Source organism: Gossypium hirsutum, chromosome A06 (genome assembly GCF_007990345.1).
Source record: "Gossypium hirsutum isolate 1008001.06 chromosome A06, Gossypium_hirsutum_v2.1, whole genome shotgun sequence".
Lineage (NCBI taxonomy): Eukaryota > Viridiplantae > Streptophyta > Magnoliopsida > Malvales > Malvaceae > Gossypium > Gossypium hirsutum.
The window spans coordinates 123,161,732-123,305,910 of NC_053429.1; the positions used below are offsets into that span (position 1 = coordinate 123,161,732).

The 144,179-nt window shown below is 33.7% G+C and overlaps 13 protein-coding genes and 4 long non-coding RNA genes across 23 annotated transcripts in view; 10 read left to right on the top strand and 7 right to left on the bottom strand.

The window, feature by feature from the left end:
- Nucleotides 1-206: 206 nt before the first annotated feature.
- On the top strand, nt 207-1,079 carry LOC107942973 (uncharacterized). Its single transcript, XR_001695947.2, has 2 exons — nt 207-339; nt 738-1,079. It is a non-coding gene; the product is annotated as an uncharacterized lncRNA (long non-coding RNA).
- Nucleotides 1,080-9,585: 8,506 nt separating this feature from the next.
- LOC121230775 (uncharacterized) lies at nt 9,586-11,042 on the top strand. The gene is made up of 2 exons (XM_041116162.1): nt 9,586-10,640; nt 10,756-11,042. Exon 1 carries the CDS (start codon nt 9,591-9,593, stop codon nt 10,620-10,622), a length of 1,032 nt encoding a protein of 343 aa, XP_040972096.1. The 5' UTR covers nt 9,586-9,590; the 3' UTR covers nt 10,623-10,640; nt 10,756-11,042.
- Nucleotides 11,043-11,858: 816 nt separating this feature from the next.
- LOC121230776 (uncharacterized) lies at nt 11,859-13,538 on the bottom strand. The gene is made up of 3 exons (XR_005928895.1): nt 12,942-13,538; nt 12,528-12,680; nt 11,859-12,088 (listed from the first exon to the last, which is right to left on the bottom strand). It is a non-coding gene; the product is annotated as an uncharacterized lncRNA (long non-coding RNA).
- A 3,959-nt stretch (nt 13,539-17,497) lies between these two features.
- LOC121230559 (uncharacterized) lies at nt 17,498-18,594 on the top strand. The gene is made up of 3 exons (XM_041115468.1): nt 17,498-17,964; nt 18,079-18,163; nt 18,316-18,594. The coding sequence occupies exons 1-3, from the start codon at nt 17,498-17,500 to the stop codon at nt 18,592-18,594; spliced, it is 831 nt and encodes a 276-aa protein (XP_040971402.1).
- Nucleotides 18,595-23,198: 4,604 nt separating this feature from the next.
- On the top strand, nt 23,199-23,981 carry LOC121230560 (uncharacterized). Its single transcript, XM_041115469.1, has 3 exons — nt 23,199-23,297; nt 23,388-23,492; nt 23,712-23,981. The coding sequence occupies exons 1-3, from the start codon at nt 23,199-23,201 to the stop codon at nt 23,979-23,981; spliced, it is 474 nt and encodes a 157-aa protein (XP_040971403.1).
- Nucleotides 23,982-25,993: 2,012 nt separating this feature from the next.
- Nucleotides 25,994-27,076, bottom strand: LOC121230561 (F-box protein CPR1). Its single transcript, XM_041115470.1, has one exon. It carries the CDS (start codon nt 27,074-27,076, stop codon nt 25,994-25,996), a length of 1,083 nt encoding a protein of 360 aa, XP_040971404.1.
- A 2,812-nt stretch (nt 27,077-29,888) lies between these two features.
- LOC107903372 (protein NCA1) lies at nt 29,889-36,156 on the bottom strand. The gene is made up of 7 exons (XM_041116163.1): nt 35,767-36,156; nt 34,927-35,164; nt 34,695-34,840; nt 32,790-32,877; nt 32,560-32,706; nt 30,330-30,479; nt 29,889-30,245 (listed from the first exon to the last, which is right to left on the bottom strand). The coding sequence occupies exons 1-7, from the start codon at nt 36,012-36,014 to the stop codon at nt 30,165-30,167; spliced, it is 1,098 nt and encodes a 365-aa protein (XP_040972097.1). The 5' UTR covers nt 36,015-36,156; the 3' UTR covers nt 29,889-30,164.
- Nucleotides 36,157-37,761: 1,605 nt separating this feature from the next.
- LOC121230777 (pentatricopeptide repeat-containing protein At2g19280) lies at nt 37,762-42,182 on the bottom strand. Its single transcript, XM_041116164.1, has 5 exons — nt 42,078-42,182; nt 39,832-41,935; nt 39,584-39,715; nt 38,409-38,565; nt 37,762-38,228 (listed from the first exon to the last, which is right to left on the bottom strand). Exon 2 carries the CDS (start codon nt 41,893-41,895, stop codon nt 39,886-39,888), a length of 2,010 nt encoding a protein of 669 aa, XP_040972098.1. The 5' UTR covers nt 41,896-41,935; nt 42,078-42,182; the 3' UTR covers nt 37,762-38,228; nt 38,409-38,565; nt 39,584-39,715; nt 39,832-39,885.
- A 5,008-nt stretch (nt 42,183-47,190) lies between these two features.
- LOC121230779 (glutamyl-tRNA(Gln) amidotransferase subunit A, chloroplastic/mitochondrial) lies at nt 47,191-49,636 on the top strand. Of its 3 annotated transcripts, XM_041116166.1 has the most exons (4): nt 47,191-47,594; nt 47,681-48,831; nt 48,956-49,015; nt 49,368-49,636. In XM_041116166.1, exons 2-4 carry the CDS (start codon nt 48,757-48,759, stop codon nt 49,515-49,517), a joined length of 285 nt encoding a protein of 94 aa, XP_040972100.1. In that variant the 5' UTR covers nt 47,191-47,594; nt 47,681-48,756; the 3' UTR covers nt 49,518-49,636. The 3 variants fall into 3 exon arrangements, 2 of the variants coding, with proteins under 2 accessions (XP_040972100.1, XP_040972101.1); XR_005928896.1 differs by having other exon boundaries at nt 47,191-48,825; nt 49,379-49,636; XM_041116167.1 differs by having other exon boundaries at nt 47,191-48,825.
- Nucleotides 49,637-50,502: 866 nt separating this feature from the next.
- LOC121230778 (uncharacterized) lies at nt 50,503-53,432 on the bottom strand. Its single transcript, XM_041116165.1, has 2 exons — nt 50,861-53,432; nt 50,503-50,745 (listed from the first exon to the last, which is right to left on the bottom strand). Exon 1 carries the CDS (start codon nt 53,255-53,257, stop codon nt 50,876-50,878), a length of 2,382 nt encoding a protein of 793 aa, XP_040972099.1. The 5' UTR covers nt 53,258-53,432; the 3' UTR covers nt 50,503-50,745; nt 50,861-50,875.
- Nucleotides 53,433-88,269: 34,837 nt separating this feature from the next.
- On the top strand, nt 88,270-88,710 carry LOC107956862 (pre-mRNA-splicing factor CWC21-like). The gene has a single exon (XM_041115471.1). The coding sequence runs from the start codon at nt 88,270-88,272 to the stop codon at nt 88,708-88,710; it is 441 nt and encodes a 146-aa protein (XP_040971405.1).
- A 12,315-nt stretch (nt 88,711-101,025) lies between these two features.
- Nucleotides 101,026-102,106, top strand: LOC121230780 (uncharacterized). The gene is made up of 2 exons (XR_005928897.1): nt 101,026-101,570; nt 101,659-102,106. It is a non-coding gene; the product is annotated as an uncharacterized lncRNA (long non-coding RNA).
- Nucleotides 102,107-110,589: 8,483 nt separating this feature from the next.
- Nucleotides 110,590-116,389, bottom strand: LOC107955361 (homeobox protein 4). 2 transcript variants are annotated; one of them, XM_016891128.2, is made up of 8 exons: nt 116,203-116,389; nt 115,459-116,112; nt 114,857-114,930; nt 114,671-114,762; nt 113,565-113,634; nt 112,186-112,276; nt 112,042-112,092; nt 110,590-111,465 (listed from the first exon to the last, which is right to left on the bottom strand). In XM_016891128.2, the coding sequence occupies exons 1-8, from the start codon at nt 116,242-116,244 to the stop codon at nt 110,890-110,892; spliced, it is 1,650 nt and encodes a 549-aa protein (XP_016746617.1). In that variant the 5' UTR covers nt 116,245-116,389; the 3' UTR covers nt 110,590-110,889. The 2 variants fall into 2 exon arrangements, with proteins under 2 accessions (XP_016746617.1, XP_040972102.1); XM_041116168.1 differs by having other exon boundaries at nt 113,565-113,664; nt 116,203-116,378.
- Nucleotides 116,390-117,405: 1,016 nt separating this feature from the next.
- On the bottom strand, nt 117,406-120,765 carry LOC107955362 (uncharacterized). 4 transcript variants are annotated; one of them, XM_041116169.1, is made up of 8 exons: nt 120,646-120,765; nt 120,472-120,553; nt 120,197-120,316; nt 120,043-120,121; nt 119,288-119,374; nt 118,072-118,134; nt 117,583-117,672; nt 117,406-117,498 (listed from the first exon to the last, which is right to left on the bottom strand). In XM_041116169.1, the coding sequence occupies exons 2-7, from the start codon at nt 120,522-120,524 to the stop codon at nt 117,595-117,597; spliced, it is 480 nt and encodes a 159-aa protein (XP_040972103.1). In that variant the 5' UTR covers nt 120,525-120,553; nt 120,646-120,765; the 3' UTR covers nt 117,406-117,498; nt 117,583-117,594. The 4 variants fall into 4 exon arrangements, with proteins under 4 accessions (XP_040972103.1, XP_016746619.2, XP_016746618.2 ...); XM_016891130.2 differs by having other exon boundaries at nt 117,406-117,672; XM_016891129.2 differs by having other exon boundaries at nt 117,406-117,672; nt 120,472-120,545; nt 120,646-120,739.
- A 2,214-nt stretch (nt 120,766-122,979) lies between these two features.
- LOC107955360 (protein starmaker) lies at nt 122,980-127,781 on the top strand. The gene is made up of 5 exons (XM_041116171.1): nt 122,980-123,025; nt 123,143-123,543; nt 123,761-124,277; nt 125,075-126,989; nt 127,507-127,781. The coding sequence occupies exons 2-4, from the start codon at nt 123,179-123,181 to the stop codon at nt 126,968-126,970; spliced, it is 2,778 nt and encodes a 925-aa protein (XP_040972105.1). The 5' UTR covers nt 122,980-123,025; nt 123,143-123,178; the 3' UTR covers nt 126,971-126,989; nt 127,507-127,781.
- A 13,223-nt stretch (nt 127,782-141,004) lies between these two features.
- Nucleotides 141,005-142,087, top strand: LOC107956861 (uncharacterized). Its single transcript, XR_001700291.2, has 2 exons — nt 141,005-141,557; nt 141,834-142,087. It is a non-coding gene; the product is annotated as an uncharacterized lncRNA (long non-coding RNA).
- Nucleotides 142,088-143,912: 1,825 nt separating this feature from the next.
- The window catches only part of LOC107956337 (uncharacterized), a 1,890-nt gene continuing 1,623 nt past the window's right edge, over nt 143,913-144,179 (top strand). Inside the window, exon 1 of the mRNA XM_016892035.2 lies at nt 143,913-144,179. This exon is cut by the window's right edge and continues 66 nt beyond it. Within this exon, the coding sequence (XP_016747524.2) occupies nt 143,913-144,179 (267 nt within the window).

Genomic DNA, 144,179 nt, shown 5'->3' on the forward strand with positions numbered 1-144,179 from the left:
CAGGAACTTAATTGCAAAATAACGAAAAAGAGAAAGGGCCAAAAGCGAAAATAGCCCTTCCGCACAAAAACAAGTGGATCCTAGCGGGAACGGGTTGGGTCGATCCGACCCAGGGAAAAACGACGTCGTTTTGTGCCCTGGGTTTTAATGCCAAAACGGCGCCGTTTTTGAGCGCTATAAATAATCCAAAATCAGAAAAAAAAGTCATTTGCACCAAAATCAGAAAAAAAGGAAGAGAGGGAGACTTGGGCGATTTTCGATGGGAAATCCGACCTCTCCCTGACCGCCGTCCACCGTCGCCGGCACCTGCGCCCGCCACCGTACACGGTGGCCGGAAAGGTAAAAATTTTATTTTATTTTTTGCTTTTTTTATTTTTTTTGAATATATGTGTATATATATGTAAATTTGTAAAAAAAGGAGAAATAAAGAATTTTTGAGAGCTAATAAATTAAAAAAAGGAAATAAAGGAGATAGAAGATTGCTCACTTTTAATCTGTTTTTTTTTAATCTGCCGTATGTTTTTTGTTTTGATCTCACTGTTTTATTTGTTTGAATCAAATATGTAGAGATTTGTTGTTTGTTTTAGGTAAAAATCTCTTGTGTTTTATTCATCCTCTCCCCCCACATACATTAGATGATTAGGGCTTTCATAGCCAAATACAAAGTGGTCATGTTTCTGCTATTTAGTTGCGTATTGCCTTCCCTTCTCTGTCTTTTCTTGTTTTTGTGTTTGCAGGCGTGGTGGGTGGCGGACATGACTGGGCAGTGGCCAGTGGTGAGGTTCAGCGCCGCAGTCAGTGCAAGTGTCTAGGGTTAGGTATTTTTGTTTTTTCTATTTTGGGTTTGGATTGTATTAGGCTTGCTGTTGGGTTTTGGGTTTTTAATGTGTTGGGTTTTGGGGTTTAATGTAAATGGGTTTTGGGATTTAATGTAAATGGGTTTTGGGGTTGGGCTTGGTTGTTGGGCTCGGATAAATTGTAAACGGGCCAAAATTGGCCTACAACAAGCATAAAATTGTTAATAAAATATTTAAAATAATTAAGTTATTATTATAAATAATGATATTTTTTTGGTACTATTTTTCAAGTTAGTCTTATCATTCAAGTTCTGGGTTTGTGACTGTCTCTATCAATAATGTCGTCTTCAGAGTTCAAATTTACGTTATTTGCTTAAGAGTGCAATGTATCTTATCACTGCACCCAACACTTGTTGGTATGATATACTTAGATCACTAATTGTAATTCTATACTAAAAAATTATTTATTTTAGGAAGCATACTTGAATTTGAATTATTCGATTTACATTTAAATTTTTTTTAACTTACTAGATTCATATATTAATCATATTTGGATAACCAATGGATAATTATTTATTTTGGATTCATATAGTAATATTTAGATTTAATTCAGTAATAAACAAAATTGAATTTTGAAAATTTCATATTTGAAAATTTTTACAAAAATATCATATATGTGATATATTATCATCTTTATCCAATATATTTAAATTATATAATCTTCTTTATTACAATAAAAAAAATCATCACTCATAACTATTTAGGTTTTGACGAATAAGGCATGCTTCCTTTTAGTTACCAAAAGTAACATTCTTTGTGCTTACAAGTAAGCAAAGGACAATACTCTAATTTTTATAAGAGGATGTTGATATGTTAAAGGGAAAAATCAGCTAACATGTTGTGCTTTAAAATGATGAAATGGAGATTATACTTAAGTAAAATCATAGATATGTGATGATTGATTGGTGATATACATGTTTAAATAACAAGCATGCAAGTTAGGTGTGAAAGAGTGATTTGGTAATAAATCTGCTTGGGACAGCAGCAGTAACGTGACTTTGGAAAATCACCATAAATTGTAGGAGATGAGTTAGAAGCTGCATAAATTATGTAATTAAATCTTAATGAGTCTAGTTTCAAATGGAATAAACGAGAATATATTTTGAATTCTGTACAATGAGAAATTTGATTCGTAATGAAGAGTGGTCAGATTAGTCAAACAGTGAAACATGGGAAACTTTGAGAAAAATCTGGTATTGATTGGCTAAACCAAAAATTCTGAAAATTTTATGGATAGAAGATATGTGAGTCTATTTTCAAGGAAAATTAACGGAACTTGATTTGGAGTTTCGTAGCTCCAGTTACAAATGATTTAGTGACTGTTACTCAGGAAGACAGCTTGCAGTGAAATTATGATTATGTGGTAAACATTAACAAAAATTTGTTAATGAGTTGCTTATTGTTTTCTTATAAGCTTACTATGATCTGTAGGTGTAGTTGGCCGAATATTGTAAGGGGTTAATACGTAGTTTGTATTTGAATAGTTAGATTAACGTGTTAGTAATCCAATTGTAGGCGGTTCGTGTGTGGATTTCGTCAGCATATCGTCGCAAACAGGTGTGTAACTAACACCCTCTTTCTTAGTCTAGATCGGCAAAAGTTGAAAAGCCGAAATGCGGAAAATCAGTATTTTGTAGATTTACGAGTGTGCGAATGCTCGTGAGGTAAATCGATTAATGTTTTTGGTAAGCTGCAATGTTTGGACTGCAAAGTGCATGATTTCTGTGCCCTCGATATTTTTGGGCTTAATAGGCCAAAATTGGAATGATGGGCCAATGGGCCCAATTCGGTAAGAACCCTCGGTACGTGATTCTGTAGTACGTGAAAGGTAGGAATATGCATGAAAAAACCCTAAAATAGATAAATTACTGAAATACCTTTAAAAATGGAAAATTTACAGTTTTACCCCTAGGAGATAAATTACCAAAATACCCCTAGGGTTAAATTGACTTAAATGCATGTTTGACTGTTGTTATTTACTGCATGCCATGTTGTTATTATCTGATGCATGGGATTGGGATATTGACGGAGGAAGTACTGAAAGTGGCTTGTCCACGTACTGGAGGCTTTGCCTCAATTTACTGTTAACTAAGCAGCAATGCTGCAACTGTGGAGTGTTGGGCTGGGTGGGTTGAGCTATCCCTACATGGAGTGTATGGCTGGTATGGGTGGAGTGTAGTGGTTGGTGGGTTGAGTAGTCTCCCAAAATGGGCTTGCATATGTTATTGATGTTGCATGTATTTTGAAATGAGCCTATGGGCCATACTGTTATCTGAATAAGGGGCTAAGGCCCAGTTTATTGTAATCTGAAAAGGGCTCTGGTCCAGTACCACTGTTACCTGAATGGGCTTAGGCCCAATAGGCTTGAGCTGACTTGGGCTTTGAATGGGTTTTCCTTACACACTGAGTTTCCCGCAAACTCACCCCTTTTATTTTCATCCACACAGGAAATCCCCAACCATAGTGGGCTTGGAGCTGTGAGGGAATTTGGAGTGACCACCAATTTTGAAAGTTTGATTTTCTTCTGGTGAACTGGACATCCTTTTAATTACGTTTGAGGTTTTGGGCTTTTAAATGTAATAAGGCCGCTTATTTATTTTTGATGGTTTTTATATGTTTTATTAAGATAGGTAATATTTATATTTTAAATGTTGAAATTAGATAGCTTTAGGGCGCGTTTTCAAAAACAGTAATTGATTTCAAAATAACACGAAAACAAGCAAAGCTTCCGCAATGAAGATATTTTCCAAAAGTAATCACTTTTCCTAAAAATGACTTAATCAAATCGGTTTCATAGAAATATACATGACGTTAAGGTATGGCAATGGCGGTTTGCATGTCTAGGATTGAATCTGAAGGGAGTTTGGTACTTAAGCAGTCCAATGGACTCACCTCCTCTTTTCCGGTTTCCTACCTGGTGCACAGCTTCCATTCACTTTAACCTATAATGAAATTATCTTTTAAAACACTCAGTAAGTTTTCTTTCTGGATCGAAAATGTTTTGAATGCTTCGATGTGGCATGTCGGATCCGGCCATAACGTCTGGGTCGGGTTTGGGGTGTTACAATTATACTATGAATGAAATGTAAATTCAAATGTTGTTATTTAATTTAATAAATGAATGGTTAAATGATGTAAATTATTTTTTTATGCTATAATACTCCGTAACCCTAACCCGACAACGGAGATGAGTTAGGGGTGTTACATACATAACTATTGAAAATTATAAATAAGGTTAATTTCAATATTTGGTACCTTTACCATAGCCAAGTACTTAATTGAGCACCTGATTTCAAAATATCCAATAAGGTGTTCAAAATTTTTTCTTCCATTGCAATCAACTACATTTCATTACTTATGTCTATTTAAATTTATTTTATTTCATTATATGAATAACAATCGATGAATAACATTTTTTTAATAATTTAAAAAAATTAATTAGTTGTTTATGTGACATACACATGAATTTCTACGAAGATTCTACATCAGTAAAGTTAATAGACATTAACTTTTTCATCTATTTTAGAGTGATCTAAAAAATAATGAAAGTTATAACTATTTCTTTAACGGTTTTGTTGGTTTGTTTGGATTAGTTTAAATCCATTCTTCAATTTCAATCTTTTCTTATTTATGACTATTTCTTGGGGTTCGCCAATCAATAGTAGTTTAAAATTGTTAAAAAATAGGGGAAATATCAATGAATAGTAAATCCATGCATCTAGTAGTTCTTGAAATCTCGTTAGAGTGTCTGGTGAACCATGAGAATTGTAATGCCCTAAAATTTAAATTTCTGTTTTGTTAAAATCTACTGTAATTAAGTATTTGTTTTAGTGATTAAGAGTTTTGATTGTGTGTTTGAGGTCATAGGTTAAAATCTCACCCTTGAAAAAATTTGTTTTTTTGTCCCTATTATTATTTTGGTCCTTATTACTTAAATACTATTTTCGTTCAATTTGTGATAGAATAAGCCTGCTGATTTAGTGGTAAGGTGTTAGCTTACTTTTTGTTTTTGTGTTTGAATCTTTACGTGAGCAAAGTGACAATATTTTTGCTAGTTTTCTTAGGTTCAACTACGTCCACTACTCCCATTATCCATTTTTTTCTTTCCTTTGTTTTTCCCAAAATTTTCTGGCATTTTCCCTTTTTTTCTTCTTTGTGTTTTACTATTCTAGTCTCTGGTGATTTTTACCAAAAATTTCCCTTCATTACTATTTTTCTAACTTCCGTCGTGCCGTCAATCTTTCGGTCAATATGCGTAACTGTTCTGTATTGAGTTATAAGTTTTAGGGATGGAATAAGTATTTGTTCTGTTGTTGTTTTATTCATTGGGGTTGTTTTAATTGAGAAATACTTTGGATTTAAGTGAGGATTTTGGAACTAACGATCTTCCAGCGAGTTAGTTTTCTGTGGAAGCTGCTGATTCATTTTGGGTAAGTATTTGATGCTAAGTTTGAAGTTAATTTGTGAGCTTGGGTTTATTAATTGAAGTTTGTAATTGAGAATAAGGTTTAATTTCGGGATAATCATTATTAATTGAATGTATTAAATGTCGTTTTTAGGTTCTGAGAGTCTCGTGTTTGCTTCGATATCAAAATCAAATTAGGTGTGTAACAAAAATATGATAAAATAGGGAACAACAAAAGCCAAAATTTGGGGCTGTTGATGCCACACGGTCGTGTGTGACACATGTCTATGTGACAGGCCATGTGAGAGACATATATAAATTTTTTTTTTTCAAATACCAAATAATTACAAGTTACCCTTATATATTAACCTAAGAGAATCTATTTCTACCATATTAATCTAAAACTTGTTATTATTAGTACTGAGACTGTGAGTAGACTATGCAAAGTGTCTACTTTGACATACATTTTGTGACCGATCTTGTTTAACATATGAAGTACAATTGGGCCGTATGGGCCATACAGGCGTGTGTGAGACCGTGTGGCAGGCCTTATGGGCCACATGGGCATGTGGGCCCAAATTCTGAAATTTCCTAGGGTTATATTTGTCGTACGAGTCTAACGTAAGCCATCCGTAGGGTCCGTGTAATGCCAATTAGATTATAAAACATGTGAAATGAAATGTTATAAGTTAAATATGATTAAAGTATGCATGATTAATATATTGTAAGCTTAGTATGATCTGTAATATGATAAGTCTAATCTGTTTTTTGTCAAGTACAATCTGTATCTGTTATGAGAGCATGTATGACATGTATATTCTAACATTTGTTAATTATGTATGTGCATTGGGATGGGATTTGTGTATATGGAGGAAATGTGGGCAGTTTATACATCTGTCGTATGTGGTAGCTCAGCCACATGTATATTTGTATTTTGCGATGAATCGCCTATTGATCTGGCAGCTAAGTTGCAAATATTCTGAAAAGTGTCATACTAACATTAAGCGGTGTGTAGAGCTGGATGGGTATTTAATACCCTATGTGGTGTGTTGAGATGGTCGGAGATAGTGTGTAGCGGATAGGGGTAGGATTGTAAATCTGCATCTGATATGTTTTGATACTATTTCGAGTTTTAAGATATGTTTGATTAAAATCTGAAAGCGTGTCTGAAATGATATTTGATGACTTTATTATATGTTACACACTAAGTTTTGAAACTCATTCTTTGTTTTTTTTATCCTCAGATTTAGGTGGGCCGATGCGACTGGAGCTCTATTAAACGTCTTTTTGAGATTCATGATATTCTAAATTGGTTCATATTGTTTTGGTTTTGTTAGACTGTTTTTGACATTTTTGGGGATTGTTTTAATTTTGGGTATTACTTTCTTTTAACTGTTGGAACGTTTCCAAAGCTTCATTTACTTTGACTACAAAATATCAAATTTCAAAAATAAAATCTCGTTTTCCAAAACTCCTACTAGATAAGAAATTTTGTTGCAAAATCAAGAGATTTTATAAGGTTTTATCCGTGAAAACTTAATAATTTAATTACGAGGAAGTGTTTACTTAAATAAATGAGAATCTGGTTTAATGAAAGTGTTTCTGGAATTATGAACGAACTAAGGTAACATCTCTAGATCTGGTCATAATGTCTAGGTCGAGTTTGGGGTGTTAAAAGAATTGCTCATTTAAGAAGCCAATGAAGCATGAATGTGTACATCTCTAGGACATAACAGAACTTGTCGGAACCGAAGAAGCAGCAGCAAATGCTGAGTATGATAATGTTCTCAAGGAAGCCATTAGACGAGTGCAAGAAGCTGTAACCACCATTAACAAACATTTAGAAGAAGTGAGATATGAAATTGCAGCCCTTGAAATAGAGTAGGTTCACTATTATAACCCAAAGTGTTTAGTCACTTAAATTATATAGTCTTTGCAAGGATTAAAAGAAAAGGGTTCGAGTTTGGGTCAAGGTTGGTGTAAAATGCATGTTCTATGTGGTGGGTTGGGTCAAATTTCACTTTAATATTTTATGCTTGATACATAGGGTTTGGTTGATGAAATGTAAGGTTTTCATTTTTTTTTAATTTAAGTATAGAAATAGTTTATATTATGGCCTTGCATAGAATTTGGATATTCTTTTATGTTTCAAGTTACTTGGTTGAAAAGACATAAATTAATTAATTATTTCCAACTGGTAATTGCCTCCCATGCAGTTTCTTGCTTTTCAAGTCATACCATTCCTTGTATGACAAGGATTTTGTGATGAATAAAACTGTTGAAATCATCCTTATCTTTAATAAATAATATATTATTGTATTAATTAAATAAACAAACAAATAATCCTTATCTTTATCCTTAATAAATAATATATTGGTTATGTCGGTGCTAAAATTATATTAATTAAATAAACAAACAAATAAAGAAAGCAAAGTATTATTCTTGTAGAAATATTTCACTTTGTTTGGATTTTTTTTATAACATATAACCTTTACTTCGAATTTAATTCTCTTTCTTTTTAAAAAATTCTTTATTTTTGGATTAAATTCTTTGAGTATATTATATGTTTGGATGTATTAAAATTTTTTAGTTATGATATAAAAATAAAGGCGAGGGGTCTTTAAAGCCCTTGAACTTTTTAAAATATAATTAATTAAGCCTTTATATATATATTGGGCTATTAACGTTAAAGTTTTAATTTATTAAATTATTTAACCATTAAAGTTAATAATAGCTATTTTTGGAGATTATTTTCGTCACGAGGTACATCAGGATTGTGCCATGCAGGAAAATATAGTATTTTATATTAAAAATAAAAAAATATAAAAATTAAAAATATTAGAAATGGAATAAAATATAAAAATTGTAATAAAACATTGATAATTAATAAAATAACAAAAAATATTTATAAATTACGAAAAATAAAAATTATAAAATTATAAAAAAATTTAAAAACATAGATAATTATTAAAATTGTTAATAAAATTTACAAAATAGTAAAAAAGCATAAAAATTATAAAAAAAAATAAAAATATATAAATTTATTAAGTAAATAACATGATGTATTGGTATTTAGATTTAACATGATGATTTGAATTTTAAATGAAATGAATCTACTTAATTTACACTAACGCATGTCCAACATATTTTTTCAAATAAAAAAATTGAAAAGAGAAGATAGTTGGCACTACACAGCAGAAAATGAGAAATAATTCTCTCAAACCACAACTCCTCAAACTACCATTTCTCAATCATTCCTCAAATTAATAATTCTCTCTTCTTTTATTCATCTCCTTCATTCATTCCTATTATCTCCTTCATTTCTCGCAAACACACTAATCAATGGAGATTAAGAATGAGAGTCACAACAAATTGGTGCAACAGATTACCCATTGCTTTTGTCGGAAGCATCCCTTGGTGTTAGTGGCAGAGCAAAGCAATGAAGCTAAGCTCTCAAAACTTATTGCGATGGATGTGGGGAACTGCTTTCAGCTCTATACTTCATTTGTATTCATTGCAATTATCACCTTCACAAGCAATGTGCAGAGGCACCCCTTTCACTTCCTAATCACCCTCTCCATCCCCAACACTCAGACGTAGGTTTTTTTCTTCGACAAAGGCCACGTTCTTTTGACTGGGTATATGGTTGTGCATTATGCAAGGAAAGACATAACATGTTCTTTTATGAATGTAACACATGTTATTTTTCCCTTGACATCAAATGTGCTAAATTATCTTCTTCGTGTAAGTTCCACAAACATGACATCCACAAACATCCATTGACCTTCATAGAAAGTTCCACGGTCATAGATGTACTCATAAGATTCAATTGCTCCTGGTGTCATGAACCATTGACAGATGCTATATATTTTTGTTCTGACTGTCTATCATTCATCATTCACAAGAAATGCCTTGATGAGTTACCTACTAAAATTGATCACCTTACACATCGCTTACACCCTCTTATTCTTAATCGCGGTGATAGTGATGGCCTGTGCAACCTATGCCAAAAGCAACATTCCGGACCTTTTTATGGTTGTTCTCTTTGCCAATTTAAAATCAATGTTGAATGTGCTTGGCCGAGGTCTATTGTTGAAGATAAAAGCCGCCATCAACACCCATTCTCCATGCTTTGGAGACAAGGTTCATTCATTTGTGATGCATGTGACAGTGAGGGAAATTATATTTCTTATATATGTTTGAAATGTTGCATCATAGTCCATAAGAAATGCACTTCACTCCCACGCATTATCAAATTTTCTCGACATGATCATTGCATTTTTCACAAATATTTTCTTCAAACACAATATCTTACAAGGCAAGATTGCATGATTTGTTTCAATGAAGTGAAATTAGATCGCGGGAATTACTCTTGTGGGAAGCCAGGTTGTAATTACGTCGTCCATGTGAATTGTGTCTTAGAGGATGATGAGTTGTACAAGGTAATTGAGGAAGAAAAGCAATGTGAGGAGCTTTATGAAAAATCTATGCAGTCTTCCATCATTCGTTTTATTGAAATGAATGAAGCTAGGAAAGCAACAACGATTCAACATTTCAGTCATCAACATTGCTTGGTGTTAGCAGACAAGATGGAGGAAGAAATTGATAGAAAATGTGATGAGTGCATGCTATCTATCTCAACTCTCTTCTATTATTGTCTAGAATGCCCCTTTTTTCTTCATAAAACGTGTGCTGAATTACCAAGGATCAAGCAACATTGGTTTCGTCAAGGTAATGCCATTCTTTTGTTCAAAGGCTTCCTGGAATGTAACTTTTGTGATCAACGTTGTAGTGGTTTCTTCTACTATATTGGAGGTTGGGAAATGTGCTTAAGGTGTGCTAAAGTTGCTGATATCATGAAATGTGAAGGACACCAACACTTTCTCTTTATTGATTTCAAATATCGGGAGAAATGTAATGGTTGTGGAAAGAGGTGTTCCAATGGTGCATTCAGATGTGGAAAGTGCAGATTTGCTTTGGATTTTGGATGCTTAACATTACCACATTCAACTCTTCACAAAATTGATGAACACAAGCTAAAGCTTACTTATGATGATGATAAAGAGCAAATTTATTGTGATATTTGTGAACGACAAAGAGATCCTAGCCTTTGGTATTATTCTTGTTCAATATGTGATACTTCTGCTCATCCCGAACGTGTTCTTAGACAATTTCCATTTGTCAATGATGGAGTCACATTTCCTTCTTATTATCACAATCATCATCATGATCTTAAATTTTTTAGGAAGGTTGAGGGCTACCTTGAATGCTTTCATTGTGGTAAGCTTTGCCAAGAAGAAATTCTCAAATGTGAAGAGTCTACATGCGACAATATTATCCATTGCGAATGTTCGGATTAACAAGTCTAAAGCTTTGTGGTAAGTAGCCTGAATGATTAAAGAGCTATTATTTTTTAAAATCAACAATGTTGTTATTATTTCATGATTTTGTTTTCATTATTAACACCAATTTTAATTATCTACATGATTGAAGATGTAATTTGCTCAAGTGGAAAGCATCAGAGGTTTTATCCGATCCAAGGAGTTCACAAAGGATTTGACATATCATTCTTACTTGTTCGATGAAAAGAAGCTCAAATTCTAAGTGTGATTTGGTTTAAGTGCTACTTTGTTTAAGATTTGTTTAGGTTTGTATGATTTGAATTCAATATTTACTTTGGAGTTCATCTATGATTGAGTGTGTAAGATTTGATTTCAATATTATTGTGTGATTTATTGGATTTGAATTATTTCTTATCTAAATTATTTTTCATTTAAATCATTTCCGCAATGTTAATTAACTATTTAAATTATTTTTTTATTATATATATTAATGAAACTTTTAAAAGCCACCAATTTTCCTTCATGATAAATGCTTTTCTACTGCACTTGTTCTGTGTTGCATATATTTATTTTACCAAGTATAAATATATATGAAGTTTTGAATACAACATGATTATATGAAATAAAGTTAATTCCAATATTTGGTCTCTTCTAGAGTGAAATGTTCATTTGGAGATCTTAATTCCAAAATTATAAATAAAATGCATGGTCTAATTAACATACACAACCATTAAAAATTGAAAATAAGGCTAATTTCAATATTTGTACCTTTACCACAGCCGTGTACTTAATTGGCACCCTAATTTCAAAATATCCAATAAGGTACTCAAATTTTTTTCTTCCATTGCAATCAACTATATTTCATCACTTATCACTTATGATTAAGAAGCATGAGCTATTGAAACCATGCATAAACTAATGCATTTTGCAGCAGTTGGCTACTGGCATCACTCCGAGCCACACACCAGCTTTCGGCTTGAACAAACGAGAAGCTGTTTATTAGTAATGGGAGGAAGAACAATACCAACATTAAGACTGGTACTGCCAGGGATATGAGTTTAAGTTGGTAAAGCAAAAGAGAAAAATTTTTAAAAAGGAGAAGAGTACGGATAGAGGAAGGAGAAATAGAGGGAATGGGGGGAGGGCCACTTTCTGTTTCTTTTCAGCTTTTTCTTTTTGTATTTATTATGTTTATATAGGTAAAAATACTTTTCCGGTTCTTCTCAATTTTAATATTGAGCAAATTGGTCCCTATAAAAAAATCGGAACAATTTAATTATTTTCAATTATAAAAGTGAACAATTTCATGTGGCCCCTATGTCCATATAAAAACTGAAGGAACAACTAGAAAGCTATCCAAGGAACCTTACTTGAAGATGATTTAAACAAAGATTTGGTCCAAACTAAGCTTGGAAGCATCATTATCATGAGCCACAGTAGGACGTATCATCCAATATCTTGTCAATATCATTGAGAGGGCCAACCTGCGAGAGCAAAAAGGTAATTCTCAACTTCTGTGAGCTATCAAAATTATTCAATATATGTAGTGACTGTCATGACAGAGTACTATTGAAACATCAAGATTGACAAGGTATATCTTCTCACCAGCCTAAGCCATCCCCACATTTCTTGAGAGTTGTAAACTTTGACCATTTTCATTTTTGAACTTCAAATACGAATCAAAACCCAACTTAAGTACAGCAAACAAATTACAAACATTATAGAACAAGCCATTTTTGATAGAAGTATTAGTCTTGAAACCGGACACTGATAGAAAATAGACCGTAGGGAATGGAAACTTGAGAAGGCAAAAAGAAGTGATTAAGGTGCACTAATTCAGGGCAAGCACCTTTTCCTTTTGGGGGTTCCATGAGCGATTAATGAGTGATTAAAGATTAGGTAAAGGTGATGTTTGATTGTTACCTTTTCACCCAACATTTCTAGAGGCTTATAATTTGTTATCCCAAATCATGATGCCTGCCGCTCCCAATAAAATTCTCGCTAACCAACAGATTAGGAGAGTGAATAACAGTAAAGACGAGTGTTCAAAGTCTTCTTGAAACGACCCACCTTATCCTGAAACAAAACAAATGAGAATGCAGTCACATCACACGAACATAAAATCAAACAGTTGGTCGGCAATCGGGAATACTGAAAAAATAACCCAATAGAAGAACTTGAGAGGTTCAGCTATAGACGTTTGTCCATTTAAATAAATCCCTGAATGCTTTTTTTAAGCCAATCTAATAAATTTCTATAAGCAAACAAATGTAACAGAGTTAGAGTTCGATATTAACCTAAAATTATAACAAACCAATAAAAACAAATGAAACTAACCTTGCCTACGCATGAAAGCAGGTGATCCTATCCGCACACAACGACATGAGCAACGCTGGGCAAGGTTACACCCTTTCGCGAGCAAGACGCGGATACCAAAGAAGCTAGAGGGCTGGGCAAATCGAAAATTATCATTACAACCTACAAACTTGGAATGATATTCAGCTCATAGAAATCAACAAGAATTTGTTGATAAATTGATGCGATTGTTCACATTTGCAAATAAAAGAAAAAGAATAGCATATCACGCTGGTAAGCTTTGTCAACATGAAATTGTCAAGTCTACTTCCGTTGCAAATGTCTGGGTTACTAAGCCTAAAGCTCTCTAGTAAGTACTCTAGATTTTAATCATCAATGTTGTTGATTGCTATTATTTCATGATTTTGTTTTCACTATTAACATCGATTCTAATTGCTTCATGATTGTGGATGTATTTTGCTTTATTGAAAAGTACTAAAAAAATTATCTGATAAAAGGAGTTTACAAAGGATTTGGGATTTCATTTCTACTTATCCGAAAGGATACTCAAATTTTAAGTGTATTTGATTTCAGTATTACTTTATTTAAGATTTACTTATGTTTGTATGATTTGATTTCGATTTATTTATGATTTGTTTCAGTTTATAATATTTGAATTCAATATTCGAGTTTGGAGGTCGAGTCGAGTTGAATTTCATAATTCAAATAATTCAAATAACAGATTAGTGTAAATGCTCTTTTGTGAGTTAAAATTTTAAAATTAATAATTACAATTTATCATACTCAAGTATCTTATTTATTTTTATTATTTTGTTTTGAATTTTTTTCAAATATATATGGTTTTAAATTTATGTGCTCTAACATAAAATTAGTTATACTATAGCAATATTTTTATTTAACATGTTTAATTTTTTTAATTTAACTCGAATAATTTCACTCGATTCAAAAAAAATTTGAATTGAGTTAGGATTATAAAATAGTTACTCGTGAACTCGAAATTCGAAATTTTTTTACTCGATTCAATCAAGCGCTCACCCCTAGCTAACAGTGATTAAAAAAGAAATTTACTAATAGTTGAGTGATCATTTTATAACTTTTCATGGTTGAGTAACCAAAAAGAAATTTACTAATAGTTGGATAACTACTAGTATAGTTTAGCCAAATTATAAAGATTTTAAATTAATGCTTAATATGACAACCCTTACTAATGAACAAAACATGTTTAATCAAGGTTTAAATATATATAAGTTTATGACGGTTGAGTCTTAGTTCGACTAAGTATAGGTATTTTTGTCAGTATAGAAGGACGTGGGTTTAAGTGCGCTGAAGCGTATTATCCTCCTATTTAAAGGTTGAGGAGGACTATAAGTAGTTCTAAGCATAATATTAAAAAAAAATGATAACTAACTTGGTATCTGCACGTGGAGTGTTCTTTTTCTTGTTTATGTTACTGTAATGGGATTACTATTAATTACAATCATTGATTCATTTACTTGCAATTGTTGCATACCTTGTTTCTCATCCTATTCATTTACTTGGTATTATCGACCCTTAACCCGATGGAATCTGGGTTGGGTTCTACGCGGTTGCACTTTAAGTTCGTATGACATTGATAGTTCTCGTATAAGGCATTCGCATCCTCTAAGAGATTATATGATAAGGGTTTGCACGCCATCACATAATCGAACTTGACATATTGAGGGTTCGCATGTCATCACATCGACGAAATTTACCATATAATACAAACACATGTGAAACCTAGAGTAGAGTACATATCGACATGCATAGAATCTACCTATAATATCACATCTATGAATAGTAACATATCATATAAATGCACAATTTTCATTCATCTAAGGAGGATATAAAAAAACACTCAACATTACTATACTTCCAACTTCCCATATTTAGGGTTTGATAAGTTTTAAGGTGAAATTAAATAAAGTAAACAGCTTTTCTTTTTCTTAATTGGAAATAATATGAATGTAAAGAACCCCTTAATTTTAACAAGCTTTGATTTTGAAAGTATTGAACTTTGTTGATGATATATTATAAGTAAAAATAATAATTTATTATTTGGATTTTGAAAAAAACGTAAAAGAAGAGAAAAAAAATTCTATCTAACTAATAAAAAAATTGAACAAATGTGTTGCCCAAGGCATGGTCTAATAGACTAATACGGTGTAGAGTGCTAGTATTTTTCATTCATCATACACAACATTCTTTTTATAAATCTAAAATCTAAAATTATAAAAAAAATAGAAGTCTAAAACCATCAGAAATAATAAAATCTGAAAAAAAAAACTATAAATCACTAATCACCAACTCTAATGGCACCTTTTTGGGGACAATGAAACCAAGCTTTCCCTGCAACGAATAAAATACCATTGTAATAATGACTCAGATTGGCCTTCAACTTGCTTGGTTTTAGGATCATACCAAACAAATCTGTGATGGCTATCTTGAAAGAGAATCTCATTATATTTACACTCCATAATCGATCTAAATATTTGTTGATCTTGTGAGGTTGGTACTTCAATGTTGAGTTGTTTAACCCAACTATCCCATACACCATATTCCTTCATCGCCCATACTTTATAACCATTCACAATATTTTGTCCTCGTTCGTGAATTAAACATGAGAAGAAGTTCCCATATTCCGTAATCAAAAACTCGGCGTCACCTTCAAAATCTGGATCATTAGGCAAATTAATCTCTCCAAACATCTCATCCTCAAATTGAAACCATACGATGGTTTTGATAACTTTCTTGGATGGTGACATCTTCAGTCCTTGCCAATGAAAAGCTCCGTTGAAACACCCGTTGCCTCGATACAAAGGCGACAAAGCCAACAAGCTTGGAATTTCCATTTTTATCGTTTTCCAAGAATTCATGTTTAAACTATAAACTTGAACCTGAACTTCCGATGAAGGCGAATCACGACGGTAGCTAATCTTTACCACTTTATAGTCATTGGATTTATGACAAAACCCAAAACCAATGGCGACAATTAAATCATTATAGGTTGTGATGACATTGCGGAAGCTCCATAATTTCTCTTGTGGAAGGATTGCAAATATGTATTCTCAGCCTATCATCTTTCTTAAGAAAGCAGCCCATCTTATTACTTAAGCAAACTAATCCATTGATTGAACCAATTATGAATTTTCGTGGTTGGTCAAATAACGACTTCGAAAGTTCGATTCCATAAGAATAACATCCATAAACGAAAAAGCCATCGGTATTTCTACCGTAACTATTCAAATGCATGGCGATGAAAGTAGAGTCTTCAATGAGATTCCGCCATGATTTTTTAACGTTTTTGAATCGGATCAAACTTTTGACCGGCAATCTTGATAAAATTTCTCTTTCGATCTCGTCTGGAACTTGAAAACTTCCCACTGGCTCCTTCCTTCTCGTCATCCTTTCCAATAAATTGAATCGAAAAAAAGAAGAGAGCTTTTCTAGTCAAAACCCTAAATCCTAGTAAGGCTTTGCCATCTAAGAAATTTATTATATATCGGCATAATTTCTTATTTTATTTTATTTGACACAGTTTTGTTATATTTAAACTTTTATTAAAAAATAATTTAAGTTAGATTTGGTAATTAATATTTATTATATAAATTTATAATTTAAGAATTTTTTTTTGAATTTTGTGTGTTTCAAGGTGTTTATTTTCGAGTCGTGTTGTTGTTACGACTTTACCATCTTCCATATAATTCAACCAAAAAAAAAACTTTTTTCTTTAAATAATTTATGGTAGATTTCGTAATTAATATTATATTGGGAAAAGGTTTTGATTTTATTTAACTATTTATGGTAGATTTGGACATTAATGTATATGTATATTTTATTGGGTCATACCATTTTATATTTATATAAATTATATATTTGTTAATTGTGTATTATTTGTACAAGGTTGAACTCTTACACTTTTAACATACCTAAAGATGTTTGGAAGATGCTAAGGCCATCAAAATACCTTTTAAAGTTGTCATTGTTAAACTTTGACCTGCAATGCAACATCAGACCAGCATGCAAACCAGCATTGGAACTAAACCAAATGAAGCAGAATCATTTTGTTTATTTGTAACTTGATTTGGTTGCTTTGTAATCTAACTTTTAAGTTAGTAGGATTTGGTCAAGATTTGAATGTGATAGCTGGTATGTCAGCTACATTTTGTTTGTAATTTTAGCTAAGCTTTTGACAAGCATTTATGGGAGCAGTTATGTTAGGTAACTGTCAATTTTATTGTAACATATATATACTTTAGTCGGATGAAATGGAAAGTAAGAAAAATTCATTTCTTCCAAAAATTTCTGTTTTGTTGGTAGTTTCTTTCTGCAAGTCTCAAGTCTTTGAAGCCTAAGCTTCTTTCATATTTTAGTCGGGTTTATTACGTTGTTGCTCAAGTTTTACACTGAGCTTCATACTGCTTCCGGATAAATTGTTCAAAAACCCAACAAATAGTATCAAGAGCCTGTCATCTTTGAGGGCCTCTGTTGTTGGTATTTTTCTTTGTGGAGAAAACTTAAAGAGGAAGAAGTTGAAGTTGTTGTTTTGTAGCTGCAAGATGAGTTTTACACCACCACCTGTGTTTACTGGAGAGAACTACCATATCTGGGTAGTTAAGATGAAGACATACCTTCAAGCACATGATTTGTGGAATGTGATCGAGAATGATGCTGAACCACCTCCATTAAGGGCCAATCCAACCATTGCTCAGATGAGGCAGCATAGTGAAGAGTGTGCCAAGAAGCATAAAGCAATGGCTTGCTTGCAAAATGGAGTATCTGATGTGATTTTCACTCGGATAATGGTATGTGACTCACCAAAGCAAGCATGGGAGAAGCTAAATGAGGAGTTTATGGGGTCAGACAAGACAAGGCAGCGGCAACTGATCAACCTTAGGAGAGACTTTGAGAACTTGAAGATGAAAGAGTCAGAGACCATCAAGCAGTACTCTGATAGGATAATGGCCATAGTCAACAACATTAGGCTCCTTGGTGATGGTTTAGTGAGAGCAGAGTTGTTGAAAAGGTCATTACAACTCTCCCTGAGAAATTTGAGTCAAAGATTTCTTTATTGGAGGACTCGAGTGATTTATCAACCATCTCATTGTCGGAGTTGGTAAATTCTTTATATGCACTTGAGCAAAGGAGGGACAATAGGCAGGAAGAGCACCCTGAAGGAGCTTTCTAAGCAAAGGCCAAAGAAAGCTCAAGTTCAAGCTACAAAGGCAAGAAACCATGGCTTGATATATAAAAGGGAGAAATCAAAAAGGGATGTGGAAAAAAAGAGCTTTCCACTATGCATTCACTTCAAAAAGACCACACATTTGGAGAAGAACTGTTGGCACAGCCAGATGTTCAGTGCTGAAGATGTAAACAGTTTGGTCATGTTGAGAAGGTGTGCAATAACAAAATGAAGGTACAAGGTCAGCAGCAAATGCAAGTTAAGGCTACTGAAGACCTTCAAGCTCAGGAAGAGCATGTTTTTTCTGTATCCTGTTACGCAATCTCAAACAAAATCAGTAAGAACTGGTTAGTTGACAGTGGTTATTCTCACCATATAGCTTCAGATAAAAGGCTGTTCAAGAATCTTGACAGAAGGTTTACTTTCAAAGTCAGAGTTAGAAATGGCAACCTTATTGAGGCTAGAGGTAAATGAGATACAGTGATCAGCACATAATCAGGTAGCAAAGTTATTTCTGATGTACTTTATGTGCCTTTATGTGCCTGGCATTGACCAAAACTTGCTTAGTGTTGGTCAGCTAATTGAGAAGGTTTATTCACTAGTTTTCAAGAATAACTTCTGTGTTGTTGAGGATTCATTTGGTCAAGTACTGGTTACAGTGCCTATGACTGATAGGTGTTTCATGTTGGATGTAAATCAGCTAGAGAAGAAGGCCTATACTAGTGCTACTGACTCAGCTAGTTTATGGCACAAAAGGTTAGGCCATGTTAGTCACAAATCACTTGGTTTGCTGAATAGATTGAATTTGGTTGAAGACATGTCCAAAATTGAGGTCAGTGATGATGTTTGTGAAGTTTGCCAGCTTGGTAAGCAGGCAAGACTGCCCTTTCCAATTAATAAGGCATGGAGAGCTCTAGGCAAGCTCGAATTAGTTCACACTGACATTTGTGGACCAATGAAGTCTTCCTCCTTAAATGACAGCAAGTATTTTGTGCTATTTATTAATGATTTCAGTAGATTTTGTTGGATCTATTTTTTGAAGTAAAAAATTAGAGGTGTTTGAAGCATTCAGCAAGTTTAAAGCTCTAGTTGAGAACCAATCAGGCTGCAAGGTCAAAACTTTGAGATCAGATAATGGTGCTGAATATTTGTCCGAAAAGTTTCAGAAGCTGTGTGAGCAAGCTGGAATTCATCATCAACTAACAACAGTTTATACTCCTCAGAAAAATAAAGTTTGTGAATGAAAGAATCGAACAGTGCTCGATATGGCCAGATGTCTGTTATTTGAAAGAAAATTGCTAAGCAAATTTTGGGCTGAAGTAGCAAACACTTCAGTGTATCTGCTTAACAGGCTGCCTACCACTGCTGTCAAGGACAAAACTCCTTTTGAAGTTTGGCATGATCTCAAACCAACAGTGCCACACCTAAAGGTGTTTGGTTGTGTCTACTACACTCTTATACCAGCCGAAAAGAGAACCAAACTTGACAAAAGATCTATGCCTGGGGTCTTTGTTGGTTACAGCAGTATCAATAAAGGTTATAGGGTATTTGATCCCTCAACAAAAAAGATTTTGTTGAGTAGGGATGTGAGGTTTGATGAAGAAAAAGTCTGGAATTGGAGTGATGCAGATGCAAGTTTGAATGAAGAAAATCAGCTAGACAACAGCTTAGAACCAGTTGAAAATGAGCCTAGCAATGAAGACTTTGATGATACTCCTGTGAGAGGCACCAGAACCATTGCAGACATCTACCAAAGATGTGATGTTGCAATAGTTGAACCTTCAGATTTTGAAAAGGCTGCCAGGGACAAATGCTGGAAGAAGGCCATGGAAGCTGAATTAAAAATGATCCACAAGAATGACACTTAGGAATTGGTTGACAGACCAGACCAGAAGAAAGTCATAGGTGTCAAGAGGGTGTTTAGAGCCAAGTACAATGTTGATGGCTCATTGAGCAAGCACAAGGCGAGGCTTCTAGTGAAAGGCTACAGTGCGCAATATGGCATAGATTTCATAGAGACATTTGCTTCAGTAGCAAGGCTAGACACAATTAAACTTTTTTTGCCTTGGCTGCATAGAAGAAATGGAGAATTCACCAGCTTGATGTCAAGTCAGTATTCTTAAATGGCTTCCTAAAAGAAGAGATTTTTATTGAACAACCAGAGGGGTTCAAGGTTCCTGGTGAGGAGAACAAAGTTTACAAACTAAAAAAGGCCTTGTATGGTCTAAAGCAAGCACCAAGGGCCTGGTACGATAGGGTTGATGAGTACCTATATCTAGGCTCGATTCGAGAAAAGTGTTAGTGAACCTACACTTTTTTATAAAGAAGTCAGGAAATGAAACTCTTCTGATTGTCTCACTTTATGTGGATGACTTACTTATAACTGGAAGCAAGGGAGAGTTGATCGATAAGTTCAAAGTGCAAATGCAAAAAGTTTTTGAGATGACAGATTTGGGAGTCATGACATACTTCCTTGGCATGAAAGTGAACCGATTTGATCAAGGCATCTTTATTAGCTAACATGTCTTTGCTTTAAAGATTCTCAATAGATTTTGCATGTCCAATTGCAAAACAGTCAACACACCAGTGGTTCAAGGGGAGAAGCTGACTAGTTGTGGGAATCAAGAAAGGGTCAATGAGAAGGAATATCGAAGCTTGGCAGGTTGTTTGCTTTACTTAACAGCTACTAGACCTGATATTATGTATGCTGTTAGCTTACTGTCTAGATTCATGCATTGCTGTGATGTTGTCCATTTTAAAGCAGTAAAGAGAGTTCTCAGATATTTGAAGGGAACTTTGAATCATGGAGTGAATTTTGAGAAGGCAAAAGAGCTCAAATTGATAGGGTATTCAGATAATAATTGGGCAGGGTCCATTGATGACATGAAAAGCACCTCTGGATACTTTTTTACTTTTGGCTCTGGAGTTTTCTGTTGGAGCTCAAAGAAGCAACAAACTGTTGCTCAATCTACAGCTGAAGCAGAATACATTGCAGCTGCTGCAGCTGTTAATCAAGCCATTTGGCTTAGGAAACTTTTGTGTGACTTGAATGAAGTACAAGTTGAAGCAACTGAAATCAGGGTTGATAATCAGTTAGCAGTTGCTATAGCTAAAAATCTTGTTTTTCATGGCAAAATGAAACATTTTAAGATTAAATTTCATTTTGTTCGAGAGGTTGAACAATCGAGGGAGGTAAATTTGGTTCATTGCAGCTCAGAAAATCAATTTGCTGATATTTTAACCAAGTCTCTCGGTGCTACACGATTTGATGCTTTAAGAAGAAAAACTGAAGTTTGTTGCATGCAGTCCAAGGAGGAGTGTTAAACTTTGGCCTGCAATGCAACATCAGACCAGCATGCAAACCAAAATTGGAGCTGAACCAAATGAAACAGAATCATTTTGTTTATTTGTAACTTGATTTGGTTGCTTTGTAATCTAACTTTTAAGTTATTAGGATTTGGTCAAGATTTGAATGTGATAGCTGGTATGTCAACTACATTTTGTTTGTAATTTTAGCTAACCTTTTGACAAACATTTATGGGAATGCTTTAGCCGGATGAAATGGAAAGTAAGAAAAATTCATTTCTTCTAAAAATTTTTGCTTTGTTGGTAGTTTCTTTCTGCAAGTCTCAAGTCTTTGAAGCCTAAGCTTCTTTCATATTTTATCCGGGTTTATTACGTTGTTGCTCAAGTTTTATACTAAGCTTCATACTTCCTCCGGATAAATTGTTCAAAAACCCAACAGTCATCTTTGCGTGGAAGATTCTTAGCAGTTGAACTTGATAAATGAAATAGATTTATGGCAACGGAGTGCAGTTTTTGTGAAGCTGAGGCGGAGACCACAAACCATCTTTTGTACAAAAAGGCGGTTTGGTTTGGTTCATCCCTCAGATTGCAACTTTGGTGTTAACTCAATTGGCGCTTGGATTATGCATGTCACGGAACAAGCCAAGCCATGCCTGAAGACTTCACAATCTTCGCTATTACTTTTGGATCCATAGCAGCAAAGTTTTATTTGAAGATGTTACTCCGAATCCTATGGCACTTATTAAAGCAGCATCGGAGTTAATAAACAACTAGAATGAGGTACGGAAAATCCTGTATTCTCTGCTGACAATGTATTATATATATATTCTATACATAGACTGCCACGATTCAAGTCTTGAAGAAGGCAGGTCGCCCGTCAGAGTGTCTGGTGAACCATGAGAATTGCTCATTTAAGAAGCCAATGGAGCATGAATGTGTGCATCTCCAAGTTAGAAACTTTTTTCAGACTGAAGTTAAATTATAAATTTTATGAGAGCACAAATGTAATTTGATTATTATATTAACTTATAATTTTAGGATCAAATCATAATTTTATTATTATGGGGATCAAAGTATAAATCTATCATATATTAACTTAAACTTTAAAGAATTTAAACAGATTAAAAGGAAGAAAAAAAGTTAAATATAGAAGAAGTTAAAACCAAGACTTGAGATGTCAATGTTTAAATTTTACCTCTAGAAAACAACAAAGTAAAAATGGCAAACTGGATTTAAGTAATGAATAGTTGCACATTTCATAAAAAAAATTATATTATTTCAACATATTCATCAAGATATAATTTTATTTAAATAATTATTATAATTATTTTAAAAAAAACCCAATACTTAGGCTTATGTAACTCAAGTAATTTATTTATAAAGAATTTGTTATTTAAAGTCTTTATATTATATATTTCTTAATAATGTGGGATTATTAACATTGTAAACTAAAAACGAGTGCTAAACCCGATATTATTTTGGAATTTCGTTTTGTTAGCTTGTAAGGACCATAAGCTATTTCATATGGCTAATAGAGTGATCAAGTGATATGGAAATGGAAAAAAGGCAGAAAGCGATGGAGGGGATTATTCTCTGGGTCATTTTGCTTAACTAATTTCTAATTTAATCCAATACTTTTCACTACATTCTAACATCATCTTAACATAAATCTTATCAAAAGCTTCAACCGAATGTACCATATGTTATGCTTTCGTTATGTTTACTATGTTTTTCTTGAGAGAATTTTGAACCATAGTTTCGGCATTAAACTGATGAGGGGTTTTTCGGAGTATATGAAATCGAGAGGGGAATTGGCCTACCAGCAGCTTTGCAGTGAGATCACAGTCGAGTTCAATGATTGCTCGAAACAAGTTCTGAGTTCAACACCTGATCATGTCATAAACTTTGAATTCCTTTTTTTGAGACTGTATGTTCTTACTACATCATTGGCTTGAGTGCAGGTCCTTGAGATGGAATCTCTATTTTTAAACCCCGATTACTACCGAGTTGATCTAGCTGAGCTGCTCAGAGCCGTTCAAACACAGGAAAAGCAGAAATTGCATTTGGTATGCCTCTAGTCATTCTTGTACCATTGCTCCTAAGATTATTATATCCAACACTGGAATTATAATTTTATGTTGCCATTCTATGTTATCAGAGATGAGTGTCAGGTACGGGTACATAAAACTCAATTTCGATATTATATTAAATTTATATGATACATAGTCTTTGTCATCAACCTTCTTACATGTATGGCTATATATATATATATTCTGTATACATAGACTGCCACGATTCAGGTCTTGAAGATGGCAGGTCGTCCGTCGGAGCGTCTGGTGAACCATGAGAATTGCTCATTTAAGATGCCAATGGAACATGAATGTGTGCATCTCCAGGAGATAACAGAACCTGCCGGAACCAAAGAAGCAGAAGCAAATGCCGAGTATGATAATGCTCTCAAGGAAGCCATTAGAGGAGTGCAAGAAGCTGTAACCGCCATTAACGAACATTTAGAAGAAGTGAGTTATGAAATTGCAGGCCTTGAAATAAAGTAAGTTCACTATTACATAACTCAAAGTGTTTAGTCGCTCAAATTATATAGTCTCTACAAGGATTACAAGAAAAGGGTTCGGTTTCGGGTCAAGGTTGGTGTAAAATGCATGCTTTGTGTGCTGGTTTGGGTCAAATTTAGCCGGAGTCATAGTTTGGGAATAAGAGTAAGAGTTAATTGCTTACTAAGTAATTTTAATGGGTAGATTGAATTTAATTGGATAATTAGATAATTGGGTTAGTCGGGTTATTCAATAAGTAAATTTGCACAGCGGGCTAATCATCTAAATTAATTTAATTATAGAGAATGTATCATTTAAATCCTTTATATTATATATGTATTACTTAGCAATGTAGGATTCCTAACATTCCAGCTATAAACAAGAACTAAACCCAATATTATTATTTGGAGTTTCGTTTCGTTAGCTTGAAAGGACCATAAGCTATTTCAGAAGGGTAATAGAGTGATCAAGTGATGGAATGGGAAAAAGGCAGAAAGCGATGCAGGGGATTATTCTCTTATATCAACAAGTCATTTTGTCTCAAAATTCTATCGAGAGATCAAATATTTGAAAAGGTAATGTATTCATAAAATGAGAATATCTCATTGAGCATCTAAAAATCTCCTTGGCAAAAGGATTCTCATAATTAATATATAGTATTCCTAATTTCATAGATTTTCAACCAATATGTGACCTTTTGCTTGCCACCTTTTTCATGATGTAGCTATAAATCTATTCATACAAGTCCTATTTTTTCTTTTCAAATTCGAATAATGACTTGTATCAAAGAAATCAACAATTTGTGTTTAGCCCTTAAGAAAAGATTCTTCTAAACAAGAGTGATGGAATAAAACTTAAAAGGTTCATACAAGGCGGCAATGTTCTATAGTGGCATTTACGGCGTTTTTAGTAAAAGCACCGCTAAAGCTCATGTTCTATAATTTAGAGGCATTTTTTTGTGGCTTTAATAAAAATGCCACAAATAGTTTTAACGGCGCTTATAAACTCAAAAAAAAGCCTCTAAAAACTTGTTCTGCTGTAGTGGGTGGGTTTTGGAAATCTTCCACTGGTGATAAACCTATTTTCTATTATAGTAAAGTGATATGGAAGTCAAATATGCTAAACTTTTATGAATATTGTGGTAATGATAATGATGGTGATGGAGAAAAAATAGAAAAGATGGGATTACAAAGACAATGTGGCTTATGTATGAGTATCAACTTAATTAAGAGAGATATGTTTTAAGAATGTGTTATTTACAAGATAAAAGATACTTCACATTAAGAGATGGATGAATGTGAAGATGGACCTCAATTAATGGAGTTAAAAGAAAAAAAAATTAACATTAATCTCATTATAAGTTCTTATCATATTTGGCTTTTTTTTTTTACAAGTAGTGTTTAGAACTATCCATAGCCCTTTACTAACCCTTAAATAAGAGGATAATGCCCTTCAACGCACTTGAACTCATATCCTCCTGCACTGAAAATAATATTGATTCCAATCAAGCTAAAACTTTGATTTTTTTTCATTTAATTTGAAGTTAAAAAAGACAATTGAATCTTGTAATTTTAGAGAGAGACTATAGATATAATTATTTTATTAAGCTAAAGAGGGGTTAAAGCCATTACCAACCCCTTGACTATACCCCAGTAAAGATGTTCATGGGACATTAGCTAGGGTTTCGATTTCTACACTACTCGATATTAAAGCTCGACATTTTACGTTCTCAAGCCTGCAGGTCAAGGCTAGGAGATGATCATATAATATAGCGTGGAGACTTTAGTTGTTGAGTTATTCAAACATAACCTCGAAAGCAACTAATTTATGGTATTTAGATTCGAGTGCGATTATTTTTCATCATACACAACATTTAATTCAGTTCGTTCATATTCAAATGTAAATACATAAAAAGTCTAAAAATCATAAAAAAATAAAAATCCAAAACCATCGGAAATTTCACTAATCTCTAACTATAATGGTAAATTTAAATTCATTATTGGAAAGAAGTGGTACTACCTTTTTTGGGACAACGAAACCAAGCTTTCCTTGCAACGAATACAATACCATTGTAATAATAACTGAGATTGGCCGTCCATTTGCTTGCTTTTGGTATCATACCAAGTGAATCTGTGATGGCTGTCTTGAAAGAGAATGTCTTTATATTTAATGTCCCTAATTGATCTAAATATTACTTGATCTTGTGAGATTGGTACTTCAATGTTGAGTTGTTTAATCCAACTATCAGACACACCATATTCCTTCATCACCCATACTTTATAAACATTCACATTTGGTTCTGGTTTGACAACTAAAGAGGAGAAGAAGTCCCGATATTCCGTGATAAAAAAGTCGACGTTACCTTGAAAATCTGGATCATTTGGCAAATTAATCTCTCGAAACACCTCCTCATCAAATTGAAACGATACGATGGTTTTGATAATTTTCTTGGATGATGATTTCTTCAATCCTTGCCAATGAAAAGCTCCATTGAAACACCCGTTGCCTCGATACAAAGGCAACAATGCCCACGAACTTGGATTCTCTATCTTTATCATTTTCCAAGAATTCATGTTTGAACTATAAACTTGAACCTGAACTTCCGATGAAGACGAATCACGACGGTTGCTAACCTTTACCACTTTATAGTCATTGAGTTTACGACAAAACCCAAAACCAATGCCGAAAAGAAAATCATTATGGTCATGATAACATTGAGGAAGCTCCATAATTTCTCTCGTGGAAGGATTGCAAATATGTATTCTCAACCTATCATCTTTCTTCAGAAAGCAGCGTATCGTATTGCTTAAGCAAACTAATCCATTGATTGAACCAATTATGAATTTTCGTGGTTGGTCAAATAAGGACCTCGAAAGTTGGATTCCATAAGAATAACATTCATGAATGAAAAAACCATCCGTATTGCTACCGTAACAATTCAAATGCATGGCGATGAAAGTAGAGTCTTCGATGAGATTACGCCACGATCTTTTAACGGTTTTGAATCGGAACAAACTTTTGACGGGCAATCTTGATAGAATTTCTCTTTCGATCTCCTCTGGAACTTGAAAACTTCCTACAAACTCCTTCCTTCTCATCATCCTCTTCAATATTTTGAATAGACCAAAAACTAAGAGGTTTTCTAGTCAAAACCCTAAACCCTAATAAGGCTTTGTCATTTAAGAGATTTATTACATAAACTTATACTTGGGCATAATTTCTTATTTTATTTTATCTGGTATAGTTTTGTTATATTTAAACTTCTTTTTTTAATTAATTTAAGGAAGATTGGTAATTAATATTAGATTTTTCTTTGTAATTTAATATATTTATGAGATAAACCTTAAAATTATACATAAATTTTGATTTAATGTACAATTTGATATATAAATTTTGATTCGATGCAATCATACACATTATATTTTAATAATGTTTGGTTGTAATTAATATTATATTTGGAAAAGTTTTGATTTTATTTAAACTTCTTATTATGGTAGATTTGGAGATTGATGTATATGTATATTTTATTGGGTCATACCATTTTATATTTATATAATTTTTTTATTTGTTAATTACTTCATGTATTCACGTTACTTTTAGTTATATAAATTGTCTTGCTGTATCTAATAATATTTAAGAACAATTCATAAAATCATGATTGTTCCGTCGGGTATGGTGTTTGATGGTTAACGGTTTTGACGTGGTAGATGTTTTAGGCTATCAATACAATGGTCTTATTGAGGTTTTTGATGTTTATTCATGCAAGTTTTGTTTTATCTTTTTAGATTTAGATAATGACTTGCATCAAAGAAATTAACTATTTGTGTTTAGCTCTCGAAATAGGGTTGTGCAAAGTGGCAGTAGTGGGTTTTGGAAATCTGATAGACCTATTTTTATGATAGTAAAGTGATAGGGTATTCGAATATGCTAAACTTTTATGAATATAGTGGTGATAATAGTGATGATGGAAAAAAACAAAAAAAGATAAGATTACAAAGACAATATGACTTATGTATGAGTATCGACTTAAGGAAAATATGTTTGAAGAATGTGTTATTTATAAGATAAAAAATACTTCAGGTCAAGAGATGGATGAATGCGAAGATAAACCTCAATTAATTGAGTTGAAAGGAAATTATTATTGAATGGTTGAATTATGATATATGCCTGGAATTTATACATGCAAACTGTTACTTGCAAAGATTGTATTGTGAAGGAGTGTTCTTGAATTTTTGTGCGGTTTTATGGATCCTCCGTTACATGGTAAGAAAATTCTGAAAGATGATATCCGTCTTGTAATAGATGGTGTTTCAAATGAAACTTAACTGTTCGGGGTTGTACTAAATTTATTCTTTACCAACACAATCATTCTTTACTGCAAACAATTACCACTGTATCTTTGTTTTCTCAGGAAAATTTCTAACCTTTTAATTGATTACAAATGTTTTTTTTTTTTTGGCAAGTTGTGGACACTGTAATATTTTTGGACAAATTTAGCAGTCTTTAAAGTACTTTCCATAAAGTCACAATCCTATGAGAACAAGTTGATTCACACACCACAAAGCTTTCAATTTTAAGATTCGTACGTGGGTAGTCTACTAATATCCTCGAAAAAGTATGAATCAGGATTTTCAGAATCGAATGAGTGAATGAACCGGTCAAACCATTGATAAGTTGACATCATAGGCCAAAATTCAAATACTAATGACAATTTCTTTCAGTGCCAAGCAAACGCAGGTAATTGATGAGCCTGGAGAAGTATTATGAGTGAAAGAGATGTAATGAAGCACATCACCTGGCAAAGAGAAAATAGATTGAGAGAAGCAAATCTATTACTTGGAGCAAATCATGGAATGGTTCAAGACGAATTGCAAAACATGGGCATCCGTAGGTGGTGGGAAACAAAACCTCTGTCTGAAGGCAATGAAAAACCGAAATGGAAACTTACCCATGATGGTAAGTTTTCTGTAAAATCAGCATACTTTTACCAACTCAATAATTAAAATGACAGAAGGCTGAACTCCACCACTTTGAACATACCCAATGATGTTTGGAAGATGCTATGGTCAGCCAAAATACCTTTTAAAGTTGTCATCTCTGTGTCTAAGATTCTCAACATTCATAAAAGTAGTAGTAGATCTATGGGAACTTGGTGCACTTTCTTTCGAGCTGAGGCAGAGACCATTCAGACATACAAACTTGGTGTTCATTAATTGGCACTTGGACTATATGCACGTTATGAAACAAGATAAGAATGAAAAGGAAATCATGCCTGAAGACTTCACGAGCTTTGTTATCACTTTGTGGAGCATTTGGATCCATAAGAACAAAGTTGTATTTGAAGGTGTTAGTCCAAATGCTGTAGCGGTTATTGAAGCAGCATTTGGAAGTCAACCAGACCACAAGAAAGCAGTGAAGTACAAGTATAGTTATATTGGATCTCCTCATCAAAACGCCGGAGTTCAAAACATGGCTCAATATTCATGAGAACTTCAACCACGACAATGGAGCAGCTAGAAGGCAGATGATAATCCAATTCACTCTAGCGAAGGCTATACAGCTTGAAATTTCTTGATGTGTCATTTGGACAAGAGGAAGGATCATCGAAGATAAGCGGAATCCTATTCACTGGGAGTTTAAACCAAAATCATGGATGATATCAACACCTTGAGGAAATTGCTACAGAATTTGTGCACTGAAAACGGGATACAACCAAACTGATAGTTTTAGCTTCTCATCTGGTACTTTATTTTTTACTTTTGTATTAAAAAAAAATTAAAACTGAATGTTTGTGTTAAAGCTCGATTCATTTTTTTAAACGAACTTAATAGGTAACCAAAGTCTTGCAAAGGTTAGGATAATAGGTTTAAGAACTAGAAAACCCAATAACAGAGCAACAATAACACTGAATTCTGCTAAAATGGAGGTGGTGTTGTTTGCCTCTTATTATATAAAAAAACTCAAGTTGAAAAGTGACATTTAACAGAGAAATTCAAGCATGACTTTCTACTTGTGCTCTAAGGATTAACCAAATATTCACTAGTCTCTGGCTCTAGCTCTGGCACTGGCACATCTACAGGGATTGTCTCTTTTTTTCGGAACCGGGCAGAGCTCATTGATCGGCAAACTCGAGCTTCTGTATGTACAGAAACCGGCTCCTTTATTTTGGTTCATAGTTATTTTCCATTATGAGGATACAGAGCTAGCAGTTGCCTCATGCTGTTTCTCTTCAAGCTGAGATTTGAGGAATGCCAGCACTGAAAGGCGCTGCAAAGTGAAAACGAACATGAGAAACCCATTTTCTGGGGAGTAGTTATAGCTTAAAAACTTGCATTTGAGGAGAAACCTTACCCTTGGCTCGAGACCGGCTTCTTCGGATTTCAGTGTCAAAGATTCTAACAATTTTATGCCTTCTTGAAATCCATCGACCGCCACATCCTCTTTTCCAAGAGTTCTGTCTACATCTGCAACTTTTGCAAGAGAAACAGCTACATCCAGAATCTGCAAATACAAAAGCAACAATACACTGTTCAATGCCAACAGAAGCATCAAAGTCGGAATGTAACAGAGCTTCTCGAGTACTAGAATGGATTTCAATTGTAAATCCATCACAGAAAACAAAGAACCAAAATTCAGCATACTGAAAAATTTGCAACTTTTTGCAGTTAAATAAATAGATTGGGCAAAAGATATATCAAATGTCTGAGGAATAAAAATAATAAATATTTGAAAACTAATAATTCGGGTTTTTGCATAAATTTTTCGAGTGAGTTCACTTATTTCAAGATTTAATAACACAGAAAACTATATATAGATAACCGTTTAAATCATTCCAAGTAAACATTCTTTATAATTGGCAATTAGACTTGTCCAACAGCAAAGTTGCCCCCCTGGCCCAAGATAAGGTAATTAGTAAGTCGGGTTGCTCATGGACACATCTACTGGCATCAATCAATAAAACAAACTAGTGGGATTACTAAACCATGTACCAAAATGAACCTATCTTACCAAAACTCAGGTTTGAGTGTAGGATACAGGTTTGGGATTGACAGGGGTATGTTGAGATTTTTTCCTGACATTTTACATGCATTTGAATGGTCCTTGGAGAATCATATCCACATGCATCAATGTCCAAATATGCGTTGGACACAAGTACTTCAACAACAGTGAAGAATCAAAGAAACATAGCGTTAACTAGTTTCTTACTTTTTACAAACAATATACCCATTCAGTTTCCACAGGCAGCGGTTTTGACAAAAACTTCAACAAAGTTCAACTAACTCAGACTAGCCTTCCATTTTCGGGTTAATTTAGACCAGCTAAAGGAACAGGTGAGGTGAGATCACAACCCTAAACCAAGCCTGTGGTATTATACCATACCCAGAGCATGTCAGAATGATAATACTCTGTACTATCAAGGTTGGACTAATTTGGAAACACTGGCATTTGCTTCATACTCCCTTGCTTCTCCAACTGTTTCTTTTTTTTTTCCCCCTTTAAGTACACTTGCCTGACACTGACATCAAACACATACCCAATCATGGCCATGGGGAATATGATTCTCCAAGAACTCTCCAATTACATGTAAAAACAAATTAAAAAGTGAACACAACTGTGTTCGATGCATGCTCATATCCAATACTCATACCCAAGTCCAAGTAACATGGAAACCCACTATTTAGTCACGGTTTTGGTTCCCAGTGGAATTTTATTAGTAGTAATTATTGGGGCTATAACACTGATCATACAAGAAGACGTAAGGCGAAAAGACCAGTCATCCGGTGTACTTCACCAGCCGTGAGTTTTTAGAACATGAAAAGCAAGGAATTCTAAAGTTTATAGTCATCGTAAGAATGGTTTAGTTTAATAGTTGCATCAAAGTTTAATTGGTAGGAATCAAGTTGCAGAACAGTGGCTGAAACAAGGTGATCCAAGAAACTTATGCATAGCACCAAAAAGTAGGATTTTAATGAGGCCAAAAGATTTGATTGACACAAGTTGACTGAAACTATGCTAATCAGGCTTGGATGTCATTGTGGGTATGTGTCAGGCAAGGGTGTGCATCTGTTTATTTTTTAAAAGTTTCTCATATATTTGGAGAATGCCCCATCCATGATAGGTTTCTTTATATCGGTATGAAGAGAAGGCAAAAAGTTTTCATAGAGACTGGCAAAAAACTGGATTAAATTGTAAAAACACAGTTTTCTGGTTTTTTTCTATTACTAAACTTATTTTTGTAAATAATGAATTTTGAATTTTTACCCTCCTAATCATATACTAAACACCATAACATGAAGCCAACTACATATTTTACGAACTAATTACTATATTTAGTAGTTATTTAATATCAAAATATGTTCAACATTAATTTATATTGACTGCATAATCCAGTTCAATTGATTCAACCATCTGAACCAGTGACCCGGAGGTCACCCTGGTTTGACCTCTGATCCAGCTTTTTATTCAACGCTCAAAAGCACTGATATGGACCTATAACATAGACAGACTATGATGATAATAACATGCTAAGCTAAACCGAAAGGGTTCAAAAAAAAGGAAGAGAAAAAAACAAGCATCTTACCTGTGAAGCAACACCGGGATGGTTTTTGATAACATCACGGCGGACACCCAGTGATCGGAAGTAGTAAGACCTTGACGCTTGAAGATCTCCATCATAATACTTTAGGTCTCCAATTTTGTTAAGTGAAACAGATAGTGTATGTGTGATCTGCAGAAAGTATGTTTGAAAATGATGATCATGGCGGCCTCATTAATAAGGAAGCATCGCAAAAGGAAAGTTTGTGTTGTAACCTCAAGATCATCAGCTGGCAATTTGGTAAGGAACTCAACACTCTCCTCGAAATAATTGATTGCAGCAGCAGCATCTCCCATTGCTCGACTGCAAAAAACTTGAATGTTCAGTTTTACTCGAACAATTGCCTTACAAATATAAAGATGTCTTCTCCAGTTGTCCATATTAGACAGTTTGGCTTTAGACAGTTTTGCTCTTTCAGGATTCTTCTCTAAGTTTTCTGATATCATGCTTACAGTCTATGAAGCACGGACGCTTCTGTAAAGGGAGTATCTACATGTCAAATATGGACACAGTTTTGACATGGCAAAATACATGTAAGGACACGTAAAAATCAATAAACACAAAATCGGATACAATCAAAATATGGTCAAGATTAGACACACCCCTTTTTTTGCATTCGTCTCCTAAATATGGAATAGACAATGAGCAATTGGGTTAAATTATGTTTTTAAAGAGTTCAAGTTTTAAAATTCAGAAAAAAAAACTAAAAAAGCTATTTGCATATTAATGTTTAATTAAAAAGTATCAATTTTACATGTTTACCATATACCATTACATTAAAAAAACTTTTTATTGTTGTGTCATGCCATATCCGTGCACTGTTCTTTTTAGAAATTATTGTATCATCATATATGTGTCATGTCTGACATATAAATAGACACCTAGGATTATAAGATATCTTTCGGGTTTAAATCTAGAGCTAGGATTATTAGTTACCATTAGGGTGTAAATCTGAGGCTTGGATTAAAACTTTATTTGTAACCCTAGCATAAATAAGTTGTAATTATTTATAGCCACAACATTCTTGTTATTTTCTTTGAATTAATAGAAAAAGTAAAGTTTTTTTATAACTCTAAATTTTCTAGAGTTCCAACTTTTTCTACTCATTTTTCAGTCCAAATTCTAGTGATTTACTGTTATTTTCCCCCTAAATGTCTAAACCACACCGGTGTTGCACCCAAATTATGAGTCGGTCTAAGAACTTCCAAGCCTAAAATTAGGCCAATCTTCTCCTCAAAATTTTTTTTATCTTCATAAACAAGATTTTCATAAGGATAACAAATAAATATAATTCCCAAACATATTTGAATTCAACTAAAAATCAGTACTCTTCAAAAAGCCAATCTTTTTGCATGAAATAGTCTCACATTTTTCACAACAAAACTCTTGAAACACCCTCAACAACCATTCTATCTCTGCAACATTAATGTCAATAAAGATTCTCCTTCATGATCTTAAAAGACCCTCAGTCACACTTTAAGGACAGAAAAAGGATTTCCCATCAATTATTTCTAAGATTTAAAGTCATTTCACATGCTTCAACATTCGTTAGTTGAAGCAAGGATTAGTCTTGGCCTCAACCAGTCATGCAACTTTTAAGGAAGAGGGTAGGGACGTTAGATGATGATTCAGAAATTTGAAGTGAAATTTCTTTGATTTCAATAAGAAAGTTCAATATTCTTCCATACAAGTGCTATAGTAAAAGAAACTTATTAGACTCTTTCAAAAAGATATTTGCTCAACAAAGCAAGCATTCCCTAGAGTATGTTGCTTTGACTCTCTGAAATCCCCATGTCTAGTGCATATCTAGACATGGATATCAGTATCTAATCCTCCAAGGATTCTACCAAATACATGAAAATCTTATAAAAACTGAACATACCCATGTTGGATACATATCCATATCCAAGACATACCATGCCCAATTAACATTGTACCATATCCATATCCATATCCATATCTATATCAAGATCAAAGAGCTCAAGGAAAGACACGTTATCATATTTGGATTTACAGCAAGCATTAAGATTTAGAATGAAAGTCACGCAATTATGAATCACAGTGACACAACTAAACATATGCAATAAAGAGGAAAGAGAGGAGTGTGTCTAGGAACATACCAGCAGTCACCAAGCATACCCAGAACTGCGCCGAGCTGTGAGCACAATTCAGATGTGTTTCCCATTTTCTCTAATTGATCTCTGATGTCTTCCGCACACATAATGAGTCTAGATTTAGCACTTTCGATATTCTGTGCACGGAATGCCTGTATAAAGCAAGCATAAACTAATTTCAAATAATTGAAACAGGCTGCTAGGAGTACAGAAATAAAGCAACAAGCACGACACTTACCCTCATGGCCTGTTGCACCAAGAAAGCACCTCGGTCCAACGAGACATCCTCGTAAATTACCTTCTTATCGTCATTTGAAACTTGCTCTCCTTCACCATTGACGCCAACATGTGCCCTTTTGATCCTAGCATGCCCTTCGATAAATCGATCAACCATGCTTTGAAGATTGGTGTCAGCTTCCAGTTTCTCTATGTCAGCTCCACATAGTGGACAATCCTTAAACCGAGATATACACACTCTAAAAGGAACGCAGAGTTATCATTAGATCTAAAGGAATAAAAGGGTTCTTCTAAGCAATTGCATCCAACAAATATTCAACATGGTACCGCAGGATCAATGACCATCCAAATTTATGAAAAGAATATAATTGCATACCGATGGGCACACCCTTAAATCGATATGTACAATCTAAAAGGACTACAAAGTTATCATTAGATCCATGTTGCTTGGGTTCTTTCATTTTCCATGAAGTACCTGTGTCCGAGTATACTAAACATTAAGTAACATAAACATTACAAGCAGGAAAAAAAAAGCAGAAAAAAGGGTCAATTATGGAAGAAAGAAAACAAAATGTTCATTATCATAAAGAAGAAAGTCAAATAATGAAAACCCCACAAAAATTATCACAAAACTTGCAGCAAAAAACAGTCAAATAATAGAAAATTGGATCAACGAATTAACATAAAAAGATAAAAAGAAATCAAATAAATGATTATTTAAAAAAACATAAAAACAGTCGAATAAGAAAAAGGAATCAAAGAATTATCATAGAAAACAGAAAAAGAAGTGAAATAAGAAAACCCAATCGGAAGAAGAAAAAAAGGGATTATTAATTATTACTTGCAAAAGAGATGAGAACAAGGGATACATTTGGTGCAGTCAAAGAGAAGTGCTTGACAGATCATACAACTGAGAGGACCGAGCTTAAAATTATTGGAATCGTAACCAAAAGGGCATTTCGGAGACACGGTGGCGGAGTCACCGGAATCTTTCCTTGTTGCTTCGCTGCCGCCGACGGTGGATTTTTTGGCCGAACCATTATCGTCCGGTCGAGCCGCTTTCACGAATGGGCAAACCGGAGTGGTCATCTTTATCTATCTACCTATAAAAATAAAAGGACGGAAAAAAATCCCATATATAGTTAGGATTGCAGATTGGAAACGACGTCGTTATTGTTTCTAGGCCCCCAATCCCTTCTGCAACGCGTATTCACCTCAACGACTCGTGTCTTTGTCTGTAATTTTCCTTTTATTTTAGCATTAAAATCATTATAATTTCTCTTTATTTTCAATAAAACCCATAGAGTGTAGATTTTTCTCTCTTACAGCCTCCATGTTTTTTGTTTTCACTTTTTTTTTTATTAAAGAGCATTTAGGCTTGGTAAATTTGGATTAGTACTCTAACTCAGGAGCAAAACCAGAAAACTTTTTAGGGGGCCAAAATTAAATGATAATTTTTATGATAGTAAAAATGTAATTTAACCATTTTCATAGTTTATATATAATTTTTTTATAATTTTTAAAAGTTATCATTATTAGGGGTAAAATATAATTTTACCTATACTAATTTAAAATTTTAAAAATTTTAAAAGATCTAAATAAAATCTTTTCTATTTTAAGGAGATCAGGGCCCTGCCATCCCCTACGCCCCTGCTCTAACATATGTTCATATTTAAATAAAAGTTATTTTTATTTAAACAAAGAAACGAGCTTTTCAGTCAATTCAACCCTTGAACATCTTTAATTTCCAAATTCCGTTAGCATGCTTATTATTTTTACTTGTTTGCATTAATGTACAATGATTTACTCGATTTTATGATATATGGACTAAATTATAATCTTAACTATTGTACAAAGATTGTCTAAAGAATTTACCCTTTGCAAAAATGGATAAGAACCATTTATTTTCAAAGTCAAATTAGTTGAACATAATATTACGCTTCCTTCATTTTGTTTAAATTTACAATGAATTAAGATAGGGATTAAATTTTAAATTTATCATTCATTTTAGTTAAAAAATTACAACATTTATAATTTAAGGATTTTTTTAATTATTTTATTAAATTAAAAGTTAGATTCTTAAAAGATAAGTAATAAATTTTATCCATTTCCTTAAGTAAAATGATAATCTTTGAAGTTTGAGCTATCAATGGGATGGGTTGACTTCTTTTTAGATTTGGGATTATGAAAGAGTGTTAATTCAGTCTGATAATGTGAAAGTTATGAAGGCTATCTAAGAGTTCTCATCGAGGACGTCAAATTCTATTTTGATCAGACGAGTTCATCAACTTTTATCAAATGATAGACAATAGATCTTACAACATGTCCTTAGAGAGGATAACAATTATGTCTGTACAAATTTTCTCCAAGGGAGATTTCCTTTTGGTTTAGACCTGGTAAAACCATGTTATTCAGATTTCTTTTTAGATGTGTATATAAAGCTTATGGTGAATTGACTAAGTAGGTACTTTTATTATAAAAATTGATCAAATTAGTCCCTCTATTATTAAATCAATTTAATCTTTGTAAGCCTAAACTATTAAAAAGAATAAAATAATAACTTTCAACAAATTTAAAATTTAAAATTTAAAATTTAATATTTAATATTTAACAAACTTATATTTTGAAAGCTTTTTGACCAAATATTTTATTTGGAGTTAAAATATAAATGAAAAAAAAAATAACTTTCATGCCGGATTTTAAATAATAAATGTTAACTTCACTCCAATTTAAACTTATTTAATTCTTTTTAATAGTTAAAGGATTAGATTGATTCGGTCCTTATAATAGAGGGACTTCCTATGTATATTCACCTAAAACTCATATAGCAATTTTATTTTTTAACAAATAAAGAATTTATTCCAATGAAAAATGGTTTACAAAGTCGGGTTGGATATTCTTGGCCTAGTAAAATCAAGAAAACCAGGAGCATATAACAAACCAGGTAGACTAAAGCATGCACACCAAGTAACAAAGCATTAGAAATAACAAGAGGCCTACACATCAAACCCACACGACTGCATAGCAAATCCGCTATCTCGGATCCACGGAGGCAAAGGCGGAAGCCGATCAGCAACAAACACGAGCATCCAATGGCCACAACATGAGATGGTTGATTTTAGCACCACTGGCGTAGAAGATGGTGTTGGACTGTAGGAATATCTTTTATATTGTTACTCAAACTTGACTTTGAGTGTTAGATGCAAGTATATGCCCGACACAGGTAATCTCCATTCGAAGTTTTTCCATATATTTGGATGGTCTTTGAGAAGGTATATCCCCAAACTCATGTCTGAAAATGCACTGGACAAAGGTATTTCAAGAAAGATAAGGAACTATACCAACATAATCTTTTTATCATAAGCAAGATATACAAGCACTACATGTTTGTAAAATGATCAAACGAGAACTAATTAGGATTCCACCATGATTATCAAAAAAGATATTGAATAAATTAAAGAGATGCAAAGAAAAAGAACTCACGAGTTTCAACACACGGGGCCCTCTTTGAAGCTTGTCGTTTTGAACTGGAGACAATTAAAATCAAAGGACCATTACACTTGGTAGGTAATTGCCGTCATAGATCTGCAACAAGTTTTAAAGAATATCTGCATTTTGAAGATGAAGACCCTGGAGTTACCTGAATTACATTATAAGCATTGATGAGTACAAAATTTAAATCTTTTACAAAAAAAAAAAATCATAGTAAAAAGATTATTTTTTTAAGAAGTAGCAGGTCCCCCAACCTTCCTTGCCCTCCACTCATATGTTTCTAACACTCAGATGCATGAGTCAGGTACGACAATGGTGTACCTATTCCTATACCCATGTCTGGAAACGCACTGGACATGTGTTCTTCGACAAAAATGGAAGCCAAAGCAACATAGGTATATCAAACAAATAGTAAATTCTCAAAAGTAACCGGGGAGTTTGCGTGTGATAGCACTTGAGAGATGTGACCTCATTTGGCTTATGGCCATTACTTATTAGCTCCATAGCTCCATCTCAAGGTAAGAACACCACTTCAAAGTTTGCAGTAATCCAATCCTACTTGATGTTCATTCAAGGACACATGCATCCCTAACTGCTTGTTAGAAATGAGGATGTTCAGGTAGTTCAATAAAAAAAGGTCGATAAAACAACACTACATGAAGTCAAATGGATCTGATCAAGACATCTAAGAGATTAGCAAAAACCCATATCAGCTTTCAAAAAAATTTAACTAATCATTCTTGTAAATACCACTGACTGGAAGAGAGAGAGACTTAGAGAGGTGTCTTCTTTATCGTCTAAGCATCAACATATTATTTCATCCAGATATACATGATCAGACTCATTACAAGCTAAAACTCCATCAAAAGAATCCATGATGCATGAAAATTCAAAAAAGTTATTTGGTCAGGAAATTGCATGAACGCATGCATGTGCAACTATCACTCAAATTTGGGTGCGAGTGTTGGATACGAATACATGTCCAACACAGGTAAATTCAATTTTCTAAGTTTCTCCATGTACTTAAAGGGTCCTTGGAGGGTTATATCCCCATTCTAAACATGAGTTGGACACGGAAACTTCAAGCAACATGAAGAGCCAAAGCAACATAGATATGCCATAATATGACTTAGCAGAATAAATAGAAAGATAAAGAACAAACATACCTTAAAGTCAGCCTCCTGGAAATCAAGCACAACTACTCATGAGTGCCAAAGCAGATCTTTACTATTAAGCAAAGATGACACCTTGTGGACAAGCTCTCAGTTAAGAAGATTAAGTCATACCGACAATACCACCTGAAAGGTCACAGGAATTGAGCCAGCAACTCAGAACAATATTCCAAAATTATGATAAAGTTAACAAATAAGTCAAGCATACTAATAAAAGAAGCATGAAATGAAGACAATCTTACAGCTCATACAGCTGGAGGAATCCTCAGAGGAAATGTTGCACATCAGCTGAAAAGTTATGGCATATCTATACAATCATTGACATCAACATGGATATCATATTGCAGCAGAAGTTGTTGCAGTTTCAAAGCTGCAGTCTCTTCGGGGTTCTTGACCCACTTTTTCCCAAACCCAAGGATGAATGCTCGATGAGTACCTTTATTAGGCAGAATATCATCTCTAATCATCATTTCCACCAAGTTGCATGCCTTGTCCATGTCTCCAATGCCACAAAATCCGTGAATGAGAGTGTTGTATAATACCAGGTCCGGGCTTAACCCAATATCAAGCATCCTAACAAACAGAGCATTAGCTTCTGTCATCCGTCTTTCCCTGCAGTAGCCATTAAGTAAAGCACTGCAAGTCAAGGCATCAGGTTTCACATTGCATTCACTCATGTAAAACCATACAAGAAATGCTTCCTCAAAGTCCCCTTTCTTGGAGAGCCCATCTATGATATTTGTAAATGTCACCGTATCAGGAGAAACACCCCTTCGGACAAGCTCATCCAGAATATCTTTTGCCTCATTCGTAAATCCTCTTTTAATTAGGCTATCAATAATAATGTTATAGGTTGTAACATCTGGAGAAATGCCGGCTGATCTCATCATATCTACAAGCATAAAGGCCTTGTGTAAGAGGCCCATCTTTCCATATCCATCTATTACTGTGTTAAATGTAACAACATCAGGTACCAAACCCTCCATTATCATCTTATGAAATAAATAATCTGCCATTTCCAAGTCTTTGGATTTGCAGCAAGCATCAATGAGCAATGTGAATGTAGTCACAGTCGGGTTAATTCCGCATTTTAACATTTTCCCGAAATATTGAAAAGCTCTACCCATATCCCGATCTCTACAATAGCCTCCAATTATAGTAGTATAACTAACACAATCAGGGAGCAAGCCCAATTCAAACATCTCTTGAAATATCAAAGAAGCTTTTACCATGTTTCCTTCTGCACAAAACTTTGTGATGAAACTATTGTACACAAAAATATTCGGTTTAAGATTAAAAAATTTTATAACATTCATTGCTTCCATTGGTCTTCCGACTTTACAGTAACCTTCAAAAACAGAACTAACCAAAACTGAATCCGGAAAAACTCCAAATCTAGTTATTTTAAACAGCATCGAAGTTGCTTCTCCTAAACAAGACATCTTACAAAGAGTGTTGATTATGATAGTATATGCAACAACATCCGGTTTAATCCCGTAGTTTTTCATGTCCATCAGCAATTTCCAGGCACTTAAAAAGTGGCCTTTATTGCAGTACATGTTAATAAACAAAGTAAAAATCGATACATTCAAACGAATCCCTTGCCTCATCATTTGATCAAGAAAATCCCAAGCCAAGTCCAATTGATTTAACCTTAACAACGCCTTAAGCAATGAATTACAAACGCCAACTGACGGAAACATGTCAAAATGCTTCATTTGGCACGTTAATTCAAATGCCAAATCAGCCTTCTTTTCTCTTATATAACAATCAACAAGCATGCTATACACAGTTCGTAAAACTGTTTTATCAGTATGAGTCTCGTAAAAGAGTTTCAACAATTCATCCACAGGAACATCTTTGCTAACACTAACTCTCACTAAATATAGAATAAAATCCACCGCTATATGATTCATGTTCCCGGAAACTAATATATGTATCATCTTACAAACCGATTTATTCGAATGCAATGATCCAATGCAATACTCAGACAACTTGAAAAAATGCAAAGCAAGCTCAGAATTCGAACTTTCATCGAATAAATCATTCAAAATCCGAATCAAATTAGACTCATTCAAATCAACAGCATGTAGATTCTCGGGGTTAATATTGAAACCTCGTTTCGAGAGTATCGATTTGATCATACTCATAGGATTGCTGCATTCTTCAGTGTGTTGTTGAGTGATGAAATGTTGGGATTCTAAAAGACATGAAGCACATGATGAGAATTTCTTACTAGGAATCCGCTTGAATGGGTTTTTTGTGGTGAACAAGAGCTTGCTAAAGATTGAAGAAGAAACTTTCATGGAAAGCTTGAAATTTTGTGGTTCATCAGCGAGAAATGAGCTTAAAAAATGTAAAAAAAAATACATATATATAATTAATGGAGTCCTTATGAATTCAACAGACAAGGAAAAAATCTATTTTCATACAAATTATAAGAAAAAATGAAGAAAAAGGAAAAAGGAAGAGGAAGGGTTTAAAGAACCTGGTGCCGAGGGACAGAGGCGCCCATAAAATAAGATTAACAGTCGATAGCTTAGGTTTGCTTAAAAATATATAATAAGCATAACTTAAAGTAGAGGTATGTTCATGGCAGGACTGGGCTGGGTTGAGTCGAGTCAGGTCAAACCGGATGAACTCAAAATACTTTTAATTTAATTAAAATTTGTTATTAGTCTCTCTAATTTTATAGAATTTACGATTTAGTTCATGTACTTTAAAAGTTTAAAATTCAATCCTCTTACTTTTCAATTTAAAAATCCTATTTCAATCATCATTTTTGTTGATAGTTTTTTGTCAAAATTTGTTAACTTAATATATTTATTTTCTATCAATCCTATGTTGCGTAATATTAAGATAGCCAAATTGACATGCCAAATTGATAAATTTTGAAAAGAAATACTGAAAACAATAATGATTGAATTGAGATTTTTAAACTAGAAAAACAAAAAGACTTAATTTTTAACTTTTTTTAGTACATGGATTAAATCTAAAATTTTATTAAAGTATAGGGACTAATAACATATTTTAACCTTGAATTTTTATGGGTTTTTTTTTGTGTGTGTTTAAACTTGTATTTTCAAAAAAATTTCGATTTAATAATTGAAGTTGAATTAATAACTACATCAAAGAATTCTTGTTAAATTGACTTATGTGGCATTTTTTATTATTAAAAAGTTTTCTCACATAGACAATATTACCTATTGAATACGGAGTTTTAAAGTTTTCGATTTTATATATGAGGTTGTAAAATTCTATGTCTATTTTTGAGAAGTAAAATAAAATTCAATATATCTATATATAACAACAAATTTAATAAAAAAATTAACAATGTTAATAGTTAGATCTGATTTGGAGAGATTAAATTTTTGAAAATAAAAATATAAGGACTAAATTTTAAATTTTCAAAAAGTAAAGAGACTTGTGGAACATTTTAACTTATGAAAAAAGTCTATCTTAATTTATTATCTGGGTAAACAACATCCAAGGCCTTTTTATTAAAATAACCCATAAATTTTAAAAAAGTTCCAAAATGACCCACTTTTTTAATAAAACACCAAAATGACCTGAAATCTACAGTAAAAGTTGGTGCAGCCAAATTAAATGGCGCCACCAACTTGCCACATCAGCAGGGACCATAAAAAATTAATTTTTTTTGTGGAACCAAGTAAAATAACGCCACCTTTATAAATACTAGGAAAATACTAAAATTTTTTAAAACATAAGAGGACTTAAAAAAAATTACCCATTTTTCTGGTGGAGCCAAAGTAAATGGCGCCACCAGTCTGCCCATATGTCAGTACTTTTTTTTTTTTACTTTTTAACTCTTTTACTTTTTTTTTTGTCTTTTTGTCTTTATTTATTTATTTTATTTATTATTATTAATTTTAAAATTTTTGAAATATATATTTAAAATATTTTATTAATATATATTTTTTAAATTTTAAATAGATATTTTGAAATTACTTTTTTAAATTTTAAATATTATTTTTTAATATTATTTGTTATTAATTTTATAATAATTTAAATATTATTTAATTTTTTTATACTATTTGAAAGTTTAAAATATTTAAATATTAAAAAAATTGAAATTTTAAAATATTTAAATATTAAAAAATAATATTTAAAATTTAAAAAAGTAATTTCAAAATATATATTTAAATTTTAAAAAATATATATTAATAAAATATTTTAAATATATATAAAAAATTTTAAAATTAATAATAATAAAATAAATAAATAAACACAAAAAGACAAAAAAAAAAGGTGAAAGAGTTAAAAAGTAAAAAAAAAAAGTACTGACATATGGTCAGACTGGTGACGTCATTTACTTTGGCTCCACCAGAGAAATGGGTAATTTTTTTTAAGTCCTCTTATATTTAAAAAAATTTCAGTATTTCTCTGGTATTCATACAGGTGGCGCCATTCTACATGGCTCTACCAAAAAATTAATTTTTTATGGTCCCTGCTGACGTGGTAAGTTGGTGGCGCTATTTAATTTGGCTCCACCAACTTTTACTGTAAATTTCAGGTCATTTTGGTGTTTTATTAAAAAGGTGGGTCATTTTAGAACTTTTTTAAAATTTATGGGTTATTTTAATAAAAAGGCCAACATCGGCCTCCAAAGTCAATCTAAAATAAGTTCGTCTTATTTTGGTCACTCTAAACTTTTTTTTCTCAATTTAGTCACTTTGATTAAGATAATTATTCAAATTAGTCATTACCGTTAAAAATTCCACTAATCCACTAATGGATTGCTAACATAGCACATTAACCCATTAAGTGATTGGTATGTGACAATTTTTTTTCTTTTGACTAAAGTTAGGGACCTCTTTATAATTAATCCAAAACATTCTTATTCTTTATATTTCTCATTGCTTTTTGAACCTAAAAAATAGGAGAAACCAAAACCTTTACCATTCTGTTTTGAGAATTCACTACATCCATTGCTTCAGAATCACCAATGTTCTTTGCACGGATATCAACCAGGCAAATAATGTAAATTAGTGTAACACTACAAAGAATTTGTCATATATCATCGCTTACTTTTACTGATGGTTTAATTCTGTAAGTATAAGTGAATTACTTATCCGTTACTATATGATGAGCCTATACCAATATATCCTATTAGCTACAATGATAAATCAAATTTATTCGTCAGTATAGGTCTTATATAAACCGACAGTTTTATTAGTACCGTCAATATAAATGTGTTATAAAAAACTTAAAACATGTGATAGATCTTTTTACTTTTTATAAATTTAGAATTTAATCCTTATATTTTCAGAATGCAAAATTTAAGTAATTTGTTTAAAAATTTTACTAAACACAATTTTTTGAAATTTCCACATACCTTTCTGATGTTTGATGAAAAAGCCATACTTCTAAAATTGTTTATTAAATGAATTTTAAGTAAAAGCAAAACTACATCCTGTATTATTTAATTATTATTCTATTTATTTTTTATTTTTAAATTCAATAATTTTGATATAGATGTCTTTTACCCTTATATATATATATTTGTATCAACCTAATTAATCTTTGCAAATATTTTGTCATTTCATGATCTAATTCACATAGAATTTCAAATAACTATCATGCCATGTTTGGTTCAATGTAATGGCTATTTCATTTCAGCACAATTCAAAATTTTACAGTAAAACAGATGTTTGGTTCATTGAAAGCTCAAAATGTCAAATAGCGATTTTCGATTCATTTCAAAAATTGCTGAACAGCCTAACCTCTTACCAAATGATCCTTCTTCCCCCCTCCCCCGAAAACACTCTTACTTAAATTGAAATTTCTCAATGATTTCACTTTTTTTTCCTTTGACCATCAACAATTTCAAGCTCAAATCAACTTAAAAGGCCAAATCAACTAGATTTTTTTTTGTAAATTCAATTCAATTAGGGTTCATTTTGCATTTTTATTGAATTTTTTTTTTTTGTTTATGATGATTTGCCCTAGAGAACTTGAGATTGATTCTGCATCTATTCATGAGGAGATCGACTCGTTCTTTGAGTCAACTCCTCCTATCAAAGATTTCGCTAAAATTAGTGACAAATTGAATCAGTCATCCAATTTGATTATTTTATTATTTTCTAATATTATAGACTATTATTTTTATTAAATTATATTTAATAATAATTATATTAAAATATAATTAAATTATTTATTATTATTTTATTAAATTCCATTTAATATTACTTTTATTAAAATTTAATAACAATAATAATCCACCTACAAAAATTTTTTGCTAAAATAACTCTGATCAACCAAACAATTGAATTATTGATGACAATTTTATTTCATTATAGTTTTATTTCATTACAATAGATTTGATTGCTCATTACTGATTTATTCCATTACAATAAAACAAACACAGTCAAAGTTAATTTGAATATTCAAATTGCAAAAATTAAACTCTCCAACATGAATACAAATAACTTATCATATTTCAATTATTTGAATTTTTCTTCATTGAATTTGAATAATAATTTCTTTATTATTAATTTTACTAGTTTTTTTTTTTGAATAATAATTTCTGTAAGTCGATTCCAGATCTATTTACGTTGGTAATTTGAGGTTTATCAATCCTTTCTTTTTACTTGAACGGTCTTTACTTGTTTATCTGGCTAACACATCTACATTTACCTTATTAGCTGTCTGATTTGTACTGTGATTGGAGCAGAATTGTGGGGCATTTTTCATTGTCTCTCCATTGCTTGGGAGAAGGAATTCAAGAAGGTAGTGATGGAATGTGACAGTTCCCAAGCTGTCCAACTGTTGAATGATGGCCAGGCTGCTTCTGATAACTTGGCATTGGTTAGAAAATATAGTAGAACTGTGCGGACGTGGTTGGGATATTTGCATTGTCCATCTCCCACGGACTGCGAATCAAGTGGCTGGCAAAACAGGGGTTTAGCATGGGTTTCGAGCTGCAAATTTTTGTTTCCCCTCCTGCGGGTGCTTGGAATATGCTTTGTCAGGATGTTTTGAGATCTTATTCTCTATAATTTTTGGATATCCTTCTTTATTCAAATAAAATTGTGATCATGCTTTTTAGTTTGGCCAAAGGACGTAGGAGTAGTTCTACCAGTTTGATCCTTTTAACCCAATTTGGTTTTATGCTTGTGTACATGTGGCTTGAAAATCTCTGTTTTGCCCATGTGCATGTGCATGAACAATTAAATATTAGTTATTACAGATGGAGGGTTCAATGTGATTCAAACTAATTTGACCCACAAGTAGTTAACAACTTATTCAGGGGAAACATTAATTTAGTTTGGCATGTGCTTTGTTTGCCTTGTTTAGGTAACTTATAGACTGTTTAGGTGTACAATTAATAAATGATCTCAATGTTTTGTACATCTCTCTTACTCTATATTTCTTTATATGTCTTTGTAACATCAGGTAGACTATGCATGTACACCTGAGGAAGTTCACCAGCAATTCCAATCTTGTGATCAGAGTAACAATTTTGACACACAAGTTTGGTCAACCTAAAGGATTCGCCTATGTTGAATTTGTTGAAGTTGATGCTGTTCAAAGTGCTCTACTGTTAAATGAATCAGAATTGCATGGTCATCAGTTGAAGGTTTGTAACGTGATCTACATGTGGATTATTACTTCATTAATACAACCTACATGAATACAACCCTTTATTATAGAAACCAGCGTACGGCATAAATTATTAGCATGATGGGAAAATCGACAAATGGTTCACTCATTTTTTTTCCTGATTTTTCTTGTGCAATTTTGGAGGTCAGGTTCCTTCTCTGTTTACTTTGCATTCGTACACTTAGCTTCATGGATTATGCTCACTTAATATTGCAACTTGGAGTGGTTTTATGGGTTCAGTATGTTTTACTCTGTTGAGTATTCATCGGACACGGGTGTTCCGCATGATTAATAAAAAGATCAACTGCTGCTGCCACTACATTGGAGCAAGCCGGTTGCTGTATAACTTGTATAACATCAGGGCTTCAAAGTGTAAAACCAGGTTAAACATCAACTGCTTGCTGTTGTAATGACCATGCTTGTGATGCTTGCAAGGACCAAAGCATGAAATAGTTCTTGTTTTTGCAGGTACATTTGATTCCGTAGGTACAACTAAGTTGCAAGATGCTGGCAAAGCTGGTTTGGTGATGACAATTCAAGGCAAGAATTCAGCGGTGCTCGGATCTGCACTCATCTGTAAGTGATTCACTAGCCATCAAAAACTTTCGTTGAAGTCCTTTTTCTCTTTTAATCAAACCTCATGAAGTGGAGCAGGCTCATATCTGTTTATAACTTTGTTCCAGATCAAGCGGAGAAGCTGCTTCAGATGAGTCTTGCAAGGTCGCCATTGCAAAACGAGCCCGTGTTAAATTTTACCCAACTAACATCCAAGTCAGTCCAAAATGAGTCCTTATCCCTGCCGCAATAGTAAGATGTTGGGATTTTTGATAGCAACAAAGAAAGAAAACAGAGCAGAGGAAGAAATATACGACACAGAACAAGGAAGCAAGAAAAAGTTTACTTGCTCACAAACATGCAGCAAGGAAGCAATATGATATGCTTAATTTTTCAATAAGAAAAATAATATATTTATAGTCAACTATACCACTTATTACTACCTAACACCGTTAAGTAGCCTAGTAACTTTAAAAGCATTGCTTGTAGCCTAGTAATTTTAAAAATAATGCTTATACATACAAACAAGCCACCTAAATTGGTCAACATTGAGACTATAAAAAATTAACTTGCACAAAAGCTGATTACATAATCAACACTTAAAAATATCAAAACAATACTAATTTAGTTCATTTCTAACTAAACAAAGTAACTAAACAACCTTGCTATTACAATAAGCATCCGTGTTGCAGCATGCACAATTGCTAACATGTACTTCATCCGGATATATTACAGCGAAACAACCTTGTAACATTTGTGCTGCAGCATGTTTACAAGCTGCATGCACTTCATCTGGAGATATTACAGCAGCTTCATGTGCTGCATGCACTTTAACCAAAAATATCATAGTAGCATGGTAGGCCAATTTTCAAAATGTCTATGCAACAACTTAGATTCGACCACCAAGATGATTCCTTACAAAATTGCTTTAGTCATCAAGCTGCCAAATGATTTTATCGGCTCTCTAAGAGACCAGCTCGTGAATAGAGATGGTGTATCTAAGATCATTAAGCATCTCTTCCCAATCGAAGATATCTTCTAAAGACAAGCCTCCAAGAGTAATGGTCAAATCTCTCATCAACTGAATAATCATGGACTGCAATGAACTATATGTTCTCCTTTCTTTCTTTGGTGTCAAGATTTCATTATGGTTATAAATTAATTGTTTCTGATATTTGAATCTTGCAGGCTGCACCAGCTAGCTCCTCTACTCTGGCTCTTGAAGCCCCATCAACAACACCATCAAGGGTCAGATTTTTTTTCCTTTTTAACTCCAAAAGTAATTAGTAAGGTAACATTTTTCTAAAGTTGGTTTGAGAGTTGAGAGCATAAAGCATAAAATTTGGTTATCTGATTGTTTCTTTGATTAATGACTTCCAGCATCCTATTTAAATTGCCAGCCATATAGCTTATTTCATTGCTCTAAAAATGTCAAAGGTACAGTTTTTTTTTTTTTAGTTTTTTTTCTTTATTAGAAACCTAAACCACGATTTTAACAGCAGAAGCAATATGTTGTGTCAAAGGTACTTTTTTTTAGGAAGAAGTTCTTAGCTTCTTCTTTATTGCTCTAAAAATGTAATATATTTATTAGTTTGAATAGGTGATAAACAGTGAATCTGTCTCGGGTGGCTCTGCTGCATCTGTATCAACCAGGCAATGTGTTGTGTCACCTGGGAGTGATACTTGTGGAAGCGTGAGGCAGACATCATTATTTTGCGGCCTAGTTGGCTTGAAGCCTGATTGCGCGTAGAAACTGTTTGATAAAATGCTTAAGAAAAGCTAGTGTCTATTGGTGCCTGACATTGTTCAGCTCAGAAACTTGACATATTAAGTTGGCAATTTTTTATAAGAAAAATTTTTAGGCTTTCATTCTTGGTAATACTTTGATGACCGCAAACCCATTCTTAATATCCAAACTGTTTATATTAACATATCCAATACTTATCTTGAGCTCGTTGAAGATATTCACTTAAATAGTAGTCATGCTAGTTTTACGGGGAGATTGAGATTTATTGTAATTGATAAGTCTTGATTTTTTATAAATTCAGGAAACTTATATAGCTGATGTATTGATATGAGAGCACTTAATCTTATTCATTAAGGAATGTTTCTTTGGGTGTATTGAGTGGAAAATCAAGAGTGTTACTTGGGTATTGTCCTAAGTTTTTAGGAAGAAGACTTAGGAGAAATTTGTCTAAATCTTGGATGGAAAAGCAAAAGAGTCTAATCTGTTAAGTGTTAGATATATAGAGGTGATGAAATGTAGTTGTTTGTAACAAAATAAAATTTTGAATACCTTATTGGATATTTTGAAATTAGGGTGTCGGATTGAACACTTTACTACTTTATCATAGTCAGAGTACCAAATATTTGAATTAACCTTATTTATAGTTTTGAATAGTTGGCATTTTCTATATAAATTTGAAATTAAGGTGTCTAATTGAACATTTCACTTTAACAAGGGATCAAATATTGAATTAACCCTATCTATAGTTGAGACATGAACTCGATTGAGCTTTATATATTATTGTTCTTTCTTTAAAAATATTTGACAATTTGATTTAGGTATAGATTTTTTTTATATAAAAAGCAAGCATAATTTTGAACAAAACATTCATTAATATATAATGTAAATCAATAAAGTTGAGAATAATTAAATTAATTAACATTGCTGAAATAATTTAAATAAGAAATAATTAAAAAAACAGTTAATTTTCATAATTCCAATCCAACAAATCACAAAATAATACTGAATTCAAATCTTACAAACCCAAACAAATTATAGATGAATCTTAAACTAATATTGAAATCAAATCATACAAACACAAATAAATCTTAAACAAAGTGACATTGAAACCAAATCACACTTAGAATTTGAGCATCCTTTCGTCGAAGAAGTAGGAACGAAATGTCAAATCCTTTGTGAACTCCTTTGACCATATAAATCTTTTGGTGCTTTCCATTTGAGTAAAACACATCTACAACCATGAAGACAGTTAGAACTCATGTTAATAATGGAAACAAAATCATGAAATAATAACAATGTTGATGATTTAAAAAATTAATAGCTCTTTAATCATCCAGAGTACTTACCACAAAGCTTTACGCTTAGTAATCCCGACATTTGCAATGGATAATATAGTTGCATGTAGACTCTCCACACTTGAGAATTTCTTCTTGGCAAAGCTTACCACAACGAAAGCATTCAGGGTAGCCCTTAGCCTTTCTAAAAAAATTAAGATCATGAGTATGTGGATGATCAACATCATCCCATGTGATTCCATCATTGAGAAATGGAAATTGTCCAAGAACACATTTAGGATGAGCAGAAGTATCACAAATTGAACAAGAATAATACCAAAGGCTTGGATCTCTTTCTTGTTCACAAATATCACAATAACTTTTCTCTTTATCATCATGATAGGTAAGCTTTAGCATGTGTTCATCAATTTTGTGAAAAGATGAATGTGGTAATGTTAAGCATGCAAAATCCAAAACAAATTTGCACTTTCCACATTTGAATGCACCATGCCAACACCTAATGCCACAACCATTACAATTCTCTTTGCATTTGAAATCAAAAAAGAGAAAGTGCTGGTGTCCTTCACATTCAATGATATCAGCAACTTTAGCACACATTAAGCACATTTGCAAATATCTTCTAATAGTGTAGAAGAAACCACTACAAGGTCGACAGCAAAAGCTACATTTCAGGAAGCCTTTGAAATTAAGGGTGGCATTGCTTTGACGAAACCAATGTTGCTTGATTCTTGGCAATTCGACACAAGTTTTATGAAGAAAAAAGGGGCATTCTGAGCAATAATAGAAGAGAGGTGAGATAGATAGCATGCACCCATCACATTTTCTTTCAATTTCCCTCTCCATCTTGTTTGCTAACACCAAGCAATGTTGATGACTGAAATGTTCAATCTTTGTAGCTTCCCTAGCTTCATTCACCTCAATAACATGAATGATGGAAGACTGCATAGATTTTTCATAAAGCTCCTCCCATTGCTTTTCTTCCTCAATTACCTTGTACAAATCATCATCCTCTAAGACACAATTCACATGGACAACATAATTGCAACCTGGCTTCCTACAAGAGTAACTCCCACGATCTAGTTTCACTTCCTTGAAACAAATCTTGCAAACTTGCCTTGTAAGATCTTTAAGAAAATATTTGTGAAAAATGCAGTGATCATGTCGAGAAAATTTGATAATGCGTGGCAGTGAAGTGCATTTCTTATGGACCATGATGTTGCATGTGGAACATATATAAGAAACAAAATTTCCCTCAGTGTCACATGCATCACAAATAAATGAACCTCGTCTTCGAAGTAATGTGAATGGGTGCTGATGGCGACTTTTATCTTCAACAATGGACATCGGCAAAGCACATCCAATATTGATGTTAAAATGACAAAGAGAACAACCATAAAAAGGTCCAGAATGTTGCTTTTGGCATAGGTTGCAAAAAAGGTCGCGAACTCTATGATAAAGGAAAAGAGGGTGTATGTGATGGGAAGGGTGATTAATTTCCGTGGGTAACTCATCAAGGCATTTCTTATGAAGGATAAATAGTATTGGACACTCGGAACAAAAATAAACAAAATTTGTTAATGGTTCATAACACCAAGAACAGTTGAATTCTTTGAGTACATCTATGGCCATGGGACTTTCTATGAAGATCAATGAATGTTTGTGGATGTGATGTTTGGATTGTTGGTTAAACTTATATGAAGAAGATAATTTAGCACATTTGATGTCAAGAGAAAAATAACAAGAATAACATTCATAAAAAAACATGTTACGTTTTTCCTTGCACAATGCACAACCATATACTACCTGATCATTAGGATATGGCCTTTGTCGAAGAAAAAGACCTAGGTGTGAGTGTTGGGGATGGAGAGGGTGATTAGGAAGGTAAAGGGGTACCTCTGCACATTGCTTGTGAAGGTGATAATTGCAGTGAATACAAGTGAAGCATGGAGTTGAAAGCAGTTCCCTACATCCATCGCAATAAGCTTTGAGACCTTCATTGCTTTGCTCTGCCACTAACACCAAGGGATGTTCCTCATGAAAAGGATGGGAAATTTTTTGTACCGACTTATTGTGTCTCTCATTTTCATTCTCACCCACACCCACACTCTCATTCTCACCCTTATTCTCGCTCATACTCTCATTCTCACTCTCGCTTGCACTCTCATTCTCACCCTTATTCTCGCTCGCACTCTTATTCTCATTCTCACTCTCACTCTCACTCTCACTCTTTTTTTCGCTCACATTCTTATTCCCACTCTCATTCTCACTCTCACTCTCACTCTCGCTCACACTCTCATTCTCACTCTCACTCTTGTTCACAGTCTTATTCTCACTCTCATTCTTATTCTCGCTCACACTCTCATTCTCACTCTCACTCTTGTTCGCAGTCTTATTCTCACTCTCATTCTTATTTTCACTCACACTCTCATTCTCATTCTTCATCTCCATTAATTAGTCTATTTGTGAGAAATGAAAAATGTGAAAGAGATAATAGTAATGAATGAAAAGTAGAATATGAATAAAACAAAGAATAAATGAATGACTGAAAAATACTTCACCTACAAACTCCTTGCAAGTAATTAAAGAAAACAATGGTTAAGATCCTTTCAAACATCAACATTTATTTTCATTGGAGCACCGAAGCAATTGAATCTCATAAAAATCAGCATCCTCTTATCAAATTATGATGACCAGAGCACTAGATAAAATTTTTTTATGAATTAGGGCCCACTTCAATTCATATTTAATAACTATGTTTTTATTTAAATTTGATTGTAAAATATAATTTTCTTTTGTTACATTTTTAATAGAAAACTTCCAAACCAATTAATTAAAAATTAAAGTATTGTGCTTTGCTTAGTTGTAAGTACAAAGAATTTTACTTTTGCTAATTAAAAATATTATCACCACTATATGATTATTGGATAAAGATGATAGTATATCACATATATGTCAACTATCTTCTTTTTCATATGAATGATTAATTAAAAATTAAAGTATTGTACTTTGCTTAATTGTAAGCACAAAGAATTTTACTTTTGTTAACCCCCATATGATTATTGGATAAAGATGATAATAAATCACACATATAATATTCTAATATGAAATTTACTTTGTAATATAATATATCACATATATGCCAACTATCTTTTCTCTCATATGAAACAGTTTTACTTTTGCTAATTAAAAGGAAGCATGCCTTATTCTTCACAACTTAAAATGCATTTTTCATAATTATAAATATATTAAAAAGTAAGCAATGAAATTTAAGTGCTTACAAAAATAAATATTTTTTTACTATAAAATTACAATTAGTAGTTTAAGTATATCATACCAATTAGACTTGTCCGTAGGTTAGATCACCCGATTTGGCTCGAAAGTCCGTTTAAAATGTGAGAAAATTTGTACAAAAATATAGACTTAAAAAATAGATTTGAACGTAAGAAGAAGCCAATTTAATTATGAATTATTTCATATGAGTGATAGAAATGAATAATTAAGTGATATTATCACCACCATATGATTCTAATAAAGACAATTATATAATTTAAATATATTGGATAAATATAATAATAGGTCACATATATGTCATTTTTGTAATAGAATTCAAATATGAAATTGCATATAAGTGCTTCATTATCCAGATATGACTAATATATGAATCTAGTAATTTGACAAAGATAAAAACAATTTTTTTAAATGTAAATCGAATAATTCAAATTCAAATATATTTCCTGAAATAAATTATTTTTTTAGTATAGGGTTACAATTAATAGTTTAAGTATATCATACCAACAAGTGTCGAATGTAGTAATAAGACACATTGCACTCTTAATCGAAGAAGGTAGGTTTGAACTTTGAAGATAACATTATTAAGAGAGGCAATCACGAATTCAGAACATGAACTATAAAACGAACTTGAAAAATAGTAAAAAGTTTTCATTATTTAGAAGAATAACTTAATTATTTTAAATATTTATTAAAAATGTTATGCTTTTTATAGTATTTTGTAAATTTTATTAACAATTTTAACAATTTCCTATATTTTTAACATTTTTTCATAAATTTACAATTTTTTATTTTTTGTAATTTATATTTTTTTATTTTAATACTTATTAATGTTTTTTTCAATTTTTTATATTTTATTTCATTTATAATTTTTTTTGCACTTTAATTTATAAATTTTTAATTTTTATATATTTGTATTTTTTTCATGATTTTTAATATAAATTATCATATTTCGCTGCATGGCACAATCCTGATGTGCCACATGGTGAAAATAACCCCTAAAAATAGCTATTATTACTCTTTAATGGTAAAATGGTTTAATAAATTGAAATTTTAGCGTTCAATAGCTCGATTGAATGTAAAAGAATAAAAGATAGAGACTTAATTGACTTTTTTTTTGCAAAAAACAGGGACTTTAAAGACCCTTTAGCCTTAATTTTTACATCATAGTTAAAAAATTTTAATGCATCAAACGTATGATATACTTAAAGAATTTGAGCCGAAAACATACCAATTCAAAAGAAAATTAAATTAAAAGTAAAGTTTATATGTTATTAAAAAAGCCCCAACAGAGTAAAGCATTTCTATAATAATAATACTTTGCTTTCTTTATTAAAGTAAAATTTGTTCTCTTCTTGCAAATTAGGCATCGTTTTTTATGAGTTGAAGATGATTTAATCATGTCATGAATATATGGACAACAGGCAAGAGACATAAGCAATTGTTATGCTTGTATGTTTTATTTGATATTATTATTATTATATATATTCTTATATATCTAATTGGTTCATCAATTGAATTTAGTGATTAATGTGATCAAAGAACAAAATAATTATGAGAAAGATTTAATTGATTTTCTTATTATTTTACTAATAACACAAAAAAGCCTTCCTCTCTTCCATTATTTTTCATAACTTGAATAGATTTTATGCATGATTATAAATATCTTAAAGAGTATGGAATGAAAAATTAAGAGATATCATCATCACCGTATGATTTTTTTTTTATTTTAATAAAGATGATTATATAATTTAAATATATTTGACATATCAAACAACCAATTCTTGATTTGGTAAATCCGACCAATTCATTTGGTTTGATTAAATAAATAATTAAAAATTTATAAAAAATAATATATATAAAAAAATTCAATTCAATCCTAAACATGCATAATAAAAAGAACTTAAAAAGTAATTAAAAAATTGTCATTATTTAAATTTATAATTTAATTATTTCAGATATTTAAGTTTCAAAATAGTCCAAAAATTCATTTCAAAATTTCTAAGAAAATACCTAACTACTATATAAGTTTTATAAAACATTCAAAACCATAATTAATCCAATATCCATACTTAAAATCATTATTTAGATTAATAAGAAAAATAATAGAATGTAGTCTTTATGTTTTTGAAAAACTAATTATTTTAAAAAAAATTAGAAATTTTCATATTTTGTTAAATTTATCTAAAAAAATTAAAATATCTATCATGAGCGTCACAACAGTGATTAATCATCTTATCACGAGTATTCTCTAAAATGATAGACGATTGATCATGGGATGTAGTCAACTCACTACCACATTCATATTGTTAGAATTAAATGACCTAAATCCTTATTTAAATAAAATACAGTGGTAGAATAAAATAAAAGTAAAATCCATATAGAACTACACTTCTTTTATTTTATTTTAGAATAAGGTTTTTTAAACCTTATTAAACTTCATCTATTTTATATTGATTAGAATAAGGTGTTTCAATATTACTAGAATATGGCTTTACAAGCCTATAAATAGACATAGTCTATTCCTCTTATTATTATTCAAATTCGACATATTGAATTTTCTTCTTCTCTGCCCATGGTTTTTTTTCCCGAAAGGGTTTCCACGTAAAATCTGTGTGTTCTTTATTTTATTTTATTTTATTTTCACAAATTGGTATCAGAGCTTTGGGTAGTTCATCTCGATCACGGTAATGGCGTATTTGAAGTATGAAATTTCGCTGTTGGATTGCAATACCAGATTTGCGTTGTGGCAGATTAAGATGTAAGCAGTTCTTACACAGATGGATCTGGAGGATGCCTTGCTAGGGATTGATAAGATGCCTTCGACATTAACAGATAAAGAGAAGAAGCGTAAGGATCGAAATGTGTTAACACAATTACATCTGCATTTGTAACACCCCCTAACCCCGAACCGTCACCGAAATAGGGTTACGAGGCCTTACCGGACATATCAAACAACTTACAAATAATTCACAAATAAAATAACATTCATAGTATAATTTAATAACTAAGTCCTTACAATGAACTCTCGAAGTCTAAAATATGTATTAAAAGTGAAACAGGACTCATTCAAGTACTCCAGAATTTTTTTTTAAAATTTTAACAGCATTTCTACTTATTTTTATATAAAATCCCCTGTAATTAAAACCGTATCTATTTCAAACCTAACCAGTTCAACTAATTCATTTCACATACTCATGTTCTATTCTAAATACCTTCTAATCAAACTCAGTCAATATAATATCAATTTAAATTTATCAATATACTAATTAAATTAAAATGGATAAACTTCTTTCATTATAATTCTTATACTTGTAATACTAACATTTTTAACCATTTATATTCAAAACATAATAACCTTTATACACATCCTATGTACATGCCACATTACCAAAAGAAAATATACATCACTAAAAGTTTACTGAAGTCGAGTCTGGCTTTGGATGCGGATTTAGTACTTGACTTCTACAACCTGCGCACGGAAACAACCGTACGCTGAGTATGCATATACTCAGTGGTATCACTATAATTCAATTTGTAAATAAATACATTAATTCTCAGATGTACTTTTACATTACAATTATCAACACTTAATGAACAATTCAATCTTTTTATGTTATCATTTGATTATATATATACCATTCTTATTTCTTTATTCAATTATCACCTTTTACATATGCCATATCATTCAAATCTAGTTTTATCAGTAAATTTATTTCATATGTCCCTATTAACTTGACTTGGACTTGACGGATGCACGGATTCCAACCAACACACCAGTACGGCATATTGTTCCTTAACGGTACATAGTACCTAAACAGTAATCAGTAACGATAGCAGTAATAGTAACAATAGCAATATTCAACACACAAAGTGCTGAATTTGTAACAGTAACGGTAACAGTATTCGACACATAAAGTGTCAAATCGGTAACAATAACGGTAATAGTAACAGTAGTCGGCACATAAGTGCCTGATCAATAAGCTGGCAAAACCCATACTCTTCTTTATCCTATGACATGCCAACTATATCCGACTAGCCCGACTAGTTAATAGGGTATTCAAACCATTTTTCAGTACAATATCCATTTCAATTCAATATTAATTATAATTTATTATTTCGATCAATTTTCACAGTAATACAGTAATTCGTTTCATTAGAAATTTTTACAGTTCAATACAATATTCGTAAAATATTCAGTAATTTCACAGTTCAATTCAATATTCAAAATAATATTCAGTATCCCATAATTCAGTTTAGTATCAATATCAATTTTAATACCCAATCACGAGTTTTATCAGTTCATTAAATACTTACCTTAAAATACTTACCACACATACATATTAAATTATACACATATTAATTATAAAGCTTGAGTTATAGTAATACAAACTAGAATTTTCTTTGAATTTAATCCTCGATGATCTTTCCTTTTTCTTTTTGGGCCGATGCTTCAGGCTCGATATTGGCTACGAACAATTAAAATAATTCCACAATTATTAGCATAACACAATTTAAATGCTGAAATTTTTATTTAACTTTTACTTTAATTCCAATTTAATCCTAACTAAACCTGTAATGGCCAATTTTGGCCCATGTCTATAAAACAAAATAAACTAAAAATAAATAAAAATCCAAATGTTTATTAACAGTCCATGGCCCAAATTAAAATAAAAATACCCAAAACCCAATACAAACCCAAACTACCCAGGCCCAAAATAACCTAAACCCTAGCCCCATTAACCCAAAACATTTTCAGTACAAAAAAGAAGTGAAGAAACCCTAGCATTGCAGCCGCCGCTCAGCCCCTCACGCGCGCCACCACCGCCACTCACCTCTTTTTTATTTTTTTGCTCTTAAGTTATTGTTATTGTTATTTTCTTTTAGTTTTTCTTCCTCTTTATGCAAAAAATATAAAAAGATATAAAAGGAAAAGAGTACTCACCTCCGTCGATCTCCTCGGCATCGGAAAAGCCCCTTTCGCGCAACGCTAGCCATTGGCCCGTGACGGCGGTGCTACGGACACCAGGGAAAACTGATCGTCGGAAGAAGATGAGAGGGAGGGAGAGTTGAGAAGGCTGCTCTGTTTTTTAGTTTAGGGTTAAAATGAGTTTCTTTTTTTTAAAAAAAAATTTGGGCCTTTTATTCAACATTGAAACGGCATCGTTTGGGTAAAGGAGAAGGGGTCTGTACGCCTAAAATGGGCTATTTATGTGGCTAGTCCTTCTCTTTTGCGCTACTATTAGATTAGGCCCCTGTTCTTCTTTTTATTTTTTGTTAATCTGGCCGCATAATTTTCTTCTGATTACATTTGAGTCCCTGCTGAAATGACGCACATAAAGGCTGGGAATATTTCCTAGCTAGTCCCTCGTTGTTTCAGCGTGATTCATTTCGGTCCTTGATGGCCTTCTTTTCATTATTTACAATTTTTACCTTAATTTTTAATTCAATTTCAGCCTAGTCCTAATCTATTTAATTATTTATTTATTTATTTCATTTTTAGGAAACTATTTTATTATTTATTTATTTTAAGCTTGTTTTTTCTTATATTATTTATTTTAAAATTGTGTTATTATCATGTATTCTAAATTTTACATATTTTAAACTATTATTCATTTTAATTTTCATATACATTATTAGTTTTAATTATTATGCATATTATTATTTTTTTAGATACCTTTTATTTTAAACTATTTTTTTATATATTATCTATTTAAAATTTTTATATGTTATTTAGATATATTGTTCTATATGTTAATCATTTTAAATTCCTTTTACTATTATTTATTTTGAACTTTCTATATATTACTTATTTTGAAATTATTTTATATACTCCTTATCTTAAAACTTTTATATATGTATATGTTACTTTGGATTATATATATATATTTATTTATTTATTTTAAATTATTTTTGTATATAATTTATTTTAAATTTCTCATTTACATATTATTTATTTTAAGCTCTTTTATATGTTATTTTAAATGGTACTTTTTATTTTACTTTGTATATTATTCATTTTAATTTATTTAACATATTATTTATTTGAAATTTGCTTTATATATTATTTTATTTCAAATTGATTATATTTTATTTATGTTAAATCTTTTTCACATGTAATTCATTTTGAACCATTCTTTTGTATTATGTGTTTTAAATCCTAATTATTTCATTCGTTATCTATTTTAAACTTTTATCCTATTTACTTTAAATCGTCCTTTTTGTATATTAATTTACTTCGTTTGTCTTTGATTATTGATTGGTATTAAAAAATAATATACATTGTGAATATGGCCATTACATACACTAGAAATTATTTATTGACATCTTCATATTATTGACATTCATCAACATAGTATCTAATTCGCGTTGTATTATCTATGTTATATTTTTGTTTTATCTTGTTTAAATCATATCGTACATCAAGTCCCAACGTATTTTCTTTGTTCGAGATAAAATAATGCACATCGTTAAATGTTCCACTCGTTATTATTCAAAAACAACAAAAATTTCAAAATAAGGCAATGTTTCGCGTTTTGGGACATCGATGAATTGTGCCATAACTTACGGGGTTTTGGTTTTCTCGTTAATCATAAATGGCCAAACATCCTTTTGAGTTTTAAAACACATGAAATTTCAATTAAAATTAAAGATAAACTTGCGCTCGAAAGTTCAAGGTATCGCGTCCTAACTTACGGGATGTGATTCTCCGATATCTCGAGACAAGGAAATCTTTAGCAATCGTTTTGATCTAATTCAACCATTTTTAAGATAGAAATTAATAAAAAAGGATCATATTTTAAATCCATTCTCGATTTTCAACTTTCGACTTTAGGACAATAACTAATTAATTTGGTACCAATTTTGGGCGTGACGAGGGTGCTAATCCTTCTTCACACATAACTGACTCTCGAACCCATTCTCTTGAGTTTCGTAGACCAAAAATACCGTTTTAATAAACTAAAACGTTTTATTAAAGCAAAGGTGGTCCGATCACACCTAATAAAGATCGGTGACGACTCCCGTTTTAATTTTCATTTTCAAACAAAGTCGATTCCTGTTTTCAAAAAAATGGTTTCGACAAAACCTATATATTTTCCTTTATCAATTCATACCTTTTTGCTACTCAATTTCTTGCCAACCTCACATTTAACAATTTAATTTTTATCATATTTTCATAATTTCAAATTTATTTCAATTTAATCCCTAAAACTCAAAATTATTGCTTAGTTTACAATTCAATCCTTTATTTAATTCTAACTTAAAATTATTCAATTAAATCCCTAATTCATTATTTTGCTCAACATGAACTATGTTTAAAAACCTAAAAACTTCCAAAACCTTAACTTAATTTTAACAAAATTTTGTTCTAAAGCTTCTAAAACATCAAAATTAAGAGAAAATGACTTAATTGACTTACCTATTAAAGCTTCAAACCTTAAAACCCTAGTTTTTCCTTTTCCTTTTTCTTTCTTTTCTTCCCCTGTTCGAAAGTTTTCTGTTTCTTTTCTGTTTGTTTTGCTTTGTTTCTTTTTATTTTACTTTTTTTGTTATTTTACTATATTAAATAAACAAATATATTACAATTGTATGCATATGATTTATTACACTTGTATTTTACTATCACCTTACAATTTTCAATTTATTAATGTATTCTTTAATATAATAATATAATATCAATTAAATAATAATAAATATAATAAATATCTATTTAATACAAAAATACATATTTCACAAATGTACACTTATAAATATTTTTACATTTGTATATTATCATGACCATCCATTTGTCTTTCTTTTATTTATTTATCATACAAAAAATCTTATAATATAATTAATATAAATTATAATTTATTTTAATATCAAGTATAAAAATATTACTATTGTACTGTAATACCCCGAAAATTTTTACAGTAAAATATTATCCGTGATATAGTAAAATAAGAAAATAATGTGACAAAAAGGGAATTTTTAAGTGATGTAAATATTGAGAAGTATATTATGATATATTAATTCAAGAAAGGACTAAATTGCAAAGATGAGAAAAGTCTTGTTGCACAAGAGTAAATACTCAAAATTTAAGGGGTTGAAGTGTAAATATAAAAAAGTTGAAGGACTAATGGTGCAAATATTTTAACGGTGGAATGATCTAGAAACCAAGAAAAATTGATGAATTAGGACCAAATTGAATAGGTAAAAAAATTATGAGGGACTAAAACGCAATTTTACCAAATTAAGTGATGACTCAAGGATGGAATTCTAAAAGATCATGAAGGGGAAAATGGTCAATTAGTAAGAGAGATAATTCTAGAATGTAATGATTATGTTGATGATATTTTAAATTAATTAATTAGATAAATATTATTTTATTAATATTTTATGAGATGTTTATTATTATATTATTATTTATTTAGTATAAAAGGAAGGAAAGATGAAGAATTATCAACACATTTCCTTTCCCATGCAAACTAACGTAAGATAAGAAGAAGAAAAGAAGTTTGCTTTCTTTACAATTTAGTCCTTCCACCAAAAATTCATTATTTTCACCTAAAAATTGAAAGAATTTTCATAGCCATCAAGAGAGAAAGATAGCAAGGAGATGATGGGGAGCAAGAATATCAAGTTGGATTCAAGAAATCGAAGCTGGAGGAGAGAGAAAAATCAAGTTAAAGATTGAAGTCAATAAGAAAAGGTAAGTACATCAAGATTTCAATATGTTTTTAAGTTTGTTATTATTGATAAAGCATGGAAATAATGTTATAGTAGAATTTTCTTACATAAGGTCCTATGTTCTTGATATGTTAGTGAAGAAAAAATAAGAGAAAGTGATGAGAAATGGTGTAGAAAAAGAAAATAAGGATGTTATAACATGGTAATTAATATCTTGTACTAGAACAGTTTTGGACAGCAACAGTAGTCTAAATTTGAAAAATCATCAAAAATTGTAGAAATCTAATTATAGGATGAATAAAATATGAAATTAAATCTTATTAAGTCTAGTTTCTTATAGAAGAAATTATGTAGCAATGGAATTCTAAATCATGAGATATGAGGAATTTTGTGAGACAAGGTCAGAATGATTTCGGGTTCCCCTATTCTGAATTTGTAAAATCATAAAAAATTGGATACAAATAATTAGGGGCTTAAATTTATATATTTAGAATCCTTAATGAGTCTATTTTCAATAGAAACAAATATGAACATCATTCGAATTCTGTACAAGGAGATAATTAATTTTTAGTGAAGAAGGGTCACAACTGTCAGACAGCAGAATAGGGGTAACTTCAAAGAATAAACTGTACTTATTGAATAAACCAAAAATTCTGAAAATTTTATGGTAAGAAGATATATGAGTCTAGTTTCAGGTAAAATTAGCGGATCTTAATTTGGAATCCTATAGCTCCAGATATAAATAATTTAGTGACTATGACACAGATGGACAGCTTGAATATTCATAAAAGTAAATAATAAAGATTATAGATAATGTTACTTACAAGTGTGCTACATACATCAAGGATGTGGAATGGAGAGGAGGAGGAGGAAAACATATATGAATATTCATTAAGCATGGCTAATTTGCATATTTTAGGCTTAGGGACTAAATTGAATAAAAGTAAAACTTTATGGGTAATTTTGTAAAAATTTCAGAAATGACCAAATTGCATGAAATGGATTATTTTATTATTTAAATTACAAAATTGAATGAAATTATTAATTTAGTTCAAGATCGGGGGAAAACATGTTTTAGGGATTAAATTGAAAAGTGTTGAAATTATGGAAAATTCTGATATTTTATAGAATTCATGGACTGTTATCAATATATATATGAGAATAATAGCTGGAAATAAGGATTAAATTGCAAGAATTTTATTTTCCTAACCCTAAGGACAAAATCGTCATTAATTAAAAGTTTAGGGGCAAAATGGTAATTTTTCCTAGAGCATTAATTAAATGCATTAGAAGATGAAATGAATGAAAATGATGATCAAATTTATTTATAAAGATCCGGACGACTCAAATATGAGACTTGATCGTGGAAAAGAAAAGATATCGGATTAATGAAATTATAAACACAAACAAGCAATGAGGTAAGTTTGTGTAACTTGAATTGTATTTTAAATACTTGAAATATGTGGTTATGTGATGAAAATATGATTTGAATGTTCAATTCATGATATTTGATGAAATATTGATAATACTCGATATAAATTGAAAATAAATCCCAATTGAATGAAAGGAAAATTCGATGGATCTCTGAAAAGGAATTGATGGTAAAAAGGATCTAGCCCGGATGGGTGATCCTATTATGATATAGCCCTTCCGAAGAATACGTGTAAAATGGATTTAGCCCAGACGGGTAATCCGATTTAGGGTCTGAATTTAGCCTGGACTGGTAATTCAGATCCAAGCTCATTAGAGTAATTGTCGTTGCAGGGGATTTAGCCTGGACTAGTAATCCTGACAATACTCTATGAGTTTATATTACAGGGGATTTAGCCTGGACTGGTAATCCCACTGTAAGGATGAAGTTCGCGGGAGTGTGCTCTCTGATATGAAATGTGTAAGACCATGGTTGAAAGATACCATGGCAGCCTGATATGAAATGTGTAAGACCATGGTTGAAAGATACCATGGCAACCTGATATGAAATGTGTAAGACCATGGTTGAAAGATACCATGGCAACGTGATATGAAATGAACAAGACCATGGTTGAAAGATACCATGGCAACATGACAGAAAATGAGTAAGACCATAGTTGAAAGACACTATGGCATCATGTCAAAGATAAATAAGACCGTGGATGGGAGACGCTCTAACATCTGTTGAACAATTGATATTCAGGTAATATGTATCAGATGACGAATGGTTATATGAAATAATTATGAAGATAGATAAACGAAATAAGTATAAGTACATGGAATATAATTTATGTTAAGTTTGATATAAGCTATTACCGGAATAAATATACATAAAATATATGGAAATGATGGAGCATGAAATATTGATACAATGAAATGAATGATATATGCTTATGAAGAAACGGTAAGAGCATGATATGTTTCATGACATGTACATATATGATTATCTTTGATATGTTGATACAAGGAAATTATGTAAGTTGAGACTATTATTAAACTCAAGTGCGATATGTCGAGAAAATAGATATATCAATGTTGAATTTATATGAGATATGTGCAAGTATACTAACAATGTTGCTGTTTGATGCTTATACAAGTGTCAAACTGTTGATTGAATGGTAATATATTTATTTATATGATGCATTGAATCGGTAAGTATTTAAATTTTTTTTAGTGATCTGTAAATGTTAGTAATGCTCTGAAACCCTGTTCTGGCAGCGGATACGGGTTAGGGGTGTTACATGTACACATATATTTTTGTACATTTGTACAATATCAATACCATATAATTGTCATAATTTAAATTTATTTACTAATAAAAATCTCCTAATATAATTATTTAATTAGTAATTATCTTTTACTTATTATTTAAGAAAATATACAAATATATTACAAGTGTATTTTCTTGTATTTTACACAAATATTTAATTATAACCATACAATTGGCATGTTTTAGTTTATTTACTTATTTAAATTATAAATTAATAATACTATAAATTAACATAACATAATATAATATATATAAATAATTAAAACAAAAATCTTAGATTTTAGTGCATATATGCGGCCTCAATTTCATATAAATGGCTTAATCTCCATTTTAGTCCATTTTATTTTCTATTACTCTATAATTAGACTTTCACTCTTTATTCAATTTGATCCCTTTTTCTTAATTGCTTTAAATTAAGCTAAATTCACTAAATAAAAATCTAATTAAACACACTATTAGGCTCATAATTATTCCTAATAATTATTTACAAACCCGTTTCACTAAGACGGAGGCCCGATAACACACTTTGCCAGTGCCCACTGATTTTGGGTCGTTACAGCACTTGTCCAACGAAATTTTGCAGGATGTGATGAAGGAGATGATTGCCGCTGCATTATGGAAGAGGCTGGAACAAATATGTATGCCGAAAACTCTAAAAAGTAAGTTGCATATGAAGTAGCGTCTTTATGCTCATCGTTTTGAGGAAGGTGCGTCTGTACACAAACACTTAACAGTGTTTAAAGAAATTCTCTCAAACTTGGAGGCCATGGAGATTCAGTATGAGAAGAAAGATCTAGGATTAATTCTACTTCATTCGTTGCCCCCGTCTTATTCAACCTTTAGAGACACGATTTTATATAGCCGCCGTTTACGATTCTTTAACCTCGTATGATAAGATGAAACATCTTGTGGTTAAACTCGACTCTCAAGGAGAGGGTCTCATTGTTCGTGGGAGACAAGATTAGAATGTTGATGATGATCGTGGAAGGGCACAGGAACGGAATCCTCACGGTAAATCTAAGAGTAGATCGAAGTCTTCAAACAGAGGTAAAATTTGTAACTTCTGTAATAAGAAAGGGCACATTAAATCTGAGTGCTATAAGCTACAAAACAAGATTAAAAGGGAGGCCACGAATCAAAAGGGAAAACAACTAGAAAATTCTGGTGAAGTTGATGTTGTAGAAGGCTACAGCGATGGTGAACTTCTAGTCGCTTCTATCAATAATTCTAAAGTGAGCGAGGAGTGGATACTTGATTCAGGCTGCACCTTCCACATGAATCCTAATCGGGATTGGTTTACAAAGTATGAAACAGTGTCTGACGGTGTTGTTTTGATGGGAAATAATGCTTCATGTAAAATCGCAAATGTTGGAACAATTAAAGTTAAGATGTTTGATAGAGTTGTCAAAACACTTAGTAACATATGACATGTTCCAGAATTGAAGAGAAATTTAATTTCGTTGAGTACTCTTGATTCAAAAGGGTACAGATACACAACTGAAAGTGGAGTTTTCAAGATTTTCAAAGGTTCCCTTGTTGTGATGAAAGGGCAAAGAAAGACTACCAAGTTATATGTTTTTCAGAGTTCTACTGTTACTGGTGATGTAGCTATCGCTTCCTCTTCCTTGTCAGATGATGATATTACTAAACTTTGGCATATGCGCCTAGGGTATATGAGTAAGAATGACATGGTAGAACTTCTTAATGGGCAAGGAATTTGCAAACTGAAGTTCTATGAGCATTGAGATTTTGGGAAACAAAAGAGAGTTCGTTTCACTAGAGGAATCCATAACACGAAGGGAACATTGGAGTATATTCATTCTGATTTGTGGGGGCCATCCAGAGTGCCTTCAAGAGGTGGAGCTAATTATATGCTAACTTTTATTAATGATTTTTCCAGAAAAGTTTGGGCGTTCTTCCTAAAGCAGAAAAGCGATGTATTTTCTGCATTTAAGTCTTGAAAAATTATGATTGAAAAATAGATGGGAAAACAAATAAAATACCTCCGTACAGACAATGGCTTAGATTTCTGTTCTGATGATTTTAATAGACTGTGCAAGTCAAAAGGGATTGTGAGACACTTAACAATTAGTCATACTCCATAACAAAACGGCATTGCAGAATGAATGAACCAAACTATCATGTGGAAGGTTCGATGTATGTTGTCAAATGCCAACTTACCAAAGTCGTTTTGGGCAGAAGCATCCTCTACCGCATATTTTTTGATCAACTGATTTCTATCCATTGCCATTGAGAAAAAGACTCCACAAGAGGTATGGTCTGGTAATCCTGCTAATTATTCTGACTTAAAGATCTTTGGGTGTCCTGCGTATGCTCATGTTGATAATGGAAAATTGGAACCGAGATTCATTAAATGTGTTTTTCTTGGTTATAAAGCCTGTGTAAAAGGGTATAAGTTATGGTATTCTAAAAATAGAAAAATTGTGATTAGCAAAGATGTCGCTTTTGATGAAACTGCTATGCTACCTAACTTATCTCTTAAAGACTCTTCCAATAAAGGAGATTGAGCATCAGATTAATACAGAGTCGACTCCTCAAGCTAATACAAAAATTGAGAATAAAGTTAGTTCTTCACCATAATACTCTATTGCCAATAACAGAACTAGAAGAGAAATTAAACTTCTAAAGAAGTATGCCGAGGCTGATCTAGTTGCTTATGTTTTAAATGTGGCTGAAGATATAGATGCAAACCGAGAGCCATCTAATTATTCTGAGGCAGTTAGCTGTGAAGACTCAGAAAAGTGGATGTTTGCTATGCAAGAGGAGATGAAATCACTCCACAAAAACAAAAAATAGGATCTTGTGAAACTTTCTGAATATAAAAAGACTGTTCTTTGTAAATGGGTGTTTAAAAAGAAAGAAGAGACTCTAGGAGTTGAAGAACCCATATATAAAACAACGCTTGTTGCAAAGGGTTACAGTCAAGTTCTAGGAGTGGACTTCACAAATGTGTTCTCCCCAGTTGTGAAGCATAGTTCGATTCTAACTTTGCTTGGTATTGTGGCCATGCACGATTTAGAGCTTGAGCAGTTAGATGTAAAAATTGTATTTTTGCATGGAGAACTTGAAAAAGACATTTACATGCAACAACCAGAGGGTTTTACAGTCTAAAAAAAAGGACTATGTTTGCTTGCTGAAAAAGTCCCTTTACGGTTTGGAACAGTCACCAAGACAGTGGTACAAGAGGTTTGATTCCTTTAAGACTTCTCATGATTTCAAAAGAAGTAGTTTTGACAATTGTGTTTACTTTAAGAAAAACAGCAATGGTTCTTTCGTGTATCTACTTCTTTATGTTGATGACATGTTGATAGCAACAAAAGATAAATGAGAGATAAGAAAGGTCAAAGCCCAACTAAGTGAAGAATTTGAGATGAAAGATTTAGGACCAGCAAAGAAGATACTTGGTATGGAGATTCTCAGAGGTAGAAAATCAAGTAAATTGTAACTAAGTCAGAAAGGGTACATTGAGAAAGCTTTTCGCAGGTTCAATATGCAGAGTGCTAAGCCTGCTAGTACTCCTTTAGCAGCCCATTTCAGACTTTCTCGGCTTTGTCTCCACAATCAGATGATGAGATTGAGTACATGACACATGTTCACGTCTAGATTTATCATATGCAATCAGTGTAGTTAGCAGATACATGGCGAATCCCAATAAAGAACATTGCAAAGCAGTTCAGTGGATTTTAAGATACTTACGAGGTACTACTGATGTCTGCTAACAGTTTGAAAGAACTAGAGATGAAGTCATTGGGTATGTTGATGTTGATTTTGCTGGAGACGTTGATAGTAGAAGATCTCTCACAGGTTATGTATTTACAATCGGAGGTTGTGCAATCAGTTGGAAAGCCACTTTGCAAACTACAGTCGCTTTGTCTACCACTGAAGCTGAGTACATGGCGATCATTGAGGCTTGTAAAGAAGCTATTTGGTTGAAGGGACTCTTTAGTGAACTCAATGAAGACCTTCAAATCAGTACAGTATTTTGTGACAGTCAGAGTGCAATCTTCCTTACAAAAGATCAAATGGTTCATGAGAGAACAAAACACATTGATGTTCGGTATCATTTTGTTCGTGATATGTTTGCTCGTGGTGATATTGTTGTGAGCAAAATTAGTACTCATGAAAATCCTGCAGATATGATGACTAAGTCACTTCTTATAACCAAGTTTGAGCATTGCTTAGACTTGGTTGGTGTTCATTGTTAAAGTTAAACCCTTAAGGGGTTTTATGGAAGAGGTGGAGAACTTGTCTGTTGAGAGTTCGCGGTGAAGAACTTGTTCATTGAGAATTCGTGTCAATGTAGAGATTGTTAGAATTAAATGACCCGAATCCTTATTTACATAAAATACAGTGGTAAAATAAAATAAAAGTAAAATCTATATAGAACTACACTTCTTTTATTTTATTTTAGAATAAGGTTTTTTAAACCTGATTAAACTGCATCTATTTTATATTGATTAGAAATTATTAATGAGTTTCTGACCCTTATAAAAGCCAAATTTTTTTTTAAAAAAATTCATTTTCTCTCCTTTCACAAAAGAAAAACAACCCCCCCTCTTTTGTTCTTTCTGAAGGTATGAGGTGCCGGCCAGACTCCAGTGGACCGCCACTGACCGGCAGCGCCGCCGCCGTATACAGCGGCTAGAAGGTAAAATTTTTTTTACTCTTATATATATATATACACGTATATAAACAGTTTTTAAAAAATTTAAGAAATATGTGTATACACAAACAATTTCGAAAGAAAGGAAAATAAAGAGAAAAAATAAAAATAAAAAAAGACCTACGCTTTGAACTTTGTTTTTGTTTTTCTTCTCTGTATTTTATTTTTTTTGAAAATCCCCCTTTACAATATTTCATTCATGGCTTTATAGCCGATTACAAGAAGTGGTTGTCACTGTTTGTTTTCTACTGTTCCTGCATACTATTTGCGTGTTGTGTTGCCTACTGTTGCGTCTTGTTTTGGCTTTCCTTCTTTGTCCTTTTTTGCAGTATCGGCGGAGTCAAAGGCGAATGTTTCGGCTTTTTGCCGTTTTGGTGCGAGAGGGGGCAGACATCGGGCAGGGTGCATGCTGCGGAGGCACATGGGGTGGCCAGAGGGTGCGGCGCTGGAAGGTACTTAGGGTTTCTGTTTAGCTGATATGTTTTGGGTTAATTGGGCCATTAGGGTTTAGGTGATCAGGCTTGTGTTTGGGTTATAGTTTGGGCTTTAGGTTTTTGTTTTGGGTTTTAAGGTTTATTAGGCCCCGGGCAAAATTGGGCCTCTACAAAGAGAGTTTGTATTGTATTTTGTATTGTGTTTATTTGTGTGTGATAAAAATTAGTATTTGAGTTTTTTATTATTACGTTTCCAACACTAGTACTAGTTGGAGAAGTCTAGAAGGCCCGGAACATTTTGAAAGGTTATGGAAAGAGCTGGACCCTTGTGGAATAGGGTAGAAGGTTTCAAAAGATCTAGAAACACCCGCTTGTATATAACATTAAATATTGTTAGGTGAGAATATTCTAGATATGTGATGTATACCGTCAGATTGAGTTGATCTTAACTGTTAATTTTGAAGAACTTGAGCTATAAATAGGAAGACTCTTTAAATAATGTAATTTCCTATCATTTCTTCCAAAATATAGCTGTGATTGTTTGCGTGTATAAATTCCATGCATATAAGATAATCCAAACGTTTAATAATATTTTTTTTCTTTTGTAGTTTGTTCTAATAAAATTTAATATTTAACGAACCAGCCTTAAATATATCACTTTCAAGAACATGACAGTCTTCTTTCAACTCCATTAATTGAGATTAATCTTTGCATCCATTCATCATAAAGTATTTTTATCTTATAAATAATCCTTACTTCAAGCTAATTCTCCTATTCAACTTGGGTTGATACTAGTACATAAGCCACCTTGCTATATAATATTATATTTTCTATGTTTATTATTATTGTATTTCTAAAAATTTAGCATTTTCAAAAGTCTTATCTCTTGACTATCATCATCTAAAATAGGTCTATCCCTATAGAAGATTTCCAAAACCCACCATTGCCGCTCTGCACAACTCTTTTAGGTCTTATTCTATCACTCTTGTTTTGAGCAATCTTCTCTCGGGGCCAAACACAACCTGTTTATTTCTTTGATACAAGTCATTATTTGAATCCAAAAAGAAAAAGCAAGGCTTGCATGAGTAAGAATCAAAACCTTATTAACTCACTATATTGATGGCCTAAAACATCCCTCACATGGCTATCGTTGGCAATCAACATAAGAAGGTAGATAAAAAGTATTTCCGCAGCACTAGGGTTGAACACCATATTTGGAGGACCAATCATAATTTTATTAATGGTTTTAAAGTAATTCTTTGTTTTTTTAATTTTATGAATTGCCCTAAAATATTTGTTTTCATATGAACAGTTCATATACTAATATATAAGCAAACTTATTTAAATTCTTGTAGAATTTTGATTATTTATCAAAGATAAAGATTATTTGTTTATTTAATATAAGTTTAAAATTTTAACATGATCAATATTTTTAGTGTTATTATTTATTAAGAATTAATATTGTTTCAACAGTTATATTCATTACAGAATTCTTGTCATACAATGAATATTACATGAAGCGGAGAATTCTTGTCAGATCTACAACCTTATTATGGCTTGTGTTATTTTACTTACAAATAATCTCATTCATCCTTTGAAATTTATCAAATTTATACTACATTAATTAAGTCTCAATTTAAATTAAATATCCATTAATTTTAAACATATAATAAAAATATTCATCCAATCAAAAGTTTAAAACTGAGCTCAATCATTTACATGGGATTTAAATGATTTAAACTGTTCAATAACAGTTCATAAAATAAATAACTGAACTAATCCAATTATCTAATTATCCAATTAAAATCAATTTTCAACTAAGCAATTTGAAACTTAAAAAGAATACCAGGCCATAATATAACTATTTTTATATTGAAATTTAAAAAAAAAGTTATTTTTATATTGAAATTAAAAAAAATTAAACTCTTACATTTCATCAATCAAACTTGATGTATCAAACACAAAAAATTTAACCTAAATTTGACCCAACCGTCTGAACTCTTTTCTTGTAATCCTTGCGGAGTATATTGTAATGGCCTAATTTTACCCGGGCCCAAATAAAGCAAAAATTAAACCAAAAAATAAAGTCCAAGTCAGAAAGCATTCCATTTACAATATGACCCAATGGCCCAAATAAATAAAAAACCTTAATGGCCCAAAAACCTAAACATCTTCAGTAAAACAAAAGAAACCCTAGCCCCTTTCAGCCGCGCCACTGCTCTACATGCCGCGTTAGCGTGCTCACAGCTCGAGGTCTGCTTCCCTTGCACCAAAATGGAAAAATCCACCTCTGTTAACCTTGCCAACGCCTGCAAAAATGATGAGAAAAGAACACAGAAACAGTAGTAGAAACGAAAGCAAACAGTAGCAAAAAATATAAAATATTGTAATGAAATCAACTATAAAGCCATAGAAACCAATTGTAATTGTTTAGACACGAAAAATGTAGCACCCTAAACCCGGCCCAGTCGTTAAGGCCGAATCCGACGTGCCACTTTGAAGTCAAAAACTCGTGTTCCCTTTTTAATGTTTTAAAAAAAACCGACTTTTGTCAAACTAACCAAGTGAATGGAAGCTGGGCACCAGGTAGGTATCCATAACAGAAGAGGTGAGCCATGAAGGCTGCTTAAGTACCAAGCTCTCCGATTGGATCCAATCCTAGACATGCCCACATCCATTGCCACACTTGGTTATAACAAGTTGAAATTTCTTTGAGTGATTATCTTTGGTAAACCGAATATTCGTGACGTCGTGTTATTTAAAAAAAAAACAAGTATCATTTTGAAATCACACCCTAAGTCTAGCCCATTTGAATTAGTATCCATCAATTTAAAGTTATTTTTAATAATATAATCCCAGAAAAATCAAAGAAGAAAATAAAGTTAAAATGGTCTTATTACAACCCAAAAATTAAATAGCAATTAAAAATAACTTAAGAAAACCAGTTTCTTTTTCAAACCCCAAAGTATTCACCATGGCCACTCTGAATCCCCTCCGGCTCCAAGTCACCCACATCAAGGCTCACCTGCAAGGTTAAAGAAGGGGTGAGTTTGGGGAAACTCAGTGTGTAAGGAAAACCCATTCAAAGCCCAAGTCAGCTCAAGCCCATTGGGCCTAAGCCCATTCAGGTAACAGTGCTACTGGGCCAGAGCCCTTTTCAGATTACAATAAACTGGGCCTTAGCCCCTTATTCAGATAACAGTATGGCCCATAGGCCCATTTCAAAATACATGCAACATCAGTAAACATATGCAAGCCCATTTGGGTAACAGTGGTACTGGGCCAGAGCCCTTTTCAGATTACAATAAACTGGGCCTTAGCCCCTTATTCAGATAACAGTATGGCCCATAGACCCATTTCAAAATACATGCAACATCAGTAAACATATGCAAGCCCATTTGGGGAGACTACTCAAGCCACCAACCACTACACTCCACCCGTACCAGCCATACACTCCATGTGGGGAATAGCTCAACCCACCCAGCCCAACACTCCACAGTTGCAGCCTTGCTGCTCAGTTAACAGTAAATTGAGGTAAAGCCTCCAGTACGTGGACAAGCCACTTTCAGTACTTCCTCCGTCAATATCCCAGTCCTATGCATCAGATAATAACAACATGGCATGCAGTAAATAACAACAGTCAAACATGCATTTAGGTCAATTTAACCCTAGGGGTATTTCGGTAATTTATCTACTAGGGGTAAAATTGTAAATTTTCCACTTTTAAAGGTATTTCAGTAATTTATCTATTTTAGGGTTTTTCATGCATATTCCTACTTTTCACGTACTAACAGAATCACGTACCGAAGGTTCTTACTGAATTGGGCCCGTTGGCCCATCATTCTAATTTTGGCCCATTAAGCCCAAAAATATCGATGGCACAGAAATCATGCACTTTACAGTCCAAATTTTGCAGCTTACCAAAAACATTAATCGATTTACCTCACGAGCATTCGCACACTCGCAAATCTACAAAATACCGGTTTTCGGCTTTTCGACTTTTGCCGATCCAGACTAAGAAAGAGGGTGTTAGTTACACACCTATTTGCGACGATATGCTGACGAGATCCACACACGAACCGCCTACAATTGGATTACTAACACGTTAATCTAACTATTCAAATACAAACTACGTATTAACCCCTTACAATATTCGGCCAACCACACCTACAGATCATAGTAAGCTTATAAGAAATCAATAAGCAACTCATTAACAAATTTTTGTCAATGTTTACCACATAATCATAATTTCACTGCAAGCTGTCTTCCTGAGCAACAGTCACTAAATCATTTATAACTGGAGCTACAAAACTCCAAATCAAGTGCCGTTAATTTTCCCTGAAAATAAACTCATATATCTTCTATCCATAAAATTTTCAGAATTTTTCGTTTAGCCAATCAATACCAGATTTTTCTCAAAGTTTCCCATGTTTCACTATTTGACTAATCTGACTACTCTTCATGACGAATCAAATTTCTCATTGTACAGAATTGAAAATATGTCCTCGTTTATTCCATTTGAAACTAGACTCATTAAGCTTTAATTACATAATTTATTCAGCTTCTAATTCATCTCCCACAATTTATGGTGATTTTTCAAAGTCACGTTACTGCTGCTGTCCCAAGCAGATTTATTACCAAATCACTCTTTCACACATAACTTGCATGCATGTTTTTTTTTAAACATGTATATCACCAATCAATCATCACATATCTATGATTTTACTTAAGTATAATCTCCATTTCATCATTTTAAAGCACAACATATTAGCCGATTTTTCCCCTTAGCATCTAAGCACATGCATGCTCATTTGTTTGGCTCAACTTCACGTATCTTTCATTTTTATCAAAAGAACATGAAACAACAACCATTTCCTTCATTTTAATTCATGACCAAATGCTCACAACACAACCAAAAACCAAAATATGCTTTAAGAGTTAAGGTAGAATCAAGAAGAACTCATGAACATCAAGATAGAAGCAAACTACCATGAACTTACCTTCAATTTTCTTCCCCAAGTGACCGAACATTCAAGAGCTTTCTCCTCTCCTTTCTCTTCTCTAACTTTAGGCTATGATGAACAAAGATGGACAAAACTTTGTTCTTTTCACCCCTTTTTCTTTTAATAAAATTTCATATTTCATCCATTTAATTCTTTAATACAAAAGACATGAAATGCCCATCATGGGACATTTACCTAAACCATTATCATGAAACATTTACCTAACCCATTATCATGAAATATTTACCTAATCCATTATCATGGAACATTTACCTAACCCATTATCAATTTGTACCATGAATTATGGATATCGAGTGCTCATATTGTCTACAACAACATGATGGCTGGCCACTTCATGTAAAATGGGAGGTTTGTCATGCAAATCCTCCTATTTTGCACTCCTATTTATTTGGCCACTTCAATTTAGCCTATAGCATTTTCAAACATTTTCACATAGGTTCTATTTCATAATTTCATCCCTTTTTTTCTTATGGAACAAAAATTAACTAAAATTGCCGGGTTCTATCTTAAGCTTGGGCCTTCTAGAGGCCCACTAACATAATTAAACCCATGCCAACATTCACAAAATTCTCGAAAATTGGGGTGTTACAACTCTACCCTCCTTAAAGAAATTTCTTCCTCGAAATTTACCTAATCCAACTAGTTGAGGGTATTGTTGATGCATAGTCTCTTCTGATTCCCAAGTAGCTTCTTCCCTTCCATGATTACGCCAAAGTACTTTCACTAACGGGACAGATTTCCTTCTAAGAACCTTAACATCTCGAGCCAATATTTGCACAGGCTCCTCCTCAAAGGTCAAATCAGTCTGAACTTCAATTTCTGCAACTGGCAGGACATGAGCAGGGTCAGAACGATAATGCCTTAACATGGAGACGTGAAAAACATTGTGAATCCTGTCTAACTCTGGAAGTAATTCCAACTGATAAGCCACTGGGCCTACTCGCTTCAAAACCCGATAATGCCCAATGAACCGCGGACTCAACTTGCCCTCCTTACCGAACCTTAATATCTTCTTCCAAGGAGAAACCTTTAAGAAGACCATATCACCTACTGAGTACTCAATCTCCTTACGCTTCAAATCTGCATACGGCTTTTGCCTATCAGATGCTTCTTTTAACCAGTCCCTAATTATTCTGACCTTATCTTCAGTATCAGCTACCAACTCTGGTCCAAGAATTTGTCGCTTTCCTAGTTCAGTCCAACAACTAGGTGTAAGACACCTTCGTCCATACAGTGCTTCATATGGTGCCATTCGAATACTCGCCTGGTAACTGTTATTGTACGCAAATTCTGCCAACGGCAAGTAATCCTCCCAACTACCTCGAAAGTCAATCACGTATCCCCTCAACATGTCCCCAAAAATCTGAATAACCCTCTCTGACTGACCATCAGTTTGGGGATGGAAAGCCGTACTAAAGTTCAATCGCGTCCCCAACACCTCATGTAACTTTTGCCAAAACTGAGATGTGAATCTGGGATCCCGGTCAGAGACAATCGAAACTGGGACTCCATGAAGTCGTACAATCTCTGCCACATACAGCTTGGCTAACTTTTGAACTGAAAAGTCAGTACGTACAGTTATGAAATGGGCTGATTTGGTCAACCTATCCACAATCACCCACACCGAGTCTTTCTTCGATGGTGTCAAGGGCAGCCCACTCACAAAGTCCATGGTTAGCCTCTCCCACTTCCAAAGTGGTATCTTCACTGGCTGTAATAGTTCAGAAGGTAATTGATGCTCAGCTTTCACTTGCTGGCATGTCAGACATTTCCCTACAAACTCCGTTACTTCTCGTTTAAGTCCAGGCCACCAGTACAATTCTCGCAAGTCGTGATACAACTTATTCCCTCCAGGATGCATGGCACATAGTCCTCCATGAGCTTCCTTCAATATTGTCTGCCTTAAATCAGAGTCCCTCGGAACACAAATTCTTCCTCGGAAACACAGAACTCCATCACCATTTAACCCAAACTTAGAAGTTTCCCCTTCCTTAACTTGTTGGAAACGAGTGACCAAAGACTCATCGTTCAACTGCTTTTCCTTAATCTGATCCACCCAGGTTGGCCTCACTTGCAACTCAGCCAACAGACTTCCATCATCATACAGACTCAAACGAGCAACTATTGCTCTCAGATCAGATACAACTCTACGACTTAGAGCATCGGCTACCACATTAGCCTTGCTTGGGTGATACTCGATCGAACAGTCATAATCCTTAAGCAACTCAATCCATCTCCTTTGCCTAAGGTTCAGCTCCTTCTGAGTCAACAAATACTTAAGACTCTTGTGGTCTGTGTATATAATACACCTCTCTCCGTACAAGTAGTGTCTCCAAATCTTAAGTGCAAATATCACTGCCGCCAACTCCAAATCATGAGTAGGATAGTTCCCTTCGTGAGGTTTAAGTTGTCGTGATGCATATGCAACCACCTTACCCTCTTGCATTAACACGCAACCCAAACCCATGTGTGATGCGTCACTGTGCACAGTAAAATCCTTCCCAGGCTCCGGCTGAATTAAAACAGGTGCTTCAGTCAGAACTTTCTTTAACTTCTCAAAAGCTTCCTGTTGCTTCTTAGTCCATACAAACGGTACTCCTTTCCTTATGAGTTTTGTCAAAGGTGCTGCCATTACAGAAAAACCTTCCACAAACCTTCTGTAGTATCCTGCTAGTCCTAGGAAACTCCGTATTATTTTTTTTTGACACCATCCTAGGTGCCTTCCACTCCAAAATTGCTTCAATCTTTCGAGGGTCCATCTCAATCCCTTCCGCAAAGACCACATGTCCTAAGAAGGTTACCTCCCTCAACCAAAATTCACACTTACTGAACTTCGCGAAGAGTTCCTTCTCTCTTAACACTCGTAGCACTATACGGAGATGCTCATCATGTTTCGCTTCAGTTTCAGAATATACCAGGATATCATCAATGAAGATGACTATGAATCGATCCAAGAATGGTTGGAACACCCGATTCATCAGATCCATAAATACTGTAGGAGCGTTCGTCAGTCCAAATGGCATAACCAAAAACTCGTAATGACCATACCGAGTCCTGAATGCCGTCTTATGGATATCCGCCTCCTTGACCCTTAATTGATGATATCCAGATCGGAGGTCGATCTTAGAAAATACAGAAGCCCCTCTAAGCTGGTCAAACAGATCGTCAATCCTTGGCAGTGGATACTTATTCTTAATTGTCAGTTTGTTCAACTGACGATAATCAATGCACATCCGCATTGTATCATCCTTCTTCTTCACGAATAGCACTGGTGCTCCCCATGGAGACACGCTTAGCCTAATGAAGCCCCTATCCAACAACTCTTGAATTTGAGCCTTTAACTCCACTAACTCCTTCGGTGCCATCCTATACGGTGTGATGGACACAAGTGCCGTTCCAGGCAACAAATCTATTCCAAACTCAACTTCTCGGTTCGGAGGCAATCTTGGAAGCTCCTCCGGAAAAACATCTTGGAACTCTTTTACGGTCCTAACCTTATCCACTGTCAGTCCCTCCTCTTCTGACTGACTTACAAATGCCAAATAGACCTCACAACCTTTCTGAATCCACTTTTCAGCTCTTAATACCGACACTACATTGGACAAATAATCCCTTCACTCACCTATCACCATAACCTCTTCATCCTTTGTGGTCCTTAACACTATTCGTTTAGCAGCATAATCCAGAGTCGCTTTATGCTTAACAAGCCAGTCCATTCCCAAAATGAGATCAAACTCTCCTAACGGTAACTCCATCAGATCTCCACGGAAAATCTTACCTTGAGTTTCCAAGGGTACATCCCTATACAGTTTGTCTACCCTAACCGAGTGGCCCAAAGAACTTAGTACAGATACCCCACTCACAATCTCCTCAGAATGCACACCCAACGACCCAGATATAGCACATGCAACAAAGGAATGAGTAGATCCAATATCCACCAAGGCAGTATACGGTATGCTAGAAATAAAAAACGTACCAATTATGACGTCAGGTGCGTCACCCTCCTCGCGGCGACGAGCAGCATATACCAAAGCTGGCTGACGAGCCTCAGTGTTAACAATACCCTTGCCAGGTGCCCCACGTCCATGGCTATTGCCACCGCGACCTCGGCCATGACCTTTCGACGGTGACGGTCCACCTCGCGCTATTTGTACGGGTTGTACAGCCCTTTGTTCAACCACTTGAGCCTGAGCTAGCCTCTTAGGACAATCCCTGATCTTATATTCTTTTGATCCACAACGAAGACAAGCCCCAGAGCGTTTCCAACATTCCCCCATATGCATTCTACCACAATCTCCACAAGCTTGTGGTCTAACAGTATTCACCGTAACCGCTCGAACTGGTTCCTCCATCCTAGCTCTCTTAACATTCCGGTTTGCAGCACCAGTTGGTCCAGCATCTCTCTTGAACTGATTTCGATCCCTGTCGCGGTTCTTTCGTTTAGCTTGCTTCACCTCTTCGGTTATCTTAGCTTTTTCTACCAGTGCAGCAAAATCGCGCTCTCTCTGCGGAGCTATGAGCACCCTTAGCTCATCCCTGAGGCCATCCTCAAAGCGAACACTGCGCTCGTATTCGGTAGAGACAATACAATTAGCATACTGGCCCAATCGCAGAAACTCTGTCTCATATTCAGTAGCGGTCTTACCACCCTGGGTCAAGTTCAGGAATTCCTTCCTTCGCGCATCCACATAGCTAGCTCCGACATACTTCGCCTTGAAGGACTGTTTAAACAACTCCCAAGTTACCCTCTCAGCTGGGGTACCCTCTCTCACAGTGATCCACCACTGATACGCCTCGTCTCGTAGTAAGGATACTGCTCCTTTTAACTTTTGCTCTACTTAGCAGTCCAAGTCATCCATAATCCGCTCCGTGGCTTCCAGCCAGTACTCAGCCACATTTGGGGCTACTCCAGATACACCCCTAAAAACTTCCTCTCCGTTGGCCCGGAGTCGCTCAGAAATGGACCCCCTATTCATGGGCCCGATATTAGCTCCAGCCACCCTTTCCAAAACTCTTAACATGGCCTGGGACAGAGCGTCATCCCTCGCGGCCCGATCATACGGCCCATTCTGATCCACCGGTGGTGGTCGTGCTACTCCAGCGGGTATGTGTTCAGAAGACGAAGATCCAGCTTGAGTACTACCTCGGCCTCGACCACGGCCTCGACCACGGCCTCTTCCAGAGTAGCTCTCGTACTCATATCGATTTATCTGATTACGAATTTTATGCAGTTAGTTTAGTGTTTTCACTATTTATTACAGAATATCTTATGAACAAATAAGGTTTCAGAGTTGTTCTCGCGTAACCACAGTTTAGCTACTGTCTCAGTTTCCTAGGGCTTAATTTACCCTACAGTCTCAGTTTCGTAGCCTTTACGCTATATTATCTATAGTACTATCTCTAAGGTTTAGTACTAACTACAGTACAGTTCAGTATATAAAACAGAATAGTACTTACAACCTTGGTGCCGGGAATTCAGTGTGCCACCTCATCAGTTTTTAGATAAACTCAAAAGATTTAGACTTTTTCAAATCCATTTTCCAAACATTTGTGTTTAAAAAAAACAAGTTCGGAGATTATCTCCTTTAAACAGGAAATTTTCAAAAGTCAGGTTTTTCCAAAAATACATTTTTTTTGGCATAAAGTTTTGAAAACCCTTTTTAGACCCGATCCACAGCCGAGTTGTTGCAACCTAGGCTCTGATACCACAAAATGTAGCACCCTAAACCCGGCCCAATCGTTAAGGCCGAATCCGACGTGCCACTTTGAAGTCAAAAACCCGTGTTCCCTTTTTAATGTTTTAAAAAAAACCGACTTTTGTCAAACTAACCAAGTGAATGGAAGCTGGGCACCAGGTAGGTATCCATAACAGAGGAGGTGAGCCATGAAGGCTGCTTAAGTACCAAGCTCTCCGATTGGATCCAATCCTAGACATGCCCACATCCATTGCCACACTTGGTTATAACAAGTTGAAATTTCTTTGAGTGATTATCTTTGGTAAACCGAATATTCGTGACGTCGTGTTATTTTAAAAAAAACAAGTATCGTTTTGAAACTACACCCTAAGTCTAGCCCATTTGAATTAGTATCCATCAATTTAAAGTTATTTTTAATAATATAATCCCAAAAAAATCAAAGAAGAAAATAAAGTTAAAATGGTCTTATTACAACCCAAAAATTAAATAGCAATTAAAAATAACTTAAGAAAACCAGTCTCTTTTTCAAACCCAAAAGTATTCACCATGGCCACTCTGAATCCCCTTCGGCTCCAAGTCACCCACATCAAGGCTCACCTGCAAGGTTAAAGAAGGGGTGAGTTTGGGGAAACTTAGTGTGTAAGGAAAACCCATTCAAAGCCCAAGTCAGCTCAAGCCCATTGGGCCTAAGCCCATTCAGGTAACAGTGCTACTGGGCCAGAGCCCTTTTCAGATTACAATAAACTGGGCCTTAGCCCCTTATTCAGATAACAGTATGGCCCATAGGCCCATTTCAAAATACATGCAACATCAGTAAACATATGCAAGCCCATTTGGGTAACAGTGGTACTAGGCCAGAGACCTTTTCAAATTACAATAAACTGGGCCTTAGCCCCTTATTCAGATAACAGTATGGCCTATAGACCCATTTCAAAATACATGCAACATCAGTAAACATATGCAAGCCCATTTAGGGAGACTACTCAACCCACCAACCACTACACTCCACCCGTACCAGCCATACACTCCATGTGGGGAATAGCTCAACCCACCCAGCCCAACACTCCACAGTTGCAGCCTTGTTGCTCAGTTAACAGTAAATTGAGGCAAAGCCTCCAGTACGTGGACAAGCCACTTTCAGTACTTCCTCCGTCAATATCTCAGTCCCATACATCAGATAATAACAACATGGCATGCAGTAAATAACAACAGTCAAACATGCATTTAGGTCAATTTAACCCTAGGGGTATTTCGGTAATTTACCTACTAGGGGTAAAACTGTAAATTTTCCACTTTTAAAGGTATTTCAGTAATTTATCTATTTTAGAGTTTTTCATGCATATTCCTACTTTTCACGTACTAACAGAATCACGTACCGAGGGTTCTTACCGAATTGGGCCCGTTGGCCCATCATTCCAATTTTGGCCCATTAAGCCCAAAAATATCGAGGGCACAGAAATCATGCACTTTACAGTCCAAATTTTGCAGCTTACCAAAAACATTAATCGATTTACCTCACGAGCATTCGCACACTCGCAAATCTATAAAATACCGGTTTTCGGCTTTTCGACTTTTGCCGATCCAGACTAAGAAAGAGTGTGTTAGTTACACACCTGTTTGCGACGATATGCTGACGAGATCCACACACGAACCGCCTACAATTGGATTACTAACACGTTAATCTAACTATTCAAATACAAACTACGTATTAACCCCTTACAATATTCGGCCAACCACACCTACAGATCATAGTAAGCTTATAAGAAATCAATAAGCAACTCATTAACAAATTTTTGTCAATGTTTACCACATAATCATAATTTCACTGCAAGCTGTCTTCCTGAGCAACAGCCACTAAATCATTTATAAATGGAGCTACAAAACTCCAAATCAAGTGCCATTAATTTTCCCTGAAAATAAACTCATATATCTTCTATCCATAAAATTTTCAGAATTTTTCGTTTAGCCAATCAATACCAGATTTTTCTCAAAGTTTCCCATGTTTCACTATTTGACTAATCTGACCACTCTTCATTACGAATCAAATTTCTCATTGTACAGAATTCAAAATATGTTCTTGTTTATTCCATTTGAAACTAGACTCATTAAGCTTTAATTATATAATTTATTCAGCTTCTAATTCATCTCCCACAATTTATGGTGATTTTCCAAAGTCACGTTGCTGCTGCTGTCCCAAGCAGATTTATTACCAAATCACTCTTTCACACATAACTTGTATGCATGTTATTTAAACATGTATATCACCAATCAATCATCACATATCTATGATTTTACTTAAGTATAATCTCCATTTCATCATTTTAAAGCACAACATATTAGCCGATTTTTCCCCTTAGCATCTAAGCACATGCATGCTCATTTGTTTGGCTCAACTTCACATATCTTCCATTTTCCATCAAAAGAACATGAAACAACAACCATTTCCTTCATTTTAATTCATGACCAAATGCTCACAACACAACCAAAAACCAAAATATACTTCAAGAGTTAAGGTAGAATCAAGAAGAACTCATGAACATGAAGATAGAAGCAAACTACCATGAACTTACCTTCAATTTTCTTCCCCAAGTGACCGAACATTCAAGAGCTTTCTCCTCTCCTTTCTCTTCTCTAACTTTAGGCTATGATGAACAAAGATGGACAAAACTTTGTTCTTTTCACCCCTTTTTCTTTTAATAAAATTTCATATTTCATCCATTTAATTCTTTAATACAAAAGACATGAAATGCCCATCATGGGACATTTACCTAAACCATTATCATGAAACATTTACCTAACCCATTATCATGGAATATTTACCTAATCCATTATCATGGAACATTTACCTAACCCATTATCAATTTGTACCATGAATTATGGATATCAAGTGCTCATATTCTTTATTATTTTTTTACGAATATATTTCATAATAAAAAGTATAAAATAAAAATAAAAAAGGTTGAAAACCCACCTGGTTCTTCACAATCTACCACCGCGAGTGGCTAAGGACCGTCATCTTTGATGAAAGATGACATTTTTCGGATGAAGGGGTCTTCAAAACCCAGAAAATCGAAGGGTTCTCTAAAGATTTTTGTTATTGTGATGTTTTCTTTAAAAAAAACCTAGATCTGGATTTGGGGAAGTCGAAAGGCCAAGAAAAATGGCCATTTTCGCTTTCCAGCCTCTGTCGCCCACGGTAGCTGACGGCCAGAGCCAAGACCGGAGAAAGGGAATGCGAAAGAGAGTCTGAAAGAGTTCTTAGAAATTTTTGAAAAAAAATGAAGGGGGGAAGATCTTTTTTTTTTCTTCTAATTTTTACTATTTATATAGGGATCTATATGACGCCGTTTTGGACTTAAGCATTAGTTTCCAAAACGACGCTGTTTTGCTTAAGACCCGAAACACGACTCGATTTTAAGTTAGGATCTGCGTGTTTTTCCCTAGAGGGATATTTACACGGTAGGTCCTTCTGCTTTTTTGCCTATTTTCAATTTAATCCCGTTCCTTTTTTTCTTTTTAATTTTACCCTATAATTTTTACATTATTTCATTTCAGTCCTCAGTGAAACGGTGTGCATATGGACAAGGGGATTATTGCCTAATTGGTCCATGTCCTTCCTTTGCGCATTCGGTTTTAATCCTTTAACCCATTTTATTGCTTAATTTGTTTATTTTATTACGATTTTTACTTTAAATTTTGTTTATATTTTGATTTAGTCTTTTACTTTCAATCTTTTGCATTTTATTTTCTTTTGTACTTATTTATTTGTTCATATATTTACTCATTTATCTTTTATTTTTGTTTATTGCGTCATTTCTTCTTTACTCACTACTATTATTATTTATGCCTTTTATTATGAATTGCACCCTTAATTCCTTTCACGTTTTAATTTGGTCCTCTATTTTCAACATTTTACAAATTATTTTTCTCAATGTTTATTTATGTATTTATTTATTTATTCCATTGTCCTTATTATATTTAAAAATTGGTATTTTCTTTTTTTATGCACTGTTTTGTCACTATTATTGTTATCATTGTTATTATTTATGTTATTATTTATTTTATTTTTCTTTAATTTTTAATATTGGTATTAAAGTGATATGTATTATATGATTATTGCCATTATATGTACTATGAATTGCTTATTAGTACATTTATATTGTTGTCATTCATTAGCGTAAAATTTTATTCATTTATCATTTTTAATATTAGGGTTTAGGGTTTAGGATCATTTTTAATATTACATTAATTCTTACCCAAATACGCAAAAAGAAAATTTTCAAAATAAGACAATGTTTCATATTTGGGAGATTCGAGAAATTGTACCCTAACTTACGGGGTTTCGATTTTCTTGTTGAACTTAAATAATCAAATACCCTTTTAAAATTAAAATATGTGAGATTTATAAAAAAATAAAAGGTAAACTTATTCTCGAGAATTCGAGACGTCGTGTCCTAACTTACGGGATACAACCTTTTGTTACCTCGAGATAAAAAAGCCTTTTACTTACGTTTTGATCTATTTAAGAGATTTTACTAAAAATATATACATTAATATAAAGAAGGATTGTGTTTTTAACTCCTTTCAAATTTTCAATTTTCGACACTAAAGACATCAAGTAATTAATTAGGTACCAATTTTGGGCATAACGAGGGTGCTAACCCTTCCTCATGCGTAACCGACTCCCGAACCCGTTTCCTAAACTCTGTAGACCAAAAATCATTGTTTTAAATCAAACATTTTATTAAAACGATTAAATTACGAGGTGATCCGATCACAACTCAAAAAAAAAGATTGGTGGCGACTTCATTTTTGTTTTTTAAAATAAAAAGTCGACATTCAAAAAATGGTTTCGACATATATAATTTGAGTGACTTAACACTTTGGGTTATGTTATAGTGAACTTACTCTATTTCAAGGCTGCAATTTCACATCTCACTTCTTCTAAATGTTCATTAATGGCAGTCACAGCATCTTACACTCCTCTAATGGCTTACTTGAGAGCATTTTTATACTCGGCATTTGTTTCTGGTTCTTCGGTTTTGGCAGCTTTTGTTACCTCATGGAGATGCACGCATTCATGCTCCGTTGGCCTCTTAAACAAGCAATCCTAATGGTTCACTAGACGCTCCGATGGGCCACCTGCCTTAAGCAGGATTTTACAATAAGGCATATGGATTAGACGTCGGTAGGAAAGTTGATGAAAAACAATATCTATCATACATATAACAACAAATTTGAGTTTTATTTACACATATCTAACACTCATCCCCGAATCAGAATAACATAGAATGGCAAAATACATTTGCTCAATACAATAATCTTAGGAGCAATGGTAAACGAATGACTAGAGACATACCAAATACAATTTCTGCTTTTCCAGTATTTGAATATATAGCTCTAAAATTTTATTAGGACACGATCAATGAACAACTCTAGTATTATAACTATGAAGATTATTAAAATTGAATATAAAATTAACAATGATTTTAGAGGACGGATGATTGTTAATATTGATCTAAGTCATCTTTTAATCTCCAAAATTAAAATAAAAGTTCATACCCAATGAGTTGAATATGAGTCATGCATTTGCCAACGATTTATTTTAGTCGTGGCAGGTGTGGCCATTCAAGGGATAGGTGTCCAATATGACCGGGAGTGATATGGATTATGAGCCAATGGTGGAAGCTAATCCACTATTAGGTATAAATATTTATCGAATCAAATAAAAAAATTTTGATTTGTTGAGTCCTATTTTATCATTTAATTAAAATAAATAAATTAAGTCTAAAATGAAATTTTAAATTTTAGATAGAGATTAAATTAAATAATTTAATTAATTTCAATACTATATTAATAAATCAGTTGAGAGTATCAAGTAATAAAAATTTTATTGAAAAAATTACAACTTTCGGCAAGGGCTAAACAAGTACAATTTGTCAAAAAATTTAATGCATTTTTTTTAATTTCTACCTTTGTTTCACTTTAATTCTTAATATTTTTTACCCGATCAATACTTAAAAAGATAATTTTTGGGGTGATCAAAATGAAACTGACCTAGAAGTTCAATGACCAAAATGAAAGTGTAAACATAATGTGCTATTAGAGATTTAATGCCTAGGTGACTAAAATAAAAGTGCCCTAAAAATTGGGTGATAAATTTGTTAGGATTTCATGTTCAGTGCCCAAAATTCTGCTATTAGTCACTTTACTTTGCAAAAGTTGTGAATTTAATCCATGTACTTTTATTTGATCATTTTTAGACTTTAGTCATGTACTTTTCACATTTTGAAATTTCACTCATCACCAAAATAATAACCGTAAAATTCATTGCGTAAGGTTTTATTATTTTCAAAATTTGATGCTCCAAATATATTATCATATGTGTAATGTCATATCAACTTATTATTTCCACATCTTACTCATTAAAAATTCAGTTAATGGATTAATGACCATCATTTGTGTCAAGATTGAAATTTCAAAATTCGATAAGTATAAGGACTTAGAATGAAGTAATTAGAGAATATGAACTAAAACTACAACTGTACGTATAATACAAGATTAGTAATTGAAGTTAACCAAACGAATTTAACTATTATTGTTTGGGTTAAGACTAATATTTCAAATTTTGAAAAATAAAGGGACTAAAATTGACTAATTCAAAAAGTATAGGACTAAAAGTGATCAAATAAAAGGATTAGAGCTAAATACGCTATACCATAAAATACAGGGACTAATAGCGAAATTTAACCTATATGATAGATTATAAATCGGTGAGTTCCCTTTTTTTCATTTGAAATTTTCTGTTTCTGATGTCCATTGGTCAAACTAGCAATTGCAAGTTCTTTTCTTTTCTTAATCGTAAAATTGAAAAAAGGTATTGGCAGAATATTTGAGATAGGGTTTTGAAAAAAAATCCCTAAAATGGACAACGGAATCGGACTGAACACCCCTAGGGGGTCAGGCACCAATGGTTACATTCAGAGCAACAAATTCTTTGTAAAGCCGAAGACGAATCGGGTAACCGATTCCACCAAGCCTTTCGAGGCAGATCAAGGCAGCGCAGGTCTCACCACCAGGAAACCTAACAAGGAAATCCTTGAGCATGATCGCAAGCGTCAGATTGAGCTCCAGCTCGTGATTTTGGAAGATAAACTCGCCGAACAAGGTTACACTGAATCTGAGATCGCTGATAAGCTCGTCGAAGCTAGGAAGGCTCTCGAAGATGCTCAACAAGAGAAAGACGAAGAAGAAGGAGAAGTTATACCAATCCCTACTCGCCAGCAAAAAATTAATCACACCGTACCACACTACACCTACTATCCATCCAACTTCATCTTGCTCAAGGTACATTCTCATCACTGAAGGACACAATTTCTTCCATGAAAAATGGTTCACTAAGCATCAAAGAAACCTTTTATAAACAATTTCCTATTCTTGCACAGTTTCTATAAAAATTTTAGAAGCATACATGTTCAAAGTACATTCTTATCACCCAAAGATGCAGTTCTTGTCAATCGAACACTAATATATGAATTATCAATTTACCTAAAATTGCTAAAAATTCTTATTTAAAAGAAAATTTTTGAGGGATATATTTAGTAATTTAAATAAAAAATTTATATAATTTTTTAAGTTTATTGTTTTTAACAAATAATAAAATGGGAGGTTTGACATGCAAATCCTCCTATTTTGCACTCCTATTTATTTGGCCACTACAAATTAGCCTATAGCATTTTCAAACATTTTCACTTAGATCCTATTTCATAGAAGGTTTTTGTTCATTCTTTGTTCTTCATAGCCGAATTTGAGAAAGAGCAAATAGGGGAGGAAAACCTTGAGTATTCGGTCACTAGGAGGAGGAAAATTGAAGGCAGTTCGTGTGTGGATCTCGTCAGCATATCGTCGCAAATAGGTGTGTAACTAACACCCTCTTTCTTAGTCTAGATCGGTAAAAGTTGAAAAGCTGAAATGCCGAAAACCGGTATTTTGTAGATTTGCGAGTGTGCGAATGCTCGTGAGGTAAATCGATTAATGTTTTTGGTAAGCTGCAATGTTTGGACTGCAAAGTGCATGATTTCTGTGCCCTCAATATTTTTGGGCTTAATGGGCCAAAATTGGAACGATGGGCCAACGGGCCTAGTTCGGTAAGAACCCTCGGTACGTAATTCTGTTAGTACGTGAAAGGTAGGAATATGCATGAAAAATCCTAAAATAGATAAAATATTGAAATACCTTTATAAATGGAAAATTTACAATTTTACCCCTAGTAGATAAATTACCGAAATACCCCTACGATTAAATTGACCTAAATGCATGTTTGACTGTTGTTATTTACTGCATGTCATGTTGTTATTATCTGATGCATGGGACTGGGATATTGACGGAGGAAGTACTGAATGTGGCTTGTCCACGTACTAGAGGCTTTGCCTCAATTTACAGTTAACTGAGTAGCAAGGCTGCAACTGTGGAGTGTTGGGCTGGGTGGGTTGATCTATTCCCCACATGGAGTATAGGGCTGGTACGGGTGGAGTGTAGTGGTTGGTGGGTTGAGTAGTCTCCCTAAATGGGCTTGCATATGTTGATTGATGTTGCATGTATTTTGAAATGGGCCTATGGGCCATACTGTTATCTAAATAAGGGGCTAAGGCCCAGTTTATTGTAATCTGAAAAGGGCTCTGGCCCAGTACTACTGTTACCTGAATGGGCTTAGGCCCAATGGGCTTGAGCTGATTTGGGTTTTGAATGGGTTTTCCTTACACATTGAGTTTCCAAACTCACCCCTTCTTTAACCTTGCAAGTGAGCCTTGATGTGGGTGACTTGGAGCCGGAGGGGATTCAGAGTGGCCATGGTGAATACTTTTGGGTTTGAAAAAGAGACTGGTTTTCTTAAGTTATTTTTAATTACTATTTAATTTTTAGGTTGTAATAAGGTCATTTTAACTTTATTTTCTTCTTTGATTTTCTGGGATTATATTATTTTAAACAACTTTAAATTGATGGACAATAATTCAAATGGGCTAGACTTAGGGCGCGATTTCAAAACGATACTTGTTTTTTTTAAAATAACCCGACGTCACGAATATTCGATTTACCAAAGATAACCACTCAAAGAAATTTCAACTTGTTATAACCAAGTGTGGCAATGGATGTAGGCATGTCTAGGACTCGATCCAATCGAAGAGCTTGGTACTTAAGTAGCCTTCATGGCTCACCTCCTCTGTTATGGATACCTACCTGGTGCCCAGCTTCCATTCACTTGGTTAGTTTAACAAAAGTCGGCTTTTAAAACACTAAAAAGGGAACACGGGTTTTTGACTTCAATGTGGCACGTCAGATTCGGCCATAACGTCTGGGCCGAGCGTAAAGGCTACGAAACTGAGACTGAAGGGTAAACTAAGCCCTAGGAAACTGAGACAGTAGCTAAACTGTGGTTACGCGAGAACAACTCTGAAACCTTATCTGTTCATAAGATATTCTGTAATAAACAGTGGAAACAGTAAACTAACTGCATAAAATTCGTAATCAGATAAATCGATATGAGTACGAGAGCTACTCGGGGAAGAGGCCGTGGTCGAGACCGAGGTAGTACTCAAGCTGGATCTTCGTCTTCTAAACACATACGTGGAAGAGAATGGGCCGTATGATCGGGTCGCGGGGGATGACGCTCCGTCCCAGGCCATGTTAAGAGTTTTGGAAAGGGTGGCCGGAACTAATATTGGGCCCATGAATAGAGGGTCCATTTCTGAGCGATTCTGGGCCAACGGAGCGAAAGTTTTTATGGGTGTATCTGGAGTAGCCCCAAATGTGGCTGAGTACTGGCTAGAAGCCACGAAGCGGATTATGGATGACTTGGACTGCTCAGTGGAGCAAAAGTTAAAAGGAGCAGTATCCTTACTACGAGACGGGGCGTATCAGTGGTGGATCACTGTGAGAGAGGGTACCCCAGCTGAGAGGGTAACTTGGGAGTTGTTTAAGCAGTCTTTCAAGGCGAAGTATGTCGGAGCTAGCTATGTAGATGCGCGAAGTAAGGAATTCCTGAACCTGACCCAGGGTGGTAAGATCATTGCTAAATATGAGGCAGAGTTCTGCGATTGAGCCGGTATGCTAGTGGTATTGTCTCTACCGAATACGAGCGCAGTGTTCGCTTTGATGATGGCCTCAGGGATGAGCTAAAGGTGCTCATAGCTTCGCAGAGAGAGCGCGATCTTGCTGCACTAGTAGAAAAGGCTAAGATAGCCAAAGAGGTGAAGCAAGCTGAACGAAGGAACTGCGACAGGGATCGAAACCGGTTCAGGAGAGATGTTGGACCAGCTGGTGCTACAAACCGAAATGTTAAGAAAGCTAGAATGGAGGAACCAGTTCGAGCGGTTTCGGTGAACACTATTAGACCACAAGCTTGTGAAGATTGTGGTAGAATGCATCTGGGGGAATGTTGGAAACGTTCTGGGGCTTGTCTTCGTTGTGGATCAAAGGAACATAAGATCAGGGATTGTCCTAGGAGGCCAGCTCAGGCTCAAGTGGTTGAACAAAGGGTTGTACAACCCGTGTAACCAGTGCGAGGTGGACCGCCGCTGCCGAGAGGTCGCGGTGGCAATAGCCATGGACGTGGGGCACCTGGCATGGGTACTGTTAACACTGAGGCTCGTCAGCCAGCTTTGGTATATGCTGCTCATCGCCGCGAGGAGGGTGACACACTTGATGTAATAACTGGTACGTTTTTTTTATCTCTGACGTACCCTATACTGCTCTGATAGATGTAGGGTCAACTCATTCATATGTTGCATATGATATTTCGTGGGCATTGGGTGTTCACTTTGAGGAAACTGTGTGTGGGGTAGCTGTAATAAGTCCGTTAAGTCACTCAGTTAAAGTAGAGAAACTCTTTAGGGAGGTGCCTTTAAAGACTCAAGGTAGGATTTTCTGTGGAGACTTAATGGAATTACCATTCGAAGAATTCGATTTGATCTTAGGGATGGATTGGCTGACCAAGCATAGGGCAACGCTGGATTGTGCAACTAAGAGGATGGCGTTAAAGACTATTGAGGATGCGGAGGTAATGATTATTGGGGAACGAAGAGATTACTTGTCCAATGTGGTATCGGCTTTCAGGGCTGAGAAACTGATGCGTAAGGGATGCGAGGCGTACTTGGCTTTTGTAAGCAAGTTGAAACTAGGGATCTAACTATGGATACCGTCAGGACTGTTAGGGAATTCTAAGATGTTTTCTCAAATGAGCTTCCTAGATTGCCTCCGAATCGGGAAGTAGAGTTTGGAATCGATTTTTTGCCTGGAACAGCTCCAGTATCCATTGCACCCTATAGAATGGCACCGAAGGAGTTAGTGGAACTGAAAGCTCAAATCCAAGAGTTGTTAGATAGAGGCTTCATTAGACCTAGTGTGTCTCCATGGGGAGCACTAGTTCTGTTTGTGAAAAAAAAGGATGGGATAATACGCATGTGCATCAATTACCGCCAGTTGAACAAACTGACGATAAAGAACAAATACCCACTGCCAATGATTGATGATTTATTTGACCAACTTAGAGGAGCTTCGGTATTTTCCAAGATTGACCTTCGATCTGGATACCATCAGTTAAGGGTAAAGGAAGTGGATATTCATAAGACAGCATTCAGGACTCGATATGGTCATTACGAGTTCCTGGTTATGCTGTTTGGGTTGATGAACGCACCTGCCGCTTTCATGGATCTGATGAATCGAGTATTCCAACCTTACTTGGACCGTTTCGTGGTAGTTTTCCTCGATGATATTTTGGTACACTCAGAAACCGAGGAGAAACATGAGGAGCATCTATGTATTGTGCTGCAAGTGCTGAGAGAGAAGGAACTGTATGCAAAGTTTATTAAGTGTGAATTTTGGTTACGAGAAGTGGCTTTTCTAGGTCATGTGGTTTCTGCTGGAGGAATTAGAGTGGATCCTCGAAAAGTTGAGGCAGTTCTGGGATAGAAGCCACCAAAATCAGTATCGGAAATTCGGAGTTTTCTGGGTTTGGCAGGCTATTAGCGAAGGTTCGTAGAAGGATTTTCTCTGATTGCTGCACCATTGACGAAACTATTAAGGAAAGGGGTAGCATTTGTCTGGACTGAGAGTCAGCAAAAAGCTTTTGACCATTTGAAAAAGGTATTGACTGAAGCACCAGTGCTGATTCAACCGGAGTCTGGGAAGGACTTCACTGTGTACAGCGATGCGTCACATGTGGGGTTAGAATGTGTACTGATGCAAGAGGGTAAGGTGGTCGCTTATGCTTCGTGGCAGCTTAAGCCTCATGAAGCGAACTACCCTATGCACGGCTTAGAGCTAGCAGCAGTGATCTTCGCGTTGAAAATCTGGAGACATTACTTAAATGGAGAAAAATGTATCATATACACGGACCATAAGGGCCTAAAGTATCTGTTAACTCAGAAGGAGTTAAACCTTAGGCAACGAAGATGGGTAGAGTTGCTTAAGGATTACGACTGTTTGATTGAGTACCACTCAGGTAAGGCTAACGTGGTGGCTGATGTGTTGAGTCGAATGGTTGTTTCTGATTTGAGAGCCTTGTTTGCACGTTTGAGTTTGTTTAATGATGGAAGTCTGTTAGCAGAATTGCAAGTGAGGCCTATTTGGACTGAGCAGATTAAAGAAAAATAGTTGAATGATAACTCGTTGGTTTTTCGGTTTCAGCAAGTTGAGAATGGTGAGAATAAAGATTTTGGACTGAATACTGAAGGAGTTTTATGCTTCCAATGAAGAATTTGTGTTCCGAAGGACTCTGACTTGAGACAGACAATATTGAAGGAAGCTCATGGGGGACTTTATGCCATGCATCCTGGAGGGAATAAGTTGTATGACGACTTTCGAGAACTGTACTGGCAGCTTGGGCTTAAACAAGAAGTAACGGAGTTCGTGGGGAAATGTCTGACGTACCAGCAAGTGAAAGCTGAACATCAATTTCTTTCTGGATTACTGCAACCGGTGAAAATTCCATTGTGGAAGTGGGAGAGAGTCACTATGGACTTTGTGAGTGGGCTACCTTTGACACCCACCAAGAAAGATTCTGTGTGGGCAGTGGTGGATAGGTTAACAAAATCTGTCCATTTCATACCGGTTCGTACTGATTACTCCCTGCAAAAGTTAGCTAGGTTGTATGTGGCAGAGATAGTGTGACTACATGGAGTGCCAGTGTCGATTATTTCCGATCGAGACCCTAGGTTTACATCTCAGTTCTGGAAGAAGTTGCAGGAGGCATTGGGTACACGTTTGGATTTCAGTATTACCTTTCACCCACAGACAGATGGACAGTTGGAGAGGGTTATTCAGATTTTGGAGGATATGTTAAGGGGTTGTATCATCGATTTTCGTGGGAGTTGGGAGGACTACTTGCCATTGGCGGAGTTTGCATATAATAACAGCTACTAAACAAGTATTCAGATGGCTCCATATGAGGCACTTTATGGGCGGAGATGTCGTACGCCTACGTGTTGGACAGAGTTGGGTGAACGACAAGTGCTTGGATCGGAGTTGCTGACAGATACTGAAAGTAAGGTTAAGTTGATAAGAGATCGATTAAAGAAGGCATCTGACAGACAGAAGTCGTATGCGGATCTAAAGTGCAAAGAGATAGAGTTTGCAGTTGGGGATATGGTTTCCTTAAAGGTTTCACCTTGGAAAAAGATCTTGTGATTCGGCAAGAAAGGCAAATTGAGTCTGCGGTTTATAGGGCCTTATCGGGTTCTTAAGCGGGTAGGGCCAGTCGTGTATCAGTTAGAGTTACCACCAGAGTTAAACAGAATCCATGACGTCTTTCATGTGTCTATGTTAAGACGATATCGATCGGATCCCTCACATGTTGTGCCAGTGGAGGAGATTGAAGTAAGGACTGGTTTGACCTTTGAGGAAGAACCCATACAAATTTTAGATCGAGAGGTTAAATTTCTAATAAGGAAGTTGGTTCCGTTGGTAAAAGTACTGTGGCGTATTCATGGAAGTGGAAAAGCTACATGGGAATTAGAAGAGACTATGCGTCAACAATACCCTCAACTATTTGGATCAGGTAAATTTCGAGGCCGAAATTTCTTTAAGGGGGTAGAGTTGTAACGCCCCAATTTTCGGGAATTCTGTGAATGTTGGCATAGGTTTAATTATGTTAGTGGGCCTCTAGAAGGCCCAAGCTTAAGATAGAACCCGGCAATTTTAGTTAATTTTTGTTCCATAAGAAAAAGGGAGTGAAATTATGAAATAGGACCTATGTGAAAATGTTTGAAAATGCTATAGGCTAATTTGTAGTGGCCAAATAAATAGGAGGATTTGCATGTCAAACCTCCCATTTTACATGTAGTGGTCGGCCATTATGTTGGTGGTAGACAATATGTGCACTTGATATTAATAATTTATGGTACAAATTGATAAAAATTGATAATGGGTTAGGTAAATGTTCTATGATGGACATGATAAGCATTATGGGCATTTTTTTTATTGGAATTATGGCATGAGTATGGCACAAATATTAGTATATCATTTATGTGTCATAAAGTGTTGAGTGATAAGAATAACAAAAGGAAGTAAAGGAAGGTTTTTGTTCATTCTTTGTTCTTCATAGCCGAATTTGAGAGAGAGCAAATAGGGGAGGAAAACCTTGAGTATTCGGTCACTAGGAGGAGGAAAATTGAAGGTAAGTTCTTGGTACTTTGCTTCTATTTTGAGGTTCATGGGTTCTTCTTGATTCTACCTTAACTCTTGAAGCATATTTTGGTTTTTCGTTGTGTTTTGAGCATTTGGTCATGAATTAAAATGAAGGAAATGGTTGTTGTTTCATGTTCTTTTGATGAAAAATGGAAGATAGGTGAAGTTGAGCCAAATAAATGAGCATGCATGTGCTTAGATGCTAAGGGGAAAAATCGGCTAATATGTTATGCTTTAAAATGATGAAATGGAGATTATACTTAAGTAAAATCATAGATATGTGATGATTGATTGGTGATATACATGTTTAAATAACCTGCATGCAAGTTATGTGTGAAAGAGTGATTTGGTAATAAATCTGCTTGGGACAGCAGCAGTAACGTGACTTTGGAAAATCACCATAAATTGTGGGAGATGAGTTAGAAGCTGAATAAATTATTTAATTAAAGCTTAATGAGTCTATTTTCAAATGAAATAAATAAGAACATATTTTGAATTCTGTACAATGAGAAATTGGATTCGTAATGAAGAGTAGTCAGATTAGTCAAACAGTGAAACATGCGAAACTTTGAGAAAAATCTGGTATTGATTGGCTAAACGAAAAATTCTGAAAATTGTATGGATAGAAGATATATTAGTCTATTTTCAGGGAAAATTAACGACACTTGATTTGGAGTTTCTTAGCTCCAGTTTTAAATGATTTAGTGACTGTTGTTCAGGAAGACAGCTTGCAGTGAGATTATGATTATGTGGTAAACATTGACAAAAATTTGTTAATGAGTTGCTTATTGATTTCTTATAAGCTTACTATGATCTGTAGGTGTGGTTGCCCGAATATGGTAAGGGGTTAATATGTAGTTCGTGTTTGAATAGTTAGATTAACGTGTTAGTAATCCAATTGAAGGCAGTTCGGGCGTGGATCTCGTCAGCATATCGTCGCAAACAGGTGTGTAACTAACACCCTCTTTCTTAGTCTAGATCTGCAAAAGTCGAAAAGCTGAAATGCCGAAAACCGGTATTTTGTAGATTTGCGAGTGTGCGAATGCTCGTGAGGTAAATCGATTAAAGTTTTTGGTAAGCTGCAATGTTTGGACTGCAAAGTGCATGATTTCTGTGCCTTCGATATTTTTGGGCTTAATGGGCCAAAATTGAAATGATGGGCCAAAGGGCCCAATTCGATAAAAACCCTCGTTACGTGATTCTGTTAGTACGTGAAAGGTAGGAATATGCATGAAAAACCCTAAAATAGATAAAATACTGAAATACCTTTAAAAGTGGAAAATTTATAGTTTTACCCCTAGTAGATAAATTACCGAAATACCCCTAGGGTTAAATTGACCTAAATGCATATTTGATTGTTGTTATTTACTGCATGCCATGTTGTTATTATCTGATGCATGGGACTGGGATATTGACGGAGGAAGTACTGAAAGTGGCTTGTCCACGTATTGGAGGCTTTGCCTCAATTTACTGTGAACTGAGCAACAAGGCTGCAACTGTGGAGTGTTGGGCTGGGTGGGTTGAGCTACTCCCCACATGGAGTGTAGGGATGGTACGAGTGGAGTGTAATGGTTGGTGGGTTGAGTAGTCTCCTCAAATGGGCTTGCATATGTTTATTGATGTTGCATGTATTTTGAAATGGGCCTATGGGCCATACTGTTATCTGAATAAGGGGCAAGGTTAAAGAAGGGGTGAGTTTGGAAACTCAGCGTGTAAGGAAAACCCATTCAAAGCCCAAGTCAGCTCAAGCCTATTGGGCCTAAGCCCATTCAGGTAACAGTGGTACTGGGCCAGAGACTACTCAATCAGATAACAGTATGGCCCATAGGCCCATTTCAAAATACATGCAACATCAATAAACATATGCAAGCCCATTTGGGGAGACTACTCAACCCACCAACCACTACACTCCACTCGTACCAGCCCTACACTCCATGTGGGGAGTAGCTCAACCCACCCAGCCCAACACTCCACAGTTGCAGCCTTGCTGCTCAGTTAACAGTAAATTGAGGCAAAACCTCCAGTACGTAGACAAGCCACTTTCAGTACTTCCTCCGTCAATATCCCAGTCCCATGCATCAGATAATAACAACATGGCATGCAGTAAATAACAACAGTCAAATATGCAGTTAGGTCAATTTAACCCTAGGGGTATTTCGGTAATTTATCTACTAGGGGTAAAACTGTAAATTTTCCATTTATAAAGGTATTTCAATATTTTATCTATTTTAGGGTTTTTCATGCATATTCTTACCTTTCACGTACTAACAGAATCACGTACCGAGAGTTCTTACCGAATTGGGCCCGTTGACCCATCATTCCAATTTTGGCCCATTAAGCCCAAAAATATCGAGGGCACAGAAATCATGCACTTTGCAGTCCAAACATTGCAGCTTACCAAAAACATTAATCGATTTACCTCACGAGCATTCGCACACTCGCAAATCTACAAAATACCGGTTTTCGGCATTTCGGCTTTTCGACTTTTGTCGATCTAGACTAAGAAAGAGGGTGTTAGTTACACACCTGTTTGCGACGATATGCTGACGAGATCCACACACGAACTGCCTACAATTGGATTACTAACACGTTAATCTAACTATTCAAACACGAACTACATATTAACCCCTTACCATATTCGGGCAACCACACCTACAGATCATAGTAAGCTTATAAGAAATCAATAAGCAACTCATTAACAAATTTTTGTCAATGTTTACCACATAATCATAATCTCACTGCAAGCTGTCTTCCTGAACAACAGTCACTAAATCATTTATAAATGGAGCTACGAAACTCCAAATCAAGTGCCGTTAATTTTCCCTAAAAATAAACTCATATATCTTCTATCCATAAAATTTTCATAATTTTTCGTTTAGCCAATCAATACCAGATTTTTCTCAAAGTTTCGCATGTTTCACTGTTTGACTAATCTGACCACTCTTCATTACGAATCCAATTTCTCATTGTACAGAATTCAAAATATGTTCTTGTTTATTTCATTTGAAAATAGACTCATTAAGCTTTAATTACATAATTTATTCAGCTTCTAACTCATCTCCCACAATTTATGGTGATTTTCCAAAGTCACGTTACTGCTGCTGTCCCAAGCAGATTTATTACCAAATCACTCTTTCACACATAACTTGCATGCATGTTATTTAAACATGTATATCACCAATCAATCATCACATATCTATGATTTTACTTAAGTATAATCTTCATTTCATCATTTTAATGCACAACATATTAGCCGATTTTTCCCCTTAGCATCTAAGCACATGCATGCTCATTTGTTTGGCTCAACTTCACCTATCTTCTATTTTTCATCAAAAGAACATGAAACAACAACCATTTCCTTCATTTTAATTCATGACCAAATGCTCACAACACAACGAAAAACCAAAATATGCTTCAAGAGTTAAAGTAGAATCAAGAAGAACCCATGAACCTCAAAATAGAAGCAAAGTACCAAGAACTTACCTTCAATTTTCCTCCTCCTAGTGACCGAATACTCAAGGTTTTCCTCCCCTATTTGCTCTCTCTCAAATTCGGCTATGAAGAACAAAGAATGAACAAAACCTTCATTTACTTCCTTTTGTTATTCTTATCACTCAACACTTTATGACACATAAATGATATACTAATATTTGTGCCATACTCATGCCATAATTCCAATAAAAAAAATGCCCATAATGCTTATCATGCCCATCATGGAACATTTACCTAACCCATTGTCAATTTTTATCAATTTGTACCATAAATTATTGATATCAAGTGCACATATTGTCTACCACTAACATGATGGCCGACCACTACATGTAAAATGGGAGGTTTGACATGCAAATCCTCCTATTTTGCACTCCTATTTATTTGGCCACTACAAATTAGCCTATAGCATTTTCAAACATTTTCACATAGGTCATATTTCATAATTTCAACCCCTTTTTCTTATGGAACAAAAATTAACTAAAATTGCCGGGTTCTATCTTAAGCTTGGGCCTTCTAGAGGCCCACTAACATAATTAAACCTATGCCAACATTCACAGAATTCCCGAAAATTGGGGCGTTACAATTTGAGCATCCATGTTACATAGTTCGATTATTTTGGTCAGTCATGTTAAATTTATGAACGACAAGCTAATGTGGCAACTAAAAAATTGGTATAATAATAAATTTAACCATCAATTTTTATTTATTATATCGATTTAATAATTTAAAAAAATTAACCCTTAAAATTTACAAATATTTTTAATTTAATTCGAATTTTAAAAAATTTAAAGAAATATATAAATATATATAAATATTTTCAAAAAATATAATAAATATATATATTTGATGGTGGGGAGGCCCGGTGGGGATGGGGAGAGGGAGAGGGATTATTTTATGTAATATAACATTTAAATGGTTTAAGAAATATAAACTAATGGTTCATTTACATGTTTACTGTAAAAAAATTATTTAAATGGTTTAAATATGGCAACCCGCAAATTTAATTAAATTAAATTAATTTTAAAATATTAAATTCGTATTAGGGGCCAATTTTGGAAAATATGCTGAAAAGTAATATTTAGTATCCAGAATTTGATGCAAACAACATATTATCATATATGTAATGTCATGTCCGCTTATTGTTTACACATCTTACTCACTTTAATAGATTAACGACTATTATTTGTGTCAAGATTGAAATTTCAAAATTCGACAAATATAAGGACTTAGAATGACGCAATTGGAGAATATGGACTAAAACTACAAATGTATGCATAGTACAAGACTAGTAGGTGAATTTAACCAAACAGATTTAACTGCTACTGATTGGGTCAAGACTAATATTTTGAATTTTGAAAATTACAGGGAATAAAATTGACCGATTAAAAAATAATAGGACTAAAAGTGATCAAATAAAAGGAGAAGAGCTATATCCACAACTTGGGTAAAGTACAGGGACTAATAGCGAAATTTAACCTATATATTATAAAAGCTAGGGTTAATGGCAGAAGAAAGCACAATTCTCCGTTTCCTTTCCTTTCTTTTTCGTTTGAATTTCTCTGTTTCTGATTTCCATTGGTAAAACTAGTAATTGAAGTTGTTGTTTTCTTCTTAATCGTAAAATTGAAAAAAACAGAAAAGAAGGAAATCGCAGAAGATTTGAGGTAGGGTTTTGAAAAGAAATCCCTAAATGTACAACGGAATCGGACTGACCACCCCTAGGGGGTCAGGCACCAATGGTTACAGAGTAACAAATTCTTTGTAAAGCCCAAGACGAATCGGTTAACCGATTTCACCAAGCCTTTCGAGGCAGATCAAGGCACCGCAGTTCTCACCACCAGGAAACCTGACAAGGAAATCCTCGAGCATGATCGCAAGCGTCAGATTGAGCTTAAGCTCGTGATTTTGGAAGATAAACTCGCTGAACAAGGTTACACTGAATCTGAGATCGCTGATAAGCTTGTTGAAGCTAGGAAGGCTCTCGAAGATGCTCAACAAGAGAAAGACGAAGAAGAAGGAGAAGTTATACCAATCCCTACTCGCCAGCAAAAGTAATTTCTTGTTTATTTATTGATTAATAATAAATGATTGATGTTTTTCTTTTATTATTTATTGATTCATTCATGTTTTGGTGGTTAGGGTATCGGATACACAGACCCACCAAATTGCTGCAAGGAAGGAGAAGCAGATGGAGACATTTAGGGCTGCTCTCGGTATTGGAGCTTCTGAATCTGGGCTTCCTCCTCTGCCAAATCCTCGAAAGAACATCGATTTTGATCAGTGCAGACAAGAAACATGAGGTAACCATTGGTGTAGGTACTCTATGAGCCTGAGCCATATGACACTTTTCTAAAAGTTCCATGATATAGATACAACCTTTGATCAGTGCAGACAAGAAACATGAGCTAGCCTGAGTTTCTGGTTGAGGGTTTGATGCGTCTTTTCCTTCAACACTTTTTTTATGCCTAAACCTTTTCTAATTCCTCTTCGTAAGTAATTTCTACCCTAGCCATCTGAATGTGAGCAGTCGAATAGAAATGACTTGGGGAAAATATGAATCGATAATGGCCATTGATCGTCGCCACAATCATCACACCTTTTCTCCCTCGTGATTTGGAGAGAGAAACGTGAATCGACAAGCTTTTGCGTTTGGATGCCTTCCAATACCCATTCAAGTTATTCAAACTTGACAAACACCAATAGAGGATCTCAAGTTTTCGAACACCTTGTCAATGCGACTAATTCGAAATTTTTTGACTCGATTCGACTCGACTCAATTAAATACTCACCTCTAGCCGAACCTAGTTGCATCCAACGATTTAGTGAACAAATAAAGTAGTTGATATTGTGTAGACACAAACTTCAGCTCAACAACATCATTCTCAATCAATTCCTTTATAAAATCACGTCTTATATCTATATGTTTAGTCCTCGAATGCTACATTAGATTCTTGGAAATGTTAATGGCATTTGTATTATCACACAATGCAGTAGCCATGTCCAATTCAACAGCAAAATCCTTCTATAGTTGCAACGTCAACAATTTTGATACCAAAATTGGTCCAAGAGTCCAAGATTATTAAATTCAGTTAAAATATAATGACTAAATTTTAAATTTTAAAAGAATATAGAAACCTCTACCATATTTAAGTCTATTTAGATAAATAAAAGCTCTAAAAGTTTATTTAAATAAATTGGTGAAATTCAAAAGTTTCTAATAGTGGTCTGATTTTATAAATACTAATAATTGTCCAAGTTTGTATTGTGCTTAGAGGTGATCATGGATTAAGTCGAGTTTCAATAGAATTTTAAGCCCATTTTCTAGGTTTGGGCCTGAATCAACCCAAAAAATGGGTTTGAAATTTAGCCCAAGCTCGACCTGGTCCAACCATATTAAAAAATTTTATATTATTATTTTTATATAAATACAAATTTAAAAAATATAATACATCAAATACATTAAAAATATTCTAATAAATGTTTCTCGATAAATTGAAAAATTATCTATATTTAAATAATACTAATACAAATGTAATTTAACAAGTAAATATCTCGCACAATTAATAGTAAAATAAGAGTTATATAATATTTAAAAAATAATAACAAAATGATAGTAATACAATAGTAAAATGGTAACAAAGCAACAACGAAACAAAAACAAAACAATAGATCTGGCCGGTCAAAAATATGAATTTGATCTAAATATAAATTTTAGGTTTATTAATTTATTAATGTTTTATATGTAGAATCAAGAATATATGAATTTCAATTTTATTGGAATGTAACAAAAATTTTAAGATGAAATTATGTTTTTATGGTGTAACGAATAAATTTAAGAGTGACATTTTGTAATTATAAATATAATTGTTATACTTTTTGATAAGTCGTGTGAATTTGAAAAATTTTGCATTTTCAATGCGCATAGTGATCGTGATGTTATATGCTGAGTTTATAACTGTATAAACGCGACACGATCGCAAATGTAATTTAAATCATCTTCAATTCTGGATGCAACAATACAGAAATTTATATCCAAAATTGATCCAAGAGTTCAAGATTATTAAATAAAATAAAATACATGAACTAATACCTCAATTAAAGTATTAAATTTTAAATTTTAAAAGAATATAGAGACCTCGACTATATTTAAGCTTATTTAGATAAATAAAATCTATGAAGGTTTATTTAAATAAATTAGTGAAATTAAAAGGTTTTTAATCGCGCTTTGATTTTATAAATACTAATAATGCCCAAGTTTGTACTCTGCTTAGAGGTGATCATGGCTGGGTCGAGCTTCAATAGAATTTTAGGTCCGTTTTCTAGGTTTGTGCACGACCTGGATAAAAATGCTAAAACTCAAGTCTAGTCTAATCTAACCCATCCGTATTAAAGAAATTTATATTATTATTTTTATTTAAAAATAAATTTAAAAAAATAATTCATCAAATACATTAAAAATATTAAAATAAATGTTTCCCAACAAATTGAAAATAAATTAAAATTTTTATTTATATTTAAATAACACTGAGATAAGTGCAACTTAGTAAGCAAATGTCTCTAAAATAGTAGCAAAATTAATAATAAAATAAAAGTTATACAATATCCAAACAATAACAACAAAATAATAACAATATAATAACAAAACGGCACCAAAATAGTGACAAAACAACAAAATATTGAAAACAACAGTAAAAAGTAGTAGGATTTTTATTTTTTTTACAAATTTGAGCTGGGTCGAGCTAAAAAAACTTACTCGAGGCCCAACCTGTTTAGTAAACAAACCTTTTTTTGTTCAAACATTTTTTGAATTTATATTTTTACTTAATTCTTTTTACTTTTCGGACGGATATTTGAGTCAAGCGGAATAATTTAGCCCATGATCATAATGGTGCTTAACCCAATCAATTGATTTGTTTTATTGTTTCAAAAAGGATTAATGTATTTTTTCCATCCTAAATTTGAGACCTAAACTTCGAAGAGGCTGGTAAGTGTAGCGGGTTTTAAGGGTGAGGCAATAGCAAATGATGATGATGCTTTCTGACATAATGTTGAGTTGGATTTTGATATAACTGTTTTTATTTAATATTAATATTAATATAAAATCTAAATTTATTATCTTTTTTAAAAATTTTATGTATTTTTATATGTATTTTTTCAATTTTTTAGAATTAGGATCAATTGAGATCATTTGTAAATTTTAAGAGTTAAAACTTAAAATTATGCCCAAATTGATATAATATGTAAAAATTGAGCGCTAAATTTACTATTATACCATTTTTTTAAATGTCACATCATCCCCATTAGACACTTAAACAGCAATTAACGAAAATGAACAAAAAAAATTCAATTAGTTGAGTGACTAATTTAAAAGAAAATTCTAGTTGGGTGACCAAAAACAATAACCCATAATTGAGTGACCTATGAAGTAATTTACCTTTTTTTTTTGCTATTTAACTTGCTATAATTACAACATTCCCATTTATTTATAGTGCTCAAACTTTTTTCAAAGTCTTATTAAATATAAATGATTTGCTAGATTTTAATCCAAGCCATCCCTCCAATCTGCAATTTTACCATTATTCATATCTAAAACATGGACAGAATCACACCAATACCAATAGTATGTCACTACATATAATCACAATCCTTGTTCATATCCATAAGATTAAATAAAATCACACCAACCAATTTAATTGATATAATCAACAATATGTCGATGGTGAAATATAATTTGATCGGAAATCTGTTAATAATTTTTAAAAAATTTTAATTACCGATTAATTCTGATAAAAATCAGGTAATTAATTGAATTAGTCAAAATAAATAATATATTTTTTATATTAGCAATGAATTTTTTGAAATATTATTCTTTATATTAATCGAAATAAATAATATATATTATATATAATTCATTTTTTTAACTATTAAAAAAATGAACATTAACAATGTTATTTTATACTTATTTTAACCAAAAGGTAAAAACATATAAATTTCATTGAATTTAGTTAATTGACTGAATTAACCAAAATATTTCAGTTGGGTTAATGTATTTGAAAAAATTTTTGTTCAGTTAACGGTTAAAGATTTTTAACTTTCGAATAATTCAATTAATAATTGATGCGTCGTTGAGAGCACCAAAAATATCCTATTCCCTACGAAATAATTAAAAAGACAGTAAAGGGGAAGTAGAGTCGAATCCTCAGGGATCGAATTATACGAATGCTTGTTTCTCGAAATCCTGGGCAGAATCGTGCCCAATAAAACCTGCGTGACAGAAGGGAAAAAAAAACATAATTAAAGATTTGATTTGGAAAAAAAATAAAAAGAACAGAATCTAAAGTTGACTGAAATTGTAATTATGAAAATAATAAAAATAATAAAGAGAGTTAAAGGAAAAGAAATTCTTATTGGTAGATTCCAGCCTCTAGTTGTCTCATTCTGCATTAGGTTCAATCCTCGGCTTTTAAGTAACCCTTCTCAACTTAAGTAAGTCAGTTATAGTGGAAGAGGACGCCTACGACCACCAGCTCCAAAGATTAGACTTACGATTTTTAGGGAACTTGACTCTAGCCAGTAATATATGCTAGATCAACGCTTCTCAATGACGAATCCCACGCCATTTTGCCTCTTTGGCTCGCCAACATCTGACGCAATAAGTTAACGAACCAGCTATGCAATCCTTCCAAAACATACAAAGCGGTCGCCTTTACATATGCTGAAAAGCTTACTTCTTAAGGGCCATGGACGGAAGCGTCAGCCTGTAGTGCCGAGAAACGATGAATACTTGGCGAGAAGGCTAAGTACGGATTCTAGGCCTCAAGAACCATTTTTGGGGAATATTGACAACTTTCGACTAGATAGGTTTTAGTGGCTCATGATAATGGTGGAAAGGTAAATAAATATAAAAATAGAAAAGGGAATTTTATTGAAAGAAAATATGAACAAACAAAAGCCTAGACTTTCAGGGGAGAGTGTTTACAGAAAAAGATCCACCCCAAATAGAGTCACTTTACCCCCTATTTATAGTGGTAGGGAGATAGTCTAATTTAACTTAAATTCTAAAAAGATAAATACATTTAATTAAAGATAAATAAAGATAATTAAAATAAAATCCTAAAATTAAATAATCCTAATAATTATCTTAATATTAATTATCCTAATATAAATAAAATGGAGTCTTATAAAATAAAATCTCTTTTTTTTTGCGTTTTTAGTCATTGTGTCTTCCATGCTCCCACTTTTGGCAAAATCTTTTTCCTGTGTCGCATGTCAGCCAATGTGTCTCCAAATTCGCACTTTTGTCCCTTAATTTTACTTTTACCTCCAAATCAGTCCCTAAAAGATAAAAAGACATAAATAGCTCAAATTAGTAAGATCAAGCTTAGAATAAATACATGATTAATACATAAAAATACGTTATTCTAGAGCATTATCAATAATAATTCAATTCGATTAATAACCGAACCGATCGTTTAAACACCCCCGACTAAAAACAACTAACAATATAAGAATGCATAAATAAATAAGCAAACAGAACTTGAAAGCTTCAAATTACAACATCCAGCAGCAACATGTTGGGTATGGAAATTTCATACTTAAATCAGCACTTTCTTTCAACATCCAAAATAAATATTTCAAACTTATTAAATAAAATTATTTAAGTATTAATAACATAAATAGTTTAAAGATGTAATTAAATATATCAATTAAAACAAAATATCATGTAACTGTACAAAATAAATTATATTATTATAAGAACATTTTTGCCATTTTATATTTTACAAATCAATAAAAACTTAATTATAAAAGAAATTAAACCCATAAAACAGTAACTATTAAACATCTAATTTAACTGTTACAAGCCCAATTTGCCCGGCCCGTTTACAACCCCTAAACCCCAAACCCAAAAGAGCCCTAGCCTAATAAAAAAATCAAAAAAGAAACCCTAGCCGTTCGGCCAACTCCTCTTTGTCTCCTCACTTGCCTCTGACGACCCTGCAGCACCGGCCACCAACTCGGGTCAAATCCACCGCCACTGGTACCTGTAAACATTAATGAGACAAGACAGAAAGCGAGAATAGTAACATGTAAACGGCTATTTAAAGCCGAATCCAAAACCATTGTAGGGTCGGACATTTTTTGAATACACAAAAAAAAGACACGGGAAAGAAATAAAAACAAAAGATTTCAAAGAAAAAGAAGGTTGTTTCTTCATTCCTATTAACCTATCCTTTTATTTTGCAAGTCGATTCAATACACACACATACAATATATATATGCATATATATAAAAAAGAGAAAGGATAGCGTTACCTTTCCGGAGATCGGAGAAGTCAGAACTGAACGGTTCCCATAGCTCGATCCCGTCTCCTAGGTCTCCTTTTGCTTGTTTGGAACTCGAATATGGAGTGAGGGGGACGAGAGGGTTCGATTCGGGGACTTTTTGGCATCTCCGGCCGTCGTACACGACGAATGCCGATGACCGACGGGCACCAATTCAGCGACCAAAAATCGCCTGGGCCAGACTCTCTCATTTCTCTCTTTCTTTTTTTCTCTGCACCGATAAAATGACAAATTTCTTCAAAAAATTTTGTTTTTATAGTCCCCTGGTACGGCGTCATTTGGGGCAAACATTTAATACCCAAAACTGCGTTGTTTAATCACCTGACCCGAAACCCGACCCGAAAATCGTCTAGAATCCGCGTGTTTTTGAACTGAGGGTCTATTTGCGCCCTCAGTCCCTCCGCTTTTGAGGCCGGTTTCGATGTGGTCCTATTCCCTTTTTATTTTTTTAAATTTCACCCCTGGAATTTCATTATAATTTCATCTGGGTCCCTAACCAAATGATGCGTTTTGGACGAGTGGGTTTATTTCCATTTCAGTCCTCCTTGGTTACTCGCGCATTCGCCTGGGTCCTTATTTTAATCCCAACAGTTTATATTATTTGTAAATTATCCCCCCTATTTTAATTTGATTTCAATTAGGTTTTATTTAAATTCATTTTTACATTTTTCCTTTTTTACGGGTTTATTTATTGGTGTCGATTGTATTATTTGCATCACTTTGTTTATTTATATGTTATAGTCTGATTAATTTTAAATTCATCTTGTACACAATATTCTATGTTTTATGCATTATTATTCATATTATTACTAATATTATTGTCATCCTTTAGTTTATTATTATTGTTTTACTATCGTTTTCCATTGTCATCATTACTAATTCATTATTATTGTTTCTATCGATGTGTTCTTATCACACTTTATTTCATTATTACTATGTCATTAGTATAGCTATTATCATATTATTAAGTTAATTCTATCATGATATACACACATATTGTTCTTTGTGTTACTCCTTTATTTGTATTTATTTACACTATTATTATTAATCTTTATAATTACTTTTTGAACACATCATGTACTTTGTACCTATAGTTTTCCTTTTTGTACATAAAAAAAAAAAAGAGTATGTTTCTAAACCTTATACAGCTTATGATAAAACTGATTTAATTTTATATACATATTCCTTTCATTCTAAATTTATTTATACATATATACGTCTATAATTTGTAACTCTAATATGTTCTTAAAATTATTATATATATTCTTATTATCTTTGCATATTTTTTAATTTTCCTTTCTTATATATAAGTTTTAAACCGATATTCTTTAACACTTCGTATATCATTCGATTTAAACGTTCATTCTAAAATATATTTTAATGGTCACATGTATACCTTTATTTTGTACAAAGTGTCTAGTTTAACAATTCATATAATATATATATATTATATATTCATCCTTTTAAATTTATCTTATACACATTTATATTTCTTTAACTTTCATTTTGTTTTGCATTTTTGCATTTGAATATGTTGTATTAGGCTATATATATTATTGTGGTATATTATTTTCATTTTGCATTGCCATCATATTGATTATTCTTCATCCATGATTAGGAAATTGATAATATTTTTTAGAATTGGTGGAATTTGATTGTTATCTTGTTAGTTGATTAAACGAATTATCTTATCTCCATTCATCCATCATAGTATCTCGTACATGTACATTATCTTGTGTTTTTATTTCCTTTCGGATTAACAAATATCACTCTATAATTTTTAACTCTTTAGAATTAATTATTCCATTTTATTTTAAGACAAATTAGTGCATTTCAAGCTGGTTTTATAATTATTTATTTAAAAATTCCTTAAAACCAAGGCAATATTCGATGTTTGGCAATTCGGGGAATCGTGCCCTATCGTGCTGGGTTGTAATTTTTTGTTTGTTCGAAACGAATGCATATTCCTTCGGAATTTCACCCATATCTTTAAAAATTTTCTTTAGAACAAAAGAAATGTTCGATGCTTGGCAATTCGGAGAATTGTGCCCTATCGTGCTGGGTTGCAATTTTTCGTTTGTTCAAAGTAATCGAACGTCCCTTTTGAATTTTACACATATTTTCTCAATCCTAAAGCAAAGCAATGTTCAACGTTTAGAAGTTCTAAGAATCGTGCCCTACCGTGCTGAGTTTTGGTTTTTCGTTGGACTAAATAATTGGACATCCTTTTGCATTTTTCAGGGTATAAATTTTTGGAAACCAAGATTTATCGCGTTCTCAAGGGAATAAAGTGTCGTGTCCTATCGTGTTGGATATGATGCTGCATTCCTTTGAAACAAGAAAATTTTAGCGACCAACTTGAGCTATTCAAATTTTTAAAAAAAACATTTTTTTAAAAATAGTTTCAAATCTCAGACATAAGGACAGTACTTAATCAATTTAGTACTAATTTTGGGCGTAGTGAGAGTGCTAATCCTTAATCGGCTCCCAAACCTGTTTTCTTATATTTACGTAGGCTAAAATCGATTTTAATAAAACAAAGTATTTTATTAGGTGACTCAATCACACCCAAATAAAAGATTGGTGGCGACTCCATGTTTTGTTTTCAAATAGTCGATTCCCGTTTTTCAAAAAAATGGTTTCGACATTAACCATTTCAACTTACAAACTTTTAATAAATATATTTCTTCCATAATTTAAAAGATAAAAACAGTTAGAAGCAAGCCAAAAACAAAAAAAGAGTTAAATTACAAAAAAAGCCCTCGAGCATTAGAGTCTAGCAAAAATGTCCTCTTCCCTCCGTTGTCCTTTCAAAATTATACACAAAATATGCTAACCTATGCTATGCACAAACATGTTTAAAGAGAGCAGTATCTCGATGTTGCGGAAGAGACGGTGGTGGTGGTGTACGAGGCAAAGGAGAGAAAGTATTCTAGTCAATGATTTCTCCCTCTCCATCACCATTCCTCACAAGTTCTGCTACTTTCTCCCTAACATACAAATTCACTGGGTCAACTTGAGTGTCATGTTATTCGTTGTCATCATCATCTTCTTCTCCTTCTTCTTCATCAGCATTGTTGTTTTTGATATCATCATCACCAGCACCATCAACGATACTTTGGGTCATTGTCTTGTTGCCAGCTTCAATATTATCTTCAGCATCAAGCAAAGTTTTCTCTTGAACAATCTCACCCTCGGATACACCATCTTTAACAACTACTACAGGAAATTTCAAGGGCTTCTCAGGCCAATCCTTAAAGAACGAATTCATAACCATGAAGCGGAGAACCTGCAACAATCGGCTTTTATCTTTCCTTATATCAGCGCTAAGAAGTTTTTGCAACAGGGTCGGACTCCTCTTGCTGAAAGAACTGCCATCAAATGATTCCTCGGTTGTTGGTTTTGGTTTCTTGGAAAAATGGTCTCTCTTATCTGGTCTCCCTCTTTTATCATTCCTCATTCCAAATCTCCCCCTCTTGGTTGACGGCCTATGGTTTTCTTCCCTTCCATTCACCCTTTTCTCCATACCTCGCAGATACTGTGGTGGAATTTCTGCAACTTCGACTCCTAACTCAGCTTGCTTTGCCAAAATCTCCTTGAGTTGCTACAAGAGAAGGTTACAATATATAATAAGAAAAAACTTCAGTTACATAGATTGTGACAATGAAGCATCAATCCGGCCACCTTGCAGAATTTTAGTCACTAAATGCCTGTTTTTAAATTGAAACAAATTTATAAACCCAGAACTGAAAACTTCGGTTATCTTTTCACGAGTATTTAACATTGTTAGACATGCTTAGACAAAATGCCAATTTTCTCGAATCTTGGATGCTAATACTATAACTATTACATATATCTATGTTATTTGGACCCGGGTGTGAGTTCAAATACGGGTATGTGTCTAACAAGGTCATGTTCAATTTGAAGGGTTGTATTCCCATACCCAAGTCCAAATATGTGCCGGAAACAGGTGTCAAACAAGGATACTTCAAGAAAAAAGAAGATTCTGAGCACCAAAGACATATATGCCTAGGACGAGCCACAAGGCAGTCTTATAGGTGGAAAGCATCAAACGTTTATTGACCAGATGCTTCCCTTTTAAGATGAGATTGGCCTTATGCTCAAGCTTATGCAATACTAGTAAGTTTTTTATAGATCAGGAAAATTTTAATAAATGTACCTCGCTACGTGATTTTGCAACCTCAGAGTCAGCTACTTTTCCACTCAGTTTCTGCAGCCACCAAAGTCAATTATCATCGAATGCATATACACTTTAAAGGGAACAAAAAGTGAAATGAAAGAGCATTCTGCAGCTATATACAACCTTCTTTATGTTGGCTTTTGTGGGATAGAACTTCTTACGTTCTTCACGCCACTTTCTTATCTCTTCCTCCGTATAGGTCAAAGCAAGCGATCTTCTCATTTACGAAAGAATTGTGAACGCATCAAAGCAGAGATTAGTAAGAAAGAAGGTAATTATAAGAGGAGAGAAAATAAATGACAATTTATGAGAAATATTAATCATAAGTACAGGAAAATAAGATTCTGCTGTAGATAATTTCACTAAAATGTCAACTGCAATTGATTCGGTTCTATTAGCCTCCTTGTTCGGAATTACTATCAAGGAAAACATTAACTCTTTCTCAAAAGTATTTGGAAAGAACAGAAAGAAAATCCTTTAACATAGCCATTTACAAGGCAGCTTGTAAATTAATTGAAACCTATGTTGCTCCGACTCTTCATCTCTCTTGAAATACTTGTGTCTAATACATAACCAGACATAAGTTGGGAGATATGACAATCCAAAGATCCTCCAAATACATGAAAAAACTTTAAAAGAAAATTGAACATACCCATCTCAAGCATATATACATATTTGACAATCACAATCAAGTCCGAATAACATAGCTGAAAACTACCTAGGCTGTCCATACACATACATTTCCTGTACACCAGCAAACAACTAAATACAGAGAAAAGAAAAAACCCAACACACACTAAAATCTTGTGAAATTTTAAAAGTTCTGGCATTTATTCCAAATCAAAACAAGTAAACCAACAGAGCATGAGCATTCCTTTTTCTGTTTTCATGCATACGGTGGGATTTCATCCACAAACATTTCAGGCCTTGACTTATCATCAATAGTTCAAACTTATACAAGCAAGAACTTAAGCATCTCACCAAAACGGAATCAATTAAGGGTTAAGTCGGACAACTAATGGCTTTTTAACATGATTGCTGACAATTATTCCAGTTGTGACCACCATTAAAATGTTCAAGGAATTAAGTTTCTAAAATTAATCACATAAAGCTCATTTATTTAAACTCAATGCAATACATCCCCGTTTGTCAACTCACTCTAATCCCATACCACTTAACTTCTATATAAAATGATTCACGTAAATACTCAACAGATACCACCATTCCATTCTCCATACCAATAAAACTCCCATGATAAAATAGATATTGCCAGCCAAAGAACTGCTTCAACTATAAGAAAGCATAAATAGAACTGTCTATTTTCAGGCTAACCACTGTCATAAGTGTAGCAGCCATCATTTGTAAAAAAGCAGTTTCAACTAAATAAATGTCTCATGTTAACACAAAACTATTCTCAAGTGAACGTCTCTGTCAAAAAGCAAAAGTTTTCTTCACATCTGACAAGCAAGATTATGAAACGAGTATGAGCAAACAGAAGTTACCTTCTCTTTTCTTTAGCTGGGTTTGCAGAATTAGAATGAGGAAATTTAGCTGCCCTCTCATTATCAGGCCCTGTTATTTTTTTCTCAAGGTGAGGAGAAACTAGAATTTTTTTTCAAAAGAAACAAAAGAATCCAATAGCAAAAAACAAATCAAAGAATAAGAAGGTACAAAGGAAACCAATATCTATTTCCAAGTTGTAGACACCAAAAATGCAAAGTTGTGCATGGAAAAAATTGTCTGTCTTGTTTTTTAGAGAGCCAAAACAAATAAATTTATTTCAAACATAAAGCTTCAGATATCTATACATTGGTATTCACATGTGAATTCAAATAAATCAAACAAACTATATCTTCTAATATCCCTTTCTTGGTTTCTTAGTTTCCAACAGATAGAGAAGAATTTAAGCTTCACAACAGCTTTAGCTCTACCGATCTCATATTTCAGTGATCCAAACCTATCCCAGAGTACTCTTAAGGTCTTTGTTTATTTAAGTGTAAACTTCTACACTTTTACCAACTTATCTGAAAAACAGAAAACCTTCCATCTTTTCTTTTTTTTTTTTTGCAATGCTAAATTAAATGTTCGAATAAAACATATTTTGTGCTCTTAAACATAGTGATCAACACTAAAAGCAAATCCCATCGATCACTCCATACACCTTGCACATCCTATTCTATTTCTTGAAACCTGTGACTAGCTGGGACTTCTATCTTAAACTCTAATTCACTATTCCAAAGAAAGTCTAGTTTCACCCAGTCGCAGTTTATTTTCAATCAGATCACTGGAATTACTAGTCATGGAACAAACACTATATCATATTCATTTATAATCAAGATTTTTTTCAATGAACTCCTACTTGTCCCAGTTGAATCACTATATAATCTTTTAAAAAGGGGCTTAAATCAGTTCATTTATAATCAAATTCCATTTGAGTTATAAAGCCAGACAAAGTGACAACTGTATTAATAGTGAAAATGTCAAGTAACTTTTTAGTTTTATGCTTTATGACAAAACAAAGAAAACAGAAAAAAAAGTTTATTCATCCACAGCCCAATGTATCCAAGAAAGACCATTTAAGTTATTTGAAATTCATTAAAAGGTTAACCTTTTTTCTTATGTCCATTAGAAGATGCAAACGCTCTCTTTGCATTATCCGCTTGATGGAACCGAGGCTGATCGAACTTAGACTTCTGAGATCTACAAAAATTGAATTTCAGCTGTATAAAAAGCCAAAAATCGGAGTCTTTCACAAAGAGAAGCTAGAAACTGTAAGATGTTCAAGAATACCAACCCCCATTTTGAATCCCTTTTAGCATTTCTTCCTGGAAAGTTGTTCATATTCTGACTGTTTTTACCAGGACCACCCTTCAACAATTGAAAAGACTTACATTAATTTCAAAAGCCAAATCAAAAGATAAAAATAGACACCAAAAACATTGTGGAAAAGAAATTTTAACACCATACATCAACCATGTCCAGCTTAACAATTACGAAACTTTCACATTAAATAACATCAAAGCAGCTTGAGAAGTTCTGCTTAGGGAAAAGGTATAACATAAGCTATTAAGAACCCAAATGGAGTATCTCCAATGGTAAGTATATCTTTCCAGGTTACTGCACAACAAATAATGCAAATTCTCATTTGATATCGTCAACTTTTTGAATCTTCACCGTTAACTTTACAAGATGTGTTTAACTCAAACTCATACATCAAAGAAAATGGCACAGCTGCACCATTGGAACTTTGAAAGAATAGTATTGCTAAACTTTATGCTTTTATCCACCAAAGGCAATCAGACTCTCTTAAACCACTTTCGGAGTCAACATTCACAAACAAACTACCTCCTTAGTTCTAGCACAAAGTTAAAACAGTAAGGGGGTAAAAACTGATACCGTTGGCCTTCTGAAAGAAGGGTCTCCTGGTACTTGTGAAGCAGGTGCAGAAGACAAATTCGATGCATTAACATCCGCTAAATTTTGCTGACTCTGATTGGCTTGCTGCTGCATCTGGTTTGGCTGCATAAACCCGAAATGCGGATTTGGCACAATGGCTTGGCCACCAGAAACAAACTGTGAGAGATCTGGGAGTTGAGCATTCAAAAGTTGGCTCACATTCTGCAATTGGTTCTGTAAAAAAAGCTGTTGTTGCTGTAGTTGTTGCCGCTGCTGCTGCCCATTTGTTAAACCCATATTATTTTGTTGAGGCAAATTCAACCAATTTGGCTGATTTGGATTATGCAAAGAGTTATTGAATTGAGCAGGAAGTTGTTGGAACATTGCAAGATTGTTCATGTTTGGGAAAATTGGACCAATTTGAGGAAACCCCGTACTGTTATTTTGTGTAGGAAACTGCTGGTTAGCTCCATTCATGAATCCAGCATTATTTAGCAATGGCATAACACTAGAATTCTTATTAATATTATTAATATTATTACTCAACGGAGTTGGCAGCTGAGGATTAAAAATACCCATTTGAGGTTGCATCATAAGCATGTTCATGTTGTTATTGCACTGGTTTGCCACCGCAGAATTTGATTGAAAACCATTCTGCTCAAAAAAATCAAATCAAAACCCAAATTTCAAATTCAAAAAAAGAAAAAAGAGAGAGAGTAAGAAAGAGAGAATTAGAGAGGCTACCTGCTGGGGTCGGTGGGGAAACGAATTGAAAGGAGGTCTCATTGAGTTACAATGAGAACTAAAGAAGCCGTCGGGTTTGCCAATTGATGAGAGATAAATTGCTTGAGCTTTCGCGGTGGAGTGTTTTGATGTTTTTAGGGATTTAGATTGTAAAAATTGAAAAACCTCCAATTCTTTGGAGGGTTTTGGTATGGGTTTTTAGGGTTTTAGATTGTGAAAATTGAAAACCCAGCTGATTATTGGGCTTACAACAGGCCGTAGGGTTACTGAAATAATTTTGGCATAATGATAAGTTTAGTCCTTAATGTTTATATTTTCTGTCAATTCGATCCTCATCTTTTTTTTTAGCTAAATTTATCCTTTACAAAATAGTCATATTATTTTTTTAAGATGTTAATGTGACAACTCGTATGGTAGTCTATATATATTTAATGCTGACATAGCAATATCTGTTTATATGCCACATCAACAAATATTTTAATATAATAAATAAATCAAAATTATAAATATTTCATAAATATTTGTAAAAGAAAATAGCATGAAATACACGTGGTTGTCACGTTAATTAATTTAACATTTTAGTCAATAATTCCATTAAGAAAACCATTTTGACTATTTTCCAAATGATTAATGACCAAATTTGACTGAAAAGTTGAGAGAACTAAATTTAGCTCAAAAAATAATAAGGATCAATTTGAAAAAAAAATGTTAACTTTTAAGGGTCAAATTTGATATTTTCCAATAACTTTAGCCTTTCATTTTTCATATTGTTAATTGTGTTAGGTATGCTTGAAACTAATCACAACCTCTCCCAATCCTTAAATAGGAAAATAATGTACTTCAGCACACTCAAGCCCACGTCTTGCTACATCGGCAACAATGCCAATGTCAATCGAGTTAAGACTTAATCGAAATAATTTCAAAATTTATCATCACATTCCTTATAAAATGCTTAATACACCAAATGTATCAAACGATTTTAATTAGCACTTCCCCATATGTACCAAACTTTATAATGATATATATCATTATTAGCAATTACATTCCATTGAAACCTCAATCTCAAAATCCAAAAATATCAATTACCTCCTGAACATTGAAGGAGCGAAGCTTGTTAAAAATTTTCTATAACAAGAATAATCTAGTAAATTCTGCTTATCTATCAGCCAAACAAAAAAAAAAAAACAAAACAAAAAAAATTCATTCCACCTAAATATACGGTACAGGATAATATAACATTGATAAATAATCTTTCATTCCCGTAATTCTATTACACAGATAATCTTATAGATCGATGTCAACTAGATGTCAACTAGACTTTACTTTCGATTCCCGTAATTCTATTACACAGATAATCTTATAGATCGATGTCAACTAGATGTCAACTAGACTTTACTTTCGGTCTGATGTTTGAATCCCATGGCGCTTGAAGAATTCTCTAAATCCATAAGCACTGAGATCGTAATTGAACTGCATAATACCATAGATGTAACAATAGATATAGATAATATATCAAATAATAATAAATACAGAAGAGAATATTGCATCAACAGAACTTACAAAAATACACTTTTACCAGCATTTATGTACATTCATGATTGTGAAATTCTAAATAGTTGAGTTTCTGTACAGAAACCAAGTGACAGATGAATGAATCTAACAATGGTTAAGCATATAAGGGGTTTAATGTACAGAATGCCCACAAACCTAAAATATTAAAAGCACTGTATATGTAAAGCACAATGAATATCTGAAATTTGTGTTTGCATATGGAATCATATTGAGAAAAGCAAAGCAAAAAAAAAAAAAGTCAAGAACCAGCACCGATGATGCTAACAGATTTTAGGGGAAAATGGCTACAAAACTTACAGGTAGAACTTTTACAGAATATCTTGTGGTACTTGGATCGACAACCCTCCCCTGATCTGCTGCCTGCAATAGAATGTTCTTATTAAATACATCAAACATTCAGGATTAAGCTCTAATGTTATTACAAAAAGTAGACTCCAACATAAAACTGGGAACAAGTTATAGATTAAAACATATTTCACGCTTGTAAGATTCATTTGAATGCAGCTTGACTGCAGGTGAACTTATGGGAAAACAACGTAAATAATATAACTACTAAGCCATACAATCTCTCATAATTCTCCCTATCAGTGCACTTTGGATCGAAAGTGCCTATAGGCCACATGTTTAAGTTGCAGAAACAGCCATTCTGCAAAGCAGAAATAAAGCTGCAAAGCTGCATAGTTCATATACTTCCCAGAATCCAGAGAAGCATAGCGTATGCTTGAGCTTCTTTTTTATCTATCAGAACTCTCCCTCGAGATTTAACCGCTGAAAGTGATCAACTCCGTGGTTCCACAAAAAGTCTAATCTTGCTTATATTAACCAAACCTCACATTTTATTCAAACTGAAATATATATATATGTTCACTAGCCACAACATGCAGCAGAGACTATTGTTTGTCATTAACACTAGCTAGCAGTTGTTTAGCCTTCTTTCTTTTGACTTTTAGTTATTTCCTACACCACCACACTGTCCCAAGTTTATACTTCATTTGTCTTGCAACAATACAGCCACAGAATACGTGGGAACTAGTTTTTCATTAATTCAGAAAAGAAAAGCAGTACTGGCTCATCTATTTCTTTCCTTTCCTTTTTATTTTTTTCACCTGACAAGTTATCTATACTGGTCATTCTCAGCGAGGCAGAAAAGCTAGTAAATTTTCATGCAAAACCTTTACAAGTAATGAGGTTTTTGCAGGAGTAAACCACAATGATTTGGCTACGTGCTCTAGTTCTTCAAAGACCTACTTGTTAAGAAGCCATAACTGAATCAAAAGTAGCAAGATAGTAGAAAGTTCAATTGGCAAATATTCTTAAGGTTATTATAGTTTCAGCAACTATTACACTTCTGTATGTTAAACAAAAATCATACAATCCTTGAACAACCCCGAACTAGTCAACTTTTAAGTTCGGGATGCTTTAATCAGTTAACAACAGCAAATGGTTACAACAGACCAAAGCAAGCAAATGGCGCGGTAGAGGGAGAAAATAGAAATAAAGAGAAGTTGCATACTTGCTCTGGACTATGAAATATTTCAATGAATGGGTATTCATTCTTCTGCCGTGTTATACAAAACCCTGGATATTTTGGGCACTCAACCTGCAAGAGAATAACACAAGAAAATAAGATGTGAGTGTAAAGAAAGAAAAAAGAAACTAAGCTATATAGTAAGTTAGCACAACTACTATCACCATATGACAGTAATCACTACCAAATTTAGGGGTTGTTATATGCTGCAATGGTAGTTTAGGTAGGTACATAAAAGCCTCTCCAATTTCATAAACCTCATTCCCCATCCCCAGTGTTCAAATCCAAGGCCTCGAAGTTGAAAGTCATAGGATATCCGCGTAAGTTGGACAAGGGTTTATACTAAGAACAGCCAGTTTAAAGTGAAAATGCTAAAAGAATAGAAGCATGGTGAAGAGCCCCCTGTACAAGCAGCCAGATTGCATCTCAAAAAATGGTTAAATTAGTTTTTATACGTCAGATCAAAGAGCAAACTCGTCAAAATACAGAAATAACCATTTTCGTCTTTGAACTAATGTATAGGGGCTAATTTGCCCATTTTCTGAGTAGAGGGGCAAAATACATACAATGGCCTCCACGGTACTTTTACCATAGAAGCATATACTCTCATACTAGAATACACCCACTCTACAACATCGCTATGATGAGACTGTAAAAATGTATAAGTAATGACCTGTTTCATCATTTACACATCATCATAATAATAAGAAGAAGAAGAAGAAGAAGAAGAAGAAACATACGCGCATAAATTTAACATTCGGATAGAACTCAACAGCAGCTTCCTCCAGTACTTTGTCAAGATGCTTTGTGTAGTTCCCCCTGCAATATACATACAGGATGAGCTAGGGGAATATACATACAATGGGTAAAAGGAGGGATTGGGTTTTATATTACCTGATAGTGAATGCAACAACAACGGGGTGACCTTGCTGAAGTAGCTGCACAAATTCACGCTCGGATTTGAAATGAATAACTCGTGATGGTCCAAGATCTTTAGGATAACCAGTATAATACCTTCAAATTTTAACAAGAAAATAAACATAAACATGAATGCTTTATCATACAATATTCATATTAATACTACAATTTATCTGCTTAAAACTTGATAGAAAAAAATCAAAAATTGAATTGAATTTGCAAGATCAAAGATAAATGAAAATTTAACTTACTTGCAAGATGAACGGAGATGAGTGATCATTCTATCAAAAAATGATTGCTCCATTTTTGGAAAGACAAGCTGAATCTGAGTCACTAAACCAGAAGCTAATTTTTTTTATACCAGAGACATAGAAGAGCTAAGAGAAAGCAATAGAAGAAAAGAAAGGCAGAAAAGTTATGCTAACCTGCGTTTTGGCTAATGGAGAAGAATGAAATGCTGTTGACTGGCCTGCAAATTGAAACAAAAAAATTTGGAGAAAATATTTTTGGGAAACTAGGAAAATAAACGAAAATGGTGGCTCTGCAAAAGGGTTTAGAGTTTGGGACAAATCAACATTTTAGTACCGCATTTGTCAATTTTTCTCAACTTAGTCCTTGAACATTTTTTCACATTAATCCTTTAATTTTACATTTTTTTTTCTAGTTTTGATCTATGTGATAATGTTACATTGTGATATTGTTCCACCTAGTGCTGTCCATGAGTTGAGTCGAAGCCTGATTCCAACAAAAATTTCATGTTGAAACCTGTTTTTTTAGCCAACTTGACCCGTTCCAAAAGTCTATTTTACTGTTCAAAAATTAATAAATTTATAAAAAAATATTTTTAATTGATATTTTACAATTAAATTTAAACTTAAAAATATTTTTATTTATTTAAATTGAAGTCAAATCAATTTCACCCAACCCGAGACATAAATATCCTTTTTCAAGTCTGGCCCAATTTGGATTGGGTCTATTGGGCCATATGGACTACCTGGACATTAGATAGGTCTAGTGCCCCATCGCATAAAAAAAACTATAATTTTTAAAAAGTTTAGGGGAAAACATGGAAAAAAGGAAAAGGATTACATTAAAAAAATTGTCAAGATTAAGTCAAGATTAAGGACTAAAAGTTATTTTATCCTTTTGAGTTTTGATTTGGGTAAGAGGATTAGTTAGATTTGATGATTTTATTTTAATTTGGTCTTTATTATTTTTATATTAGAATATATGAATTTTATGTTTATTAATTTATTAATGTTTTTTTATGTAGAATCAAGAATATATTAATTTCATTTTTATTGGAATGTAACAAAATTTTTAAGATGAAATTATGTTTTTATGGTGTCACGAATTAATTTAAGAATGGGCATTTTATAATTATAAATATAATTGTTATATTTTTTGATAAGTTGTGTGAATTTGAAAAATTATACGCTCTCAATATGCATAGCCATCATGATCATGATGCTATTTGTTATATCTGTAATTATAATAAACGCAACGTGATTATAAACGTAATTTAAATCATTTTCAGTTCGTGGTACGACTTCCTTCAAAGATTAGATAATGAAAGAAAATGGGAGTATGAATTATAATATGATCTAATGGTGGAAGCCAATCCACTATTAGGAATGAGCATTTTATCGAATTGAGTGAAAATTTTTGAGTTGTTGAGTATTATCTATTTTCTTTCAAATCGAGTTTAGTGAAACAAAATTTTAAATTTTAGATAGAAATTAAATTAAATAATTTAATTAATTTTAGTATTATAATAACAATGCTGCTGAGCCTATCAAGTAATACAAATTTCTCAATAATTTATTTAATTGATTTTGATGTTTTAAATTTTTAAATTTAAATATTGAAAAAAATTAAAACATCCGGTAAGAGCATGAGCAAGTAAAAATTGTCAAAATTTTAATGATTTTTTAGTTTCTACTGCTATTTCACTTTAATTCTTAATTTTTTTACCTAATCAATACTAAAAAAAGATAAAATTTGGGGTGATTAAAATGAAAACGACCTAGAAGTTGAACGACCAAAATGAGAGTGTAAACATGAGGTAGCTTTTATAGTCAATAACCGTTAGAGATTCAATGCTTGAGTGACTAAAAATGAAAGTGCTCTAAAACTTGAGTGACAAAATTGCAAGGGTAATCAAAATTCTGCTTTACTTTGCAAAAGTTGAGGATTTAATTCATTTACTTTTATTTGGTCGTTTTTATACTTTAGTCCTTGTACTTTTCACATTTTAAAATTTTAGTTATCACCGAACAATAATCGTAAAATTCATTACGTAAAGTTTTGTTATTTCTAAAATCTGATGCACCAAACATATTATCATATATATAATGTTATGTCAGTTTATCATTTTTATATATTATTCACTAAAAATCTAGTTAATAGATTGACGTCTATCATTTGTGTCAAGACTAAAATTTTAAAATTCGACAAGTACAAGGGCTTAGAATGATGCGATTGGAGAATATAGACTAAAACTACAAATGTAGCATAGTATAGGACTAGTAATTATATTTAACCAAATAGATTTAACTGCTAGTAATTAGATTAAGAGTAACATTTTAAAAATTGAAAAGTACACGAGTTAAAATTGATTGATTTTAAAAAATACAGGACTAAAAGTGTTCAAATAAAACGATAGGAGCTAAATCCACAATTTGGGTAAAGTACAGGGACTAATAGCGGAATTTAAGCTATATAGATAGATTATAAAGTTAGGGTTATATCCAAAAATCGATTTTAAAAGGCAGAACAGAGCACACGATTCTATCACAAATCTCCGTGAGTTTCCTTTCTTTTTTATTTGAATTTCTCTGTTTCTGATTTCCATTGGTAAAACTAGCAATTGCAAGTTGTTGTTTTTTTCTTAATCGTAAAATTGAAAAAAAGAAATCGCAGAAGATTTGAGATAGGGTTTTGAAAAGAAATCCCTAAATGTACAACGGAATCGGACTGACCACCCCTAGAGGGTCAGGCACCAATGGTTACATTCAGAGCAACAAATTCTTTGTAAAGCCCAAGACGAATCGGGTAACCGATTCCACCAAGCCTTTCGAGGCAGATCAAGGCACCGCAGGTCTCACCACCAGGAAACCTAACAAGGAAATCCTCGAGCATGATCGCAAGCGTCAGATTGAGCTCAAGCTCGTGATTTTGGAAGATAAACTCGCTGAACAAGGTTACACTGAATCTGAGATCGCTGATAAGCTTGTTGAAGCTAGGAAGGCTCTCGAAGATGCTCAACAAGAGAAAGACGAAGAAGAAGGAGAAGTTATACCAATCCCTACTCGCCAGCAAAAGTAATTTCTTGTCTTTTATTTTGTTTTTAAATTTAGTGATTATGGATTTTTTGGTTGTTTATTTATTGATTAATTCATGTTATGGAGGTTTTGGTTTTCGGTTACGCAGGCTCACCAAGTGGATTAATAGTTTATTTTTTTTAAAATTACTTTGATTAACAATAGATGATTTATGTTCTTTTATTATTTATTGATTCATTTATGTTTTGGTGGTTAGGGTTTCGGATACACAGACCCACCAAATTGCTGCAAGGAAGGAGAAGCAGATGGAGACCTTTAGGGCTGCTCTCGGGATTGGAGCTTCTGAATCTGGGCTTCCTCCTCTGCCAAATCGTCGAAAGAATATCGAAGAGCGTGAACATTCCTTTTTGGATAGAGATCCACCTGTTTCTGCAGCCATGGATGTGGATGATCCTAAGGCAAAAGCAGACAAGAAAAAAGGTCAAGTAGTTGAAGATGAAATTGATGAGACACGACACCGGAAAAAGAAAAAGGAGCAAAAGAGGTCCAGGCATCATGACTCGGATACAGATGATACTGATACAGATAGCAGTTTAGAGCATTCAAAGAAAGCTACTCGCAAGAAGAAGAGCCGCAAGGGTTATGATAGTGGAAGTAGTGATTCTGATGACTATGCCAGTGGCAGGAAGCTAAAAAAATCAGTGAAGAATGGATGCAGACCATCTGATCGGTCGAAGCTTGGTGCTGCTAGTTTGGATGTTGATGATCGACAGGTGACAATTATATTTAATTTAGATCCTTGTTCCACGCTTAAATTTTGCCATAGCCTTTTGCGTTTCTGGTGAATGTGTCCTGCAGAATGCAATCTAGTGGTGACTATACTAATTTGCATGAATCTTGATAAACAAGTTAATTAGGTAAAGCATTGCACATCATGATGTGCATTCAGGAAATTTTTTTCACCAAGGATGAGATTCTTATATATTAAAGAATAAATTAGAGGATTGTGATATTTTAATTTTCATCAAAATTGATTGACTGGATAGCTGCTTCCATGCAAGATTTTGATCTGAACTTACTGAAAGCTATGCTGTCATTTAATCACATAGTATAGATTTATGTTTAATGTTAATACGCTGACCTCTTGGTTTTTGGAACTCCCTCATGAATCATTCAAGAAGTAAGATTGAAAATCTGTTATTGTTGTTAAATTAATGGGCATTTTACAAAGCTACCAACCGTCCTCATCCCACTTTTCCTTCTCTTTTTCTCCTTCCCTAACAACAACGTTGGAGCTTTAAAGTTCATTGGAAAAGTTCCAGCTGAACCAATATGTATATGATTGGAAATGTCTATACTGATCTTAGGTTATAACAGGAAGTACTCTTTTTTACCTGTTTTCTAGCCATTGTGAGGCTATTACTCCCCCCTGCATTTATGACATTGTGGTGAGCTAATTGAGAGCTAATATTGTGGTCTGATAGATGATTGTGAGTTAATACTGATCTGTATGACGTTTTGTTACCCTGTGATTTGTATTTCAATTATTTGATTTCCTTAAATCTTGCAGGCACAACATCGACGTAGACATGACTCTAGCGAGGATGACTCTGAAACTGATGGTGGGAGGGAAAAGAATAGAGGTGAAGTTCAAAAGCAAAAGTTTGAGGGTAGTGAATCTGATTCTGATGCTGACAGAGCGAGAGGTCATACAAAGGAATTGATTAAGGAAGGTCGTCAAAGGCATGACTCCAGTGAGGGTGACTCTGATTCTGATGGTGGGAGGCAAAAGAAGAGAGGTGAAGTTCAAAAACGGAAGATTGAGTCAACTAGGAGCCAGAGGAGAGAGAGGGACATGGGTAGTGAATCTGATTCTGATGCTGACAGAGCAAGAGGTCATAGAAAGGAAATGGTTAAGAAACGTCGTCATAGGCACAACTCCAGTGAGGACAACTTTGATTCTGATGGTGGGAGGCAAAAGAAGAGAGATGAAGTTCAAAAAGGAAAGATTGAGTTGACGGGGAGCCAGAGGAGAGAGAGGGCCATGGGTAGTGAATCTGATTCTGATACTGATAGAGTGAGAGGTCGTAAGAAGGAAATGGTTAAGAAAGGTCGTCGTACGAATGACTCCAATGAGGATGACTCTGATTCTGATGTTGAGAAGAAAAAGAAGAGAGGTGAAGTTCAGAAAGGGAAGATCGAGTTGACTGGGAGCCAGAGGAGAGGCAGGGATAGTGACTCAGATTCCGATGTAGACAGAGCAAGAGATTATAAAAGGGAAATAGTAAAGAAACGTGGTCATAGGTATGATACAGGAGATGACAGTGATTCTAATACAAGTGATGTAAAGGTAGAAAAGGGTAGGAGAAGAGGTAGAAGACATGATTCTGATGATGAAGATTCCAATTCATCCTATGGCAGGAAAATTGGCAAGGCTACAGCAGCTAGAGAAAGGGCGGGTAGAAGGGGATCGGGCTCTTTGACAGATGATAGTGATGCAAGTTCTAGTGACTCTGACAGCACCGATGTAAAGCGTCAAACCATTGAAAAGAAGAATGCTGCTGACAAAGACAGAAGAGGTCATAGAGGTGATGCTGACAGTCATGGTGTTAGAGTTAGTCGTCGGTATCAAGAAGAAAAAGACTCTCCATCTTATGCAGCCAAGAATGATGATAGAAGGGGAAGGACCTTAAATGAGGATGATAGATTAGAGAGATCACAGAAATCAGAGAGCAATAGAGAAATGATGAAAGGCAAGAGGAAGCTTGATGATGAAAATCATGACGAGCAGCCAGAATTGAAGTCAAGAAGTAGAAACTTAGGAAGTGAATTGGAGCACAAAAGGGATAATCCAAAGGATGCTAAGCTTGATTCTGAATCAAATGCCAAAGCTTATGGGGAGAATGATGATCAGAATAGGGATGAATATTCTAGGTGGGGGAAAGATGACCGGAATAAGCATGAATATTCTAGGTGGGGGATGAGTGACCGGAATAAGGGTGAATACTCTAGATGGGGAAAAGATGATCAGAATAGGGATGAATATTCTAGGTGGGAGAAAGATGATCTGAGAAGGGATGATTATTCTAGGTCAGTTAGGTCTGGAGGAGAGATTGACTGTGACAATGGTAGACAAAATGGCAGACTTCAAAGTAAGATCACCAAACCTGATAGTGGATTGATGAGAGATGATCAGGATTATGATGACTGGAGAGGTGGACGGAAGCGTGGTAGGGATGAAGCGGAACCTCGAGGGAGAGAACAAGAAAGAGATGAGATAGACCATAAATATAGAAGTCGTGGAAGGGATGAGGAGGAGCACCATGGAAGCCGTAGGCACAGAAAAGGGGAGGAAGATGATCGAGGGAACAAAGGTCATGTGCGGGATAGACAATTGGATCATTCTGTGAAAATGGCATATGATGATACTCGGTCTAGTGACAGAAGATCAGATGACCAACGTTGATGGTTGTGGAAGCATACTGGTGAGTTGTAAAACTTGTTATATTTTACTATCTGTTAGTTTTGAGTTGCATTTGCGATGAAAATCTTTTGACAAATTCTGTTTCTTTGTATTGTTGACTCAAGTATATTATCTTTTACTTCTCTTGGCAATTTGAATTTTCTTGCTTATACATTGGTTGCTCCATTGATGACGAAATAAGGGATTTTCTATTATTATCTTGATACTTGATGTTTAACAAAAAAGTTATTGATAGGCTATGTTATCCTTTTTTTCTTTGTTCACTTATTGATATTAGACATGGGACAATCTTTTTTGGTGCCTTTTGCTTAAAAAGAAGTGCGCTTAAGAACCTAAAGCCTGTGCAAAGGCCTCCCTAAGGGGTTGGGTGGTTCGACTGATGATTAAGGGCTCTGCTGTAGCATGCCTTAACAAAACTTGTCTTGATTCTTTGTTTTCATTTTTGTTTTTGCCTTCCTGATGATACATATTGGGAGCTGACTTTGTGTTATTTTTCCTTTCTTTCTTCATCTGTGAAGGCTGCAAGTACGAAATGGAACCACCTCAAATTGTCTCCAGGCTTTTCGAAGGCGGGTGTCCTTTTTTCTGAATGTTGTGGAAATTGAATGTTCTTTTTGTGCGTGTGTTTTGTTTCCCCATCTTCCTTCTCTTATTTCCGTTGGTAAGGGATTTTTTCATATTCTGACTAATGAATAAGCCATGTGTATGTTTGGAGGAAGTAGTAGTATTTATAATGGCTTTTTGGTTGCATGTCCGAACTTTTTCTTCTTTAATGTATATTTGGTATTTGTTAGCTGCTATCCCATTAAGCAAGTAGTGAGACATAGTTTCTTCTTCCCCTCAGTATGGTCCAAAAGGATTAGCTTGAAGCTTTAAATTGGAAAGTTGTTAGAGGGTCATTCTTGTACCCCTCTCGATATTGTGTTCGGGTATGTGTTGAACATAGTTACTTAGAAGTGCAAAATAGGTTTGAAGTAAGAAAATATGTAGCTAACAGTTAATGATAAGAAAATCTTGTTATCCTTAAAATGAAGTGGTTGAAATGATAGATTCATCTTTGTCGTTGCTAACCACAGTGATGCCACTCTTTTTAAGAATGCATTACACTAGACTAACCCAATTGCTATCAGCAATAGGGTAAATAATTCTAGCATCAAGCCATTTTATAATTTTTTTTTCTTAACAACTTCCTTCATCTTCTCATTTAATATTCTTTATTGCTCAATATTTTATGTTGCTTAAGAATTTGGACCAATTTCTCTTCTTGAGTTACATCCAGTGTTGCGGAGATAATAACTGGGAAAGTATTGTTATCACCAAGAAAGACGTATTTAAGATGAGTATGTAGTCATATGAATTGGGTGGCTTACAATGTTGTTTGAACCTGACCGATTGGGTCTGAAATCAGTTGTCGGTCCCAATTAGAGGGGTTGGAACAATTGACTTGTGAATGGTATGGATTACCCCTCCATAATGTTATCTTCAATATTTAAACTTACATTCTTCACTTAAGAGTGCAGTATATATTAGTGCAATATATATTATCATTGCATTTAAAATTTGTTCGTATTAGAGGTGTTCATGGGCTGAGCACAATCAAAATCTTAGGCCTGCTTGTTAGGCTTAGACTCAGCCTGAAAAATGGGCTTAAAAATTTTTCCCAAACCTAGTTGAACTTGAGCTCGACTTGGTTATTCATTTTGAAAAATATTTTATTACATAAAATAAATTTAAAAAATATAATAATCAATCTCATTAACAAATGTTAACAAATATTTTATTCATGAATTGAGTGGCTGCAATTTTGTTTGAACTTGACGGTTGGATGGATTGATTTGTTAATCAGTATGGATTACTACTCTTAATAATAATGTCTTCAATGTTTAAATTTAAATCTTCACTTAAGAGTGTAATGCATAATAATGTCTTCAATGTTTAAATTTATATTCTTCACTTAAGAGTGCAATGTATATTATCACTGCATCTAATTGGTGTGCTAAAACTTCAATTAAAATTGAATTAACTAATTAAACTGATCAAATTTGGTTAATCGGTTTGTGGCTGAACTTAGTTCGGTTAGAGGTTGGATAATAATTTTTTAGAATTTTAGTTATTGGTTAATTCGGTTTGAAGTCGGGTAATTAATTGAACTTAATTAATATTATGTATTAATTATGTGCTAATTTCAAGACTTATCTAGTGTTTCATGACATAAGATTTTGGGTAATTCAGATAATTAAAACATATGGGTTGATTTCAATATATTTTTTGATATGTTTTATAGTTGTTTTAACTAAAAGATAAACATATATAAATTTTAATTAATCGACTAAATTAATCAAAATATTTTGATTCAGTTAACGGATAAAGAATTATACAGTTTAATTAATTTAGTTAATATTAGTTCTGTTCTATTAATAATTAAATTGATCATTTGACCACCTTTAACATCTAACACTAACATAGTATGATATACTTAAACTACTAATTATAATTTTATATTAAAAATTATTTATTTTAGTAAGCTAAGGGAACGTGGGGAAAATTATAGATTCCAATAATCATTGAATATTTTAGTTACCATTGATAGCAGATTTAGAGCAAGTAAAAAATATTTTTTTTAATAACTGACTAGATTCATATTTGGATAATTAATAAATAATTATTTATTTTAGACTCGAATAAACAAATTTGTATTTTGAAGTAGTTATAAAATTTCATATTTAAATATTACAAAAGTTATATTTATGTGATGTATTTAAATTATATGGCCTTAATTTTCACTGCTTACTCTTTAATATATTTATAATAATAATAAATGAATTGAAGTGTTGAAGAATAACCAAAACTAACATTCTTTGTGCTTACAATGAAGCAAAGCACTGTACTTTAATTTTTTATTTTTAAGACTCATACTTCAACATCTCAAATATGTGACTTTCCCATATACCTTACTTCCTACCATTTACTCTAATATGCCTTATTTTTAATTATTCCATCATATGAAATTAATTCATAATTTTTTTATTGAAAATGTAAAAAATAATTTTATATTTTACAAATAAAAATATATTTTTTAAATATGAATTAAAGTTCATAATTTTTCAATCTAGTGCTCTGCTCATCACACTTTTATAAGAGATTGAAATTGAATTGCTTTGGTGTTCCAATGAAAATAAATGTTTATTTGGTGTTTTTGGTGTATAGGTATAAAAAATTAATTAAGTTTATTGACTTAATTAACTCTTAATTGAAACCTTGTGGTTAATAAAAAAATCAATTAACTTCTTTCATTAATTGTTTTCTTCTTTGATCACATTAATCGTTGAAATCAATTAGATATATAAAAATACATAAACAACAATAATATCAAGTAAAATATTTGAGCATAAAAATTTCATGGCATGAATACCATCAAGTAATCTTAAAAGAAACAAAGTGGTTACCTAATTTGCAAATAAAAGAAAAGAACAATTTTTACTTTTAATTTAATTGTCTTTTTCTTTTAAGAAATTCTTTGCTTTTTTGAGTTGGTATTTTTCGGATCAAATTCTTCGAGTAAATCATACGCTTGATGCATTAAAATTTTTTAACTGTGATATAAGATTAAGGGTCAAAACTCAAAATTAAGCATAAATTTTAGTCTAATGTGTAATGCTATACATAACTATTAAGTGAGTATTTTTTTATCTTAAAATATCATAATAGTGAACTTATTAAAAAAATTGGATGGAGTTAACAATTGAACCCGAATTTTTAAACATGAAAAATAAAAGGATTACATTTCAAATATACAAAAAGTATAATGATTTAAAAGCATATTTTAAACTATTATATATATATAATCTATTTTAGTTACACTTAGGTCATTGCTATGCAAATCTTGTAAATTAGAAATTTTTTTTAGATTTTTATATAAAAAAACCAATTATTAGTCAATGTGGTGTGATGATTATCACAATAAATCATAATTTTTTATTTTAATGCGTCGAAAAAATATAAATTTTGTATTCAAGTAAGAAAAAAAATCTATCCATACTATTATTATTGAAGAAATTTACTTAATTATACGATGAATTAATCCAACCTCAATTTATATGTGAGTTTATTAAAAAAGATAATTATTTAATATATTGTTACCGGAGTAAAAAATTCGGTCTATTCAAGTTATGAAGAATAATGGAAGAGAGGAATGATTTTTTGTGTTATTAGTAGAATAATAAGAAAATCAATTAAATCCTTCTCATAATTATTTTTTCTTTTGATGACATTAATCACTAAACTCAATTGATGAGCGAATTAGATATATAAAAATATATAAATAACAATAATATCGAATAAAACATACAACCATAACAATTGCTTATATCTCTCAACTGTTGTCTATGTATTCATGGCATGATTAAATAATCTTAAACCTGTAAAGAACCAAAGTAGTTGCCTAATTTGCAAATAAAAGAAAGGAACAAATTTTACTTCAACAAAGAAAGCAAAGTATTATTGTTATAGAAATGCTTTACTTTTTAGGATCTTTTTTTATAACATATCAACTTTACTTTGTATTTATTATCTTTTCTTTTAAGAAATTTTTTACTTTGTTGAATTGGTATGTTTTCGAATCAAATTTTTTGCGTATATCACATATTTGATGTAATAAAAAATTTTAATTATGATATAAAAACTAACGTTAAAGGGTCTTTAAAAGCCCCTAATTTTTTTCAAAACATAATCAAGTCTTTATTTTATTATTATTATTTTTTTTTTGCATTCAATTAAGCAACTGAACATTAAAATTTTAATTTACTAAACCATTTACTTGTTAAAGTTAACGGTTAACTGTTAAAAGAGTAAAGATGGCTATTTTTAGAGATTGTTTTGGTGACGTGGCACATCAGGGTTATGCCATGCAGTGAAATAGGATATTTTATATTAAAATCATATAAATAAAGAGTTCAATACTCAGCTACCGAATATCTTAGATTAAAAAGCAAGAGAAAGGTTGATGCAATTAAAGAGCAAAATTATCATAGTGTTATAGTAATGAAAGATTCTGACGTTTCATCCGACGACCGGACTGATACCGGTACTTTCACTAAGGAGGAACGCAACACTAAAAATGTCAAATTTAAAGTGGTGGGAGAGGATTCAATGGATAACATGGTGGTTGACACGACTTCAGTGAAAGAAATTTCTTGGAAGGAGATGCTTCTGGGAAGGAATTGTTCTGAATTTGGTGTTGGTGACTCTGATGGGGACCTCATAATTGAAGATGGTGACATTCTCCGAACCTCTATTAATGGAATCCCAGCCATTAACTTCTCGGAGCGTTTAAAGAATATTTTGATTAGGGACATGGAGACTACCATTGTGGTTAAGTTGTTGTGGAGGAACATAGGTTATGGGGTGTTGTACAATCGTATTTCTAGCCTTTGGAAACCCTCCCAACCTTTTCGACTTATGGACATCGAGAATGGATATTACCTCGTCAGATTCCAAAGCATAGTTGACTATGATCTGGTTCTGACTCAAGGCCTCTGGATAGTGTTTGGACACTACCTCATTGTTCAGCCATGGACAGTCGAGTTTTATCCACTAAAACCTTTTCCTAGTGTGGTTACGGCCTGGATCCGATTCTCAGGATTGCCGGGCTTCCTGTATAAGAAAATGATTTTAGAGGAGACAGGGAGCTTGGTCGGAAAAGTGATGAAGCTTGACTTCAAGACAGATAGTGGTGCAAGAGGCCAATTTGCTAGAATGGCGGTGTCGATCGATTTGAAACAGCCGCTTACCTCACAAGTCTCGATCAACGGATGAATCCAAAGAGTGGAATTTGAAGCTCTTCCTATGGTCTGTTTTCATTGTGGTAAATATGGCCATTTAAAAAATTCTTGTCCTTCTTTTTTGGCAGAACAAAGTATGCAAGGGGAGAAGAAAGACGCTCCTGGTGACGGTGGACAAAGATACAGCTCCAGTGACGACGACTGAAGCCTTTGGCCCGTGGATAGTAGTCCAGCGTAAATCTAGGCGTAACTAGGCTGGAAAGCCGAATCATCAAGCAAAAGTTGCGGAAAGGAATCCCGATGGATCAAGATTCACGGCGTTATTCATTGAAAAAAATTAATTGGCAAATTTTGGGGTTGGAAAATCAGGAGTTGATAATTCGGGGGCTAAAATTTTGGGGTTGAAGGAGGTTACTTTTAAACAAGGAGATTTTATAAGGAAATTAAAAGATAACAGACCTGGGGGTAATTATGGGCATCGGGCTGAGGGAAATAAGGGTAAGGAAATAGTGGACCATAACAGATTTATTGGGCTTAAGGATAAAGCTAGTGGGTTAGTCCATTTAGAAGTTGAACAAGGAAAAGCTGGACAAGGTCAGACGCATAGGGATTTAATTTTAGAAAATAAAACTGGCTCCAATCCGGACTGGTCACAACCCATTTCAATAGGTAAGCTGAAATTAAATGACTCAGGACTCTTAGACCATTTTGTGCAGTCAGGCCCCACACCAATTTCACAAAATAAAAACTCCTCATTGCACTTTAATCCCACTTTCGAAGGGCCTATGGAGTCAAAGGTGATTTTAGATTTTAACGTGTTAGATCCCAAAAGACATTCGGCCGTTATTTTTAAAGGAAATTCAGATCACAAAACCGTAGCTACAGAGTTAAATGTTAGACCAAGTGACTCTAGTATCTTGTCTGCTTCTTCAAAAGGTCATGGTCTTGATAATAAAAAAGGAAGTGCGAGTAGTGGTAGAACGCTAAATAAGACAATTCGCGGATGGGGGAGTCGTTTTAAAATTGCTGAAAATTCTCGTGTCTCACTCACTGATGTCGTGAATTCCATGGCAAAACTTATTGGTGAACAAGTGGAGACCCTTACTGACTTGGTCAGTACCAATGAGGAGGGAGATAAAGCTTCCATTGGCCTTTGAAAGGTTAGTCTTCTTACTTTTAATTTATTATTTATGAATTTTATCATTTTTTCTTGGAATTGTCAGGGTTGTACTAGTTTGAAGTTTATTCCGGTTTTTCATGAATACAATTGGGAACATAAACCTGATTTGATTAGTCTTATAGAAACAAGGGTCAGTGGGGGAAAAGCTGATTCAATTATTGCGAAGCTCGGGTTTCATTACTCACATCGTGTTGAAGCAGTGGGCTTTTCAGGTGGTATTTGGATTGGTTGGAAAGAATCCATTCGTGTGGATGTTCTTAAAAATCACTCGCAATTTGTGTTTGTCAGAATATCTAATACCTCTTCCAGGCAGCCTCTTTTTGTCACTTTTGTGTACGCCAGCCCGAATCATAGTAAACAGAGAAGTTTATGGGAGACCTTACAAAGAACTATTCCTGTCGATGGGTCTCCATGGATGGCGATTGGTGACTTTAACACCATTCTTTCTCCTTCTGAAAAGAGAGGGGGCCGGACTTTAGGTAAAAGATGTCCCTTTTTTGGTGAATTTATAGACTCCGCCTTGTTGCAAGACTTAGGCTTTAAAGGACCGCATTTCACTTGCCAGAGAAGGGGGATTATGGAGCGTCTGGATAGGGCTATCTGCAACAATGCTTGGTCCACTCTTTTTCCTAATTCTTTGGTGACCCACTTGCCACGACTTAAATCTGACCATAAACCCCTTAAGTTGTCTTTGATGCCAGCTCTTCATTCCTCTCAAGGGCATCCGTTTAGATTTCTAGCAGGTTAGGTTGAACATTCTGCGTTCTCAGATTTTGTTAAAGAGAATTGGAAGGTTTCAGCTAATATGTCGACGGTTCATTTCGAGTTTACTGATCAAGCCAAAAGATGGAACAAAGCTGTGTATGGTCACATTCCTACCCGAAAGAGGTTTCTAACAAATAAACTTTACAACATTGAGATCGAGCGCAGCAAAAGAAACTCGGCTTTTCTTAGTCAAATTGAGATGGAGGTTAGAGAAGATTTGGAAAATGTTTTGTATCATGAAGAGATTCTCTGGTGACAGAAAGCTCGATGCGACTAGCTAACCTTAGAGGATCGCAACACTAAATTTTTTCATACCCGAACTCTAAGAAGACGGAAGCAGAATCAAATCACCACTTTAAAAAATGATTTGGGGGAATGGATCACGGATGAGGAGCAGCTAAAGACTGAAGCAGTCAATTTCTTTAAAGCTTTATATGGAGAACACCCTGGTCCGATGAGAGGCTTACCCTTGAACGCTTTCCCGCCTCTTAGTGATGAAGACTTTAACATCCTTAATAGGCCAGTTTCTGATGAGGAAATCAAAACCGCTTTGTTTGACATGGCGCCTTTTGAAGGCTCTAGGAAGTGATGGTTTTCACACCCTTTTTTATCAAAGCCAGTGGGACCATGTTGGCGCTTCCGTTTGCAGTTGGGTTAAAGGTATTTTTGCTAGTAAGAGTATTGATTCAAATTTAAATAATTCGCTTATTATTCTTATTCCTAAGACCTATAATCCGGAAGGCTTTGCCCAGTTTCAGCCAATTAGTTTGTGTTTTGTTCTTTATAAACTGGTTATGAAGATTATTGCTAACCGTTTCAAAGTGGTTTTTCCCAAGCTTATTGCTCCTGAGCAGACTGGTTTCTTAGCAGGACGAAACATCACTGATAATATTGTAATTGCTCAAGAGGTTATTCACTCTATGAGAAGCTCACAAAAAGCATCGTTGGGCATACTATCTGAAGCTCTCACTTGGCTTCTTTTCCATGTTTTGTAGAGTAATTCTGTCGGGTGCTATGTCCATCACGTGACCGTATTGTTTCATGAAAGCTTGAGCCAAGTCCTTCCATGAACCAATTTGGGCACGGCTGAGCTGGTTATACCACTTGGTTGTAGATCCGATCAGACTATCTTGGAAACAGTGGATCAACAACTGATCATTGTTAACATACCCTGTCATCCTTCGACAGAACATCGTAATGTGAACTTCAGGGCAGCATGTCCCATTATACTTTTCAAACTCTAGGGTTTTAAATTTTGGTGGGAGCACCAGATCTGGGACCAAGCTTAAGTCCTTAGCATCGATCCCGCTACGGTAATCAGCAGTCTCCATTACTTTAAACTTCTCTTCAAGCCATTTACATCGGTCATCGAGTTGTTTTGCCAGGTCTACTTTCCTTTCTCCATTTCTGCCATATCATCAAGGTCCGGGACAAATGGATTAGCTGCACTATCCCTAGGATTAGAGCCCGAACCTATAGGAACATTCATCGGTGTCGAGGTACCGGTCTGGTATTGTTGGGGCCTAATAGTGACAGGTACTGTTCGTGGGTGCACCTCCAGTTGTGGTTGAGTGTTTACCGGAGCAAAGCCTGGAGGATAGATAGGGTCTTCATTATCGTTCCCCATAGTGCTCCTCCCTTTTTCGCGTTCTCTAGCCAGCAACTGCGCCAACTGGCCTATCATATTATTTTAGGATTCTTCCATTTTTTCCCTCATATCTTGTTGTATTTTAGCCAGTTGCTCTTGCATCTGCGCTTGTAATTGCTCTTGCATATCCCTTTGCATTTGTTCTATCCTTTTTAATATCTGATCCATTGCTTTAGTTTTACGAAGGGTATTGTAGTTGTGTTCGGTTGGTTGATTCTTGTTGGTTTCCAGATTAATTGAAATAATTTTGTTTAGTCAGGGTCTTTTTGTGAATTTTAATGCATATGATGAAATGTAATGCAAATGAATGAATGCAAAAAGAGGCGTTGATTCTGATTCAATTTCATTAGAAAAACTTTACTAGAAGAAAAATTTCTTTACATATAACGGATGATTACATATACGACTTTGCCCTAATGCCCAAAGCCTTAACCTTCCTAAGAAGCCAAGCTAAGCTTTGGCCTCGATCTGATTCCGACTCGTACTTTAAGCTCAATACATCAGCCTGAACTGTCAAGGTTTGCAAGTGATCGGCTACCTCCCAAACCTGAGCCAAGCTTCGCCCATGACATAGTCTCTATCTCTAATCTGGTCTTGAGAGCAGTGAAGTTGTTCCCTGCAATGGTCGTTATTTGCCTCAAGAAGTTCCACCTGAATTTTGCTATCTCGTAACGCAGTCTCGAGTTCCTTTACTTTCCCTTTCAACTCTTCGATCCTGCTCAAACTAGCATTCAGCTTAATTACAGAATTACGGCTACAATGTTGATTTAGTGATCTTTCCAATTCAGCCACCCGAGCTCGTAACTTCTCCTTTTCGTTTTGGCTTTCTAACAAACTCTTTTTCAGAGTGTCCTCTCGTACTTAGGCCTCTTGAAACCTTTTCTTCCAATGGTCGGTTCTAGTCTTTTCTTCTTTAATCTCTTGAAGCCATTGCTCCGACATTTTACCTAAACCGGCAGTTCTTATCGACATACGCAGCTTTTTGTAATCGGTTTTCAAACTATCCAAATCTTCCTCGGCCTTGTTCTTTCCCTTCCTCAATTTCTCGGCCTCTAGCTTGTGAATCTCGACGTCCAATCTCAACTTCATTTTCTCTTCTTCTAGCTGCTCTATCTTCTTTCCCAACTCTGAGTTCCTTTTCTAGAAGTCTTGCTTAATGATATCTAACTCGGATGGGATGACTCGTAAATGCTCCTCTATCGGTTGAGTGTTTCATTGATTTGGCCTAGGGATGTTGTCGTTGACTCTCCTGCCCCACCACCATTCATACTCGGGGGTCGTCATCAAACCCGTGGTGAATTTTTTCATTCTTCGATTCCCCTTCCAAGCATCTGATATCTCACGAGCCTTCCTCTTATAGTTGTGGTCTTTATAGGGGAACTCACATTGTGCCAACCCTTGTGTCACCGGTATAAACTGCCTTGATCGATACTGCCTTAACACAAGCAGTGGAGCGTATCCAACGGCTCTCCATATTCTAGCCAGAGGGACCTAGTCAAAATCACCGCACCTATATAAGATCTTGTCAGGGATCAACCACGGAACCCTCCATTCAACATCTTTGGACCGTAAATTCTGAAGAATAGTTATCCATTTCTCTTCTGAGATGTTGTCTCGCCTCGATGTGGCCACTAATTCTCTTAATGAGGAATAGTCCTTAGAGAAAACCCGGTAGAAGACCTTCTCCACATTCCAAAAATGGCTATGGAACCAAGCTAAGAGAAGCTATACACAACCAATAAATCTTCCCTCGTCCGCTTTCCGACATGCATTCAAGGATCTGAAAGTTTTTGCTAGGATTGCCGGGACGGGTGTGGTATCTTTATCAAGTCTATCAAATAAATCTGAGATGACTTCATCTATGTGTCTTAGCGCCTTAGGAAAGATGATCAAACCTTTTCTTCGAATCAGAGTGTGCAAGGATCAAGTCCCTCAAATTCCTCCAAGGAATACACTCACTATCCCCTTTTTGCTTGATGCGGGCAACAACCCATTGCTCGCTCATCCCCGTGATATTCATCAATTTCTTTAAAAAGGGAGGGACGTTAACAGGTCTTGAATAGGCCCTGTCGGCCTGAATCTTTGAGCAATTAAGTAACGACATGTATTCCTCCACAGTAGGTACTAAATCGACTCCTCCAAAGGTGAAGCAACTGTAAGCGGGGTTCCAAAACTGCACAAGGGCTCGAAACAAACGTTTGTCCACCTTTACATCGAGCAGATAGGATAGGTCGCCGTAGTTACAGTAAAAGTGTTGCTTGATCTCGTCAATCCAACTATTCCATATCTCTTTCAGTTCTTATAGGTCATTCTGAGTTGCACTGATGCGAGTGAAATCCCACAACTCTAACTCATATCCCTCGGCCAAACTATCACCTTTCTTTTGCTGCATCCTTTCAGACCACACTCGGACGGCCGCATTATCCTTCACTCTATCAAGAAACCTTTTTTTCCATGCTAAACTCTCCTATCTAGTAACCGAACGTGAATCAACACTCTTTGATGATGAGATGCCATGCAATAATAGCAAAACACAACAAGTCAGTATTAAAACAAAGAATAGAACTCAAAGCAAATAGAAAATAATCAAGCATCTAATCAGGTAACCACAGAGGTTTGGTGTGGCTCTACCTAGGGTAGGCTCTTAGGGCTCATTACATGTAGTTCAGTTCTAAAGTAAAGGTACCTGAACCAGTGAATTCCTTGATCCTCACCCATTATAGGCTCATACGGACCGAGTTCGGTTCAAGGGAATACATTTCCCTACGGCTATACGGAGATGAAAATCTCACGAAGACGCAGGTACGGATGTATCCCGAAAGCGATCCACTATCCTATACAGAGGTGAAGACCTCACGAATGAGTAGTTTCTCACTTCCACTTAAAGGAGTAAAATTGACCAACAATGCAATATGATGCGCAAAAGTATACTTAAGAGAGTCGAACAAGAAGCCAATCATATAAAAAGACAGAGACCACACAGAGGAAATGCAATGAAATGATGCGATAAAATGACCGCAAATTTAAAACAGATTTTCAAATTCCGACAAAAAACAAAAAATGATCAATTTTATGGCTTGACTCTCAAGCTTCCCCAGCGGAGTCGCCAAGCTGTCGAAACTATTTTTTTTGAAAACGGGAATCGACTTGATTTTGAAAACGAAAAATGAGAGTCACCACCGATCTTTATTAGGTGTGATTGGATCACCTTTGTTTTAATAAAATATTTTAGTTTACTAAAACAATGTTTATGGTCTATGAAACTCGAAAGAACAGGTTCGGGAGTCGGTTACGTGTGATGAAGGTTAGCACCCTCGTCACGCCCAAAATTGGTACCAAATTGATTAGTTATTGTCCTAAAGTCAAAAGTTGAAAATCGAGAATGCTTTTTATTAATAACGGTTTTAGAGTGCTTGAATTAGCTCAAAGCGATTATTAAAGATTTCTTTGTCTCGAGATATTGGAGTATCACATCCTGTAAGTTAGGACACAATACTATGAACTCCCGAGCACAAGGTCGTCTTTAATTTTAATTGGAATTTCGTGTATTTTAAAAAATCAAAAGGATATTTAGCAATTTTAGAATCAACGAGAGAACCGAAACCCCGTAAGTTAAGGCACAATTCTTCGATATTCCAAAACGCGAAACATTGCCTTATTTTGAAATTTTGTTTTCGAATAGTAGCGAATACGGCATTTGAACGACGTATGTTATTTTGTTTGAAATAATAAAAGTCAAGCGATCCAAGTCGGACAAGTATGTTGCGTTAATGTATGACTAGATAAACAAAAATGTAACATAGAGTACAGCCTAATACAACACGAATACAATATTATACAAGCAAATGGCAATAACGAAAATATGAATAAACGAATTATTCCACACACAATGGCAATAATCACATAACATGTGCCACTTAAATTCCAATATTGTCAATCAAAGAAAATGAAATAAAATCAAACAATATCAAGCAATTTCAAGTAAATAATAGTTTAAGATAAATAGCTTATAAGAATAATTCAAAAAGAATAAATAATAAAAAAGGTCTCAAATAAATAATATATATAAACTTAAAGTAAATAATAATAAAACAGTTTGAAATAGACAATATATAAAAACTTTAAATAAATAACATATAAAATAGTGTTAACTACATAATATATAAAAATTTAAAAATATATGATGTGTAAAACTTTAAAATAAATTATATTTATACAAAAAAAACATAAAATAAATAATATACAAGATAATTTAAAAGAATAATATATAATAAACCCGTTTAAAGTAACTAATTAAGAAAATGTATATTCATAACCTAGAATAATATACAATAAAACAATTTGAAAAGAATACCATAAATCAATTTTAAATAAATGATACATAAAATATATTTTTTTAAAAGAACTAATATATATATATATAAAATCCAAAATAAATAGAATATATAATTGTTTAACAGAATACATGTTTTTCGAAAAAATAAATAAGCAAAATATACAAAATAGTTTGATATTAGAAGGTTAGGGATTAAATTAAAAATAAAATAAAATTAAAGAGACGAATTTAAAAAAAAGAGGGCCCAAATGGAACGTATGCAGAGAAAGAGGGACTTATTAGGAGAATATCCCAGCCCTTATGGGCACTATGTCACGCAGGACCAAAATGCGACTAGCGTAAAATCTATGGGGCCAAACTAAAAACACAAAATTAAGAACCAAAGGGGGATATTGAAAACGGGTAGCAAAACTGAAGGACCCATAGCGTAAATGACCCATTTTAGCCTTGAAAACACGCGGGTCTCCCTTTCAAACCGGGTTCGGCGCATGGGTCTCCCCCCTAAACGACGCCGTTTTGAGGCGTGGGGGGTGTGCAAAACTATGTCGTTTTGCTGGCCCTTTTAAACCCATTTTTCCCTCATTTCAGCCCCCCATTGTTTCAAAAAACAGCAAAGAGTCTCATTGCTCTCTCTCCATTTCCCTTTGGTCACCGAAGGTGTGATTCACCTCCGCACCGGCCACCATAAGCGGTGGTCAGAGGTGCGAAAATGGGCTCTTTAGCCTCCATTTAAATGCTCTTAAAGGCTCCCTTTTTTAGCCTCGAGAAGATCGAGAAGAGAAGACCCCTCTGCCCCCTTTTGGACTCGAGTCCGGCGAAAGAGAAAGAGGCTCCGATGGCGCGGCCACGGAGTAAATCGGGTAAGTTCCCTTTCCTTCTCTTTATTTTTGTTTATTTTCGTATATATAAAACAATAAAAAAAATAGAGTAGATGAAATCGGAACTTAAAACGAAAATAGAAAATAAAATCAACCTTTTGTTCTTGTATTTTTTGCTTTCTGATTGCTAGTGTTCGTAAAAAAAATTACAGAGAGAGATTGTGGCTTTTAAAGCCGTTTACAAAACGGTTAAATCTTTTCTTTTTGTCGTTTTCTCCATTATTTCTTCTGTCTTACATGTGATCCATTGTTTTGCAGGTGTCAGAGACGTGGGTGGCCAGGGGTTGGCTCGCTAGGAGGTGAGGCGGCACGCGTGGATATGGTGTGATTGTTATCACAATAAATCATAATTTCTGATTTTAATGCGTCAAAATAATATAAATTTTGTATTCAAGTAAGAAAAAAAAATCTATTCATACTATTATTATTGAAGAATTTTACTTAATTATATGATGAATTAATCCAACCTCAATTTAATTGTGAATTTATTAAAAAAAGATAATTATTTTATATATTGTTACCGGAATAAAAAATTCGGTCTATTCAAATTATGAAGAATAATGGAAGAGAGGAATGCTTTTTTGTGTTATTAGTAGAATAATAAGAAAATCAATTAAATCCTTCTCATAATTATTTTTTTCTTTGATCACATGAATCACTAAACTCAATTGATGAGTGAATTAGATATATAAGAATATATAAATAACAATAATATCGAATAAAACATACAACCATAACAATTGCTTATGTCTCTCTACTATTGTCCATGTATTAATGGCATGATTAAATAATCTTAAACTCATAAAAAACCAGGCCTAATTTGCAAGAAAAGAACAAATTTTACTTTAATAAAGAAAGCAAATTATTATCCTTATAGAAATGCTTTACTTTGTTAGGATATTTTTGTTAGGATATTTTTTTTATAACATATAAACTTTACTTTGTATTTCTTATCTTTTCTTTTAAGAATTTTTTTACTTTGTTGAATTGGTACGTTTTCAGATCAAATTCTTTGTGTATATCATACATTTGATGTATTAAAAAAAATTAATTATGATGTAAAAATTAATGTTAAAGGGTCTTTAAAAACCCCTGAATTTTTTCAAAAGATAATCAAGTCTCTATTAATTTATTTATTTATTTGTATTCAATTGAGCTACTGAATATTAAAATTTTAATTTATTAAACCATTTAATTTTTAAAGTTAAAAAGAGAAACGATAGCTATTTTTAGAGGTTGTTTTCGTGATGTGGCACATCAAGATTGTGCCATGCAGTGAAATAGGATATTTAATATTAAAAATCATATAAATATCTACAAATTAAAAATATTAAAAATAGAATAAAATATAAAAATAATTGAAAAATGAATTTTTTAATAAATATTTTAAAAAAATAAATATATATAAATTACAAAAAAATTGTAAAATTATGAAAAATATTTTAAAATATAGAAAAGTATTAAACTTGTTAATAAAATTTAAAAACTATTGTAAAAAGCATAAATTTGTTAATAAAATAATTAAGTTATTAATATAAATAATGACATTTTTTTTACAAGTTTGTTTTATTATTCATGTTCTGGGTTCGTGAAAGCCGCTCTTAATAATGTCACCTTCAAGGTTCGAATCTACGTTCTTCGTTTAAGAGTGTAATGTGTCTTATCATAGCACCCAACACTTTTTGGTATGATATACTTAAACTACTAATTGAAATTCTATACTAAAAAAAATATTTTGGATTTGAATGATTCGATTTACATTTTTCAAAAATTGTTTTTAATTTTTAAATTTACTAGATTTATATATTAATCATATTTGGATAACTAATACATAATCATATTTTGGATTCAAATAGATTTAATTCATTAATAAACAAAATATGAAATTTCATATTTGAATTTTATTACAAAAATTGCATATATGTGATCTATTATCATCTTTATCCAATATATATAATCGTCTTTATTAAAATCATATGGCGCTCATAATATCTCTTCATCTTTCATTTCTTACTCTTTAAAATATTTTTACTTATCACTCATACCCATCATATTTATTTTAGTTTTGTACTCTTCCCTTTTAATTACCATAACTAAATTTCTTTGTGCTTACCATTAACCAAACCACATTTCCTTAATTTTTTTTTACTTTTAAAACTGATAATCTTTGGATACTTGAGAAAAAGAATCCAATCTCATACTACCAATTTGAGAAATATTAGTGTTAATCCACAACTCCTCAAACTACCATTTCTCCATCCAAAATTATCCCTCCTTTTATTCATCTCCTTTATTCATTCCTATTATTTCCTTCATTTCTCACAAACACACTAATCCATGGAGATGGAGAATGAGAATGAGAGTGTGAGTGTGAGCGAGAATGAGAATGAGAGACACTTCAAGTCCATGCAACAAATTCAGCATGCTTTTCATGAGGAACATCCTTTGGTGTTAGTGGCAGAGCAAAGCAATATTGAAGGTCTCAAAGCTTATTGCGATGGATGTGGGGAACTGCTTTCAGCTCCATGCTTCACTTGTATTCATTGCAATTATAACCTTCACAAGCAATGTGCAGAGGCACCCCTTTCACTTCCTAATCACCCT

Coding starts and splice junctions, on each gene's coding strand:
- LOC121230775 (XM_041116162.1), top strand. CDS start 9,591: ATGATTTGTTTCAATGAAGTGAAATTAGATCGCGGGAATTACTCTTGT.
- LOC121230559 (XM_041115468.1), top strand. CDS start 17,498: ATGAGTTTTACACCACCACCTGTGTTTACTGGAGAGAACTACCATATC. Junction 17,965..18,078: donor AGAGCAGAGTTGTTGAAAAG/GTCATTACAACT, acceptor TATGCACTTGAG/CAAAGGAGGGACAATAGGCA. Junction 18,164..18,315: donor CTCAAGTTCAAGCTACAAAG/GCAAGAAACCAT, acceptor AGATGTAAACAG/TTTGGTCATGTTGAGAAGGT.
- LOC121230560 (XM_041115469.1), top strand. CDS start 23,199: ATGAGGGGTTTTTCGGAGTATATGAAATCGAGAGGGGAATTGGCCTAC. Junction 23,298..23,387: donor TCAATGATTGCTCGAAACAA/GTTCTGAGTTCA, acceptor GCTTGAGTGCAG/GTCCTTGAGATGGAATCTCT. Junction 23,493..23,711: donor AAAAGCAGAAATTGCATTTG/GTATGCCTCTAG, acceptor CTGTATACATAG/ACTGCCACGATTCAGGTCTT.
- LOC121230561 (XM_041115470.1), bottom strand. CDS start 27,076: ATGAGAAGGAAGGAGTTTGTAGGAAGTTTTCAAGTTCCAGAGGAGATC.
- LOC107903372 (XM_041116163.1), bottom strand. CDS start 36,014: ATGACCACTCCGGTTTGCCCATTCGTGAAAGCGGCTCGACCGGACGAT. Junction 30,480..32,559: donor ATCCCGGTGTTGCTTCACAG/GTAAGATGCTTG, acceptor TTGTATTTGCAG/ATTCTGGATGTAGCTGTTTC. Junction 30,246..30,329: donor AAGCCGGTCTCGAGCCAAGG/GTAAGGTTTCTC, acceptor TTCACTTTGCAG/CGCCTTTCAGTGCTGGCATT.
- LOC121230777 (XM_041116164.1), bottom strand. CDS start 41,895: ATGAAAGTTTCTTCTTCAATCTTTAGCAAGCTCTTGTTCACCACAAAA.
- LOC121230779 (XM_041116166.1), top strand. CDS start 48,757: ATGGTGTATCTAAGATCATTAAGCATCTCTTCCCAATCGAAGATATCT. Junction 48,832..48,955: donor ACAAGCCTCCAAGAGTAATG/GTCAAATCTCTC, acceptor TGAATCTTGCAG/GCTGCACCAGCTAGCTCCTC. Junction 49,016..49,367: donor CATCAACAACACCATCAAGG/GTCAGATTTTTT, acceptor TAGTTTGAATAG/GTGATAAACAGTGAATCTGT.
- LOC121230778 (XM_041116165.1), bottom strand. CDS start 53,257: ATGGAGATGAAGAATGAGAATGAGAGTGTGAGTGAAAATAAGAATGAG.
- LOC107956862 (XM_041115471.1), top strand. CDS start 88,270: ATGGACAACGGAATCGGACTGAACACCCCTAGGGGGTCAGGCACCAAT.
- LOC107955361 (XM_041116168.1), bottom strand. CDS start 116,244: ATGAGACCTCCTTTCAATTCGTTTCCCCACCGACCCCAGCAG. Junction 113,665..114,670: donor TAATGGACATAAGAAAAAAG/GTTAACCTTTTA, acceptor AAAAAATTCTAG/TTTCTCCTCACCTTGAGAAA. Junction 112,093..112,185: donor CAAAAGCCAACATAAAGAAG/GTTGTATATAGC, acceptor TGGTGGCTGCAG/AAACTGAGTGGAAAAGTAGC.
- LOC107955362 (XM_041116169.1), bottom strand. CDS start 120,524: ATGGAGCAATCATTTTTTGATAGAATGATCACTCATCTCCGTTCATCT. Junction 120,317..120,471: donor CATCTCCGTTCATCTTGCAA/GTAAGTTAAATT, acceptor TAAAATTTGAAG/GTATTATACTGGTTATCCTA. Junction 119,375..120,042: donor CGAATGTTAAATTTATGCGC/GTATGTTTCTTC, acceptor ATTCTCTTGCAG/GTTGAGTGCCCAAAATATCC.
- LOC107955360 (XM_041116171.1), top strand. CDS start 123,179: ATGTACAACGGAATCGGACTGACCACCCCTAGAGGGTCAGGCACCAAT. Junction 123,544..123,760: donor ATCCCTACTCGCCAGCAAAA/GTAATTTCTTGT, acceptor TTTGGTGGTTAG/GGTTTCGGATACACAGACCC. Junction 124,278..125,074: donor TGGATGTTGATGATCGACAG/GTGACAATTATA, acceptor TAAATCTTGCAG/GCACAACATCGACGTAGACA.